Source organism: Misgurnus anguillicaudatus, chromosome 8 (assembly GCF_027580225.2).
Source record: "Misgurnus anguillicaudatus chromosome 8, ASM2758022v2, whole genome shotgun sequence".
NCBI lineage: Eukaryota > Metazoa > Chordata > Actinopteri > Cypriniformes > Cobitidae > Misgurnus > Misgurnus anguillicaudatus.
Window position 1 is genome coordinate 7940807 of NC_073344.2, and position 121896 is coordinate 8062702.

The following is a 121896-nucleotide window of genomic DNA, read 5'->3' on the forward strand; positions in this document are numbered from 1 at the left end:
CTACAGAAACCCTTAAAGGACATTTTTTTCACTAAGTTGTCTCCGACAATGACATGTTTGTCCGGTGGCGGCTACCATAGCTTCTCTATGTGTTTTAAAAGTGAAGGGTAAGCTGTGGACTAAGCTGTTTGTTGCAATACGCAACCTCACCACTAGATGCCGCTAGAATTTACACACTGCACATTTAATGCCAAAAATCATTAGGATATTATTTAAAGATCATGTTCAATGAAGATATTTTGTAAATTTTCTTACGTATATTTATTAAAACTTTATTTTTGTGAATGGATGCAGTTGCTAAGGACTTCATAAACTTTTTTTGCACCAACAGATTCCAGATTTTTAATTAGTTGTATCTCTGCCAGATATTGAAACCATACATCAATGGAAAGCTTATTTATTTATAACTTTCAGATGATTTATAAATCTCAATAAAAATAAATGACCCTTATGACTGCTTTTGTGAATCAGGGTCACATTTTAGAGATTGCTTTTGATGGTGTAATGGTTTGCTATTTTAAACTTAGTGGTTTTGTCTTTTAAAACGAAAAAAAAAAAACTCACAACACACTCCAATGCCTGTCCCTGACTTGTGCGGTAACTTTTTTATGGTTATTATGACTTGTTTTATACGTTCCTTTTCTTGTCTATTTTGGACATTTTTCTGACATTTTTAGAAACATTGCCTCTTAAAAATTAAAGCTACTAAGGAAGTGGGAAAATAGCTCATTTCTTTAAAGGTGCAGTGTGTAGTTTTCAGAAGGATCTTTTGACAGAAATGAAAAATCACATATAAAACTATATGATCAGGGTTGTATAATGACCTTTCTATATGAACCGTTATGTGTTTATTACCTTAGAACGAGATTTTTTTATCTACATACAGCGAGGGTCCCCTTACATGGAAGCTCTTAAAGGAAATTTTTTTGTCTCCGACGATGACATGTTTGTCCGGTGGCGGCTACCGTAGCTTCTGTATGTGTTTTAAAAGCGAGGGGTGAGCAGTGGACTGAGCAATTGGTTGCAATTCACAACCTCACCACTAGATGCCACTAAAATTTACACACTGCGCCTTTAAAAAGATTGTTCACTTAAAATGAAAACTCTGTCATTTACTCACAATACTGTTGGTTTAAACCTGTACATGATGGTAACCACACAATTGATGGTACCCTATGACTTCCATAGGAAAAACAAATAATATGGAAGTTAATGGGTACAGCCAACTGTGTGCTTACTTTCACTTATCCAAATATCCTTTTTGTGTGCTCAACAGAATAAATAAATTATAATACAATCATAATTTTAATTTTTAGATTTAATTGTAAAAAACAACAAAAAATAAATTTAATCTGTCTTGTGTATTTAAACCATATTAAAGCCGTTATTTCTGCATTTCATAAGGAAGATCAATGTATCAACTATGTTGCTGCCCTATACTACCTTATCATAACTTATCATAAACCATTTATTTCACCTGAACTTCATATGCAAACCTTTCATTCTCCCCATTTAGATGTATGTATATCAATTCAACATTTAAATAACGTTAACTGAGATTTTGTAAGTTAGTGACCTGTTTACCACAACAGCACCACCCCTCACTTAAAAAGTTTAGATTTATTTAGGCACGAAACCACCTTGGAACATCTCCATATTAATGTGGTCCCATTAACTGAGGGTACTAATGAGAATTACTTTTATAAATATGTATGTGCCCAAGTCACAACATTATAGAGGAGGGGAGAAAAACACAAGAGACAATGCTGAGCGATGAAGATGAAGCCCCGGAGAAAAGAGTGTTCCCAGCAGAAAATTGGTTTAATTAATAGCACATTTTACATAATGATTACAGTGTAATTGCGCCGACTAGCAGAGTGTCATTAAATATATCCTTGCTCCTTTACAACACCCTCTGGCGAAAAATAATGAGTTACATTGGAAATCACTATGCAACAGGTTCATAAATAACATTTAAGCCCATACAAGGCAAGTACTTATAAATAATAAATATTTGCCTTCTGTAATTGAACGAAAAATGACTGCCTTCCTCGCTCCTCTTTCCTTCATAGGCGTGCTTGTCCTGTTATGGCTGTAGAAAGGAGAATTTTCTCATTTTTCCTCCCCTTGAAAGTGGTGAATAATTTATTTCTCGGCTAATAGTCAACACTGTCAACACAGGGTGTTTAAAATATACCTGTGTCCAGATAAATGTCACGGCGGCTGGGGAAGTGATTATTCCCCGCTTCCAGATATTTTGTTGGATGCAGGCCCTGTATACACTGTAGTAAATCACCCTCTTCCAATTACCTGCCTCCATAAAACAAGCCCATATTCAAATCAGGTCTAAACCGGAGCCCAGAGACGAGGTTCAGTGCGGTTATAACTGTCAAGGGAGGCGGAAAGAGGGGTGCGGCCTGAGGGCTTGTCTGATGTCGGATGCTGTGGAAGAAGGGTTGGGGGCCTGGGGACCAGATGTAACATAGAGTGGATGTTTTGGGCAGATGGTGGGACATTTTTAAGTTTCTGTGATACTTATGTTGTCAATTTGGGGTGACGTTGTTTCAGTTTCTTGGGGATCTTTGGGTCTTGTACTTATTTTGTTGTGAATAAATAATAATAATATGTCTAGTAGTAGATTCTAAAGCAAACCGTGTCAAAAATTCATCTATTTTTTACCCAGTCTCATGAAATTATGTACCTATAGTCACATAATTTTTAGATTTTTTTTCGTGATCATATTACGAATTTCTGTTTATGTGTAATTCTCATGTTTTGGTTACTCAACTGTTTTTTCCTATTTTTAAAACAATGTCGCCTCGCTTTAGGGTTAGATTTGGTGTTTGCGTTAGGATGTGACCTTAAGTATTGGTTTATAATATTTTTTCTGATTTTTTTATATTTTCTAATTTTTTAACCATTGTCACCTGGCATTAGGGTTAGAGTTGGGTTTGGGTAAGGATGTCATTTTATGTAAATCTAACCCTAAACCGAAGCGACAATGGTAAGAAAATAGGACAAAACAGTTGAGTAACTACGGAACCTCTAAGGGGACTGGGAGCAAAAATAAAATAAAGTTTAGTTTTGCGTGAAACTATCGCGTTTAGTTTCGCGTGCGCAGATGAAACTTTTGCTTTCACCTGCACACACGAAACTAAATGCGATAGATTCATGTGCACACGGGAAAGTTTCACGTGAGCACGCGAAAGTTTCACGTGAGCACGCGAAAGTTTCACGTGAGCACGCGAAAGTTTCACGTGAGCACGCAAAAGTTTCACGTGCGCAGAAATTTGTGATACGATCACGAAAAATAATTTAAAAAACTATGTGACTATAGGTACATAATTTCATGAGACTGGGTAGCAAATAGATGAATTTTTGACATAATTTGCTTTAGAATCTAATATAAGTAACTTTCGTTTCACGTGAGCAGGCGAAACTGAACTTTTGATTTTTTTTACTCCAATGTCACCTTAGGGGCTCGGAAAGTAACCAGTACGTGACAATGACACATAAACAGACATTTGTGATACGATCACGATAAAACGCGAAAATTCGTTACAGTATCACGAAAAATAATAAAAAAATTATGTGACTATAGGTACGTAATTTTGTGAGGCTGGGCTGTCTATTTGATACTACTGAGTTAATCTGATTTCTGTAAACATTGTTACAGTCAGTGTTTTTTGTAATTGCATTTGCATTGGCAGTTAAGAGAGTTTTTCCAAATTCAGTGCACCTTTGGACTTTAAAGCCTCATCTGTTTAATCTTTAATCTCTTATGAATTATGCATAAAAATAAAGGTAGGCTAAACAAAACATTTCTTTGCTATTGTACCACTATTTGCAATGTGCATGCAATAGCTTATCCAACAAATAGTTTACAGAAACATTGCATTCAATTATTGGATTTAATCAGACACTTTTTAACCTCTTACACCCTGAGGCTATATTTGGGGGATTTCCGCCTGGATTTGGCCTACCCAATTTCAAAAGCTTTCCTTACCCACATGCAGAGGTTTACATATAAAAGTTTGATACCATTTTACAGGAAACCCTTTGAAATTACATAATACACTGTTGAAAGTGCTAAACATGGAATTTTTCATGGAATCATAATCTATGCAAAAGTTATTTTACTCCAACTGAAGGGAGGAATAATACCCTTTTTGTATGCAATACCCGCCTAAAAACATTTGAAGTGTCCACATACAGTGGAATAAATCCAATATCTTTATATCATTTTATAGAAATCCCTTTGAAGTTACATAAAAAACTGCTGTTTGTGACAAATATTGCTATTTAGGTTGTTTTTCATACGATGAACCACCAAATGATCTTTTTTTGTGTTGCAAACACTGTCTTTAAAAGTGAATAACTCTGGTTCTTTGTGCTCTAGCAGACTGCAGACAGTTCTGGTTGTTAGCAGCAGCAGACAGTAAACACCAAAAAAAGAATGATCTCTTTAGCATGTCAAATTCAAAAGTAATTCTTATTTACTGAAGGGAATGAAAATACATTTTTCATATAAAATAAATATAATAAATAGCAAGGGATTATTCATGCACACAACCAAAGAAAATGCTGTGAATGGACTCATTTTGTAGACTAGGACCAAAGAGAAACAATGATGTATCATTTGTGGCTATCTGTGCTATCTGAGGCAGTTCACGCTCAAGTTTCACATAAATTTACAAAAGATGATTTTTTTTACCTCATTATTCATTCGACGATTGTTGGATATGTGATAATAGAACAAAAATAACAATGTATTCCTGAGAATGAGAGCTTTCATTTGATATACAGGGCTCAAAATTAACTTTTTTATTTGGTAGCACTGGTGCTCCCAACTTTAAAGAGTTAGGAGCACCAGCAAAAATTTAGGCGCATCCATCAAAAAATTTAAAAGCACCACAACTACAATGTAAATGTTAATAGATTTATTTTATTAAAAATAAAACACCACCACCGGGCTTTACACGTCCTATGGCCAGCATTGAAAAGTTGGTCTTCCATTTTATTTTATTTTTATTTTTTGCTGCATAAATTCCTAAATTAATACCCAAATGCTGTTGAAATAGTATTGCAGCAATAATAATTTAACAATTACAGGTAACATGATTAAGATTACATAGAAAATCTAGCAAACACGTAAAACACTGATTAATTGTGACATTACAAAAGTGACCCTAATATAGAAGGCTTATATATATTGGTATTGATAACTGCATTACCAGGATGCTTTTACTACTAAATAGGCAATGTTTTAAAAAATACAACAAAAACATACCATCAGCATTGTCGTATTCCACAGCACGTGGACCACAAGGATGTTTGTCGAATGTCCATTCACCAGCACATGCGCACATACACCATCAAACACACTTTGACAGACAGCTCGGTGTCTCCATCAATAATAAACACATTTGTCATGACACTTCTTGTATTTTTGGCACTTTCGCCATGTTTAAGCAAGGTACGTCTGGCACTTAAAATGTTTTGATTCCGCCATTAACGCTGTTTTACAGGATTTACAGTAAACACAGTAAGTTACATTTTCAAAGCGGAGACATTCGAAATCTTTAAGCCACTCTCTCTGAAAGGTTTAACGTCAACTCGTATTTTCCGGTGGTGGAGTTACAATTGAATCCGGATTGTCGTCAAAAAATACAGTAATAACCTTGGCTGTAATCGGCTCGCTCTCGACATGCTCGCGACGTGTTCGTCTTTTCACATTTCCGCGCGTCACGGCAACAAGGAATGACTTACGCTCATATTAGCCAATCTGCGGTCTCCATTAAACGCAAGAACTTAATGGTGAAATTTGATTGGTTATGTATCGTTGGAGAGAACACTGAACCTGGGACAGCGCCAGCACGCAGGATCACAATCAACTCGCGTCACAACAAAATGGGCAGTCGCACAAATGCTCCCAAATATATTTTAAGGTCGCACAGATTAAATTTCGGTCGCATATGCGACCAAAATGGTCGCAATTTCGAGCCCTGATATAAGACTTGCCCATGTTTGTCATACTTAAAAAATATGAAATATGTGAATATTAAATCATATACAAAATTTTGGGGGGATGGTACTGTAAATTAAGTGTAAATAACTTTCTTACAGTAAAATATATCTCAAAGTAGAAAGAAATTAAAGTTTCTAAGCTTTCAAACAGTATCTCATATGTGGTACTGGGTCCCTGACAGACCATTAAAAATTAAAGGAATATTTTATATTAAGTCATAATAAGTAATTTTGGTTCCCATGATTAAAGAGGTTAAATATTAATTAATATTAGCTTAATAATTGTTTATTTATTTGTAGCGAGTTCAGGAGTTAACTCCCATAATTCCTTGCCTTTTATTACTCAGTAGCTGTACTGTAGGACAATACGGTTTACTCTCTACATCAACATGTAATATCACAAACTCATAAAGTCACTGTACGGCTGCACATAAAAATGACTTCTGGTGATCTACAGATAATCTCAAGCAGGCTAGATAGAGGACTTTGACCTCATTTGTGCGCTCCATCACCCACAACCATTACGAAGAATGCATGCATAAAATAGTGTATCTTTTGCATCTTTTCCTCTCATTCTGATAAATGCCTGACCGTTTCATCATCATGCATGTAGATCACATGAATGTGATTCGATCAGCTCATGGGCGAATACAGGATCTCCTCTTCCTGTGGGTAGCAAAATGTATTACACAACCCGCAACCCGCAATCCTCACGGGCAGACGCTCGCCGGATGCATTTACACGGAGTGCATCAATAACAGAAGATGCCGAGACGTCTTGTCAGGGATCGGAATTGTCATCGAGTCGGGCAAACCATTCCACGCAGGACTCATCTCGGCCCGCAATCATGCCTTAATCTGCAAATACATCAGTTTATGACACGGAAATTTCCCCAATACCTCTGCTTCCATCTGTGTAGACAGTAATCACTAAGCAGACGAGCCTTGCGGAAATGTATAAATAATTTTCATTCAAACATATTAACAGTCAAAATACGCAAATCCTTCTTGTGCAAGGCTTTCTTAAGAAGCAATCAGGACCGCCTAGCTGTGTGTTCTTTGTCTTTCCTTGCGAGAGAGACAAGGTGCAGATTACTTGCGCAGCTATCTTTTGCATAATGGTCTTCTTCAACCCCCTACCACAGACCGATGGCGCATTTAAACTTTCGCTGGCAATCCATTACGTTTACCAAGCTGAGTCCTTTTAATCTCATGCTTCCCTGGAAAGAGAATCTAGACGTGGGTTTAAAGACCTTTTTATGAAGGGGAGCATGCAGGGCTCCGTTCATCTTAGACAAAAAAGGCCTGACACATTTATGTTCCATGGATGGGTTATGTCCCGCCATCTTAAAGAGCAAAAACTTGCAATTTTTACCTGATTGGCAAAGAGGTGACAGGGAAAAGGGACGGTGTGGCAAGGCCATACTGTTGGTGAGAAAATGACCAAGCGAATGAGTCGTTTATTTATGGATCTCATTCATTAAGAAAACCATTTTAGGTCCAACACATAGTGAGATGACTATAAATAAGCAGCTGCCTTCTAAGGTAACACTTTAACCATCATAGATTTCTTCATTTTAATTCGAAATTTCTAATACCTTTCCAGTATTGAAAGAAATGTAATGTAATTTACTCACTTTCATCTCATCTGTCTTCTTGGATGTTTTTGTCTATAAACTTGGTACAGTCCATTCTGGCATTATTGATTTGTCCATGCAAGATAATACAATACTGTCTTTGAATTAAGCTGAAAGGGAGGGTGCATCAGAAACATGATTATAATGCCTTAAACATTGCCTCTGTGAACAGTTCACCAATAGTTTGAACAGAGCAAATGTGTCAGATGTTAGTCTGTGAAGTCACATACTGTATAGCTTCATACCGCATAAGATGCATTATATAATTATCCAGCTTTACTGAGTAACAGTAAATATGCTCTTTTTCCCCAGTAAGGCTGCATGTTATGACCGGATAACTACATCATATTATCACAACTTTATATTTTGTAAATTAAACCATCCTTTCTCCTGACTTGGAAATCGTGCAAGTATGGCAAGACATGGACTGAAGTTTAATGTCACCTTGTTTATATGCAGTTTATATTTTCTGTGTAGTGCATCTTTCAAGAGCTTTTGGAATGTTTAATAACAGTAAATTGTCCAGTGTATTAGACATGTTTTTACAGTACACTCTAAAATGGCTGGGTTATTTTTGACCCATAATGGGTAAATATTGGACAGAACACACCGATGGGTTAAAATTTACCCAATGCTGGGCTGTTTTAACCAGACTGTTGGGTTATTATAATCCATTGTTGCATAACACCAACCCAACATTGGGTCTTTTTAACCTAGCATGGGGTAATTTTTAACCCACCATGTGTTCTGTCCAATATTTACCCATTATGGGTCAAAAATAGCCCAGCCATTTTTAGTGTGTACATAACACATAGTACTGCATGTGTTATAATATATTTATTATTTTCATGAGCGTATGACACATTTTCACCAGGTTTAGGAATATAAGGATTGATCAGGTATGATTCCACTATATTAAACCTTCTAATTGTTTTGATTTACTGTAACCTACTTTTGCTTTTAATGGTTTGTGGAAATGGCAAATTGATAAAGCAGCATTGCATGTACAGTGATGTTGATTATAAATGTACTGCACACATAAAAAATTGTGCTAAATAGAACTAAAATTGGTTAATTGTAATTAAAGGGAAACCACTTTAAGTGCTATATTAAACTGCTATATTAAACTGCTATAGCACTTAAGGTTCTACATAGAACCATTTGACTACCAATGTTGGGACGTTACTTTAAAAAAGTAATAAGTTATAGTTACTAGTTACTTTTCACAAATAGTAACCAAGTTAGTAACTGCATTACATCATTATAAAAGTAACTAATTACCAGGGAAAGTAACTATTGCATTTACATAAAATGTAAAATATTTAAAATAACTTGGATGTCCCCAATATAAAGAGAAACAACTAATTTTGTGGCAGCATGTGATAATGTAAGGTGCTTTATTAGATCAGAATTTGCTACAGACTTGGAGAGACATAAGTTGCACCTTCCATAAACATTTTGCTTTTCCCCTCAACGATGGAAAAGTAGTTTGTATTATACTTTGTGTTTGCGACCGCTACCTTTGAACTTGTTGTACTTGCCATCGCTCTGTTGCCGGTGTGTGCGACTCGGAGGGATTGCGGCACGAGGACCGGTGATCTCCAAAAGTCTTCAACCATGCCAGAAAAGAGCGCTATATTTTTCTTAGTCGCTTTTTTGAAATAAAGTCGCTAAAAGGGTCTAGTTGCTAAATCTAGCGACAGAGTCACCAAGTTTGGACTTTTTTACACTGCTCGGACTGTGCATGTGCTTGTGTGTGATGATGGCTAACGATGGAAATTAAGCCAATCATCATCAGTTATGTGGTGAAAATCACTTCAGTGAGAACAATTATAGTAACGCGCAGCATTTTAATGTCAGTAACAGTAACAACGTTGTAACAGTGAAAAAGTAATTTATTGAATTACTTGTTACTAAAAAAGTAATGATGTTATTAATGCCGTTTATTTATAACGCCGTTATTCCCATCACTGTTGACTACACTGTAAAGAAGTTTGTAATTTTAACATTAAAAAATGTAAAATGCTATGGTTAACGCTAAAAACCCTTAACATATACAGGTAAAAACTCTAATTGATTTAATAAAACATTACATTTAATTTTACACTAAAACTAAACTAAAATGTACAGTTTTTGAAAGTAAAAGGTTTAAATTACCATATATTTCATGGTGTAAATCTCTATAGGATTCAGCTGGTTTATACGTGTACTTTTTTACAGTATTATTAAAAAGAAATATGGTTTCAAGTTAAAAACACAAGTCACCTAAAAATTTACGGTAACGTTCCCACAGTTTCATGCGTGACTCTCCACATTTGATGATATTTAATAATTATATTTCAATATTAAATATTATATTAAGTTGAGTACATTAGGGTGTTTTACGTTGGTGTTGTTTAGTTAAGGTTTATAACATAATTTTTGTGTTAAATGTGCAGCATCTTTACATGTATTGGTAACAATTTATAGAAAGTAGAGATGCACCGATATAAAAAATTTGGTGGGTACACTCTAAAAATGGCTAGGTTATTTTTTACCCATAATGGGTAAATATTGGACAGAACATGTGCTGGTTAAAAATTACTCAGTGCTGGGTTAAAAATGACCCAATGTTGGGTTGTTGTTATGCAACCATGGGGTATAATAACTCAGCAGTTAGGTTAAAATAACCCAGCATTGGGTCAATTTTTAACCCAGCGGTATGTTCTGTCCAATATTTACCCATTATGGGTCAAAAATAACCCAACCATTTTTAAAGCGTATACTAACTTGCATTTACTAAATTCTATAAAGATAACATGATCTGAATGTTATTTATTTATATAATAACCATTAATATTGAACATTAAACTAGCAATGCTTTTTTACATTTTCTATACACAGAGCTCAAATTCATTGAATTTTTTTGTTCTCTTGTGATTCACAAATATATTGCCCATATTTTGGGCTGTTTTTAAACAATTGACCAATACCGATTATTGGCCAATATATCTGTGCTTCTCTAATGGAAAGGCCACTTTTGACATATTGTGATTCCCACCTGTGTTATTAGTCCCTTTCACACATACAGTCTTTACTGGTAATTTACTGGTAAATTGCCGTTAACAGATCATGTGTGAACAGAACCTTTCCGGTAAATCAGTGCTCCCAATTTACCAGTAAGACAGGTTGTAAGATTACCAGTAATTTACCGGTAAGAGCTATGTGTGAACGAAAAATATAAGAATACCGGCATTTAGAACGGGCGACGTCAGACCGCGCTGACAGCTTCAGACCAATCATAATGTTCTAATACAGGTGACGCGTTTACCCCCGCACTGTTTTACGGACGTTTCCACACACACGCTGCTTGAAAGTCAAGCACACCTGAAGTTTACGTCCACATTTCTTCACCAAAGTTGTTTAAAACAGCTTGCCGAATTGCCGACGTCCTTAGCACGCCCTCTGTGAAGCCTAAAGTGCAAACAGTACTGTTGTTTAAAATGCATTTTCGGTTTGACGTCGCCTCATGCAATGTTGTTTGGTCATGAGCAACTTCGCGAGAGTTTACCACAGACGTAAAAACAACAAAATACGGACCGTGGATATGAACGACGTGGATTGTTTACAAATACAACACTGAGCTCAACGCACGCCACAGGTACTTCCGCTTTCTCAACGAATTTACCGGTATTTTGATACTGATGTGTGAATGATGTCTTACTGGTAAAAAGACGGAATGTCACTGCATGTGTGAACAGCATATTTTTGTATTTACTGGTAAATTCATTCTGGTAAATTCATGGTAATTTACCAGAATTACTGTGTGAAAGAGGCTATTGTGGTAAGCTGTATGTTATTAAGTACAAAGCAGATTTATATTACCAGACATATATATTAGTTAATTAAATACTTTGCCATACTAAATACAGTAACAATTGTGAAATATACCAAACTGAAAAAAAGTTGTTTTATATATATATATTTTTTTTAAGTTTTCTGAAAACCACAGCCGCCGTTTTTTCTCAGTAAAAAAACTACAAATTTACAATGCACTGTATAAGGATGCTATATAGCATGTAAAGTTGCTATGAAAATAAAATGAAAAACTAATTTGCTTTGAAATATTGTGGTATTTTTTTTTTACAAATGACTTACTGTATCTGTGAGCTTTATTAAAATTCATGTGCCCCCATAATCAAAAACGTGAATCTTCTCCCCTCCTCAAATAGATCTCTTTTTACTTCCGGTCATATGTATGGCAAGTGGGCGGGGTCCGGGAGAAAATCACTGCGATTACCAAGTAGCAACACGACCCAACTTCAAATGATCTAATCAGATCTCAATGGACAAATTCAAATCCAGCCCTGCCTTATTTAATTTTAGAAACCGGTTTCCAACGTATATACAGTATGTCGCCACGTGGAACATAAGGTAATCGCTACATCTGTTTCATGGTGACTTTAAAGTGGTTCCCCTATGAATACAAACCAATGAACCACTTTCAGTGCTAAAAGTGTGTACATATACCATTTAATACTAAATATGTTGATTAATCATTGTTCAGTGTGATTAAAAATGGATTAACACATTTGTGTGGCTGCCTATGCGATTCAAAATAAATGTTACCTTAGAAAGCATGCTTTCTACAGTATGTAGGCAGCGAGTCAGCTCACTATGTTTCATAGACCGCAGGATTAAGGACATGCATGGCTGACCATAGCCCATGCTTTGAAAGTTTTATTAAATTGCAAATCAAGACTATAGCAAATTGAAAAAAACTCAAGTCTTGTCATATCTGTTCTGTCCCCATGGCTCTCCCTCTCTTTTTCTCTCCCTTGCCCTTCCAGTGTGTGAGGGCGCCTACGAATTATTGCTCACTGAAGTGCAATGGCAAAACCTGGGAGATTCATAGATGGGGCGAATGATAAAGTCCGGCCCAGGAGAAGTGCTACCAGTGCAATAACAGCCTGAGAGGGTCACAATAAAGTTTAGTTTAATGACAAGAACAAATAACTTCAACATTTGGCCGGGGTGCTGAACCTTGCACCGGGGAAGCTCACATCTGATATATCAGCGGGCAACTAGCCGTGACTCGGGGCCGATTGTGCGAGCTTGCGTTCACGAGGGTCCACGGTGATACATGTGGTCGACGTGGCAGGTGTCCATTTTATAGAGTTATTCAGTGAAAAAAGCCTGGATGCTCGGTCCGGTGACCAGGCTTGCGATTATTGTTCTTGTGCAGCTGACACATTCAGTAACACCCCCCCATCCCTCCCTCTGCCCCAGCCAGAACCTCTGACTTCCATACAGCTACTGTTAGCATCCCAGCCTGCACTATAGCAATAACAAACCCGCTATGGGCTAAAGGCTGGACTGAAGCCCAGTAGCTCTGGTGAATTTATTTCCAAGCCCTGCTGCAGCAATTGCTGTCTTGTCAAATGGCTGTACATCCATCAGAGCACTTTCCACTTGAATCACCACATGAAATTAAAAGACTGGACCAGTTTAAACGGACACCACAAAACAAAATTATAGTTATTTAATATGTTAATATGTTTATGAGGATGTACAGGTGTTCTATAAGTTCTCAAGATGTGTCAATATAGGATCAAGCCATGATGTGCAGTGGATTGGATTGTTTGCAGCAGCTGGCTTAGAAATCAGGCTTGTCTGCACTTTGTTAAGACCAGCGGGAGTGTGCAACATCGGTTCAGTTTCCCACATTTGGGTCATTAAGATGATCCAACATATAGATCATTTTTCATACATACTTGATCTTTGCTTGGGCAAGAAATTGGGCTACTTTTCATAGCTGTGACAAAAGACCCGCTGTGCTCATGGGAATCCAACCAGTTTGATATCTTGATCATTTGGTTGTTCTTTACATTAATCTCAACATGATTAACATTAATCTCAAACATTTTATTGTGAGATTATTGTGCATGTTATTACAAAGAACAATACATTTTTGTGCTGTAATCGTTCATCATAAACTCAAGGTGTTGGAAAATATTAGCAAATTCCCATTTGCTCTGACTGTTAAAAATTAATAATTTAATAATATGCCTTTACAAGCATATGTCATAAAGTTTCATAACCTCAGGAGTGTCCAAATGATAATGATAGTTCTGTATTGATGCCAAAAATTAAAGAATTCTTTTGTTAAATTTTATTCTAAATTATAATTAAAAATAATCTTCCACATCCATTTACATCAAATAAAATAGATTTTATTACTTTTATAGCTTTTCTTATAAATTCATGATCATTCTCCTGTGAAATTTTTCTATTTTATCTATATGCATGCATTATTACTCCATGCATTTATATAATTCTCCTAAATCTCATTTTATTTTTTTATACGAGACTTCGAAGAAACGACTTTATTCTCGTAATGTTACAAATTTTGTTGTAAACATGACACCATTAAATTCGTATTATTTTTTTCTAATTTAATCTCCTGTTTTACTACAAAGTATTTGAGTAACAACAAAATTGTCTTGACTTTAATGGCAAAATAAACAAAATTGAAAATGATCTAAAAGTCTCAATCCATGTCAGTAGAATTGTACCGTAGTTGTTCTGTAGGGTAATAACCAGCATCTTCTCAGCTAAATATTGAGACAGCCAAACTTTCAAAGCTCTTTCAGCTCCATTTGCCACCACATTTTCAGTTTACACAGGCTTCAGAGATCCATTTAGCCTCTCTATTGTCCAATATGGCCAGCATGCTAATCCTTTTGATAGTGTATCATTTGAAGAGAATAGTGGATACAAAAGAGGGACAAGTGGTGACAAATGATACACCCTCAGAACACAGCTCCAGACACGGTTGCCAAGAACACAATATAAGCGCTGAAAGGAGTTGGAAACAAACCGAGATGCACGAATCCATCACAAATGTCAAGACATTGTTAGCACAAAACATTAACATTCATGATGCGCCGTGTTTGCCCTGACCATCGATGGTTATAGTTGCACTTAAGATGCGATTTTGTACATTTGCATTTACTTTTGACTTACAATGCATTTATTTTTAGTATGTGTGCGTTCGCATTGCTAACACAATGCTGTAGCAACTGAGCAAGACGAAAATTTTGATAAAGTATATCAGACCAACAAACAACACACGCAGTGGGAAAAGGGAGCGTTGAGGGCGGTAGATAACCTTGGCGCATAAGCGCAGCTAAAATGTTATGCCTCCTCTCGACAAGCTGAGGTAATGTTACGCCTCAGGGGACTGTTCAACATAGAGGCTGATTAGCGATCAGTGTTATAATTAAGAGTAGCTTTGACACAGGCAGTGTTCCAGAAAACCCTCCGAGCGAGTGCCCACCCTCGGCCGGTGTCCTATCCTTGCCTCTATTCATTCCCCACCTCTCTTCTGGAGGACCCTTGGGACCACTTCACAAGGCTGTTTATGGTAGTATCCCATTATCTCACAACAACAGGCATCGGGGCCACACAGGCCCCCGCCAGCTGCGTCGGCCAGCCTTGGAGTGCGGCTCCAAGTCGACGATAAAGAGCAAGTTGAGTTTAAACAAAAAAAGTTACACCATATTTGCTCAGACTAACTATGATGAAAGGCAATGAAGACAAGGGGTCCTCATATAGGTATCAATATAAATATTACTGGAAGGTCAATTAATATGTAAATTAACTCCTCCATTTAATTAGCTATTTAACTATTTTCCGAGGCATGGACATATTAAATCATGCTTAAAGACCCCTCTAACTAGCCTCTTGACAATAGTGTGAGGGAGTCACAGGCTCATAAACCACCGGCTTGACCTATAAAGAGCCCCGAGTCTGCTAATTCCATCTCAGGCTAATTTTATTACTTGCATAAAATAACCATAGTGCTGCTTTGTGGCTGTAAAGAGGATATGGGTGATAAAACTAGCTGGAGGAAGCATCTGAAAATCTCCTCTTTACTAGTGTTCTCATTTATTATTCTATTATTCTTTGCCAGGTACCGAGCCCATGTGAAAGACAAATGACCTTATTATATTAAATAATTTGTGAGGATATTAACAGTTAATCACACATAAACATCATTTAAAAGGTATTGATTTTGCCACACTCTACAACTTGTAAAATTTACGTCCGCTAACATGATAATAGATAATCAACGTGATTAGGTCAGACATGGCCAGGGGACGAGGCAAAGGTGAGCTGAAGTACCTGACGTGACCCTCCTTGGTGGTAAACAAATATGTGTCCTTGCTGGTTTGATGTCTCAGATCCTGCACAAAATGGAAAATACAAATGAGATCTCTCGAATGCTGTCGGCTGTGTCTCCTAGATAGAAATAAGCTTAAATGGAGCTCAAATGGAGATGTTTGCTTAAAGGGATAGTTCACCCAAAAATAAAAAAATATGGCATTTCGTCATTTATTTATTATTTGAGAGTAAAACGTATTTATTTATTTATTTTGCTAAACAAATAAAGACATTTGTAATCAAGCAGGAATGAGCATTAATATGATCTCACATTTCTTCTATAAAAACTTTGAAAACCAAATTAGCTATGTTGTTGTTATCCAAATGAATTTCATAGCATTTTTCACAAAAAATGCACAAAATGCCTTCCAGGAAAAATTTATTTTAAAATATATAAACATACAAACAGTGTTGGGGTAACGCATTACAAGTAACGTGCATTACGTAATAATATTACATTTCTGAAGTAACGAGTAAAGTAACGCATTACTTTATAAATGTACACAATATTTGAGTTACTTTTTTAAAAAGTAATGCGAGTTACTTTTCAGTTGAATTAATTCAATTTAAAAATAAAATAATGTACTGAATAAAACTGAACATATTAACGTAGAATTATGCATTTTGTGCGCCTGAGCGGGAACAGTTTGAGTTAGAAACGGAGATGGCAGGCCAGAGCTTGACATTTTTGCGATCATAAAAAACACCTGCAAGGCCTGAAAGAGATCAAGCCTCAGCCAAGTAAGAAAAGGTAAAGCAAAAGTAACTTAAAAGTAACGTAAGCATTACTTTCCATGAATAGTAACTAAGTAACGCAATTAGTTACTTTTTTGGGGAATAACTTAATATTGTAATGCATTACTTTTAAAAGTAACTTTCTCAACACTGCATACAAATATATCAAATGAAAGAACAGACCCTCTGCTTTCAAACAAACAATAAACAAACAAACAAACAAAACAGGAAAAACTTTCATCCTATCTATTTTTTTCTCTGCTTATAAACTCTTAAATATGTGTATTTTTCTGTAAAAATATTTTTTTTGCAAAAAGCTAAAATAATTGCATTTTTATGAAGGAACTTTCTAAGGGATCAGATTCAGAATGATAATCAAATCATACACAGAGTTTAAAATGAGCAAATAAAGTTTTTTTCATAAATAGGGCAAGTGCGTGAGTATTCATCTAGTGGATAATCGCGGTATTGCAGATTAACATAAAAACTTATCAGGAACACGTTTTTTATGCAAATGTTTTCTCTTAATTGACAAGATAACTCGTCAATGGCGAGGAAAGAGTTAAGCAGGAAACAGAAGCACCATTGACTTTAGGAAAAAATCCTACTATGGAAGTCAATGGTGCTCAAAAACGGTTTGGTTACAAACATTGCTCAAAATATATACAGGTTTGTAACAACATGAGGGTGAGTAAATGATGACAGAATTATTTTGGGGGGTGAACTGTCCCTTTTAAGGATTAGTCCATTTTCTTAAAAAAATCCAGATATTTTACTCACCACCATGTCATCCAAAATGTTGATGTCTTTCTTTGTTCAGTCGAGAAGAAATTATGTTTTTTGAGGAAAACATTCCAGGATTTTTCTCATTTTAATATACTTTAATGGACATCAACGCGTAACAGTTTTAATGCAGTTTGAAATTGCAGTTTCAACAGAGTTTCAAAGGACTCTAAATGATCTCAAACGAGGCATAAGGGTCTTATCTAGCGAAACGATTGTCATTTTTGACAAGAAAAAAAAGAACTTTTAAACCACAACTTCTCGTCTATCTCCGGTCCTCCGGTTTAAACTCATGCCTTATACCACTGAGCTAAGCAGGAGCACATTGTCTCATTATTCTGTGTAAGCATCTAATTTTTGTCCATATTTATGTTTTATAAATATAAGACATATAAGACTTGCATAGTGTGTGGGTTGTCTGCAGTTATTCTATTCACTGCAGGTACTGAAGATGTTGTTGAGAGATCAGTCTCTTTACAAAAATGCATTAACAGCAGGTAGCAGCAGAGGACAACACCAGACATGCAAATCTGTCTTGTGTCCCTTTGGGGACAGCAAAGCAATGGAGAGAATACAGGTTTGCCTCTGGTCTCAGAGTTAATCTCAGAGTCTGGAAACGCGGTAGATTGTACCAGAGGAGGTATTGAGAATGATGGACTTGGAAAATAAGACTATACAGTAAATTCCTTTCATACCTTCAGTTGCATATGTGATTTTTGTACAAAAAAATGTGATCAAGTTTATTGTGATTTTGTGTGTGTGTGTTTGTGTGTGTACCTGGTAATTATCACGTTGTGGGGACCAATTGTCCCCACAAAGATAGGAATACCAGTATTTTTGTGACCTTGTGGGGACATTTTGATGTCCCCATGAGGAAACATGCTAATAAATCAAACAGAATGATGTTTCTTGGAAATGTGAAGTAGTAGAAGGGTTTCTGTGATGGTTGGGGTTAGGGAATGGGGTAGGTAAGGGGAATAGAATATACAGTTTGTACAGTATAAAATGCATTACGTCGGTGTGTGTGTGTGTGTGTGTGTGTGTGTGTGTGTGTGTGTGTGTATGACACTGGTCTGGCTGATTGATTATGACAGCGCTATCTTTTATTAGCCTTGTGGTTCTTAATAAAATTCTTTCTTACAAGGGAAATGCTGGAGCTTTGGCTAGATTAATCCAGTAGATTTATTATTTTAGCACATATAGATCCAGGTAATTAAATGAGAATTTGACAGTTATGCTAAATGGTGCTAAATTACATTTCAGCCTTTCAAATATCACTCAAATAAGTCACTTTTTAACACAATATATTATACAAAATACTATTATTTTATTTGTGTCACAAATTTTATATATATATATATGTATGTACATGAGGACTTTTTCAAGTTTATTTTTTTTAAATTACAGAATTTAGAATTTTTTAAGTTTATTTAAAAAAAATAATAAATAAAATATTAAAAAATAAAAAAATAAAACTAAATCATAGAAGATGCAGAAGAAAATATATATTTTTTAATGAAAATCTGCAGAAGTATTACATTAGCAGACATATTTCCATACAAAATTTAATCAACATTGGAGAGGTTTTACAACCTTTTCAGTGCAGTGAATAGAAACCAGGCTAAATGAATTTTGGGATTCACTGGGTTTGTTACAAGCCAGTCATTAAAATGAAATTTGTGATTCGTTCCAATATTTTCCTTAAAAGGAATCAACATATGAAGAGTTTCGTTGCAAAACTAGATAACTCCGTTTATTTTTTAATTTCCAGAAATCTCGTTTTTTTAGTTGTTCATTCCAATTAATATCAATTCAACTGCAGTTGGTTTGTTTTATGAATTTAAACCTTCATAACTTAAAAAATGCAGCTAAGACGCACCATAAAACAAAATAATAACATGATAACATAATAATAAACATGTTTTGACAAACATGTTAAAAACGGATTTATCTTGTTTTGCAACGAAACTCTTCATATTTTAATGATGTGCTTTCGAATTACAACTTGATTTTAGCAGCTTATTAGATACCTCCATATACCCTCTCAGTGTTCTTAAACACAACACATGCATTTTCTACATGTGTGAAGATCACGTGTCTGTAGATGCATCCATCGATTTTGAGTTTGTTTTGCCAATCTGCATTTACACTTCCTGTTTTTATGCCAAACGGCAGACGGGCCGAAGCCGTCTGTGGCAATTTTTAAGGCTCGGACGAGTGTGAAGACGGCAAGTCTTTCTCTGTTCAGAGCCTGTGACCATCGCCTGAGCCCGGGAATCAATTCTCTCTGTTTACAGACCATTTCACAGCCCTTTACCTGCAACATCACTTGTGTCAGGCCCATAAATAGCCTCGGATATATAATGGTTGGATTAGCATAATGGTTAGAGCCGCAGCCCCTTGCCAGCACAAAAGGAAATGTCAACACGTCCCCCTTCTCCGCGAAAGCAATTAGGGGCCCATTATACGGCCTCACTGGAAACATCATCAAGGTTAAAGACAAGTCCAACACCCCTCTGACCGCTCTTTTATTCCACTCTTTGATAGATGAGCCATAGAAACTGAAATGTTGGTAAACAGTGGCTTGGAGGGCTCTCTTTAAGATCAGCCCCAATCAGCCCATACACTCAGCATACGAAGAGTTGAGTTTGTGTGTGTGTGCGTGGGTGGGTGGGTGGATGCGAGCGCCATGCAGAAATGCGAGTATTTGCTTAACTACACAGCAGGTTTGCACTGGAGAGAAAGAGAGAGAACGAAAGACAAAACTAAAGACAGAGAGAGAGAATAGATTGTTGGTCATTATAATATGACAAAGGAGGCAACAGTTGTACCTCATTCGATATGAATGCTAAATGTGATATTTTTAGATAGTTTGAAAATAATGTTGTGTTTCAGGTTTTATAGAATATAGTACAATGATGTTTTGCTTTCCTGCTTAGAGACTAACGTGTGATTAAAATCCATTATTTTATTTTTATTAATTTTTTTATATCCATTATTTAACATATAAATAATTGTTTGTATTTTGTTAATGATATCAAATATATTTACAAGGACACTGAAATATACAGTTACTGTACTTAGACTATAATGTATTTAAGTTGCATGTATTATTGCTGCTTCTGTAATAATATTCCATAAAAATTTAGGATTTCTACACTGTAAGAAATGGATCTGTAAGTCATGTCAATGCACTTGTGTAAATTTTGACTAGTAACAACAAGTTACAAACAAGTCAAATTTAATTTAAGTTAAAATTTAAGTTAAAGGGCCCATATTATGCAAAATCTACACTGTAAAAACATTTGATGTAATTATGCAGCTGGTTGCCAGTAACTTACTGTAGAAGATAAAACTGAAAATGTTTCATGCTCATTTAACTTTGAACAAACTGTTGCAAGTAAATAACATAAATGTAAAGTAATACCAGTAATACTGTAATTTCTACAGAAATCTTTTACAGTGTACTTTTACAAGGTGCTTGGACATAAATGTGTGTTGGCAGTGTGTGAACATCACCCTACAATGAAAAAAAATGCACCCACTCCTCCTTTTTAATCTCCATTAAATCAGAGCAGTGTCATTAGACATGCTGTTTTGATTCTCTTGGTAATGTGATGTCACACTAACAAAGCCCCGCCCATAGCCACTCACTGACTGGTTGACTTTACCCAAAATCTTTTTTAAATGTGTTTGTTAGCTCGTTGGAGCACTAATGTGGTTAGAGATATTATTGTCTCAGACTGTATTCACAGGAATCAGATCTTTTTAAGCAAAAGCAGTAGCTCATTTACATTTAAAGGTACTCACAGCACTTTTTTGTTCCCATCCAAATGGCTTTTTGGACATGCTATAACACATGATCTGTGAGCTATTTCGAGCTGAAAGTTCACAGACACATTCTAGTAGGCACACCTGAGACAATTTATATATTACATTTTATAAAAATGGGCATAATATTGTCCCTTTAAAGTTATGTAAAAACATTTTTATTGATCACATAATTTTTACAGTAAATTAATCTTAATCTATTATAATTTAATTACAAATTGGAGAAATGTAATAAGAAATAGTTAGATTTTTGCATTACATATCTACCAATTTGCATTTAAAGGAATAGTCTACTCATTTTCAATATTAAAGCTCACGTAACACACGCTGTTTCTGCATTTCTGATATCAATCTGGAGTACCTATAGAGTAGTATGACATCCTTTATATCTCTGAAGAGTCTTTAGTTTAATCAGATTTATAAAAGAAATATTAGCTTTAACGAATCTTTCCGATAACGTACGAAAAAATGAAGAAGGAGGAGTTATAACACGGGAGGAGCGAGTACGAGTCATGCAACACTACAACACTGTTTTAACTTATGATTCACTACATGTTCGTGTCATTTATATAATATACACGCGCCTATTTCCAACATAAGACAGAAGTCTTACTTACCACGTGTAACTCGTCATGACCCGGTTCTGAAAATCCACCGCATCAAACACACACGCAAAACTCCGCTGCTAATCCGGATAATAAACTATATCCATTGTTTCCATGAGGCTGGATGTCTTCTCCTTACATCCAAAAACACACTTCTTGTTGTGCCATTGTTGACTTTTGAAATTAAACGAAGCTGAGTGGCGTGATAAGCTGTTAGCAAGCTCTAGCGTCTCTCGCTGACTGACGGCTGGGCGGGGTTTTCCGGGGGAAGTTTTCCGGCGGAAGCCCATATAAAGAAGTGATACGTATCGAAAACCCCTGAAACGTCAGTTAGAACCGTAATCGAAAAAAATTAGCCGAAACTTGTATGAACCCTGGCGAAGTGCATTCGGCACAGAAATACTCTGAAACACGCCCAACTGCATTTTTGACACTTTGCCTACGTTTAGCATGAGGAAACAACTCTATAACTGTGTTAATAAGTCAGAATGCTTGAAATACCATTAAACCCCCCCTTTAAAATATATTATTACCTTAACTAAGAAATGTTGATACATCCCTCTATCATCTGTGTGCGTGCACGTAAGCGCTGGAGCACGCTGCGACGCTTCGATAGCATTTAGCTTAGCCCCATTCATTCAATTGTACCATTTAGAGATAAAGTTAGAAGTGACCAAACACATCAACGTTTTTCCTATTTAAGACGAGTAGTTATACAAGCAAGTTTGGTGGTACAAAATAAAACGTAGCGCTTTTCTAAGCGGATTTAAAAGAGGAACTATATTTTATGGCGTAATAGCACTTTTGGGAGTACTTTGACTCGGCGCAGTAACACCCTCCCTCTCCCATTATGAGAGTGAGAAGGGGAGCGGACTTTTCAGGCGAGTCGAAGTACTCCCAAAAGTGCTATTACGCCATAAAATATAGTTCCTCTTTTAAATTTTAAAAAATGAGTAGACTATTCCTTTAAACATTGTATTTCATAATATGCTCATTGTTTAGCCATTTAGTATATAATTTACATCATACAGTGTAATATTTATTCAGACTGATCTCACGGAAAGTCGTGTTATAGTCATGCAAAATTTGATTAATTTATTCGTGTCCATGGCACGAAATTCTGCTTTTTTGTGCCTTGAGCATGAATGTCTTTTTCGTGTCACTCATGAATTTCTATAAATAGTTATACGTGTCAGTTGCACAAAATTTTCATGACTATAACACAACTTTCCGTGAGATCATGTTGTATTTATTATAGTATATGGTGTAATATATATATAGTAATATTATCTCATTAAATATAGCTAATCTGGTTTACTATAACAATTCATTCTCCGATGAAAACAGAACCAGCAGTCAGCCCTTGTGGAAATGTAAGGATAACATCTAAAATGTGCCAACCTTTCATTTTTCTTTCTCTCTGTAATTTGTGGAGCAGTTTATAACAGTGCTGGCAAGGAAGTGTTAAGAATCAAAAGGCCTTGTAAGTGTTGCCACAAAACTGCAAAGGCAAGCAAGGCCATAGAGCAATGGTTCATGACCACCTATCATTCTGTGTGTGCGTGCGTGATCAGATTAGGGTGCTGCAAGTTAGCAACCTAAAGGTCGTGGCCTTCAGCATTGAGAGAAAATAAAACTCTGTTGCACGGCCCTAAGTTAGGAAGGGGAAAAGCACAACTCCTAATACCTGGACTCTCACCTCCAAAAATGTTGCGAAGGCACCATTTATCCTACAAACTACAACCGTCTGGCCTATCGTGATTTATAGCATATGCATTTATTGGTATTGGCTTTGTTAAAGTTGAAAATACTTTCTACAATCTCTGTTTATATTTAGTGGTATATTAAGTAAGCCATTTGCAATTTGAGTTGAAACCACTGATCTATATAAATTACTGGATTGCGCATAGAACGCTTGACGTAACAGCGTGAGGTGAAGCCAGCGCAGAGTTCGAGCGGCCATCTTGGTATACCCAACCGGCAGATATAACGTCCATTAACGTCCATTACTATTGTCCATCGTAATAGAATGTTTGGTATACCAACATGGCAGCGTGGTGGCTTCACAGTTGTGACGTCATGTGCAATCCAGTCATTTAAATAGACCAGTGGTTGAAACATTGGGAGCCCTTATGAAAGGAAAATATATTTACCAATATACTTGAAATATATTGTAATATATTATTTTCCTTTCCATTTTCCAATATATTGGCAATTCATGGAATAATATATTGATGGGACATATATTCTATATATGTGTAATATATTGCAGTATATTGCAAAATATACAAATTATTGCCGCTTTCAATATATTGCACATTAATATAATATATGCGTTTATATATCAAAAAATATATGCAATGTTATATTTATAAATATCCTCAATATTGTATTCCGATTTATATGCGAAAATCTATTAACAATATATGTACAGATTATAGGGTCACATGTATGTTTACTATATGGTAGAATATATTTCAAATATATTTAAAATTATATGGAAATATATACATGACAAACTATTACATGTAAAAAATACAGTGCCCTTTTTGTTCTTGATTGCAATACATTTTGTATCATATATACATGTATGTATACTGCAATATATTGGAAAATATAAATATTAAATCCCATATATGGGAATATGTTGCCTAATATATTACATGATATTTTCCAATATACTGCAATATATATTTGTTTCGTAAGGGAGGGACATGCCAAGGGCTCCAACTTTTCCTTAAATACTAATGCAACCACCATGCACCATGATTTGCTTGTTATTGGTAGTCGAAGGTAAGTGGTTTTAGTGCTGATGACAAAAATTTGGATATGCCCACAAGGATATGCACAAGATGAGCTTGAGCAAGATGAGCAAGATGAGCATTTGGTGGGTTTTCAAATGGACAAACATGGATTTTGACATGTGGTCTGTAAGTCTCTACATCGGATCAAATGCGTGATGCCTGAATTACCACTCCAGCTGCTTAACCACTGGATTACCACCATCCCGCTGGTAATCCATTATTACAAAACATTACAAGATAATAAGTCACCGAGCTGCGTAATATTGATTGGGGTTCAGGAGACTTATCTAGAGAGGAGACGGGAGTGAATGATTGTGTTTAAGAGAGAACATTATCAGTGTGACCACACACATACAGATACACAAAGTGCAGCCGAGAACTTGCTAAAGTGCTACATCCAATCGAAAAGCCAAATTGTATGCTGAAAATCTAATGCCTGCTGTCTATCCAGGTCATTTTTTATTTCGGTTCTTGACCACATTTGCAATTGCTCTTTCTTACATACTTATTGGGAGAAAGTGATGTGCTGTTATGCCCTACGTGTTCTCGCTCTCGTCTCAGTCGCGAAAGAGAAATACATCTCCTTTTTTTCCCGAGCGTGTGTCTGTTTTTAATCTTGTTCACCTGCTCTACATTTTTATCTGTGAAGATGAAATAGGTAAGGATGACTTTGTCAAAGACAGCCGTGTCGAGCATTGACTGAGCACGGCCAGCCGAGAGCACCATGCTGGATGAATAAATCTGTCCATTAGGAGAATTTAAATAACTTTTACAGTTTTATCAGGGTCTATTTGTTAGGCAGGAGATTTATGGTCAGCCTGCGACGCCGTCCGTGTTTCTGATCTGCCCTGTCTGGAGATTAAATCTGGATCAGCCTCAGGAGAGACCGGCTTGACTGCCACAATCCACAATTGGAAATGATCTTATCTCTTTAAAAATCGCCTGGAGTCGACGGCGGGGACGAGCAAGAGCTTTCTCTCCCCCTTTCTTGCTTTTTCCGTGTCCTATATGCCCTCACTCATAACAGAGGAGATGGGGAAGCCATATGTACGCCATTTTGGTTCACCCCTCCCCTTAACACGCCGCGTAAACTCCACACAATCGCATGCGATTCTCTGCAACGATAACACCCTCGCCTATCAGCCAGGTGCGTTCTGAGGCAGCGGATGGCCTAACAAGGAGTTAAACGTTTTTCCGTGGTACTGCCCCTGCTTTAATTGATTGATGTTAAAAGTTTGGCTAATAAAAAACTAGCAGGTGATCGGAGGCAATCCCGGACACGTTCTCAGAGGGTAACAGGCTGGATTGAAAGTGACAGCTTGCATTTTCGGCTTGAGCCGGTTTTGTCATCTCAGGGGCTGGATGTGTGGATCTGCCTCTTTAGACCAGAGCCGGTGTGAAACACACATGTACTGCGAATCAGGGAATCAATACAACACTTAATGAACAATTAGGGGAACAGCTGTAGACCTGTCAAAGACCCATCTGTACATGGAGCTGGAAGTGAAGAGAGGAGAGAGAGGTAGAGAGATGTTTTTTGGGATCCTCTAAAATGCAACTCGCTGCCTGAATCTAAAAGAAACCTAATATTTTGATTTAAAACACCTTTGAATAAAAGTAGCTCCAGTTTAAGAACAAACAAATAAATGTCAGTTCATCTGACATGTTTTCTTGTAAATAAGCATTTTTTATCAGGCTCTTATGTTTATGTTTAGTAGTTTCACTTTGATGGCAATGAAAAGGTTATTAGTCAGTAATTTAAATGTCTTATTGTCACAAATGTCACTTTAGTCATTTCATTGGTATTTAACAAATTTGACAGTCTTTCGCTGCAAAACCCTCTAAGTGCTTGCAAGCTTTTTGGCAATAACCTCCACAAAATAAATAAATAAAAAAATCTTTTTTTTTTTGGACAACACAGTACATAGAAAACAGGTTGCAAAATCACTAAAGATGCAATTAGAAATGTTACACATTAGGGGGCGCTGTAATGCATGTGGCTGCCACACTGGTGTTGTATTCAAGTCCAAGTACTCACAAGTTTGAATGTTGTTTACATTCATCATCTGTGCACTTTAAAGGGGTGGTTCAATGGTATTTCATGCATTCTGACTTATTAACACTGTTTAAGGGTTGTTTCCTCATGCTAAACGTAGGCAAAGTGTTAAAAAAGGAGTTGGGCGTGTTACAGAGTATTTCTGTGCCGAATGCACTTCGCCAGGGTTCGTAAAAGTTTCGGAAAATGTTTTCCGATTACGGGCCCAGCTGACGTTTCAGGGGTTTCTATACGTATCACTTATGTTTATGGGCAATTCCTCCGGAAAACCAAATACCCATCAATCAGCAGGAGACGCTAGAACTTACAAACATCACATCACGCGACAGCTTTGTTTAATATCAATACTCAACAATGGCATGAATGAAGAAGTGTGTTTTTGGATGTAAGAAGAATAAAGTCAGCCTTATGGAAACAATGGATATAGTTTGTTTATCCGGGGTAGCTGTGGAGTTTTGCATGTGTGTTTGTTTAACGGGGGTCATAAGTTGCATGCGGTTAGTAAGACTTTTGTGTTATTTTGGAAATAGGCGCGAAAGTGTATATTATATAAATGACATGAACATGTAGTGAATCTGTGACTCGTAATGTTACTCGCTCCTCCCGCGGTAGTAACTCCTCCTTCTTCATTTTTTTGTATGTTATCGGAAAGAATCGGAAAAGCTAATCTTTCTTTTATAAATCTGATTGACCTGAAGACTCATCGGAGATATAAAGGATGTAATACTACTCTATAGGTACTCCAGATTGACATCAGAAATGCAGAAACAACTTGTGTTATGGACGCTTTAAGGTCCTTGAAAAATCAATGTGGCGTTTAGCTGATTCTGTCAACAAAGCAATATTTCTGAATAGCCTGAGGCGGGGATTAAAGAGATAGTTCACTCAAAAATGAAAATTCTGTCATCATTTACTTACCCTCATGTTGTTACAAACCTATATAAATTTCTTTGTTTTGATGATCACGGAGAAAGATTTTTTTTAGGAATATATGTAACCAAACCATTTATGAGCCCCATTCACTTCTATAGTATTCTTTTCTCCTACTATGGAAGTAAATGGGGCTCAATATCTTCCTTCGTGTTCATCAGAAAAATTCAAGTTCAAGAAAAGTATACAGGTTTGAGAGTGAGAAAATAATGACAGAATTTTCATTTTTGGGTGAACTATCCCTTTAAAGGATTAGTCAATTTTCTTAAAAAAAAAATCCAGATAATTTACTCACCACCATGTCATCCACAATGTTGATGTCTTTCATTTTTCAGTCGAGAAAAAATTATGTTTTTTGGGGAAAATATTCCAGGAATTTTCTCATTTTAATGGACTTTAATGGACCCCAACACTTAACAGTTTTAATGCCGTTTAAAATTGCAGTTTCAAAGTACTCTAAACAATGTCAAACGAGGCATAAGGGTCTTATCTAGCGAAACGCTTGTCATTTTTGACAAGAAAAATAAAAAATATGCACTTTTAAACCACAACTTCTCGTATATCTCCAGTCATGTGATGCGCTAGCGCGACCTTACGCAATCTGTCATCACGTCAAGAGATCCCGGAGGAGAGGACGTATGCGAAACTACGGCCCAGTGTTTACAAGTGTGGAGAAAGAGGACCGTTCCGACGTTGTTGTAAGTGGAATGATACTAATTAATGTCTTTGTGTCAGTTTAATGTTTAAAATGGTCCGCAAATGTGCGTTTCATATATGTAACACGTGACCTTTCAACGGCATTACGCAATTACGTGAGGTCGCGCTGGCACGTCACAGGACCAGAGATAGACAAGAAGCTGTGGTTTAAAAGTGCATATTTTTTATTTTTCTTGTCAAAATGACAACCTTTTCACTAGATAAGACCCTTATGCCTCGTTTGAGATTGTTTAGAGTCCTTTGAATCTGCAATTCCAAATTGCGTTAAATCTGTTATGTGTTGGGGTCCATTAAAGTCAAATAAAATGAGAAAAATCCTGGAAAGTTTTCCTCAAAAAACATAATTTCTTCTCAACTGAACAAAGAAAGAAATCAACGTCCTGGATGACATGGTGGTGAGCAAACCATCCGGACCCTTTTTAAGAAAATCGACTAATCCTTTAAGCAGATTTGAAGCAAAGGTATTTCATAAACATAAAACGTACTGAGAGCATTATCTTATTTTTGATGGATGTTTTTAGTGGCTTTTGCATCTGAGCTCTTCAGATGTACAGTATGTCCTGTACACTCTAAAACCCGCCATTGGTTTTACCCAACAACAACCCAGCATTTTTAGAATGCATTCATCCACACAATCCTGAAAGCATCCATGCAAGCCAAAAACTTTGATTTCATTTGAAATCATTGCAGTTAGGAAATTTTTACATTGTACAATATTTGGCTTTTGCCACTAGGTGTCAGGCAAGCTCAAGATGACTGTCAAATTTACCAGCACAGCATAAACAAAAAATTAATGAGTGAACTAAATCACACACACACACACACACACACACACACACACACACACACACACACAGTACTAAATTAATATCTCTTGCCCATTTTCTTTCAACCTTTTCATGATGCATAGAGATATATTCCCCAAAACTGACATGGACTGTAAATGATAGGGATGAAGTGAGGCTCTCCATCCACCTGTTAACAGGAAATGTCGACCTTACATGCCAATCAAAGGGAAAAATAGATAACATCAACGAACACACACGCACTGGCACAGTGCACTGACACACAAAAACATTTCTGTTAGATCGCTTCAGCCTTCGCTTGCCTCCACAGACATTATAGATTACTGGTCTGTGACTGACAGATATTATGCTTAACTAAGCACAAGTATCTGTACCTGGGGAAAGGCAGATTATAATTGACCTTGGACACCCTCGGTCGTGCTTTATTAAAACTTCATTTAAAAAAGACAAAACCTTGGTGAGGACAAGGAGCCACGGCCATAATGGATTAGATGGAAATCCATTATGCATCGCCCACAAGAAAAAGTAGGGACGGAGACCTGCTTTAAAAATATATTTTTAGTACAGAAAATTAATGCCCCCATACAGGGCCACTGAATCATTTTAAATGGCCTTTTTTAGTATATAGGTATATGTGTTGAGAAGGCCAATATTTCAGCAGCACATAGACTAATGGCTCATTAATAGATAAATGTTTTTGGCTTTTTTCCCTTTGGTTGTGGGATGCTATTTTAGTCCCCTTTGTGAATAAGTAAAGGTTATTTTGCATTTAACTGAGTGTGTCAGGTTACTGTATTTACATTCAGAAAAATATCTAATATTGTTGGGTTTTAATGTTATTTTCTTGTTACACATATTAAGAAATAAGGCACCCAAGGTCACTCTATATTAGTCACTAAAAGAAATGTAGTAGTTCACCCAAAAATAATTTACTAATGCTTAATAAAATTATGTTTTAAAAAAAATGTTAATATTTTCATTATGAGCAGCATTATTTTCAACCTAGCGTTGGGGATGAACCTAACCGTTGGGATGTAATTTGGCATTAGTACCCAAACATTAATGCCATTAAGCCCCTTATACTTATTATTAGCAGGAAAAGCCTCTTATTTCTTCGGAGCAGACATGTATTGAGGTATTCCTTTGAGGTTTTATTACATACCGCTTCATCTTCAAATAATAATTATGTGACTTAGGCCCACTTGCATCAGGTGACCTGAAAATGTGAATAAACTGGTTCCATTGCAGTTTTGCGAAAGTTTATGCAAAAAAAGTTTTTTGCAAAAATTAGAGTTTTTTCAAAAATTTGCTGGGTTTCCATCCAAACGTGAAGCAAATCTTTTCAAAATTCGCAAAAAAAAAAAAAGAAAAATAAAGAAATGCGAATTTGGTGTTTCCATCAAGTTGTTCGAGCGAATGACGGTGGTACTGGTAACCTAGCAACAAACAGTAAACAAAACAAGGCACGCTTGGAAAATGGAGACAGTCTCGATGGGAAAAGTTATTAATTTATTAGCAGTGCAGCTTGTAACTACCAAACTGAATGAGTACAGCATTTTTGATGAAGGCACTATCAGCAAGGACATTGGGAAGACGTCGAGCCCCATATAAGGTAAAGACAACAACAGCGGGAACAACTAGACGGTCAGTCACATGGGTTTAATGTTCGCTATGTCAGAATTATTTCGGCAAATGCGTTTCCATCTGTCATTATTCGCATTTACTCTCTTTCGCATAAAACAAACAAACAAACAAACAAAAATAAAAAACACCTCAACCGGGCGTAAAATATTAAAAACAAATTCACAACAAAAATAGCTATCCAAACGTGAAGCGTTCAAATCTTTTCAAAATTGACAACAAAAAAAAGAAAAAGAAAGAACTGCGAATTAGGTGCGTTTCCATAAAGTTGTTTGAGCGAATGACGGTGGCATTGGGTAACCTAGTAACCAAAACAGTGTACGCGTGTAAAATAAAGACAGGACGTCATGTGGTCGCGGGGCGATGTATTAATGTATTTGCAGCTTGTAATTGCCGGGCTGAATGCTGTGGATAAAAAAAGGAGTGCAGACATGAAGGCACAAGGACATTGCGACAACGTCGTGCCCCATATATGGTCAAGACAACTCCAGCGGAAACAGCTACGGTCAGTCTCGTTGGTTAAATTCTCGTTCATTTGGCAAATTCGTTTCCATTTCCCATTTATCGCATTTACTCTTTTTCGCATAAATTAATAAACACGGAATTTGGCGTTTCGTCACTCGTTTTAAATGCGAATCGATACTTAAAATGCGCATAAAATCATGATGGAAACAGGTGTCACCATCCAAACGTGAAGCGATTACGTTATCTTTTCAAAATTCGCAAAAAAAGAAAGAAATGCGAATTAGGTGCGTTACCATAAGTCGTTCGAGCAAATGACGATATTGGTTACCTAGCAACCAACAGTAAACAAAACAAGAACACTTGGAAAATGGAGACAGTAAATGTAGTCACGACGATGTGACAAGTTATTAATGTTTTAGTAGTGCAGCTTGTAACCTGCTTGTAACTGCCAAACTAAATGAATACAGCATTTTTGATAAAGGCACTAATTGGGAAGACCTCGAGCCCCATACAGACAACAACGGCGGAAACGGCTGGACGGTCAGTCACGTGGGTTTGATGCTCGCTATGTGAGAATTAATTCATAAAACAAAAACACACTAAACGGGCGTAATTTTTTTTCGAAATTAAGTGATTTTCTTCTAAATTTGGCGTAGCTGGGTTTCCATCCAAAAGTGAAGCGAATCTTTTCAAATTCTTAAATAATGAAAAACAAAGAAATGCGAGTTGTGCGTGTCCGTCGGGTTGTTTGAGCGAGTGGCGGTGGTGTTCGGTGGCCTAGTGGCCAACAGTAAACAGGGCGAGGAACGCTTGGAAAATGGAGACATGTTGTCACGGTGGGGCAAGTTGTTGATTTATTGCAGCTTGTAACCAAACTTAATGGACATTGAAAAGACTTCGAGTAAGGTGCAGACAACAACAGCGGGAACAGCTAGCTAGACGGCCAGTCACGTGGGTTTAATCCGTCATTGGCTCGGACAACTTGATGGACACGCACCTAGTTCGAATGTCCTTGTTTTTCATTATTTAAGAATTTAAAAAAAATATTCACTTCACTTTTGGATGGAAACCCTTATTTCGCAAAATTAGCAAATAAAGAAAAACAAAGAAATGCGAAGTGGGTGCGTTTCCATCAAGCTGTCCGATCGAATGGCGGTGGTATTGGTGACCTAGTAACAGTAAACAAAACAATGCACGCGTGCATGTCACAATGGGGCAATTTAATTGCCAAACTGAATGCTGTGGATAAAAAAAGGAATGACTTTTTATGAAGGCACAATTAATGACATTGCGACGACATCGAGCCCGTATGGTAAAGACAACTCGAACGGAAACAGGGTATTTTAATGTATCGCATCGAAAACGAGTGATGGAAACGCAAAATTTCTTGATTCGCAAAGAATGCTGACGAACCCACGAACCCATTAAACCCACGAAACTGACCGTCTAGCTGTTCCAACACTATCTAATTAATAACCTTTTTGATTTTGCAAAATTTTTCATTCACAAGTGTAAAACTCTTAAACTCCTCCATCCTTTCCTCACTTCATCAGAGAACTTGAAATGATTGCAAACTTTCTTCATACCTTTTGCCAATTTTTTCAAAGATCTTTGTACCCAATACGTATTTGTAACCCCTTGTATTTTCAACATTATAAAACGTATAATTTATTTATTTATTTTTACCATTAGTTATTTATTTTCCTTTCTTTAATTCATATTATTTATTTTCATTAATTGTATTATTTAATTCATTGCTTTGTATTTTCGTATTTGAACTGTAAATGTCTATGGTGCAATGTGTCTGCCTTTGACAATTGTAGTTAATTTTTTTATTTTTTTCTATTGCAGGCCTGTTCTGTATGTATGTACATTTGAAATTCCAATAAAATAAAAAAATTGACCGTCTAGCTGTTTCCGCTGGAGTTGTCTATGGGCTCGACGTCGTCGCAATGTTGCTGCTAGTGCCTTCATAAGAAGTCTGCATTCCTTCCTTTATGCACAGCATTCAGTTTGGCACAAGCTGCACGGAAAATTCATTAAAGGGATACTTCACCGATTTAGCATTCAGCTTTGTATCTGTAGAAACCCGGCAGTATTACTGCATGACCATGTTTCCCTCCATCATTTCCCCCTGAGAGGAGAGATATCTGCATTTTGGTTCTGCAAAAAAGTCCTCCGATGATGCAAAAATCGTCATATTACATCATCGGAGGACTTTTTTGCAGAACCAAAATGCAGATATCTCTCCTCTCAGGGGGAAATGATGGAGGGAAACATGGTCATTCAGTAATACTGCCGGGTTTCTACAGATACAAAGCTGAATGCTAAATCGGTGAAGTATCCCTTTAATAACTTGCGACTACATGCAGTCCGTCCTGTCTCCGTTTTCCACGCCTACATTGTTTTGTTTACTGTTGGTTACTAGGTTACGCAATACCACCGTCATTCGCTCAAACAACTTGATGGAAACGCAATTCGCATTCCTCTTTTATTCTTTATTTCCGAATTTTGAAAAGATTCGCTTCACGTTTGGATAGAAACCCAGCTATTTTTGTTGTAAATTGGTTTTACAATTTTTTCCACGTCACGAGATTTGATTACTGTCACCATTATTGAGACTTTTGTTAAGGTCTCTGTGTGAAGTTAAAGCCTTTGCTTTACTTGATGTTACCTACCTTTGCTTTGCAAGGTGGTCTCTTTGTTGAGAGGCAAAGATTGCAGAGTTCTCTTAACATGTTAAAAATGTTTCCCATATTGTTAACTGACCATTTGTAGAACAGGAAATGTTTTGTTAAATCTAACAAGAATAAATTGCTGGAACGAGACCTTTTTTTTCAGTGAATGAAAAATTTTATTTGCCTGTTAAGCAATCTTATGTACATTTTACTTAAAATTACTTGTTTGTTTAACTAGCCCAAATTGACATTTTTACAGTTTTTCTCAATTGCTAAAACACTAAACCCCATTGGCTGAACCAAATGCTCAGTTGCCTGAACCCACTGATTGAATCAGTCACTCTTTTGGCAAAACCATAAGCACTTTTCACCTGTTTAGACACAACTTGCCAACACATTTTCATTGTGATGCACCCATTGTGCATAATGGTGAACACAGGTGACAAAAGTCAAACACAATTAAAGCACAAGTGTCACCACTTGAACATAAAAACTCAAAATTGATCACACTTGTGGCTAATGATATGAGGGAACATAGTAAGCCAGTTCAGAGAGCACTGGTTTATGAGGCCCTACAATGGATAGAAATCTGTGTGGAAGAGTCTGTGTGAGAGGAGGTCGAGGTGGTCAGCGAAGACAAAGATCAGTATCTGAAGAAATCAGAGCTACTTTGATTGACCATGTTCTGCATAAGATTTCTGTTTTGTCTTTTTGTACAAGTGCTAAATGCAGTTTGTTTTTGTTTTGCACCATGCATACAGTAAACAATAAACATTTATTTCTCAAGCTTCAAGGGATAGTTCACCCAAAAATGAAAATCATCATTTACTCACTTTCGTGTTGTTACAAACCTGTATAAATGTCTTTGTTCTGATGAACACAAAGAAAGATATTTTGAGAAATGTTTGTAAACCATTCGTGGACCACATTTACTTACATAGTATACTTTTTTCCTACTATGGAAGTGAATTGGGTCCACGAATGGTTTGGTTATAAAAATTTCTCAATATATTTTCCTTTGTGTTCATCAGAACAAAGAAATGTATGTGGGTTTGTAACAAAATGAGGGTGAGCAAATGATGACAGAATTTTCATTTTTGGGTGAACTATCCCTTTCATGTCCTGAGCATTGTGTTTTCTATTTTTCTACGTAGTGTTTTTAATTTTGATTGACTCGGGGCACGATTTGACAACATAGTTCAGTTTTGAGCACAGATTGAACTGTTTTGTGGTGAAAGTTTGGTTTTGCAAGAAAAGTCTGAGATTTTGTGAATGTAGCTTGAAAATTGGGTTTTGTGTTCACAGTTTAGAGAAAAGGAGAGCAGCATTCAAGAAATGTGTCTTAGCAATTGAGAAAAACTGTAAGCCAGTGAGTTTTCTCTTCGGGGCTTACAGTGCCCCTTTTGGTTATTCCAGAGGTATATGACTTCCTTTCTTCAGATGAACAAAGATTTTTTATAACAATGCCATTATACATACCTTTATATAGGTCCCAAAATGTTAAAGCTCCAACAAGCACATCCAACATCCATTATTAAAAGTCCAAATGACTCTAGTGAGTTAATAAATGTCGTCTATAAAGTGATAAGTATGTGTGAGAAAACAATTAACATTTTGAACCAAAACAAACACATACTGTAGGCTACCAGTGTTAAATTCAGATATGTCAACACTGTAAAACATTTGCTGTAAATTTGCAGCTGGTTGCCAGTAACTTACTGTAGAAGATAAAGTCTAAAAATGTTTCATGTTCATTTAACTTGGAACACAATGTTGCCAGTAAATAACAAATGTAAAATCTACGGTAAGTTATTGGCAGCTATATTACATACAGCGATATTACATCAAGCCTCATTGGTTCTTGCATATCTTATGATAACCAGTCACACCAGAATCAAGATTTGAATTGTTCAATGTGTAGGTCATGTGTAGGTTTCAGTAAATATTTTTCTATCACACACCTACAATATGGTTTTGCTTCAGAAGACGTTTATTAACCCACGACTAGTTTGGATTGCTTGATTGGTGGATGTTGGAACTTTAGCATTTTGCGACCTTCAGTATAATATGTACATAAAGTGATGGATATTAAAAAAATTCAGTGTTCAGCCAAAGAAAGAAAGCCACAAACCTCTGGAATGGCATGAGGGTGAAATTATAGAAAATGTTATTTTTGGTGGACAGTTTTTTAAGTACATGTTATACGCAACATTCTGTATACTCATATAAATCAATTACTTCATAATGAAAACATTAATGATAAACATTTTAATTAAAACATCATTTTATTAAGCAAATTCATTATGCAGCAGCTGTGTGTTACAGAGCCTGAAATGCCACATTGATGAATCGAGAACTGAAACCATCTTATGTCATCAAATTTTGTCTATACAAAATGTTAAATAACATTTAATAAAATATTTAAAATGTCTAAAGTAATTTTTTTCTTTATAGCAGGGGGTTCATTGTAACATCAAGTGGACTTTTTAGTGCAGTTGCTGATAAAGTTTATTCACCGTTCCAATTATATCCCTGTTAAGTAATGGGGGAATTTCACTGCCTTGTCTTTCTATTCAGGCAGAAACAATGAGACAAGCATTATGAATTCCTCTGTATATCCGTGAGACGAATGTCTGATGGCTGTTCCTCCAGCAACAGCCTTAACTTTGAGTAAAATGTGCGAAAATCAGACCTTGGATATGTTTTTAATAGTGTAAGGAAACACAGGATGACAAAGGTGTGTCTGCGAGATAAATGTGCTGCCTCTCTGTGTTGTAAAGTGTCTCTTCTCGTTGGAATGAATGTCTGTGTGCGCATTTGCGATTCTCCTTTCCGTTGCCCCACCCCTCCAAAAGCCTCCATCTCAACTGTGGAACACACATAGCTGACTCGACAGGCCCAACAGCAGGCAATATCCCCTGCTTTCAAGATTTTGCTCTTGCTAGCTCGGGATGGATTTGGTTAGTAAATCGTGACAGGGGGTCGGCCATGCCTGAGAGGAGAGGGGAATGAGGAAACAAGTGTTTGCGCCGTATCACCCGAGAGATGCGAGAAACAGACCCTGTGATGTCCTGTCACCTGAAAGGCATATGAAAGCAGGCACACACATCTGTTATCCAAATGTTAACTTCAGGCGCCCTGTGTTGTCACGTCGGAGGGGAATGGGTTGCGGCTGGCTGAAGACGTGAGTGAAATGCTTTACTTGAGGGAGGGTTCGGCTGAGGAACATGGAGGTCGGCGCAGGGGCTTTTATTTTGGGGAAAATATTGGCAAAATTTTCCAAGGTGCAACCATCTACTACCACCTACAATGTAATGACCATTTATTACTCTCACTTGTCTGTCCAAGGGAGATCCACCAGGCCTACCTACATGAGCTGTTCCATTTTGCCACCACATTGCAAATCTGATTGTCATGTAAGGCCTGGTATGTCAAACTGTGGGTTGGGACAGGGTCACAAAGTCACAAAAAAAAATTCGGTCCTGAGATAGATTACACCCATCTGGAATGTGGTACTGTATGAAATGTTTGGGAACCCCTGATGTAAGGCATTAACTTGGAAATGGAAAACCATGCTTGAAGCCAAGTACTCCAAATATATATATAGTACACTGTAGTATTTACATGTGTGAGCAAATATATTTACACTCCTAAAGCAAGTATGAGATTTCGTGTACCTGTTTGAAGATTCCCAGTATTCCAGTGTTACGCATGGGGAATAAATCACCCAGCAGGGCAACTGGTGCAAGATGCCCAACCCTGCCACCTAAGCTGTATGCTCCAAAAATATTAAGTGTATACAAGTAGACATTAGTAAATGAGGTAATACAAATGTGTTGGGGGCAAATTGGGACACGCTAAACACTGAACAGTGGTCTTACCATGAGCACTAGTGATCTATACTGAACGTGTCTTGATGTAATTCCACGTACAGTATGTGTCAAGGTCATCTGTCACATGTAGCTTATTTTCTCTGTTAGATGTAACCATTAATACAACAAGAAAACAGCAGCATAAGATGATTACAAGTAATTAAGTGACAATCTTCATAGTAAATGCTTTACATTAAGCTCCCGTGTCAGGGAGCTGTGGGAAAAGTTGTTAGCACATAACTTAATACAGTACATACCTTAACTTAAAGGATTAGTCCATTTTCTTTAAAAAAAAATCCAGATAATTTACTCACCACCATGTCATCCAAAATGTTTTTGTCCTTCCCCGTTCAGTCGAGAAGAAATTATGTCCCCCGAGGAAAACACTCCAGGATCCTTCTCATTTTAATGGACCCCAACACGTAAAAGCCCCAATGCAGTTCAAAATGGCAGTATCAAAGGACTCCAAATGATCCCAAACAAGGCATAAGGGTCCCATCTAGCGAAACGATTGTCTTTTTTGACAAGAAAAATAAAAATATGCACTTTTTAACCACAACTTCTCGTCTATCTCTGTTCACGTGACGCGCTAGCACGACCTCACGCAATACGCCATCACGTCAAGAGGTCACGAAGGACGTATGTGAAACTAAGCCCCAGTGTTTACAAGTGTGGAGAAAGAGGACCGTTCCGACGTTGTTGTATGGCGAATGATACTAATTAATGTCTTTGTGTCAGTTTATTGTTTAAAAAGAATTTCCCCATTGTGGGACGAATAAAGGAATATCTAATATGCGTTTCATATATGTAACACGTGACCTTTACACAGCATTACGCAATTACGTGAGGTCGCGATAAGTTGTGGTTAAAAAGTGCATATTTTTAATTTTTCTTGTCAAAAATGACAATTGTTTCACTAGATAAGACCCTTATGCTCGTTTGGGATTGTTTAGAGTCCTTTGAAATGCCGTTGAAACTGCAATTTTAAACTGCATTAAAACTGTTAAGTGTTGGGGTCCATTAAACTCTATTAAAATGAGAAAAATCCTGGAATGCCTCCTCAAAAAACACAACCTTCTCGACTGAACAAAGAAAGACATCAACACATTGGATGACATGGTGGTGAGCAAACCATCTGGACCCCTCCAAGAAAATGGACCAATCCTTCAATACCTACAACTGTAAAATACATTTATACAGGTTATCCATCTCCATCCGAAGAAAACGATCAGGTGCATGGCCCAATTTCGCTCCAAGATCAGATCTTAAACAAAATGAAAACATGCATAAACACTGAACTGATTGTTGTTAGTCCATTCAGCATGAACGCCCGTGCCCAGTCCATTACGGCCTGCGGCAAAACCTTATGTCATATCCTATCTTGTCAAAATGGGTATCAACAACAGAGAGAAGAGAGAGAAACTTTATTCAATCCAAATTGCCCGCAGTACGGCGTCTGTCAAAGAATTCCGCTTCTTTCATCTGTGGAATTCATTCAAAAGAACAGATTAGATTTGAAGGAATCTGCCGAATCAATGCCTCCATTGGCAGCAATGCTAAAACAGAGCTCTGAGGTCTGGTACGGTGCTGCTGGGATACAGCATTTCCCCCCGGAGAACATGACTCATTAATCAAATATTCATACAGGCAGCATCGTAAATACGGCAAGAACACAAAGTCTCCTTAAAGCTGCAATGCCTCCCAGCACAAGCGCCCTTTCATGTAACACTGACAGAAAGATTGGAATGCCGCCTCTCCCATAATGTCACAAACTTCCCCTTTTTCCTTTCTCGTCCTCGTTTCCTAAAAACAGCCCAGTATGAATTTACTGATCACAGACGATGGGGTTATTGTGCTCATCGGCTTCTGTCTTCTTCGGCATGCAGGGGTAAAACAGGCAGCGGTTTATTCGGCTCTGTTCCGCTGAAGGGTAACTTGTTCCTCCAACCAGGGCCAATAATTAAAGGCCATGACCTTATTAATATAAGAATTTGTATTTAACATGAAAATAGCACAAGCATTGCTCAGACGGAACAGAAACAGAGGAATTAACCATGGCAACATTGGGTCTAATACAAGGATATTTTCTTACCACTGGAAAATGGCATAATCAGATATGGATTTGTTCCATTTGAATGAATGGGTTGTGAGAAGTGCACGCATAGTTTTAATTTGCAATCTTGGTTGTTTGTTGGGAAAGATTGGATTCACAATGGCTGCCGTTCAATAAAAGTGCTAAGCAGTAACACTGTGTGTAATTACAACAAAATAAGTCGAATCGGTGTTCTGACTAGTCAACCATATTAGATTTATTGTATATCTTTGAAATCAACAAAATCTAACATTGAAATGTTCATTGTGCAAAAATGATTTTGGCAAAGTATGGTATTGAAATACACGGTGGTCATTTACAAAACCCCTTAAATTAAAATGACAGAATTAGTAAATTGGCACTAGTGTTATAGATGCTTTGGTCCACCAAAAATGCTAATGGTATTCCTAGAGAGATGAAAGGATAATATCTTGATGTTAATATTGAAATGATCAATAAATGTAATCACTTGATTCATACTGGTTGTCCTGCATAGACCTTTAACATAATACAGTTAGTTCCCAAAAACTAATGAGATCTCCGCAGCTCTGAAACTATTTATGTTCACATATTGTAATGTTAATCGTTTTGATAAAACAAAAAAGCATATTTTAATATTTCTTAAAATGCAGATAGCAGACTTTACATAGCTACCACTGTTAAATAGAGGCACCATGACATATGAGATACAGTGTTACTACTCCCTGGTGAAGGCACATTATTCTCTCCAGTTAGCATAAAAAATAAAACAAATACTGCACCGTGGCTATATTAGTTATGATCAAGTTTCATCTGATTAATCACAATATGACATGTTTCCAAAAGCAGACAATATATGTTTTGTTCTATTATTTTAAGAAATACAAAAAAGAAAATTATTTGATTCTAGTGACCTTTCTTTGAAATAAAAAACAATATTTTTACCCCACCTGCCCTTATCAAACATGATAAAATATTAGCAGGTTCAGGCAGTAAATATGAACCCATATCTCTATTAGTGCTGCCTCACGATTAGTCGCGACCAATCACCTGCAGAATAAAAGTTTTTGTTTACATTATATTTGTGGGTGTACTGTGTATAATAATTATGTACACTCTAAAAACAAACGGTGCCACAGCACCAAAAGTGGCTCCCCGCTCGCAATCACAAAAGAACCGCCCCTAGTGAAATACAGCACCAGTGAAGCACCTGTGCAGAACCACACAGGGGCCATATAGCACCACATATGGTTCTACATAGCACTATATGGTTCTACACAGGGGCTTCACCGGTGCCACATGGCACCAAAAACGGCTCTTCCCTGACCACGAGCAAAGAACCACCCCCGGCGCCATATAGCACCGCTTGTTTTTAGAGCGTATAAATGCACGCGGATACACACACATATATCATGTAAACAAAAACGTTCATTCTGCAAAAGATTATTCGCGGCCAATCATGAGGCAGCACCAATCTCTATGTAACAATGTGTTAGATCAGTGTCTCTCAACCCTGGTCCCCAAGGACCCCCCTCCAGAAAGCCCAAGATGTCTCCCCATTTAAAACACCTGAACCAACTCATCTGCCTCCTTCCAGAATGTCTCCCTATCAAGCTAATAATTTAAATCAGGCGTGTTAATTAAGGAGACATCCAAAACACTCTGGAAGGGGGTCCCTGAGGACCAGGGCCGAGAAACACTGTTAGATAAACCCACGAGCAGAAAAAAATCCAGACCACATCAACCAACCATCCGTACATGAAAATTGGTTTTCATATAGCACATATAGACATACATACAGACATATATGTATTGATACTTTGTAAAGTTATGCCCAATATGCCACATGCTGCTGGCTTCTAGAGGAGCACAAAGTCATCTGATGATGCACCTGCTTTCCTTGTGTCCCTGATGAAGGGCCATTCCCTTTCTTCCGCAGGAACAGAAAGTTCATAATCCTTCCCATGACCTTTCATAAAGGTGAATGCGGGGTATTTTTCTTTTGATGAAGTTTGCAATATCTGTCATTGACAACAAAAACACAGTTATTAGAAATGCAATGAAACGTAAAGGTAGAGGTAGCAGGTTTAGAATAGAGTTGGACAAAATAATATTTTGCTACTAACATCTGGCACAACCACAATACAATGAGTGGTCACACAGTTCCCAGTTACATAGTTAAATGCTGCCACCTGCTGGCACAAATATAAAAGACTTTTGCTGCTTAGGTTTTTCTGGCCCAATGTTTACCACGTAAGAAAGTATAAAATAATTTATAAAAAAAAAAATCCAGAATGACTTACCTTTGACAATTCCGTGTTAATTCTTTCATAGTGTTCAACATTTTTGGAGTAGAATCCAATTGTACAGCTTGGGTCCATTTTATTGAAAGTCATTTTCTTTGGTGATGGGCAATGATAAGACTTAAACCAAAAATTGATTAAAAAATAAAAGAAAAAACAATTAAAATGAGTCAAAAGAAGCCATTCGTTTCTTTTCAGTTTATGTCTTTGTGATTAAGTCTAAAGCATTTAAAATCCACAATGTAATAAGTGTGTGACAAAGCAGTGCGGTACCAAATGACTGATTTATAAGTTCACGAGAAACATTCAAAAAGCAGAAATACGGCTTTACTTTTTGACATACTCTTTTAGACAAATGTTGAATTTTGAATGGTCGAGACAGCTGAGCCAAAAGTATGACCCAATATTTCTGTCATTTGTCAGGCCGCTTCTTGCAGCGCACAAAAAGCATAAAAATAAGTTATGATGCTGAAATATAAAATGTTGGAGCTATATAAAATATGTTGGAGCTGATACAAAGTACAGAACGATGTGTAAATCTCTTGTGTTCGGTAATTGAGTGCGGAGAACTGCTTTCAAATTCATACCCTTAAGTACAGAAACTATTAAATTCACATCACAGTGCGATGGTCAGCTTTTTGTAATTCCACATTACCTGCAGAGGGAAATCGCTTGTGCTGACATCTACAAAAGACTGACAGTAATGAGGATCCATGTAAATCAAGCTGTCATCTGCAAGGACAAAACAAAAGGACAAGTTATTCAAAAAACACAGTGATTATTTTAATGCATATCTGTGCTCAATTTCTATGCAGAGCAGCTCAAAGTCACTCACCTCCACTGGGCTTCCAACAATCAAACGCAAGTATTTTTTCCGATTAAACTCCGCACTATCAAACCTAGTCGTACAAGCACATCCTTTATGCCGCTAAGGGGCTGTCATTTAATTTCAGTCTGGTGAAATTACTTTTACAAACACGCAATTATATTACGTCATTTGCATATGATAAATACAGACGGCCGGGCGGAAGCGGCGGAAGGATGTATTACTTGTCATTTAGACATCATTGTGAATGTGTATTTCGAATTGCTAAAATGTAAATGGGTAAATAATATTGACTACCAGCATGTACATCTGCCGCTTTCCGCTGATGAAAAGTAGGCCACTCTGCGTAGCTATAAAATCTATGCGAGTCGCTTATGTAAATGCAGAACGCCTGCTGCTTGAGATGCTCTCGTGTGATGAATGGTGTAGCGTTTTGATGGGTTTGAGAAAAATAAAATAAGCTTTCCTTATGGCCTTCCCTCCTTTTTGTGCATTCATTTGCTTTGTCTCTTTAAGGACCACGAAAGTATGCAAAATGACTCACCTTGAAATCCGACAAAATAGTAAGCCTGTTTAGGCTTTCCACCAATGATGCCGATACAGTAGTCTAAACTTAATATGCTCTGTGGAAGAGAAGGAGAAATAGTTTTTGCAATCATATAGTCTGTGTACAGTAGTGTGTAGATCTAATAATATGTTTTTATTTGGTAGTCATTAGAGTGGATACCTTGACAAAGCTTAAGTATTCTGGGTTGATCTTCTCTCCACCCAGTCTTACGGGAATGAGTATGATGACAGCCCGACCATCAGGGGCAGCTCCAGTATTGAGTCCTTGAGGATCACTGTGCCTGCCCGTCTGCCCTGAATGGCTATCAATAACATCAGCACTGTACACTGTAGACAATCAATAACACAAAAGTCAAAATCAGGCCCTTTTTCTGTCCTGTCTTTCTTAAGTGGCAAAAATTCTGCTCTCACTAAGTCAAAATATGTTCATTTACCCTTTACAATCAATATGTATGATTAGGCTACAATTGCATGATTGTTAAGGTTTGTGAATATTTGCACAGAATGTTCTTTACATTACTTAAAAAACAGTTAATCACAAGCAGGGTCACATGTTGTTAGGTATACAAAACCTTCTGCTTTTCTGTAAATGGTTTAACATTTTTCTTACCAGTGCAATCCTGTGCTACATATACACATATGCTCTTCAGCATGGGGTCTGTTGCCTCGCCAACAGCTTTTCTAAGGGACATGAAGAAAAAGGTGGTTTAGAAAGAAATTTGACATTTACTATTTCATTTACAACATGCTGCATTACTTCCTAACCAGTGGCGGCTGGTGATTTCTTTTTTTGAAGCGCACAATGCGAAGTTCGTCACAACATGAGAGATCATCATTTGAGAGATCGTGTGTGCATCATGTGTCATGCCAAAATAAGTGCCTGCTGCCTTGAACTTGAAAGGAGACGCTCGCGTTTGCCAGATACTTGATCTCGTACATAATCAGAGTTTACTATTAAGGGAGTGTCTTGCGTGTATTTAGGGAACGTGAGCGTCTCTTTTATCATAAACGGTTTTGACGCATGGCACTTATTTTGACAAAACACGTGATGCACACAGGATCTCTCCACACACAGGACACATATTTTGGAAAAAGGAACCACACACGTGACAATCCGAACACTTATTTTGAATTAGCGCATCCTCGGAAGAGCAGTCATGAGCCGCCACTGTTCCTAACAATGTTACACACTCTCTATTACATAACCTCTCTAGATCAGTGGCAGTCGGTGACTTCTCTTCCAAGGGGGCGAGTTCCAAATATGTGTTCTTTGCGTCATGTAAACCATGTGCATCATGCTCACGTTCACAAAATACTCGCAAGACACTAAGTTAACACTAAATTCTGATTACACATGAAATTAAGAGAGCATCTCTCATACGGGAGCGTCTCTTTTATCATAAACCCCTTCGAAAGCGTCTGCAGCAGGTACGTATTTTGACATGACACATAATTCACATAAGATTACATGACGCTCCGAACACATATTTTGAAATGACGAGCCACACACATGATGGGTTAAATGCATGTTGTGACGAGCTTCGCATCGTGCGCCCTCGAAAATGAAGTCACCGGCCGCCACTGGTCTAGATGTTGCTTTTCTAAACGACAACTAACTCTTTTCCCGCCATTGACAAGTAATCTCGTCAATTAAAAGAAAACATTTGCATAAAAAAGGGTTCCTGATGAGGTTTTATATTAATCAGTGATACCACGATTATCCTATAGAAGGTGCACTTAACCAATTATTAAACTCTGTGTACGTTTTGATAATCGTTCTGAATCTGATCTCTAACAAAAATCCTTAATGCAATAATTGTAGCTTTTTGCTCAATTTTTTTTTAAGAAAGAGTTTATAAGCAGGAAAAAAATATAGATAGGATTAAACATTTTTCCTGTTTTGTTTTTTTGTTTGTTAATTGATTGTCTGAAAGCATAGGGTCTGTTCTTTTATTTGATATATTTGTATGTTTATCTATTTTTAGAAGAATTTTTTTCTGGAAGGCAATTTGTGAAATTTGTGTGAAAATCACCAAAAATGCTGTTGGGCAACTTTTAAAGAAAAATGGCTGGCGGGGAATGAGTTAAGGGGGACATTTCAGAAGACTTTTTTTAAGATTTCAAATAAATCTTTGGTGTACTCGGTGTCTCTAGAGTACATGTGTGAAGTTTTAGCTCAAATTAACATGTTAAAATTGCCACTTTGTAGGTGTGAGAAAAAAAGTGCCGTTTTGGGTGTGTCCTTTTAAATGCAAATAAGCTGATCTTTATACTAAATGCCAGTGGCGTGGTTAGATAGTGCAGGATAAGGGGCAGTATTATCCCCTTCTGACAAATTTCAATGACCTATTTTTTTCACATGCTTGCAGAGAATGGTTTACCAAAACTAAGTTATCTTTTTCACATTTTCTAGGCACTGGGGACACAATTATAGCACTTAAACATGGAAAAAGTCAAATGTCCATGATATATCCCCTTTAAACCAAACCACCACAATTTAACATGACATCATATTGAGAAATGAATAGCATCTATGGTAAACTATAAACAGTATAATGCACTCTTACTTGAGTATGTGAGCCACCACCGCAGGTCCATACCAATCTCCTGCCTGCTTTCCTGATGTCATTCCAAGTTGCACTAGTCTATAAATGCCCAGATGAGCTGTGGGTCCATCCCCAAACCAAGACACAATGGTGCGGTGATATGCCTCTTTCAAGTAGGAGTCAGCTTCCTCAGCCCCTCCCTGGGCTGGGCAGAGAGTTTGGGTGACATGCGCTCTATCCCCTGGAAGAGAGGCCTCTAATGTGGCCACCAGTCTCCGTGCTGCACTGCTGGTCCATGTCTCTGTATCCAAGGACTCCAAGGTCAGTGCTTCAGACCAGGTCCAATCTGGTGATGAAAACTGTGCAATTAAAGTGATCCATAATTTATACTCACAGATGACTGTCTTTGAACAGCCAAACAAGGCACAATCAGGCCTCTGTATACGCATGTCAAGTATACGCTTGTTAAGTTTGACATCATGCACCACTTCAGTGTCCAAGCGCTCTAAAAAAAAAAACACTATATTGCACTCTAAGCTACAAAGAAAACCTGATCCTAATTTTTATCCCCATAACAATTTTTTTTTTTTACAAATTATTATATTCCTGTCAGTGATTTCATGAGCCTGGAGACTGCAGTGTACACTGATGTGTAACATGAATAAATAGTGCTCATAGATGGCTGTTGACATAACATCCTCTATTGAAATGAGTAGATAATTGGACCTGGAAACAGTATTCCTTACGTCCAAACTTAACATTGGCAAACTCATCAGAGATGTATAGTGAAGTATATTTGTTTGACATGTATATTGTTATACTTCAAAAAGTAAGTGTAGGAGGGTTTATTACATTTAAATGAGTTAATTTGGCTTTCGTAGTAACCGATTTGGCTTGGCATTGCTAGCACAGTGCTCCACCAGTTAAGCTACAGGAACACTTCCTTGCATAATGCCAGGATATTTCTAAATCTTGTTTGTTATTGCATCAGATTAAATATGTTCAAAGTTAGCACAGGCATATGTTTGCACAAGGTAACAGCATATATAACATGGGCCAAAAAGGGTCTTCAACCTTTTTTTAAACATATTACAGATGTAAAAATTTTGTTTACATGTATGTTTTATAAATGAAACTATAGATGCGCAATGCTTATTAACTCAACACCTAGGAGAATAACTGCTGTGATCAATGTAGGATTCATTTAGTTTTTTTATGCATTTTTTTACCATCTTGCAACTGTGTAGTTTGCACTATTGCCAAAATATGTAAAACATAAATACCTTAAACAAGTTTAGTGTTTTTCTTTTAGTTTTTTAAACCTGATTTTTCAGATGTTTAATCAGTGGGCCTTATTTTGATTGGTTGATCAGTAGGGCATTCAAATTTGGCTGACTTGGTTAACTGCCTAATAAATTGTGCCGATTATGGCGATTAATTGTATGTTTTCCTGCTTTGAAATTAAATTCTTGTAATTTTTTTCTTTGTTCATAATTTTCACACATTGTTTTGATTATTTAAATATTTTGCAAGGTTTTTCTGCAGTAAATATTAATACACATAACACATACTTAAAAGTAATTATTTAATGAATATCTCTTTCAAAAACTGAAAATTCTTCATAAGAAATAAACACAATAAAGTGTCTGAAAAATAACTAATAATAAGAGTGCAATCAAAATAAACTGACTATACCAGAACAAACCTTAAATAGTAGTCAATCATACTAAGGTCATATTAGTACTGGACCACATGTCTGTAGTGGCTGCAACAAAATCTTCCTTACACATCCTTAAGTACAGCATCCTTCACTTCCCTAAATTTGGAGTTGGAAATGCAGTGGAAAGGCAGTTCACAGTGCTTTTCAAAGTTTTGCAGCATTTATTTAAATGCTGTTTTTGAACTGTATTGACTTTGCAATGAATCGCGTCGCACTCTCACTTTAGGAGCGCCATCTAATATGGTCTTATTAGGCGCTGCAACTCCCCCTTGTGTTTTTAGAGAGATGTGCAATCATTGGGGTGATCTGAAATCATCGCGATGAGGTCAAACAATTGTGATGAGACGATAATTTAATCATTGTTACAGCCCTATTGATCAGCATTTTTATTGGTTTGAACCACAAAAAATGTGATGTCCATTCTTGTGGATGCATGGTCTGAAGGGGTTAAGGTTTAACTTAAACATGCAGAGTCATTAAAAAGTGCAATCACTTTTGACCTCTGAACATTACTACAGTAAGTAGTGCTTGGTATTTCTTAAAAGCCCTACCTTGGATCGTTTTTACTGTTCAAAATCTATTTTAATTATGTGCAATTTATTGGTTATAATCTTTACTTTGATAATTAGCTTATAAATTATACCCATATGGCACATTAAGAAATAATTAAACAGATGTCTTTCAAACGTCCTGGAAGTTATCTCTGAGCTTCTTCGCAGATATATTTAAATCTGACTTTGAATAAGGCAGTGCTTTAAGAACAAAAGTTCAATTACAATATTATATGCAGATAGTATTTCACATTTATTACATTTCATCCTCACAAACAGGGTGGGTGTCTGAAATGGTTTGGGTATGAGTGCTAAGGGTCATAAAGGTGCTGGACTTGGCTTTGGAGACATTAGGTAATGAACTTGCTAAGTATCAACACCTGTAATTGGCCAATAAGTATATTTTATTAGCCTCTTTATAGACAGAGATTTCTATAATGACATACTCTGTTTCATTACAGACATACTGGATGATGTTTCAAAGTAGATTTTTGAATGAAAGTATTGAACTGGCAAATGCTGTGGCTCGTTCAACTTATTGAATAAAACTACCCTGAATTTTCCGAGAACTTATTCATTATATAACCACAACCTCTTACACTGAAATACCCAAACTCTGCAATTAAAAATTAACACATAATTATCTATAGACATGAAAAGGTCTCATTACAAGTGTACAACAAAGTGTTTAAACCTTTAACAGGGTTCCCACACTTTAGTTAACTTCAAATTTAAGGACCTTTCAAAGACTTCCCAGCTCCAATACCCTCAAATTCAAGGACTAAATGTGTGGACACATTTCAAGTGAGCGCAAGGTTACATCGTGTTACCTTTGAAGATACATTGTTACAGTTCCCTTTTGCGGGAACTTGCGCTGAGTCACTGCGGTAACACTTTGGGGACGCCTCCAGGGGTAAGTGCGTCTGAATGTGTATATCAAATTCAACCAATGGTGAGGTTTAACGACAAAGACAGGGTGACGCGGGAGCCAGGTAGTATATCGTTATATGAAATATTTCCAAAGACGGCGTTACAGAGATGCAGGAAGTATGGCAAGGGAGACGCAGCGTCTCGTTCCCTTCTCAGGAAACAACAGTTACATACATAACCCGAAACATTTTCATGTGTCAATGTCAAACACAACTATGCAAAAAAGCATTTTGGTATGAATCAACATTCGCATACAGAATATATAAGCATTAAAAGCGAACAATTTGGCACGTGTGCTTTAAATGTCTAGAATTTTTATGATATTATCCTACACTATACAGGGAATAATATGGATTTTCCCCCAGAAAACTTCTTGCATAAAATATATTCAAGCACTTTCAATGACATGTATCTATGTATGTATATTTTCAAAAACTTCCCAGGGCCTTGAATTGAGTCTTTTTCATATCTCCGAAAAAAGACTTTAGTTTTATCAGATTAAGAAAAGACAGATCAGCTCCAGCAAATGTTTCCGGAAAAGCACGACCCCCTTGGGGCGTGCCATGGAAGGAGTGAGTCACGAGCAAGCAACACTTTATTATGATTTACTACATGTTCGTGTCATTTACATTATATGCACTTACGTGTCGATTTCCAACATAACATAGAAATTAGCAACATAACATTAGCAATTATGCATTTGAAACTGGTGAATGTAGCATTTATTTACATTTATATCTATGGCCGAGGTGGTGAAAAAGAGTGGAGGTGGGGACTAATTCGTATATTCGTATTTATGGTTCGTACAACCTTCTTCCTTGTTCTCCCAGGTCTCGTCCAAAGCCGTCTGGGTTACCTCTGACAAATTGGTGCATCAACAATTTGATGGAAGTAATTAATGTCTTCTCTAGCTGTGAATTTTTCGTACAACTGCTTGAAAGACTCTTGTATATTTATCAGAGCTGCTATGGCAACTTGAAGGTCCGATGTATGGAAATAATCTGACATGTTTGTTGTTATTTTCCTGAACTGGCGCATGCCTGTTATGTAAACATGTACGTGACGAGAGCCACCGTTAGCAGACTTTTGCGTTTTTACCCTTTAGACGGGAACGCGACGGTAGAGCGTTTTTAAGATTTCCACTCTGGAGGTTGATTTCACTTTTAAGCCCCAAAAACGCTGTCGCCGTGTTAACGATAGGCACATCCGATAAAATATTTTAATGTTTTCACCCGTGAGCGTTCTTGTGTAAACACCTCCTAAAAGTCAATTACAAAATCTATAAACTGCATGTTTGTTTATTTGCTTTTAGTCATAATAACAATCCCCCCAAAAATTCCAAGTATTGAATTCAGTATATATATATATATATATATATTCAGTATGGGTTTACTACTCAAAACCGATCAATTCATGACCTGATCTCACCTCTTCCCAGGATGTGAAGCAGAAGAGCTTGGGCCAATATCATCTGCCCTGTCCGGAGTGTACATCCCCATCCACAGTCTGAAGTAAGAGTAGATCCTGGAAGGGCAGGAATCTCTTCCCGATAGGTCAGCCAAACCCGTGAGGTGAAGTCTCTTCGAAATCCATCAACATTGCCTGTGATAACTTCGTGGTCTAAAGCCTCAGCTGTGCAATTCTCAGTGGGGCTTTCATCATCTGTGGACAGTTAGCAAAAACATGCCTGATGCACCTTGTTTTTTTTTATGGCAACATGAATCTAAAATAAGGTTGTCAAAAAGTTGTTATTATTATCATTGTCTTACCCACAGACTTGAAATGGTAGCATTTCCCCAACAAGAAAACAGGAGAGTTACGGCTAAAGGCAGTTTTTGTTTTGAGAGCCCAACCTATACACGTAAACAAATACATAGATGTTTGGTCACATGTCTATTGTGTGATACGTTAAACAAAGTAAACAATCATTTTGCGAGTGGTGTCATATTAAAAATGTACATACTGTACTTCACATTGTGCCATGCTGACATAAACTTGGATTTCAGTTTCTCCACCTCGTCGGTCCCTTTAGTGTCCATATCATCAGCACCAGAGCAGAACCCATTACAGCCCCACACCGGAGTCTCTATGTTTTTAATACGACCATGGCAAGTTATATACTCCTGAGAAATATTTTGCATTTAACTAATCACGTAACGTTTACGTTAATTATAGCGTTTGTTTGGTATTTAAGTGATGGGTTAACAATAAAGAGTATGCAATAACGTTAAGAAAGACGTATAGACACAACTCAAATAGTGGTACAATATTAGAAAAAATGCAATTCAGTTATTTGGTTGACTAGCATGCTAACTTATCGTCAAGTTTGTACACTTTAAAACAGTTGACGTACATACATTAAACGTAAATGTAAACGCGCAAAATTAGTTAAAATAAGAACATAAAGTATAAATAAATGAACATTTATACTTTAAACACGTTGCTTACGTCTTGTTATAATGAAGAAATCCTCTGCAACTACTCACTTCTGTTTACATTTTGAGGAAGTGTTGATCTCGTGAGCTCTCGCGATATTTAATCTCTGCTCTCGTCTGGTGCATTGAGACGACTGTCTGCTTTTGATTTTTCTAAATGCTGGACACAGAATTTTGTTTTGCCGATACTTGTACGTGGTTTTTGAAAGATTGCAGTTTTAAGATGTTTAAATATATTAAAACTATTATGAACCACCATCCCTGATAGTGTTTAATTAGATATACGACTTTAAACAAATTATCAATAGCATGCTAAATCAACCATGTAAATTATAGCTGTTTAAAATGTCTATAAATTTAAGTATAAAAAATAAACTCCTGCTATGGCAAAATTATGTGATTGCCTAATTGTTCTAATTTAAATGTAACTTAATTGCCCACAGAATGCACGCTTATGAAAGTGGAAACGGATGCAATTCACACTTTTGTTACTCTGATAGTTTCCTGTAATAAAGCCCTCTATTGTGCACACAGGATATATGAATCATGTTGGGAAGTCTCGAAAACCACGATCCCAACTGCAAAATACTGTAAAACACTGCCTAAATTCCAATGAAAAGATTTGACCTCTATAAATCACAAGAAATGCCACCACATATACTTCATATATTATAAGCAATAATTAAAACATCTAATTATTTCATTTATTCAATCAGAATTATGCAATATAGTGTAATGTGGCTAAATAAAACCGAACGTGCAAAGATATATGCGTGTACTTTTCCAGTTTTACGGTACCTTCTCTCTTTTGCGGCTCGAGCGCGTTGATTTCCCCCACCCGTATTCCGCCAAGTCCCTCCCCTGACTTGATCACGGTTTGTTATGGATGCTTCGACGTTGTGAATGACACCTCAACTGTCCAATGGCGGCCTTCTTCTGAGCGACTCCTGCCGCAGGAGGCGGGACTTGTCGGGATACGGGTGGGAAAGGAATATCGCGGCTGGAGCGCTGAAGTTACCCGAGCACTCAGCGGCTACAGTCATGGCTGAACGCCGCGCCTTCGCACAGAAAATCAGCAGGTAAGGGCATATAGGGCATCTAAAAACAAAACCGCATTGTGTTTTATCCTTGGTCGCGTGGTCTTTTTGTCTCTGCTGCCAGAAGCAGTTGGCGAGCATGCCAACCTATCCAAATAAGGCCTAGAGACGTTGAGTTAGCTGGAGCAAACGCTGAGTTATATAGGCTGTGCCGTAAAACATATTGCGCTGCCTATGTAGACTGCCTTTTGGTCGTGATAGGCACATTCGCAATGCTGTCTAGCAAGGCAGCTTACTAGGTTTTAAGGTACAGCCATAGAGATGCCCAAGTGACCCACCCTAAAACCGAAAGAGCAGTATGATGCCTTTGTGCCTCTGTGCAATAAAATGAGTCTTTGTCTATGGTTTTATAATCTATACATACAGCATTTGTTAAGTTCCTGTAGGATTAAAATGATATGAAGGTGGTGATTTTGGGGAGTCAGTGAAATGCAGTTTTTGGGATTTGCGAGACGATGGTTTGACATAGTGACACATCAGATGATCATAAGACGTTAAGACGTCAGTTTACATATCGTAAATGCGCTTCTATATTGTCGCATATGGCACAGTGCATTTTAGCTTTGGTTTTGAGATCATGAATTGTGATTGATAAACCCTGATGTTGCAAAAAAATTAGACTTTAATTTGCATGCATTACATGTTTTGATGTAAACAATGACTATTATTATAAAGCATAACTATAGTTTATATGCACTATGTTATATAATTATTATGAAGGATAATTATAGTGTAATATAATTTTGATAAACCCCATAAATTGCAAATACACTTAAGATCATTTTCTGGCACATATAGTTGTTTTTCTAAACCCATTCAGACTAAGATCCAGAATTACCTGAAATACAATAGTTGATTCTATCTTAGGAAGATGCATTGTGATGACAATCTGTCATGATGTCATGTTACAGATATAAAGTTACTTTATGTCTTTTAACGGGTTTTTAGTGAATGGGCCTTTTGTTTATCATAATGCACTCTACAATCAAGTCTCATCATTGGGTTTAAGTGCATATTATATACATTTAGATGTCCCTTAGGATGTTAAGTGACAAGATTAGACCTCATATGTATCTAAAAAAAGGAAATGACCTTTAAGGCTTTCATGTGGTTCCCATGCTATTGGTAGTTTCCAGATGCTTGGGAGTGCCTTTGCCATGTTGTCTTGTCAGTGGTGTGTGTTATAGGTTGATTAGATCAGTTACAGAGACTTTTAGGCACCTGCTGATTCTAATCGCTATGCGTCACTTTACCAAATAGCACAATATGCTGAGATATGATCAAGAAAGGTTGTTTTGTTTGATTTACATAGAAATAGCGTAAGATAACTACCAGTCAAATTCAAAAGGCATTAGAAAAATCAATATTTAAGAGTGCACTTATGTATATGTACTTAGAAGATGCTATGGTGCATTACAAAGTAAGCTTATACATTTTAAAAGTAAGTGTATTCTCTGTGGAAGAGCAGTTTTCGGTTTTTAAATCAGTGCAATGAAAGCTCTGCAGACTTTGCTGTTGACTTAAGTTAACTATTTCTAAAAGACTTTCAGAGGAGGTGTAAAATATGCACTGAAACTCATTGTGCCTTTTGTAAACAGCACTTTTGCAGGCCAATCATCTGCTCTCTCTTCAGGAATGTCCAGCCTAAATAAAGGTCCCTCCAGAATCAACAAGGGCAAAAGGGGCCGGTTGTTGTATTGTCGTCCTCCACTTATCAGAGCTGGACTTGAGATCCTGATTCCTAAAAATTGTTGTTTGTTTGTTCGTTCTTTATTACGTGTATTATTTGACTATTCCTTCTAGACACAGTCATGATATTAACCTTTGTTCAGTTATGTCCTAATCTGTATACATTAACTAGTCAGGTTCTCACTGCATTGTTTTATTAAGACTAGTATTTTGTCATGCTTATTGTTCAGCCTACACCATCAAGAAAGCAAGAAAATGATCCTAAAAGTTGACTTTTTTCTAAATAGTATGCATACTGCTTTGACTTTATTGGCAGTACACTTGTTGGCATAGTATTAAAAAAAAGTGCACGTAATACCTGGATGACCTACTGTTTGCCAAAATATACAGTACAGTATACAGCGTAGGGATGTGCACTGTGTTGGAGGATCTACCACTAGTTTGCAATGAACTTAACTTGACCTATTATTCCTGTAATAAAAAGCACTAAAGGACAAGGTATTAGTTGTGATTTTTAATTATTTAAGAATCAATTAAGAACTTGGCATTATATGGGACTGAAAGCTTGTGGCTCTAATGCTTAAGGCTCCTTAGGTGTATTATTGATGCATTATGCATTTTATAGATGCATTATGCATTAGGCAATGGAATCTTTTCACACAAAACTGTCCTCTCATAATGGGTATTATTACTGGTAAGCTTGATGCTTCTTTATTAAATGGATAGTTCACCCGAAAATGAAAATTCTGTCATTTACGCACCTTCATGTTGTTCTAAACATGTATTGTTTTATTCTGTTGAACAAGAAAAGAAGATATTTTGATAAATTGTGGTAACCACACAGTTGACGGCACCTATTGATTTCCATAGTATTTCTTTTCCTACTATGGAAGTCAGTGGGTGCCGTCAACTGCATGGTTACCATAATTTATTACAAAAATATTTTCTTTTGTATTTAAAGGGACACTACACTTTTTTGAAAATATGCAAATTTTCTAGCTCCTCTAGAGTAAAACATTTGATTTTTACCATCTTGTAATCAATTCAGCTGATCTCCGTGTCTGGCGATACCGCTTTTAACATAGCTTAGCATAATCCATTGAATCTGATTAGACCATTAGCATCGCGCTAAAAAACCCCAAAGAGTTTCTATATTTTTCCTATTTGCGCAGTGCCACGAAAATAGTCCCCTGCTATTGAAAGATACCAATGGGACTATTTTTGGCTACTGCGTAATATCATAGCGCCTCCTGCAGCCATGTTACGGCAGCAAAGTCTTTGATTATTAGGCCGGAATGAGAGTATAGTTCCTAGACATATCGGCCTAGAAAATTGCAACTTTTAATTTTCTGTTGGTTTTAGTACACGATGTAACTACAGAAGAGTCATGTTTTAAATAGGAAAAATAATGAAACCTTTTGGTTATTTTTTTGAGCGATGCTAATGGTCTAATCAGATTTAATGGATTATGCTAAGCTATGCTAAAAGTGGTACTGCCAGACCCGGAGATCAGCTGAAGGGATTCCAAAATGGTAAAAATCAAATGTTTATATGTTTAATGAGTATATTTAAAAAAAGTGGGGTGTCCCTTTAACAGAAGAAAGAAACTTATAAGTTTAGAAAAACGTGATGGTGAGTAAATAACAGAATGTTACATTTTGGATGAACTGTCTCTTTAACAGTACAGTGTAAAAAATTATGTGTTAATTTTTTACACGTTGTGTGTGTGTCATGCCATTTAATGCGTTATTACATGTTAAAATAATTGAAGGGGACAACACAAGTTGTGTTAAAAACAGTGATGGGAGTAACGCGTTACAATTAATTCTTTTAGCGGTAACGAGCATGTAACGAAGTATTTTTTTTAATCAAGTAACGCAGTTACAATTAGTGAAATTTAAGTTGGTTACTAGCGTTACTCTATTTTGTGATAAATGAACACTTGCAGACAAGACATTTCTGATCTTATGTCGCAGGACAGTGGTGGGTGGCACAATGAATAATAACACAGAAGGTGTGTTACTCTAAAAACAAACGGTGCTATATAGCACCAAAAGTGGTTCTTTGCTCGTAATCATAGAAGAACCGTTTTTAGTGCCATATAGCACCGGTGAAGCACCAGTGAAGCACCTGTGTAGAACCATATAGTGCTATGTAGAACCATATTTGGTGCTTTAGTGGTTCTATATGGCCCCTATATGGTTCTACACAGGTGCTTCACTGGTGCTTCACCGGTGCTATATGGCACTAAAAACGGTTCTTCTATGATTATGATCCAAAGCAACAGTTTTGGTTCTATATAGCACCGTTTGTTTTTTTAGAGTGTAGGGCATAACTTGATTTAAAAAAATACTTTGTTACATGCTCATTACCACTAAAAGTAGTGGAATTACAGTAACAGAATTAATTGTAACGCGTTACTCCCATCACTGTTTTTAACACAACTTGTGTTGTCCCTTTCATTTATTTTAACATGAAATAATGCCTTAAATGGCATGACACACACAATGTGTAAAAAATTAACACATAATTTTTTTGCAGTGTACAAATAATAATTGCAGACTATTTGGTTTACATGCACAATGAACATTTTGTCCACTATTTGTACAGTGTTTGTAAAGCCTAGAAAGTCTGGACTTTAAAGTTGCTTGTTTGGTGTTCCCTGTGTTCGAACCCATGACCCACTGAGTTACACAGACCATTAGTTCTGTGCTTTTCTTATAATTGTCAGGTCATGTGATCCTCTGCCTGTCCCATTACACTTCACATGCTTATTATAATAATATACACATACATCCTTCTTACCCTATCTCTTACTGTTTTGCAGGACTGTAGCAGCTGAGGTCAGGAAGCAGATTGCTGGACAGTATGGAGGATCACCTCAGCTTCTCAAAAACCTCAGTGTGGGTGGCAATGCAACTAGCAATGCTGTGAGAATCACATTTCAAATACAGTATACCCTGTTGTTTCCATGGTTTTAAGACTGATTTACCATTTTGGTTTACATAGGGAGTTACAAACAGTTTGCAATTAAAAAGAAAGAAACACTGTTGTGTACACTGTTCCTTCTGGTGGTAATTTCTTCGTCTTGGCTGCTATGACACATTCACATTCTCTCTTCATTGGATTTTTCTATTCAGGTTCCTCTGACAGAAGCAGTCGAGCCGGTGGATTTTGAGGAGTATTTGATCACACACCCACCCTTAATAGAGTCGGGACCTTTGAGAGATCTCATTGAATTTCCTCCAGATGACATTGAAGTGCAGTACACTCCAAGAGAGTGTCGAACCCTTGGCCAAGCTGTGCCAGAGGAGGGGTGAGTGTGTGTTGAAATCTGACATAATTTGTGCATTTGTCTGATGTTTGAATAACTTGTGAATTAATTTTCTCTAATAATTTTGCAGTGACAGTGATGCCCATGTCAGAGACTGTATCCGCTCCTATACTGAGGACTGGGCTGTTGTTAACCGCAAGTATGATGGTCAAAGTTTTATTGCTTCACTAGATCCTAGTCCTTTTTATTGCAATACTTCCATTTCAAATCCTAATGCTTTTATGTTATTTCTAACTGGGAATTTTAATTCCCATAATAGATGGATATTCAAGTAGGGCATAGTTTTGTGAAACAGTTATACCGGATCAGATTTTTAAGATCATAAGGTATATTTCAGGCTTTTGACAGTGCACTAATCTTTGGTTGTACATTTAGAGTATGTGCAATGTTTTTAATCATTCTTATTTTATTGGGATCTATTTTGCCTACTGATTAGCATTCAGGTCATGATTGATGATGCATTTTGGATGCACAGGTACCACAAGCTGGGCACAGCGTTTAACCCCAACACTCTGGACAAACAGAAGGAGAGGCAGAGAGGTTTACCAAAACAGGTTTTTGAGTCTGATGAGTTGCCAGATCACAGCAGTTATCAGGATGATCAGGTAAAGGCGGGCGTACACGGTGCGATTTTTGCTGTCGTAGGAGCTCGCATGCGATTTTTTTTTCTCGGGACCAAATCGTTCATGCTCGTATGGTCGCGGCTCGCACCGTGTGAGAGGAATTACGAGCCGAGCCGAGCAGGTTACGAGCACCTTACGACCTCCCGATAATTTTTAAACATGTCAAAAAAGTTCGGGAGCTGTCGGTATAAATTCGTAGTGTTGGTGCGGGTGAACGAGACGATCTGGTAAAGCACTTGAAGTTGACCAATCAGAATGTACAAAACACAGAAGAAGAAAGACAAATGTGGCACTGCTACCTCAAATCTGGACGACAACTCTATAGCTGGCTATATGTTTCGCGCACACACACACTCCGGTGACCGAACATCATGACAAATATGACAGGTCCTTTCAGTGACGACCTCTTGATCAGCTTCTTTGCCTGAAAAACCTGTCATACGTGTTTTTGTGATGTCCGGTCACAGCTTTGGATGTGTGCGGAAACAGGAGAGAGTGTATAAAACGAGGGCTACTTTTTGATATTAAAACTTTTTTGTTTTACTTTGTAATACTGTTGATTTTTCTTTACTTGTTAATATGTTTATCATTATTTACAATCTAAACATAAAATAAGCCAACTAAAACATGTAATAAATAAATATAAAAAATATTAGACTCCGTGCAGAGACCATGGTTTAAACAGTATAGGATGGACAAAGAATGTCGCAATTTTGTGTAATCCAAGCTGTGCCAAAGTCGCTGTAGTACAGTTTATAAATGAATGGATATTAAAAGGGCTGGCGTGACAGAGAATAAAAAGCAACGGAATGTCCATGTTTAATAGGCTATAAGATATGCATTTATTGTTTTACACTTTTTACTCATATAATAAATGCAAAATAAATTGTCAATGAACAAGAGACTATATTAAACATGATGATCATACGCGGAGACGACGTTTTCCAGATTATTATGGAGCTTCTGCTTTAGCTTAAACGTTTTTGTTCGGTGTTTTTTACCCATATATATATATTTTACATATTTTCGACCAAAGGAACACATGATATAGCCCAATGTACGTTGTTATGGTAGCCTAAGCTTGTTCTGAAATGATGAGAATATTTAAATGACTAAAAATGTAGGCTATCTCTGAAACTTTATTTAAATAATGATTAATTTGTTTTCATACTATATTTGTATTGATATGTATTAATTTACATAGGCCTACTGAGAAAATGCCATATATTAATATGCAATGCCTTCTGTATGGCATTTATTTTGTACATTTACATGAGCACAAATGCTGCGTGCACTTTTACTTCAATACCCCGCATTGACCGAGGGTCCGCGTACATTTGCACTAGACAATGCAAACAAGCCTAGACAATGTGCTTAATATTACATTAAATGATTTTCGTTTTACAAATTAATATTTGGCTGTAGATGTATTGTCTAAATAATTTAATCATAAAGGGAAAGACGTGTTACGTTATCTTACCTTGCGTTTTACCTCAATTGCTCCTCATTCTGCATTTACAAATAAATAAATATGCCCACTGAATTTGTTTTTAAACGTCATATTTATAAAAAAGCAACAATATAAGTAACATTAATAATACCAATATAGATATTTACTTGGCACTACAATCAAGATATATTAAGAAGATAAAACCGCATATGCGCTAGCAAGAAAAACCACTGCCAGAGAAATTCCTTCACCGCCACAGCACTAGACCTATATTGCAATTTCGGAATGCATAAATAGAAATACAAAAAAACAGAAACAGTTTTCTGCACAAAAGCCAATATCTTTGCCGTATTCTTCTTGTTTTATTTTTTGTACATTCTGCCACTCACAGGTGCGAAATTGCTTACGTCAGAATTCCTCAAGTCCTACAGTAAAATCTTGTCGTGTGTGACTGCGTACGAATTATTTTCGCATAAACTCACTCGTGTCGTGTGCGAGAGCTCACGACGTTCCGACCGTCGGAATTCGCACCGTGTGCGCCCAGCTTAAAGTTGTGATCAAGCAGTATGTTATGGTTTTGTGCTACGCCTGGTAGATCAACTGCACATTACCTCTTTATGCTTCTACTGGAGTTCCTCCCTTAATATAACTGAGGACTGCATTGTTTGACACAGGATGATCTAAAGCGGAGGTCCGTGTCGATAGATGACACACCACGGGGCAGCTGGGCTTGCAGTATATTTGACCTGAAGAACTCTCAGCCTGACGCACTGCTACCTCATCTTCTGGATCGAGTACCCAATGAGGAGATCGACCATCACAATGAGGACCAGCGCAAGTCAAACCGCCACCGGGAGCTTTTCGCCCTGCATCCTGCTTTGGATGAGGTAGAGTACGACATTTGGCTTTTAAGGGCTTTGCGGGGCCAGTGAGGATGCATAATAAAAGTGTATTACACATCTGGAGACTGTAGTTAACTAATAAAAAGTGTTGATTGCATTGTTTATTGTATCTTTAAAACTTTAGGCAGGCAACAAAAATCTGATTGTTGTATAGTGTATGTTGTCACGGTGCATAACTTTATGTGCACAATGTATTCAAAATCTGATGTTTTGTGTGCATGTGAAAAAAAATGAAATTCACCACATTTACACTGAATAGAGGTTTGGTGAAACACCCAGTACATCATAACCAGATTATTCAAGATAACGGAAAAAAAAATGTCTGTATTTTTTTTGCGTAGGAGGAGCCGATTGAGCGCCACTGTGTGCCTGATGTTCCAAAAGAGCATTTCGGTCAGAGGCTTTTAGTCAAGTGCTTGTCCTTGAAGTAAGTTCAAAAGCTTTTTGTGTGGTGAGATGTTCGTTTAATGGCTGCGATATAGCTGACTTGCTTCTTTATCCATTTTAAGGTTCGAGATAGAAATTGAACCAATATTCGCAAGTTTGGCCTTATATGATGTCAAGGAAAAGAAAAAGGTGAGCTGGTTTTGTGCTCTACAGGGTTTAAAAATGAAACTATAGCAAAGCACTAAAATTGACCCAAGATAGCCAAAGTAATTTATTAGTATAGTAAAAAATCCATTATATATACGACAAAATAGCCCTTAGCTATGGTGGTTGTTAATAAAACAAAATAAATTATTTATGTAAGTAAATATATTAAGTGAATTAATTTACATTTTCATCACTCTATTAACTGGTTTTTGTTATTATAGTTTTAAATGCATTTGTGTTTTCATGTATTTCCCAAAACAAAGAAATTCCTTTTTGTTGCTTTCTCAGAATAATTAGCTTTCTCTGAAGTGTCCCATGAAATTGCCTTAGCAAACTGATTATTAGCAAAAATTTAACACAAGGGTAGTAGTCATGTTTTAGATGTTTCCTATTGTTCCTCTGCTCTTACACTGACATTTATTTCTTTTATTTCCATCTTATTCCTCAGATATCAGAGAACTTTTACTTTGACTTAAACTCCGAGCAAACAAAGGCCATGCTACGGCCACACATCCCATCTGCTGCTATCTCCACCCTGGCCCGCTCTGCTGTCTTCTCCATCACCTACCCATCACAGGACGTTTTCCTCGTCATCAAGGTTACCTATTTCTATTAAGTTTTTTTTTTTCAGAATGTAAGACTTGGAGTTTTTATTTCCTGTGTGCTTTAAGCAGGATATATTGAATAGCTCTTCCTCTTCTTTCAATAGCCAATACACTGCAAAAAATGATTTTCAAGAAGAAAATTCTTAGTATTTTTGTCTTGTTTTCAGTAAAAATATCTAAAAATTCTTAAATTAAGATGCTTTTTTGATGAGCAAAACTACCCAAGAAAATAAGTCTAGTTTTTAGACCAAAAATATCAAATTTAAGTTCTTTTGTTCATAAAACAAGCAAAAAAAATCTGCCAAGTTTTTTTTGCTTACCCCATTGGCAGATTTTTTTTTGCTTGTTTTATGCACAAAATCACTTATATTTGATATTTTTTGGTCTAAAAACTAGACTTATTTTCTTGGGTTGTTTTGCTCATCAAGAAAAATCATCTTCATTTAAGAATTTTTTTATTTTTTTTACTGAAAACAAGACAAAAATACTAAGAAAATGTTTTCTTAAATCATTTTTTGCAGTGTAGGCTTTCTTTTTCATCCATGAAGTTCATGAACTATAATTTGCTAATTGCTAGTCAGTTGGTTGTGGTTGTGGTGTGCCTGCGTCCGAAACTGCCTACTTCCATACTATATACAGTAGTAGGTGAAAAAGCAGTATACACTGCAAAAAATGAAAAAATGACCTAAAAAGTCTAGTTTTTAGACGAATATATAACATTTAAGTAAATTTGTGCTTGAAACAAGCAAAAATATCTGCCAATTGAGTGAGAAAGAAGAGTTTTTTCTTACCCCATTGGCAGATTTTTTTTTTGCTTGTTTTAGCACAAATTCACTTAAACTTTATATTTTTGGTCTAAAAACTAGATTTATTTTCTCAGGTCATTTTGCTCATCAAGAAAGATAGGTACTTTATCTAATTCAGTACCTACTGTCACATTATGTGATTTGGGAGGCAGGTTATCACAGGGTTTTTTTTGGCAAAAGTGTGATTATATGTCAATATTTGTATTATCTGTAGGTTCAAGGCCATATTAGAGTTTTTTGTGTTTTTTAAATAATATTGATTAGCTAAAAACATGCTATAGCAGTTTACAATACAAAAAATTTGTTTTTGCAGCTTGAGAAGGTTCTACAGCAGGGAGATATCGGCGAATGTGCCGAACCTTACATGGTCTTTAAAGAATCTGACGCAGCAAAAGTAAGACCTCTTATCAACTGTCCAATCAGACTCATAACAGCATATACTAGGGATGTACAAAGATTGGCATGTAGGCCGATCACAGAGTTTTTTTTTATATTTGTGTGTTCATAGAATAAGGAAAAGCTTGAGAAGTTGCGCGGTCAGGCGGATCAGTTCTGCCAGCGACTGGGGCGCTACCGCATGCCCTTCGCCTGGACGGCCATACATCTCATGAACATTGTGAACAGTGCAGGCAGTCTGGAGAGAGACACAGAGCTGGAGATGGGACTGTCCGGTGAGTCTACAAATGAACTTAAACACAGCATTGTTTAGCCATGTTACAAAATCGCTTGAACTGCTTGTTTGCGTGCCGTCACACAGAGAGGAAGGGCTCGTGGTCGGAGCGTAGGAACTCGAGTATCGTGGGACGTCGCTCGCTGGAGAGAACCACGAGCGGGGACGAATCGTGCAGTCTCACCAGCTTCAGGCCTGCCACCTTGACAGTCACCAACTTCTTTAAACAGGTCACCCTGTTATTCTGGATAAGCTGCCCAGTATTGATTCAAATATTGATCTCATAGTTCACTGTCCTCTAGTTAGACCTCCAAAGCTATGTATTTTTTTAATTTTGTATATATGGTAGACTATCACTGTTTCCTGTGGCTATCTGACTTTAACTTTTTTATAAATGCTTATATTAGGAGGGAGATCGACTGAGCGATGAAGACCTTTACAAGTTCCTAGCTGACATGAGGCGTCCCTCCTCTGTGCTGCGTAGACTGAGGCCTATCACAGGTAGAGGATCTTTTGCAGCCATTTTGGCAAGCTTGATTGACAAACTCAGTTGCAAAATAGATCAATGTGGTCTGTAGGCCAGTTATCATTTATGTTCGATGATTTTTTAGCAAGTATTGATATGTAAAGTAGTTTAAATCAATCGACAGCCCTAGTAATAGTTTGGTTTACTTTACACCCACAGCTCAGTTGAAAATCGACATCTCTCCAGCCCCCGAGAGCCCTCATTATTGCCTGACCCCTGATCTGCTTCAAGTTAAGCCCTATCCAGACAGTCGAGTACGGCCGACGAAAGAGATCCTGGAGTTCCCTGCCAGGGATGTCTATGTACCCAATACCACATACAGGTATCGCCTCTTTTAAGAGTCTCAGTCATATAAAATGAGAATCATAAGCCTCGCACACAAACTTAAGCCATGTTTCTTGCTTGAATTTGTCAGACGTTTCATTGTGCAAGCCATGTAAAGTTTCTATTTTAAGTCAAGGTCGTCAGACAACAATTCTTATCTTCTGCATATGTTGACCTAACCTGTCATACAAAGGACATGTTTGTCCACTTTCAGTCATTGCCAACTTTATCTTTAAGTAGGCAGACGCTCTGCATAATCAGCTTTGATTTGGCTGATGCTTACTGGATAATTTTGGACTTTAATATATTTTGAAATAGTTTACTGCCGATTATTAATATGCAAGATTTATATTTATGTATGTAGGTCATATTTAATCATGGAAGGTTGGTTTCATACAGGGTAAGCTTGATTAAACTGCTGTACAAGATATTTATTATCTGCTAAATATTTAGTCTCTTATGAATTATGCCTTAGAGTAGCCTTAAAACTGTCAGGGTAGTTTTTTTCTTGATTCATATGACCCCATCATTAAAGTTGCTCTCATGCATGTGGGTGATTCTCACGAAAACTTGGTTTTAAAAATGTCAAGCATGAAAAAATTGCTTAAATTTACTTTTTCCCCCACCAGACATTGAAAAACAAAGTCTGGAGTAAATGGGAACAATTTAAAAACTTTTACTTATCATTTAACACTTTTTGTAACATAATTTAAAAAATTAGTCCTAAAAAATCTCATTACCGCAACAGTCAGAAAACATCAACCCTGACATATTTTCAAAATGACATGACAAACCTGAAAGAATATAATTTGGAGATTCTGCACATGCATTTAAAATCAAAGTATTATGCTTCTATTAATTAAATTAACATTTAATAAGCATCTGTTGCGGTAATGATAATGTCGTGTAAGCATTCTGACAAGACAATATTTCGAATTAACTGTAAAAAAAATTATCTTACCTGGTACCCATCTTGAAGTAACTGGTCCATGTGCTTGGTCACTCAAAATCAAACTTTATTAAAATTCTGTATTTGTGCTTAAACTGTTCTCAAAAAGTGTTGTGGAGGATGAGAACATCAGGCATGGACACATCATTTTCCTAATTTTTCTTCATTATTATTATACATGAATATTCAGTAAATATTTTTTCTGTCATCTAAAGTAGTCTAGCAAAACATCCATTTATTTTTTTTTCTTAATATTTTTGTGTTAATTTGATTAAATTACAACATAACGCATGTTCAAACACAGCCGGACACATTGCGGTAATGAGAATTTCAGCAGAAAATGAGATAAAATTTACAATTATAACTTCTTATGTTGAAATCACACATTGTGCAAGGTAGAACACAGTATTGTGTTAATTCTGATGCTTTTTAATGTTACTATATTACACATTTTAAAGCTAAAATCATTAGTGCCGTGGTGTTTCAATGGTTTCGTGAGAATCACCCATGTATCTATTCAAGTTTTTACTGACATTTGTTTTAATTATACAGGGAAATATGCAATTATTTTCAGTATTGCTGATTATTTTAAAATAAAAAAGAGCCACTTGCACGTGTGTGAGACTTAAAGAAAGATTTATTTTTATTTTTGCATTAATGTCTGAAAGTTTTACTATAAATATAAAGCACACTACTGAGGAAACATTCTGTAAACTAAATATATATATATACACATTACAGCTGAGTATGCACAAAGCGTAACCAAGAGTCAATATGACTCAACACACAAAAGAAGCAGGATATCAAACTTTTACCACTATTACAATTACTTGTTAACACCTTATACTGACTTTCATTATTTATATATGTCATTTTATATCTGTTTAATGTATCTATTTTCTTATGTATTTATATTTTGGTACACATTATTTATGTCCGCATTTACTGACTTGTGCATATACATTTTTCATGCATGGAACATAAATGGAAATGTTTAAAGGTGCAGTGTGTAATTTTTAGAAGGATCTCTTGAAAGAAATGCAAAATAATATACAAAACTATATTATCAGTGGAGTATAAAGACCTTTTAAAAATAACCACTATGTTTTTACAACCTTAGAATGAGACATTTTTATCTACATGCACCAAGGGTCCCCTTACATGGAAGTCGCCATTTTGTGCCGCCATGTTTCTACAGAAATGTTTGTCCGGTGGTAGCTATCGTAGGTTCTTTATGCATTTCAAAAGCGAGGGTTGGCCAGTGGACTGAGCCGTTGGTTGCAATTCGCAACCTCACCACTAGATGCCGCTAAAATTTACACACTGCACCTTTAACAGAACCATGGGATGAATGTGGAAGGGGACCAATGGCAGCTCGAATCACCATTTACGCTGTAAAAAGTAAAATTTGGATTAATTAAAAATTACTTTAATTGGTAACGCCTGAAAACTTTATGTAAAAAATGTAAGTTAACATTTTTTTATATTTTAGGTGGGTTACCAATTAAAGTATTTTTTTTAAGTACAGAAACTTTCACTTTTTACAGTGCACATGTTTATTAATGAAAAATATTATAAAGCGTTACCCTTTTTTAATGTAGCACATCTGTGAATTTTCTTACAGTATTTTAAGTTAAAAAAAGTAAAACAATATATTGAGAACTATAACTGAATGCACCGTAGTTCAATAATATGCATATAGTAAACAAGCTTATTAAATTTAGTCCGTTATTATTAACATGCATCCTTAGTTTTGTTCCAGATGTGTTATTTGAACCTAGACAGTACATTTTTACCATTATTTTGTAAAACGGCTTTACCAAGGTTGTAATCCAATGACCTAGGGATATTCTGAACTAGCACATGCATTTTGCAATACCCGGTTTCTACCTCGGAGTCAATGCCCTGTTTCAGTTGCGTCATTCTGTTGTGGAAATCATCAATTTTAGACTGTCTGTAACGAAGGAGGGAAGCTTAGTTGGCCAGAGATTACTGCCACTTTGACCCCTCTAATTGATCTTGAATGGCTCGGTAAAAGTTGGGGTCAGGGATTATTGAAACTAGGTTAAAGGTCTGATAGTGATCTTTGTGGATTTAAGGGTGAAGGGGCTTCCTTTGGCAGGCTTCCAGTATATTCCTTTCCTGCGCTGGGGGCGAGCCTTCGGTCTCATCCAGGCATATCTCCCATTTAAGTTGGTGTCTCCACATGCGTCAAACCACCAACCGCCTGAGAACAGCAAACACTTTAATTTATTGAAAGGGGAAAAAAGGGACATAAAAATACACATTCATATACAAATTATTATTTTAGCTCATCTGAAGCCAAAGTGTAGCATATTTGTGGAGAGTGACATGCGTGTTCAAAACTTTTGGACTTAACATGGGCACAGTTTCACAGTTTAATTTAACTATTTGGTACCTGTGTAGTTGCGGGCACAGTTGGATTCGCTGTGTTTATCGTTGTCTCTGTCCTTGGTTGAGAACTTCATGCCCGTGTGGTTGCTCATGGCATCGGGCAGATCTCCAGACAGAGGTGCCAAATAAAGGGTGTACCCAGTCGAAGGGCCATCCAGGGTGAACGTGTACTCTATGAATCTTTTTTCCTCTTTCCAGTCTTCAAGTTCAATGTGCAGAATGTATTCTCCTTGCTGAGCAATGGAATGGATTTTGGCCAAGCCAAGCCAGAATTCTTCTGTAACATATCATGTATATCATAGCTTGTATTATACAGTAAACTTTCCTTATTTTATCATTGCATGTATATGAAGCATAAAACCACCATTTAAATCCAGTCAGACAGTTATATTGAGTCAGAAGCATTTGTTGCCTCAGGCATTTACTCGTATTGCAGTGGAAACACACTTCGAATATACGGCATAGTTTGCTTTTGTATCTCCAGCTATACATACAACAGGTTTTATACTTATTTCTGATTGCAGATTTGCAATAATATTAAAGGGACACTTTTTTTTATATTCTCATTTTCCAGCTCCCCTAGAGTTAAAAATTTGATTTTTATTGTTTTGGAATCCATTCAGCCGATCTCCGGGTCTGGCGCTAGCACTTTTAGCATAGCCCAGCACAATCCACCGAATCCGACCAGACCACTAGCATCGTGCTAAAATAATCAAATAGTTCAGATATTTTACCTAATTAAAACTTGACTCTTTTGTAGTTACATCGTGTACTATGACCGACGAAAAATTAAAAGTTTTCTAGGCAGATATTGCTAGGAACTATATTTTAATCATTCTGGCGTGATAATCAAGGATTTTGCTTCTGTAACATGGCTGCAAGAAGGGCAATGGTATTACGCAGCAGGCGAAAATAGTCCCCTTAGTAACTTTTAATAGCAGGGGACGATGTAACTACAGAAAAGTCAAGTTTTAAATAGGAAAAATATTGAAACTCTTTGATTATTTTAGCACGATGCTAATGGTCTAATCAGATTCAATGGATTTTGCTAAGCTATGCTAAAAGTGGTATCGCCAGACCACAAAACGTGGAGTGTCCCTTTAAATCAAAGAAATTTCCACGTTTTTTTAGTTCTTTTTAAGCTCAATTCAAGGGCTTTTGTGAAGTTGCATATTGCAAACCAAACCTTATTTATAATATATAAATAATATATGAAATTACCCAAACGTAAATACGTACATTCCAGTTGGCCAAATCCATGTTCATATTTTTCCCACGACTGATCAAAATCAACAGAACCGTCCACCCTTCTCTGAATGACCGTTGCTGCTCCATCTTAAAAAAAAAAAGATATAGACCTTATAATTTGAATGAATATCTTATTTTTATAGGATCAGATAAGTCTGTTGTTGTCCTACCAGAATTTATTTCGCAGTACACATTGAAAGGCTCCGATTGATTGGGTTTGATTGGGTAAATACCACTCTTCATCTGGCCACTTTTGAATACATCACTGCAATCCGTTAGGAAGTCTGTGCAAAAAAAATGTAATAGACAGCTGATCATTTTAAACCCAATAAAACATCAGTCCCAACATTAACAACATTTAACAATCACTGTTCTTCTATTATTACCATTTCTGTCCATAGTTCCATTGGTGGAATTCATTGTTAAGTACCCAAAGGGGTCAGGTGTTTCTGGGCTCAATTCTGATGCTTTTTCAGCTGTGTCTTGAAAAGTGTCATAACTCAGCTGAAACAAATAAGTATATATTTAATATTACGCAAATTAATGATATAAAGAAATAAAGTGACTGTAATACATTTAATAAAGTAAGATGAAGCATTTTAATGAGTTACCTTATCCTCAAGACTCTTAATTTTGACTTTCTGGTAGCTGAGCTGTTCGTGTTGCTCTCTCACAGATTTAAGCAGGTCCGAGATGGTCTTTTCTTGTGTTTCAATGATGTCCTGCACAACAGACTATTTTAATACAACTCGCATAGAGATTAATTCAGTTTAAACATTTGTACAGTTACAATATTAGCTTTAGTACGTTTATCAAAAGATAATCAGTAATCCTTGCTTCAGAAATAATTTCATTCATCCATAAGATTACGATTATTAACTAAACCATTAAGACAGCTGAAATGAGTTTTGAATATATTACAAACTACTGATCTGATTCACCTTAAGGCCGGAGATCTCCTGAAGTTGCTCCAAGGGAACCATGCTTTGAGACAACCCCTTCAGCTTTTCCTCCAATCCTCCGACCTTGTTGTGCAGTTGGCTTCTCTCCTCCAAAATGTTGTTGATTTTAGTGTTGATCTCCATCGACAAGTTTCTGATCTCCTCATTGTTGACCTTCAAAAATGTGGTCGTCTTCTTCAGCTTCTCCTCTTCCTCTTTAATCTCACTGGTGACCACCGACAGCTGGTAGAAGGAGCGGTCGAAAATGTTAAGCTTCTGGAAGATGTCATTGATCTGAGCCTTGGTCTTGTGCACAAACTCACGGAGACTCTGTCCGAGCTGGAGCAGACCGTTAGCTAGCAGTCGTACATCATCTAACATAGCAAAGCGGGATCTAGCCTCAGTTGGTAGCACGGTGCTTAGGAAGGGTGCATCCGTGGGTGCTCTCCTCCAGTTAGGGGCTGCATTAGTCACGGATAAGACTAGCGATAAAAACAAAATGACGAACTTCATTTTAGCTGGTTTGGAGATGTTTGCGATGTTTTCCTTGCTCTTTGTTCTTGACTCCCAGCCTATCCTCATGCCCTGCAATGGCAAACAGCAGAGATTTCTCAAATATATACCGCTGCAGGGAGAGGGGAGGGAACTTTTGGTGATCATTAAGCTGCTTGTGTGTCCTCCCCCAAATCTGTGAAAGTTTACCCGGCGCAAACATTTTACAGTATTACGCACACACACACACGCTGACCCCACTCGCCACACATAACACGGCCCCTTGGTTGCAACTGATAAGCAAAGATGAACGATGCTACAGGCCGGCCGATGAATCACCGAGTCCATCAATCACGTCATCACTGCGGCCACTTGGTGCACCGTGCGTGCCGCACTGGATGCAAATTAATAATAAAAGTAAGGAATTTATGGTTGTGGGTTTGATTTAATGGTCTCCTGAATCAGCGAAGCATCACTCAAAGGTGTCACGGTGAAGGTCTGCATGTACAAGCAGGATCATCACTGGAGCTCAGAACTGCTTGGTTGAGGCAGTAATAGATTTGAATGATGCCTGAAAGTTAAGGGAGTTTGTGCCATGTACAAACCTTTCATTTTTTGCTGTTTCATATTAATCGCCTTCAGCATTATGTATTGTATAAAGCAAGAAAAAAGCTATTATAACTGAAAATCTAAAGACTTCCATAAGATTTTGAATAGGTGTCCCACAACCATTGTCCCTGTAAACATGTTTCACGTAATACTGTCCCGACCAAGTGTAAAGTATTTTAAGCATCCACAACCAGGGTTTCCCGCAGAAAACATGTTAGTTAAGGTGGTAGACTACAGACTCTGTACTACATTTAACAATTATTTATTAAATATAAAATATAAATCGTATTAACAAAAAAGTAAAGCCATTTTATTACATGTGATAACAGTTCTAGCCTCTCGTAAATTCTTCGATTCTTATTTAATCCACAATATACACACATTCATACTTTATCTTATACTGCATGCTATAAACATCTGTTGTTTATTTGCTTGACTGACAGTCACTGCAGCAATAGGGTTATATGGCAAATAATCTAAATAATTTAAATTAAAAACGCAAAATTCACCTAAAGTTAAGTAATTTGCATCTCTGGGTTTGCTAATTATCTGTATTTTTTTAATATAAGGACGCATTTTCTGTAAAATAGCTTTTAAACAATATGCATTCATGTGTAAAGCATTATACAAACACTCAAACATAGTGAACATAAAATCGCGCCTTCTTTCAATTAATTGGTTGGAATGCTACACCACTCTGTAATCTGATTGGCTGGAATTCGCGTTTGTCTTAACCTGATAAGGAACACTGTGCCGTACACGGTACACCCCCTCCCTTGCACGTGAGGCTGCATTACGTCATTGTAACTTTGAAGCATTAAATCTTCAAAATATACGGTCATGCGGCACATTGTTGTAAAGCTTAGACTTTCGGGATACCATTAAGCGCACACACAAAGCATAATATGATTTTTAGCAGTCATAAAACTGTAATCTAGTTGTTAGTTACCTGAACCGGGCTTCAAAATCTTCCCTTTATCCGTTTCAGTGAAACTGTCCAAAACAAATTGTTCATAAATCCCCAAAAGTCAAAGGAAATGGAATATCCAAGCCTTTTAATCCAAAACGATTTGTTCATCTCACAATCTTGACGTTTCTAACCGAATTACGATATAAATAGTGTATACAATTAGTTCACTAACGGACATTCGTTCGAATCTCACTTTTCCTTTACGATTTATAATGAATATATTCGGATGTCACGTTTATTGTGCAACGTCTGAGGAACAAATACGCCCCCTTGTGGAATTTCAGCCGTTCCATAAGAGGTTAAGAAACACAGACTACTTAAAATTCTGGCTCAGTCATGTAATTCGATTGGCTGGGAGTCGTTCACTGTGGCTTCTGTGAACAGAAACTTTTTAATTTTGATTTGTCAACATTTTAACACTGATGTGCGCTGTACTAAGCGACTGAGTGTTTTGAAGGAGGCAGCAATGACCGCAGCGAGTTACAAGTGGGTCCAAATAAAAACACAGTGTTGTAATCGTTATTGTCATTACTCTATAACTTGCGTGCATTAAAGCAAACCGGCCCACATTGCCAAGCAGCCCACTGGGAAAATTCTCGGTGCTCCAGATGACCAGTTCGCTACTGCGTCTGCGTAACCTCTATATGTAGAAAAAAATCTCACCGGCCCACCTAAAAAATGGCCTGGCCCCTCTGGCATTTGCCAGAATTGCCAGATGGTCAATCTGCCCATGTTCTTCAGACAGCGACGGTAGGCCACTTCTCATTTCGGCCGTGTGGTGCGCGTGCCTGCTCACGGTGTGAAGCGCGTCCACGCTTATTCTCCGAGATGTATCTGACTGCCTTTTGTGCAGTGGATTTTTTTTGGACGACCTAGTTAAGGCGGGAGGGTTCCCCAGCTTAGGCGGGCTGCCCGAACTGCAAAGTGCTGTGGGAAACCCTGAATAACGAATAAGATCTTTGGATTTATGGTTTCTGTGATTTCATGCTGGATAGCCCCACCCAAAAAAAGTTCATTAAGAGCGATTTATGGGTCCACGTAGGACCTACGTTGTAGCTAGGCTGTAGGCTGTGCATAGCTCAGTGTAGCCTGACGTACACCTCGTTGGGACAGCATGTTCGTTCTACGTGGACTGCAAGTGCTATGATTGGTCCCGTTAGAACCTCTGGTCAAAAATATATTTTACAATAACTAGTTTTAAAAATCATTCGAAATTAAATGCATTAAGTTTGTACCAGGGCTTTAAACCAGAATTTTTTCCCAATTGGTTTGTTCCAAACAGAAACAGTATTTTAACATTTCCGGTTTTCTGTTCAACCCTAAAATTGACGTTCCTGAACCGGTTAGAACAAAAGATAAAGTTCCCGAACCGGTTAATAACATTCCATGTCAGCTGGGACATACAAAAAAGTAGGCTGATCATTAGGACATTAAACCTAAATTATTAGTCTACATAATTTTCCTTAAGTCTCTATCTTGTCATCAAACATTAAAAAAGGCTACATTATGTAAGCAGCATAACGGTAATTCTGAAATTCCTACATTTGTTGAGTGCACTTAAACACGCGCACACACATAGACGGAGGATGAATTCCAAACGCCGCTTCAGGAAGAAGATGCAGCATAAACAGTCACTCCACATAAAGTGAAAATTACATTGTTTTTCAGTGCTTTATTCACCAAATGTATTTTTATGGACTGTAGTATGAGACACAGTAGCGCAACTCTTTCTCAAGTTTATACATCAAGAGTTCTGATCTTTGAAGGGCGGAGTTGGACCGGACACATTGTTTAAAATCACAAATTTGCAAGCCTTTGAAACATGTGCAAATGATCAACTTTTACCCTATTTAAATTTGCGTATTAATCCGTATTAATCTAGTCAAAGAACGAAAAAATAATGGTATTAACCAGTTGCCATTATTTTAAATAAACGTTTCTGTTCCGGAACATATATTTTTCGAAAGTTTCTGGTTTCGTTTCTGTTCCTTGCAAAACATCAAAAGTTTCTGGTTTTCGTTCCGTAAACCGGTTCAAAGCCTTGGTTTGTACTAATAAAGCATCAGATCACAGAAGAGGTAATATTGAGAGTGCATGAGAGATCTGTGCTCTTTGGATACTCTGTCTGACCTTAGTGGTCCCAGGAGTGCAGACCCCACGTCACTACAGTCTTTTCCTGCAGCTACTGGAACCACAGACCGGAAACGGCTGCACAACAAAAATTTATGCTAGCAAAAAGATCAATGGTCATTAATGTTAACTACCCAGTGTGTTTTTTTTCTCTTTATAATAAGACTTTTTCACATGTGAACAGAAACTATAAAAATTCTTTCTGTTTGTGTGTTTATGTAATTTTATTTTTGCATACCAAGGCAATTCATAGTTTAGTTTAGCTTACCTTTCACATTTAGCCCTACTTTAAATTTTAGTTTTTCAAGGAATCAAAAATAATATTTCTTTCTCCATCTCCATCTATTCTTTTTTGTGTAATCTCCTTTAAACCGCATCAGTCACAAAACACAGGCTGTTGAGCATCCCCTATCAATGTGATGTCACATTGATTACACCCCACCCATGACCGCTCACAGACTCCGCTATATGAGCGCGTAATTCGACCTTCTGCCAGAGACGCATGTTTTGATGTGGTCCAAAGCACATGTGTACGTGCTCAACCCCTTACTTTGCATACAGGGACGGGTACAGAAGCTTTCTTTGCACTTAAAGAAACAAAAACAGCGGGTTTTTCATTGCAGCCACAAATGGCATGTTCAACATCGTATAATTAAAGATCTGTGGTGTATTTTGATCTGAAACTTTACAGACACATTCTGGGGATACCAGAGACTATTTTATATTGCTGAAAACACCTAGGTTAGCAGCCCTTTAAAATAATATAGAATAATATAATTATTGACGTAATTAAAAGGATAGTTTGCCATAATTACCCTATAGTTCACCAACCCTCAAGCCATCTGAGTTACATATGCCTATAATTTTTCACATGAACACATTTTTAGATATTTTTGAAAATGCTCTTCCAATCTTTATATTGGATGAATCAAGCCCAAAGAATGTGCATCTATCCTTCAAAAAAGTTATCCACCGGCTCCAGGGGATAAATAACGGCCTTTCGATGTTAATTGATGTGATTTTGAACTAGAAATATCCATATTTAAACTTTACTAAAGAAAATAACTAGCTTCTGGGTAACGTGTACAAAGTAGTGAAAAAACAAAACAAAAAGTCTACTTGTGAATATTGCTGCTATACACTCTAAAATGTCTGGGTTGTTTTAACCCATGCTGGGTAAATATTGGATCGAGCACATGTTGGGTTAAAAATTATCCAATATTGGGTTGTTCTTAAGCAAACATGGCCTATAATAACCCAACAATTTTATATTTTGGGTTAGTATCCAATATTTACCCAGCATGGGTTAAAAACAACCCAGTGTATGTTCATCAAATACTTTTGTGTAAATTCCGCATTAAAGGATTAGTCCATTTTCTTAAAAGAAAAATCCAGATAATTTACTCACCACCATGTCATCCAAAATGTTGATGTCTTTCTTTGTTCAGTCAAGAAGAAATTATGTTTTTTGAGGAAAACAATGCAGGATTTTTCTAATTTTAATGGACTTTAATAGAGCCCAACATTTAATACTTAACTCAACACTTCACAGTTTTTTTCAACGGAGTTTCAAAGGACTATAAACAATCCCAAACGATGCATAAGGGTCTTATCTAGCGAAACGATTGTCATTTTTGACAAGAAAAATAAAAAATATGTACTTTTAAACCACAACTTTTCGTCTAGGTCTGGTCTAGGTCACGTGTTACATATATAAAACACACATTTGCGGACCATTATAAACAAAAAACTCCCACAAAGACATTAATTAGTATCAGTTGACATACAACAACGTAGGAACGGTCCTCTTTCAAGACGCTTGTAAACACTGGGGCGGAGTTTCGCGTTCGTCTTCTGTGACCTCTTGACGTCATGACGTATTGCGTGGGGTCAGCTGGCGCATCACGACCGGATCTACATGACGAGAAGTTGTGCTTTAAAAGTGTATATTTGTTATTTTTATTGTCAAAAATGACAATCGTTTTGCTAGATAAGACCCTTATGCATCGTTTGGGATTGTTTATAGTCCTTTGAAACTCCGTTGAAAAAAACAAAGTGTTGAGTTGAGTATTAAATGTTGGGCTCTATTAAAGTCCATTAAAATTAGAAAAATACTGCAATGTTTTCCTCAAAAAACATAATTTCTTCTCGACTGAACAAAGAAAGACATCAACATTTTGGATGACATGGTGGTGAGTAAATTATCTGGATTTTTCTTTTAAGAAAATGGACTAATCCTTTAAGCAAACATGGCCTATAATAACCCAACAATTTTATATTTTGGGTTAGTATCCAATACCAACCCAGTGTATGTTCATCAAATACTTTTGTGTAAATTTCGCATTGACACACAATTCAGAAATACAGTTTTTAGGCAGAATCCATTAAGTGTCTGTTCAATATGCCAAAAATAAGCTCTTATTAACGTTTTCTGTTTTGTCTGTAGCTGTAAAATGTGGTTTCTATTCAAAATGTCATCCATCTGTTTTGTTTTACTGATCTACATAAAAGCAGTAAATATCAGTTGTTACATGGACAATTTCTCTGTCTATCTATGTTTGTAGGAACCTGCTGTATGTAAACCCACAGAGTCTGAACTTTGCTAATCGTCAAGGCTCTGCTCGAAACATCACAGTCAAAGTACAGTTCATGAATGGGGAAGATCCCAGCAACGCAATGCCTGTAAGTATTACTGGGAACCCACATCAGTTTCTCACATACCAAGGGTCTTTAAATTGTCTAAAAGCGTTTGAATACCTACAACTCTTTCCTTATTTCTCTTTTAGGTAATCTTTGGAAAGTCCAGCTGTTCAGAGTATGCTAAGGAGGCATACACTGCTGTAGTCTATCATAATCGGTAAGTTTATAACTGGTAACTGAGCTTAATGACAAAAATTGAGGCTCATTGAGTTATTAGCTCATTGAGTAACAGATTTAGCTGTGATTGACTGTTAAACAACAGTTTGTAAAGTTTTTTTGTTTTTGTTGCATAAAATATGAATTATTGACATTAATGTTTGTGATGCTTTTAAGTGAAATCTTTAATTCTGTTTCTTCAGATCGCCAGATTTCCATGATGAAGTTAAAATCAAGCTACCAGCCTCACTTACTGACCACCATCACATTCTCTTCACCTTCTACCATGTCAGCTGTCAACAGAAACAGAATACTCCACTGGAGACGCCTGTTGGATACACGGTACACGCAGTACTCTAAATACCACATTTTATACACCGATACTGTGCCAGAGTGTGGATACATTTAAGTTTATGAAGTGGCTTTTTTGTCCTTGCTGTGCTGGAATGCAAGTTGAAGTTGGACTTGAACTGGCGACACACACCAGTTGGAAATTGGAGTTAGAAGGACAGGAAGAAAATGAAAGACTGGTCAATTTTTAAGTTTAAAAGTTGCCATACAGCACCACAAAAAGTTTGTCTTGTTGGTTGCAGATAAATAAAATATGGTCCAATATTTTGCAGAAAAAGTTTATTAATTTACATTGACACAAATGAAGCACAGATTTTTACGAATGGCATTTTAGGTATTTAGGAGCCATGACTAGGCCTTAGATATATTAGGACATTTAATTATTTTCTACAAAAAAAGAAACATACAAAAACATCACTGGTGTGCATCTTTTTTTTGGGGGGGGGGGCTTTTTAGCCTTTATTTAGACAGTATAGTGGAGCGTAGACAGAAAAGTTTTGGGTGGAGTTTGGCAAAGGACCTCAGATTTTCACAATTTTTTTACACATCATTCAGCCATGTACATTTAATCCAAAAATGTACCTTTAAACATTTATTTTGCTCATGTCTTTTTCTTTCTCAGTGGATTCCTATGCTGCAGAATGGACGCTTGAGAACAGGTCATTTCTGCCTGCCAGTGTCTCTGGAGAAGCCACCTCAATCATACTCTGTTCTCTCTCCTGATGTGAGTTTCGATAGTCAGTATTAAAGGCGGATTCCACGATGTTTGAAAAACGCTTTGGAAGAGGAGACGGGCCGACTACCAAAACACACTTATAGCCAATCAAATCAAATCAAATGCCGGGTTGCGTATGTGTGGGGCGGGTCTATCAACATAAGGTCCAGATTCTATTGGGGTAGGGGCGTGTTTGTTTAGGTGATTTCAAATATCAACATTGGCTTTCAAACATCATGGACTCCGCCTTTAATGAACTCTTTCCCTGCCATTAAAGAGTTAACTCTGCAATTAAGAGAAAATGCTCCAATGCCAATGATGAGTTTTTCCGGCACTCCACATTTCCGCTATTTTCCACTAAGTGGCGCTCTTACCCAACTTATAAAACCGAGAGCAACCCTTTAGCTCAAACAGTAAGACCTCCGTGTATGTTTGAGATTTGATATATTGTATGTTTATTTAGAGAAGAACATTTTCTGGAAGGCGGTAAACTTTTGTTAAAAAAAAAATGTTGGCGCTGGCAAGCAACTTAAAAAAAAACGCTGACGGAGAAAGAGTTAATGTATTTTAAGTGTTAGACAAGCTTCTGTATTGGTTTTAATATATGGTATCTGTTAGTAATTATTAGTAAAGACAACAAAAGGGCATTAACTCTTTCCCCGCAAGTGACGAGTTATATCCAATAAAAGTTTGTAACAAAATGCAATTATCTCAGCTTTTTGTTAAAAAATGTGTATTTTTGAAGAAACCTTCCCATATATGAGAAGTAATTTAAAAGAGAACAAATGAAAATAGGATGAAACTTTTTTTGTTTGAAAGCAGATGGTCTGTTCATTCATTTGAAATATTGTATGTTTATATTTAAAAAAAAGAAGATTTTCTGGAAGGCATTAGTGTTGGGCGATATGCCCCATTTTGAGATCATCCTATCGCCAATACATGATAGTATGGGGGGCGGGGCAGTAGTTTAGTCATTTATGTATTTGTTCATTTTTTACTAATTTATGTCACTTGATTGGTGGACAAAAAAGAACAAGAGCAACACTGTCATGACCGCAACCTTCATAAAACTGATGCCATTAATCCGAGTGCGTCATTAAAGCACAGGCGCTAAAAAATTTCCTGCGTGCCAGGGAGTGGGAACAACACACTCGCTGGTTTTAACCCTCTGCATGCTAACAACCTCTTTAGTGCAAGAAAAAGTCTGAGATTCGCGCGAATTACAAGCTCAGGTGCTAGAAGGAGTCAATGCCGCGCGCATTCGGTCCGACAAGAGTCCAACACGTGCGCATTAAGTCCAGGTGCGTGCGAGAAGGAATCTGTGCGTGTTACAAGCTCTCACGCGCAAAGTGATTCCCACAAACATTCTCTTGCAAGGAAGAGCATGCGATGCACATGTTAATGTGAAACTATGATGATGATAATAATAATAACCATCGCCAACTATCGTCATGAAAATATGTCTGATGATCGTTAATATACGATAATATCGTCTATCGGCACAACCCTAGAAGGGATTAAACTTTTATGAAAATCATAAAAAATGCTGGCGCTGGCTTTTTTTATGCTGAAGGGGAAAGAGAAGTTAAAAGAAATGTTATCTTTATTGACAGTGTTGCTTGTTAATGCAATTAAAAAATGTGGTGTGTCATACTTGAAAGAATTAGTCGTTTCTGTAGTCTGCACTAGCAACTTCACAGTTGGTTTAATTCCCAAGGATCAGAAACAAATTTTTACTTCAGCTAATTTTATTGGTGAACACTTTGGTATGTTTTTAAGGTTCCTCTTCCTGGCATGAAATGGGTGGATAACCACAGAGGAGTCTTTAATGTTGATGTAGCAGCTGCGTCCACCATCCACACACAGGTGTGTTGTTTTCTCCAAGCATTTAGTGTTCTTAAATATGTTCCTACTCTAAACGCTGTCCTATTCTCTCCTCAGGACCAGTATTTAGATAAGTTCTTTGCTTTGGTGCATGCTCTGGATGAGCACATGTTCCCAGTAAGGATAGGAGATATGCGCATCATGGAGAATAATTTGGAGACTGAGCTCAAGTCCAGCATTGCAGCTTTGAATTCCTCTCAGCTGGAGCCTGTGGTCCGGTTCCTTCACCTACTGCTGGACAAACTGGTGCTGCTGATGGTGCGGCCACCTGTTATAGCCGGCCAGATAGGTACAAGCCCTCCTGAATGCAAACAAACTCAAGTTACCTTCATACCAGCATCATTGTAGGATATGCAGTGTTGTGACACATAGGGTTTTTTTTAGAATATCAGTTGCGCCAGTATGGTAATGTTTAAAAGAGGACATACACTCACCTAAAGGATTATTAGGAACACCATACTAATACTGTGTTTGACCGCTTTCACCTTCAGAACTGCCTTAATTCTATGTGGCCTTGATTCAAGGTGCTGAAAGCATTCTTCAGAAATGTTGGCCCATATTGATAGGATAGCATCTTGCAGTTGATGGAGATTTGTGGGATGCACATCCAGGGCACGAAGCTCCCATTCCACCACATCCCAAAGATGCTCTATTGGGTTGAGATTGGTGACTGTGGGGGCCATTTTAGTACAGTGAACTCATTGTCATGTTCAAGAAACCAATTTTGAAAGATTCGAGCTTTGTGACATGCTGCATTATCCTGCTGGAAGTAGCCATCAGAGGATGGGTACATGGTGGTCATAAAGGGATTGACATGGTCAGAAACAAAGCTCAGGTAGGCCGTGGCATTTAAACGATGCCCAATTGGCACTAAGGGGCCTAAAGTGTGCCAACAAACATTCCCCACATCATTACACAACCACCACCAGCCTGCACAGTGGTAACACGGCATGTTGGATCCATGTTCCCATTCTGTTTAGGCCAAATTCTGACTCTACCATCTGAATGTCTCAACAGAAATTAAGACTCATCAGACCAGGCAACATTTTCCCAGTCTTTAACTGTCCAATTTTGGTGAGCTCGTGCAAATTGTAGCCTCTTTTGTAGGGGTCTTCTGCTGTTGTAGCCCATCCGTCTCAAGGTTGTGTGTGTTGTGGCTTCACAAATCCTTTACTGCATACCTCGGTTGTAACGAGTGGTTATTTCAGTCAAAGTTGCTCTTCTATCAGCTTGAATCAGTCGGCTCATTCTCCTCTGACCTCTAGCATCAACAAGGCATTTTCGCCCACAGGACTGCCGCATACTGGATTTTTTTCACACCATTCTTTGTAAACCCTAGAAATGGTTGTGCGTGAAAATCCCAGTAACTGAGCAGATTGTGAAATATTCAGACCTGCCCGTCTGGCACCAACAACGCCACGCTCAAAATTGCTTAAATCACCTTTCATTCCCATTCTGGCATTCAATTTGAAGTTCAGGAGATTGTCTTGACCAGGGCCACACCCCTAAATGCATTGAAGCAACTACCATGGGATTGGTTGATTAGATAATTGCATTATAGAGAAATTGAACAGGTGTTCCTAATAATCCTTTAGGTGAGTGTATGAGACTTTTTTTAAGATATTAAATAAATCTTTTGGTGTCCCCAGAGTGCATATGTGAATATTTAGCTCAAAATACCCCACAGATAATTTATTATAGCATTTTAAAATTGCCACTTTGTAGGTGTGAGCAAGAATGTGCCGATTTGGGGTGTGTCCTTTAAAATGCAAATGAGCTTGTTGAGTTTGTTGATATTTTAACTAAATTTTGCTGTCAACTTTTTTCCTCTTTCTCTCTCTGCACTTAATGGCAGTGCCATGTTTGCATAGTGGGGTGGTATTATTATAATAAGATCCCCTTTTGACATCACACGGGGAGACACATTTCAATGACCTATTTTTTTCACATGCTTGTGATAGAAGGTTTTCATGATATGTCCCCTTTAAAGTTGTCCTCACTGCTCTTTCCCATCCAACTAAAATGTTGAAGCTTCAGCATACAAGCAAAATAACAAAAGTCACTTGTGTGAAGTTTGTGTGAACCCCAAATTTGCTCGATGGGGTTGAGGTCCGAACTTTGAGGGAGTCAGTACTGAAAGGACCTAAATCTTTTTATGATGGCTCTAGTCTATGGTTTATAGCGCATATTGATGACTTTGTAGATACGAATGATATTAGAATAGTGTGTTTCTGTGCCTAAAGTGAACACGGAGATGATCAAAGTCAATTTTTTAGTAGCACGTCGTCAAGGTGCAATAAAAAGCCTAGTGTCATTAAAATAATTAATTTTAGAATTTTTCATGTAATCAAAAAAAAACAAAAAACAAGTTTAGGTATTGTATATCCAAGGCTTAGTTTTTAATCTTGTCATTTACAGCATAAATCCCAAATGACATCTTTTTGTCATTTTTATGGTCATGACTACTTTACGCTCTCAAAATTTGATTACAAGACTTTAGCTGGCGTTTCACAGGCGGGGTCACATATTTTATCCTACCTTAAATTACTCTCTAATATTTTATTAATTTGTCCATAAATTTATTACCGCATATATCAGATCTTAGATCGCTGAGTCTGGGTGTTTATTGATGACCTTTATTTGACTAATTGATCTTGTAGTGAATCTTGGCCAGGCCTCTTTTGAAGTGATGGCATCCATAGTGAATCGTCTGCATAAGTACTTGGACACCAGTCAAGATATGCATGGACGAAACAGCCTCCTCTCCTCATACATCCACTATGTCTTCCGTCTGCCTAATGTGGATCCCAACTCCCCCTCTCCAGGTGAGGTTAAAGGTTGATTTTTGTTTAATTTTGTATTGTGTTTGGTACACATTTAACATTCGGCTCTAAAGCTGTAGCCTTGAAATAATTCTTAGTGGAGAACTATGCAGCCATATATTTTTTTGATGTTTTAGTAAAATGGTTTTGTTTAATAGGCCCTGGAGGATTGGGCGGCTCTGTGCATTATGCAACAATGGCCCGTTCTGTCGTTAGACCCGCAAGCCTTAACCTCAATCGCTCTCGTAGCCTTAGCAACAGTAACCCAGACATCTCTGGCACCCCCACCTCCCCAGATGATGAAGTGCGCTCCATCATCGGCAGTAAGGTAGGTAGATGCATTTCAGCAAGGCTCTAACATCGGTCTCTGAGGGTAGATCCAAACTTCTGTAAACATAGATTTAATAATTTCACACAGAAGTAAGTTGATTGTAGCCATAGACTGTACTACAAAAGATATGGACGTAGTATTCGTGACGTCACCCATAGGTTTGTGAAGAGCTTTTTTGAAGCCAATAATTGGCGGATCCTGCTGTGGTTATCTTGGTCATGGGTCTCCGCGCATCACTCGCAGAAACCGAAAATGGGTAAAGAGGTGAGATGTGGGTAAAGCTCACGTGGCTGGTTGCTGAAACCATGCCCACCTTTTTGACTGTAGTGATAGCAGTGGCAGTTCACCTGTCACTCAAGTGGCCACGCCCCTAATTTTGCAGAACTTTAAGGTTTAATATCATGTAAACAGATGAGTTGCAAAAAAATTCAACCGCCTCACAGTTGTCATGAAGGGCAAAATTAGATATATAGACCAAAATGACTTTTTGTACAAGGCTGTAAACATATTATTTTCTGCTGTAAGTTTAAGCATTTTAACATGGAGGTCTATGGGAATTGACTACCTTTTGGAGTCAGCCTCTTTTTGGAGTCACTTCCATTTTGGCTTCATCAGAGAGATCAGAAGGTTGCCCCTCAGTTATTGCTTATTTAAATGTTTACACTTTTTTCAGGTAGTAATTTAGAATGTTATAAAATTTAATTTATTTTTTTACACTACAGATTATATTATTAGTATAGCAATTTAAGTGGGTCATCCATAATCAGGATTGAATGTACTTATGACTAATGGAAATGTTTATCATACAGTTTATCTTAAAGGTTTTTTAAGAGATCAGCCCCTCCGTCAATGTTTTTGTTTTAGATGTTAATTGTCTATGTGCTGACTTTCTTTCAGCTGTTGCAGTGAATCCAATTCACATGCTTACACAATCACTCAGTGCTGTCAAACTAAAGGAGATCGCACACTGGCCGCGCAGCGCCGCATCGCGTCGCGCCTAGTAGAACTCGGAGGAATTGTAAACTGGAAGTGCACATTAAATAGTGCGAGCTTCGTCAGATAGCGTCTACTTCAAAATGTAAAATATACGTAAGCAGCCAATGTTAATCATTAATGATGTGGGACAAATATGATGTTATTTAATGTTAAACTATGTGAGTGGCGCTGTGTGGCGCGACAGGGATTTGAACAACTTCCTGAGTCACAGCTGGGCGGCGCGGATAGGTGCCACCTGGCGGCACCGGTGTGCGTATACTCATAGAAAACAATGTGTTCAATTTTTTTAGAACGGCGCGGCGGGTGTGCGATCCCCTTAAGCCTTTGATCTGCTATAACCAATTAAACGTATTGCTTGATACTCTAACCTGTTTCTGCTCAATGATAAGAATGTATTAACTTGCTCCCTTGCTTTATTGACCTGTAACCTTTGACCTTTCACTGTTTCCTGGCTTGCTTGCTTCTGTCCGTGACCCTTTTGATGCCACCCTCGGCTTGCAGGGCTTAGATCGCTCCAACTCCTGGGTGCATACCATGGGGTGCAAAAGCGCCCCGTGGGGGACCAGCCCTGGCTCAACATCTGATGCTAAGCAGGTCATTCCAAATATCCCAAACCCCTGAATTTAATTTAAAGCAAGTTCCCCACTTCACCACTATCGGTCCCACTCAATACCACTTAAACCACAATGTCCATTCATTTCATTTCATTTCATTGCATTGCCTTCTCCTTTTAAAAATTAATGAGATACAGTAACTGTGCCAAAGTCTTAGGCCACCATGTTACCATTAGATTAGTTGTTTTTGCAATTGTATAGAGATCATATATAATTATTTTTATACTCTTAATTAGAATGCAACCAGAAAATACAGGACATTTAAAAATTGCAGGAGCTCTTAATGAAATTAAATCCTAATTTCTAATTCTAATCAAATGACTTCAGGACTCCTCAAAAAAGCTTGAGATGGGTGTAATGCCAAGGGAGGTCACACTAAATACAGATTAATCCCCTAATCCCTGAAGAAGACCGTTAGTTACTTCTGGAATTTTTTTTGTTTTTAATTTTGTGTACATATTACCAGTATTTTCTGTTTTTTATCTTAATAAAAAAATAAAAAATATGGGTTTGCAAATAAAATCTTTGCTTAAACAACAAAGCTGGTGGTGGTGGCCTAAGACTTTGCACAGTACTGTACATTCTCAATTAAAACAAAGGTAAAGATCATTTCTTTAACCATATTTATAATTCATAATCAGTCATTTTTCGAAACCTTATCATCTCCTTTATTCAGTCTAAACTGCATTGCATGGACATAACTAACCAACTACCATTTTCCCTCTGCTTGGCATGTTAAGATATGCTGCATGTACATGTATGAATGTGTGTAAGAGTGTATTGTTTGTCTTGTGAAACTGTACGTTTGGTTTTTTTGGCATCTGGTTAAGGCTAATAATTATTTTTCTCATTATTCAGTGCCTGTAAAAGTCAAATTCATTAAAGCATACATACAGTACATACTTAATGTTATTTTAATTTATTTATTATAACTTATTTTGTTAACACTTTACTGTAAGGTTGTATTTGTTAACAATAGTAAGTGCATTTGTTAACATTGAGCAATATAGTTTTTCAGCATTTTTTAAATTCTTTGTTAATGTTAGTACAAGCCAATACATTTTGCATTAAAGGTGCAATGTGTGACTTTTAGAGCATCTAGGGCTGAGACAGTGAATTTCAACCAATGGCTCAGTCCATAGCTCAACACTCATTTTCGAAACACATAGTGAAGCTACGGTAGCTGCCACTGGACAAACACGTCATTGTCTAAAGCCCGGGATACACTGTGCAATAATTGGCTGTCCCAGACGAAAGATTGCCATCGTGAAACTATCGTCGCGATTTCTGTGATTGTGGCTCTCCATCGGTGGTCCTATGTCGTACAGTGAGAGAGGTTCAAAGACGGCCGTTTTCCCGGTCTTGCGTCCAAAGATAGCCTACGATAGTTTTCTGGCAGTGTCAGAATTCGGCATGATCACCGCACAGTGTGTTTGCTGCTACGACCTGCGCGCCGGTATTTGTTTACCACGAGCGCATGCTGGTGACGTTGCGCAATGTGTGACGCAGCCGCCGAAGCTCCCGTGTCATCATCGTACAGTCTACATGCCTCTCGTACCCGAGTTTAAACGATACATGTCGCACAGTGTGATTGAAACATGATGCCCAAAATGGCGACTTCCATGTAAGGGACTCACAGTGTATGTAGATATAAACGGCTCATACTAAGGTAATAAAAAAGATAATTAAATTTAATTTTGTATGGTCTTTATACATAATATAGTTATCTATATTATATTGCATTTCTGTTAAAGGTGGAGTCCACGATGTTTGAAAGCCAATGTTGATATTTGAAATCACCTAAACAAACCCGCCCCTACCCCAATAGAATCTGGACCTTCTGATGATAGACCCGCCCCACACATACACAACCCGGCAAGGAAGTCGGTTAGTAGACACGCTTCTTACTGCTGATTGGCTATAAGTGTGTATTGGTAGTCGGCCCGTCTTTTTTTCCAAAGTGTTTTTCAAACTTCGTGGACTCCGCCTTTAAGAGTTCCTTTTAAAATCCTCACATGATTGCACCTTTAACCAATGTTAAAATGTATGATTTTAAATTGTTAATTGTTTAAATTGTTAGTTCTTGTTAGAGAATATATTAACATACTGCATTGTTAACAAATACAAACTTTTGTAGTGTTAGCCATATTTTATATTATTTCACAGCTTGCCAAACATAATATTTTTTATCTCCTCTCTCTCTCTCTCTATTGAAAAAAACTGTATCGTACCATACATGTATCACAAAATATACGTATGTATTTTTTATGGTAAAATTTCAAATTAAACTATGTATTCGCTTATTTTATTCAATGTAATTGTAATTTTACAATTTCTTCTATGCCAATCTGAAGTCCAGTGTCTTATTGTGTGTGTGTGTTTTGTGTGTGTGAGTGTAGATATAAGTAGAGATTGACACCCCATAGCCCTGTCTCCACACTAATCTATTTTCACCCTTCCATTCATCCCCACCCGTAGGCCATGGAGCGCAGTGGCAATCGCATGTCATCGCACACTGAGAGCACCAGTTTCTTGCAAACATTAACAGGACGCTTGCCAACCAAAAAGGTAGAGACCGACACACGGAAGGCAGGAGCCCGACCCCTCCTTGCCTCAAATGCACTTGTCTGTTTGTGAATGTCAGGATGTTGTTTTTCATTGCTGTGGTTGTCTTGTTCTTATGGGTGGGAGTTCTCTTTGCTGTCCATGGCACCTGAATATTGAATGTACCCTGTTGGTTCAAATGTGCTTGTGCTCTTTATCTATATGTCACTGTAGAATAATAAATCCTCCCCACTCTTGCAGCAACACAGTGGACCTTATATCAAAGGACCCTTTCTTACCCTATAGTAGTCCTAAGACAGATGGACCTATATGAAGTGTATCTGTTTTAAATATTGATCGGTCCTCTGATGTTTCCCTTCTGTTCCTCAGCTCTTCCATGAGGAGCTTGCCCTGCAATGGGTGGTGAGCAGTGGATGCGTCAGGGAAGGAGCTCTCCAACAGGCCTGGTTCTTTTTTGAGCTTATGGTAGGAGCTTTCTCTGTGATACTCAAAAGTGTAGTAGCTTTGAGGTTCTGAGATGATGTACCAAAGTCTTAATTTCCTTCCATCTTCAGGTTAAAAGCATCATCCATCACTTATACTTCACTGACCGTCTGGAGTCTCCAAGGAAGCACCGATTCCCTGAGCGCTTCATGGATGACATTACTGCTCTGGTTAGCACCATTGCAGGTGACATTGTGTCACGCTTCCAGAAGGTGAGAAGAAAAGCAAATACACCGCATGCAATGACACATTGGGAATTATACAGTTGATTGGTTTATATATAAAACTAAAAATGGTCATTAAAGTCTGTGTAAAGTCCGATATTAATTGTGTTCTCAGTTTGTAACACCACAGAAAATTGTGTTGTTTACCACCCAGCCAAAATTGAAAGACGGAAAAGGTCTAGTTATCAAAATCTTGGAAAAATAAGCAGGATTCTCTGCTCTCAAATGCTAGGGGATGTGTCCACTGTCTGCACTGAAACCACGCCCACTCGTGGGAAAGCTGCCATCTCTCACAACTTTCAAATACCGCTACAATCTGAAGGGATGCTCGCGATTGTGTTAGGGGCGGGGCCATGCTCAGTGGCTCCGGTGCATCATAAAGCCACCATTTTACCCCGCCCAAATAATCCTGAAATCAGAAATGAGGGAAAACTATTTAAACGTGTAACTCCACAATTCATTACTACATAGTTCACAGACTTCGTAACATGTTACAGCAATACATTTCTAACATTTATAATGTGTTTAGAAACAATTTTCTGTCTTTAAATGGGACATACTTGACTTTTTCCATGTTTAAGTGCTATAATTGGGTCCTCAGTGCTTTTATCAACCTAGAAAATGTGAATAAGATCAACCCAGTAACTTAGTTTTGGTAAACCATTCTCCACAAGCATGTGAAAAAATAGGTCATTGAAATTTGGCTCCCCTGGTGATGTCAGAAAGGCATAATACCGCCCCTTAATCTGCACTATCCAACCACAGCACTGCCATTTAGTGCAGAGATCAACTCATTTGCATGTTAAAGGATACACCCAAAATGGCACATTTTTGCACACACCTACAAAGTGACAATTTTAACATGTTAAAATAAATTATCTATATACTATTTTGAGCTAAAACTTCACATATGTACTCTGGGGACACCAAAGATTTATTTGACACCTTAAAAATGTCCTCTTTAAATAGTTTAGTGTGCATTTGAGATTTTTCAGAATACTTAATTTGATTTTACCATCTGTTCAGGATCTTGAGTTGGTGGAAAGGCTTAACACAAGCTTGGCTTTCTTCCTCAATGACCTCTTGTCAGTTATGGATAGAGGATTTGTCTTTACTCTCATCAAAACCTACTGGAAACAGGTATTGTTCAGCTTAAGCTAAAACATATCCTTATGGCACTCATTGGCTTTTAGGCATGTCAAACCTTGGGGTATGTTCTGATTTCTCATGTTTTACTCAGGTGTCCACCAAGCTCTATGCACTACAGAACCCCACTCTGGAGTCTCTGAGGTTGGACTTCCTGAGAATCATCTGCAGCCATGAACACTATGTCACCCTAAACCTGCCCTTCAGTCTACTAACACCCCCAGCATCCCCTTCACCTTCTGTGTCATCTGCTACATCTCAGGTATAAACGCAAATTGAGACACGACACGGTAGCAATGATAAATTAGACCACCACACCAATTGTTTAAAGGTACACTTATGGTGCTTTTCCATCAAATAGTACCCCACGGTTTGGTTTAGGTCAGGTCGGGTCAGCTCACCTCACTTTGGCCTGGTTATCTTTTCCATCGAGTTTAGTAACACTTCGCAGTGGGAGGGATTATAGGCTTGTCGTTATATTAGCGCTGCCTGCTGCTGTATCAAACAAGTGTGAGTGTTGTTGGAATGCTAAACATCCCCATACATTCATTTATTTCTCAGTCCACCACAAAATCAAAATTGATTGCACATTGTGTTTATCACTACCTCTGTATCCCATGACAGTTTATGTACAAACACCAATGGCGTCATCAGTCGATGCGCTCTGCTGAGCCTCATTTAAGTTGCATATACACATACAATGGCAGGTGCGTTGCGAATGTGCCGCTACAAACTGCAAGTCTGGAATAAACTGGTATGGTGTTCCTGGTTCTCAACCTGTGAATGTTTTTGATCGCTACAAGGGAGTTTGGGAACTTATAGCAGAGCACAGATGACAACATGTTTGCTCGAGACAGCACAAGCTAGCTCTAAGGTAAAGCTCATCTTAACATTATAGCGATGACGCTGGTAGTGACGATTCTCTCAGACCAATCAGTGATCTACAGTGTTTTCGCGTCAAGTTTGGTATCAGGTCAGATCGCTTGGAACCCCAACCGAGGTGGTATGAAAAAAAGTATCGGGTACTACATACTGCACCCAATGGAAAAGCTCCCAAAAGTAAGCTAAACTAAACCAAACCGTGGGGTACTATGCAATGGAAAAGCGCCATTGGAGGTTTACATGAACGTTTTGCTCATTAAACATTTCTATTTCTCAAAAAAAGTGTTTGAAACAATGTATAGTCACTCGAGATAAAGACTTCAGTAATCTCAGTAGTCTAATAAAAGTTTAATTTTACATGAAAATTTACCACATAGGGGCAGACATGTTGGGGTCACATGACCAGCTGAATACTACATTTTTGCAGAATTGGGCATGCCTGCATTTAAAGTCCCCTACCACATAATTTGGAGTACATTGATAAAACTTGTCTTATTGTACAAAAAAAAAACTTTTTTTAAAGGGGAAATATCATGAAAATCTGGCTTTTTTCATGTTTAAGGGCTATAATTGGGTCAAAGTGCTTCCATCAACCTAGAAAATGGGAAAAAGATCAACCCAGTAACTTAGTTTTGGTAAACTGTTCTCTACAAGCATGTGAAAAACAGGTCATTGAAATTTGGTTCCCCCTGTGATGTCAGAAGGGGATAATACCACCCCTAAATTGCACTATCCAACCATGACACTGCCATTTAGTGCAGAGATCAGCTCATTTGCATTTAAAAGGACACACCATATATGGCACATTTTTTTCACACATACAAGTGACAATTTTAACATGCTATAATAGATTATCTATATGGTATTTTGAGCTAAAACTTCACATACATACTCTGGAGGCAACAAAGATTTATTTTACATCCTAAAAAAGTCTTGTGAAATGTTCCCTTTAAATAAATGTGATGTAGGTTTGGACCCACCGGCGGGAGTTTAAGAGGTTTCTTCTTCAAATTTTTGTCTTTCTTTCTAAATATTTCCTTCCAGAGTTCTGGTTTCTCCACCCATGTGCAGGACCAAAAGATAGCCAATATGTTTGAGCTGTCTGTACCCTTCAGAGAGCAGCATTATCTAGCTGGTCTTGTCCTTACAGAGCTTGCTGTCATTCTAGACCCTGAGGCTGACGGGTCAGTACCCTGGTGTGTGTTTGGTCCTACTATTATTAGAGCTTGATTTATCATTAGCTTTTAAGAGTTTAATATGAAATGAATAGTCTTAAAAGGTCTATGTCTCTGGTCATACCAATGTTTTGGCACATTGAAGAGGTTTTGCCACTCATTTCACTTAAATAAAATACGAACAATTACATGTTTATTAAAGATCAGTTCTAATATTTGCAATCTCCAATCTTGCTGTAGGATGTTCGGTCTCCATAAGAAGGTCATAAGCGTGGTCCATAATCTACTCTCCAGTCACGATTCTGATCCGCGCTATGCCGACCTTGAGGTCAAAGCCAGAGTTGCCCTGCTTTACCTGCCACTCATAGGCATAATTATGGAAACCCTTCCACAGCTGCACGATTTCACTGGTATGTTCAGTTTTAGGTTTTTACGTTGTAAATCTGATATTATGCTGTATGGTAAATATACCAGTGTCTACATATGGGTGATTCTCACGAAAACTTGGTTTTAAAAATATCAAGCATGAAAATGTAAAAATTGCTTAAATTAACTTTTTTTCCCACCAGACATTGAAAAACAAAGTCTGGAGTAAATGGGAACATTAATTTAAAACTTTTACTTATTATTTAACACTTTTTGTAACATAATTTAAAAAGTTAGTCCTAAAAAATCTCATTACCGCAACAGTCAGAAAACATTAACACTGACATATTTTCAAAATGACATGACAAACCTGAAAGAACATAATTTGGAGATTCTGCACATGCATTTAAAATCAAAGTATTATGCTTCTATTAATTAAATTAACATTTAATAAGCATCTGTTGCGGTAATGATAATCAAAATGTCGTGTAAGCATTCTGACAAGACAATATTTCAAATTAACTGTAAAAAAAATGATCTTACCTGGTAGCCATCTTGAAGTAACTGGTCCATGTGCTTGGTCACTCAAAATCAAACTTTATTAAAATTCTGTATGTGTGCTTAAACTGTTCTCAAAAAGTGTTGCGGAGGATGAGAACATCAGGCATGGACACATCATTTTCCTAATTTTTCTTCATTATTATTATACATGAATATTCAGTAAATATTTTTCTTTCATCTAAAGTAGTCTAGCAAAACATCAATTTTTTTTTCTTAATATTTTTGTGTTAATTTGATTAAATTACAACATAACGCATGATCAAACACAGCCGGACACATTGCGGTAATGATAATTTCAGCAGAAAATGAGATAAAATGTACAATTATAAATTCTTATGTTGAAATCACACATTGTGCAAGGTAGAACACAGTATTGTGTTAATTCTGATGCTTTTTAATATTACTATATTACACATTTAAAGCTAAAATCATTAGTGCCGTGGTGTTTCAATGGTTTCGTTAGAATCACCCATATAATACATATTTTGTACTGTCAAATTTTGATCTTTTCTTGCCATCATAGAGTCACATAATCAATGGGGTCGTCCTGGTACTGAGGAACAGGAAACTGAGGGAAACAGTATGATCAGCCAGACTGTTGCCATGGCAATAGCAGGAACCTCTGTGCCACAAGTGTCAAGGCCTAGTAGTTTTCTGCTCAATCCACAGGTAGCGTTACCTTCCTGTTCTCAATAAACACATTTAAAGATGAAGCCTGTCATCTAATTTCATTCATCCACATATCTGTCCAGGCCACCCGCCAACATGCCTCAATCTCCGCTGAATCCAGCCGCAGTCTGCTCATCTGTCTGCTGTGGGTGCTGAAGAATGCGGATGAGATGGTGCTACAGAAGTGGTTCACCGATCTGTCCGTCTCTCAGCTCAACCGTCTACTGGACCTGCTTTACCTCTGTGTCTCCTGCTTTGAATACAAGGTCTAAATACACATCATATCTAAGCTTTGACTATATTAGAAGCGCTGTCATATGAGTTTCGGATTTGGCAGGAGTAACTGAATATGCAATGAGAGGTTTTTATACAAAAGCATATTCACATGTCCTTTAAAACATGCTGACTTTGTGTATTTTTCATGTTTATGTTTTCATGCAACTCTGCAGATTTCATCTGCTTATCTGTGTACTTTTACCTGCAGTGTTTAAAGTAATTTGTCTTTGTGTTTCTATCCATCCACCTCATACAAAAGGCCCATTTTTTGTTCATGCAGGGCAAGAAGGCATTTGAACGTATGAACAGTCTAACCTTTAAGAAATCTAAAGACATGAAGGCCAAATTGGAAGAAGCCATCCTGGGCAGCATAGGAGCCAGACAGGAGATGGTGCGGCGGAGCAGGGGGCAGCTGGGTTTGTTAATAAAAATCAATTATTTGGACCCCAAAATGGAAAGATTAAATGGTTTAAAGCCTTTTGAGATGCACTTTCGTAATGTATATTTGTGTTTCCTTTTCAGAGAGAAGTCCGTCAGGAAGTGCTTTCGGCAGTCAAGAGAACCTGCGCTGGAGAAAGGACATGACCCACTGGCGTCAGACCAGCGAAAAAATGGACAAGTATGATCTTTTGTGTGCCTTACCCAAAATCATAGTAGGTGAACCAGCAGATAAAGTACAAACATTGACAGCCTGCTGACCAGAAAAGCCCAGTAATAAGGATACATTTGTTAAACTATCCTTTATTTGTGTATTTTACCCGACATATTTCCTGATAAATACAGAAATGTCAATTTTTGGGGTACTGGAGGATGAAAATAAGGTTTCATACTAGTTTCAGACACACTGAATGTGGGATTGTTTAGACTGGGTAACTATATATTTGACTTGGTTAACATCTATCTAATAAGCACATAAGCTTAAGTGACACCTACAGAAAAGGGAAAAAGTTATTACATTTGATGATTCATTGTTCTTCAGAATAATGAATTGTTATATATATGAACTGCTTGTATTTATCCTATAAAATATTAATTTGATCATTGGTCCCATATTCTCCTTTAATACAGAAACGCCTAATCTGACTTAATAACACTTTACCTGACCTTGTTCTTTCATTTACTGTATGTTTAGGGGCCAGAGATCAGTCAGGTACTGTACTGTAATTTCAAAGTGTGTTTGCCTTAAATAACCCTTGCTTTGCTTTAGACCTAAATTTAAACATTCCCCTTGCTTCCCTGGTTCTCCCGCCTTTACTGGGTCTTGAATTGGTCTGGAAGCAGGATTCTGCCCCCGGACCTGTGTGTGTTTGTGTGTGTTAAGGGAATGGAGTAGGTTGCTGCTTGAATTATGTGATGCTGACCAGTGTGTTTTTGAGGAAAACCTAGTATGGATTATTAACCAGCCTCTCGAGACCAAAAGTTAGCTGTTGTACTAAAACAGATCTGGATTATGTAATATTCACAGCGTAATGCTGCGTTCACACCAGCCGCGGTAGAGGCGTCAAGCGCGATGATTTCAATGTTAAGTCTATTAAGTCAATGTAAAGACGCGTTGACGTGTGTCTGGAAGTCTCGTCTAGTCCGTGCGAATAGCGCGAATTTAGCATTTGCTGCAGGAAACGTGCGAGTTGAACTTTGCCGGAAAAAACAATCAGGAGCTTGATCTAGTACTGACGTGATTACAGGAAGCGCGCTGAGTCGCAGAAGCCCCTCCCATGACGCAAATTACGACGTGAATTTCTGCATGACTACAATTTCACGCGCGAATGAAGTGAGTACACTCGAAATGTTCAAGCATCCAACTACGCACGGTAGACGCGAATTTGATGCCTCAAACGCCTCTGGTGTGAACCCACAGTAACAGTTACATTTTAACTTTTATGTATCGTTAGGTTATTTTAGAAAATGTAAACTTTAGATATAACAAATGCATTAATGAGTCTCGTAGCTCATTATATGTTTAATTCTGTTTCCGAGTTGATCTAATTATGAATTCATTTGAAAATAAACATTGTGGTAGTTGTTTTATGTGAGCTGTCTTGAGAAAGGGTTCTTAACTCTTTCCCTGCCAATGACGAGTTTTTCCGGCAATCCGTATTTCTGCTATTATCCACCAGGTGGTGCTCTTACCCAACTTATAAAACCTGGAAGTATCCCCTTAGGGCAAACGGTTCAAACTCTATGTATGTACTCTATGCTCTGAATCTTATCTCAATTAAAGTCGTTCACTAAAACGCAATTATCTCAGCTTTTTGCTCAAAATTTGTTATTTTTGAAGAAACTCATATTTGAGAGGTGCTAAAAGAGAACAAATGAAGACAGGATGAAAGTTTTTTTTAAAGTAGAGAGTCTGTTCTTTCATTTGATATATTATACGTTTATATATTTAAAGAAGAACATTTTCTGGAAGGTATTCAACTTTTGTGAAAATCATAAAAATGCTGGTGCTGGCTGGCAACTTTTCTTTAAAAATGCTGGCGGGGAAAGCATTATCATCCAAATACGATTTTCCTTGTATATGATTCTTTCCTTGCAGTGCTTATAGTAATGCAACTAAGTTTAATTAAAATGCTTATTCAGATTTTGAATTTTTGTAGTCTTAAGGTTATTGCTGTTGGTAGAGATCCTGAAATTCCATCATGCTTAAAATCCAGGCCTAAGCATTCAATGTAAATTAATAGAAATAGGTTGGTCATTGGTCACTAATGACCAACCAGTCATTAAAGGAGCATTTTACCCATAGAAACATTAATCTTTATTGAAAGTGCGTCATATTTGTATTTGGTGCCTATTTGACCAAGAATAGGGGTGTTTGTAGTCTCACCCCTCAACAAAGATTTAGCACTTCCGTCTTTCAATGATGCAAAATGATGATTTTTACATCATTTACATCACTGAAATCTGTATTTCTCCTGTCTCAGTGGCAACTGAGGAAATGATGCACGACCATTCAAAAACATGACTGGGGTTCTAACTATACAAAGATTTATGCAAATGGGTGAAGTGTCCCTTTAATAAAGTTAAAAAAAGCTTCCGGATCACATAAAATTGTGACGCTGTCTGTGAATCCTGGTCAATGTTTTATTATCTAAAAGATTAAGAGCAGATTGATACCGTGAGATTTGTGGCAGGGCAATGGCTCTGCCCTTTCCTATATGCACCACTTTTGCACAGTTATAATACAAATACTTGGAAAATTTGATTAAACAATTTACATGACGTGCAGGCTACTGTGCAATGGGAGATAAATATTTCAATACCATTACTTATAAAATGTATCCACAATGCTTAGTCACAAGTCAGTTAGGCTTTGATTCAATTTGGTCTGTATCCAGAGATGCACGTCCATCTCTGTGTTCGCTCCCTTGAATGCTTGTGTGGAGTTTTCTTATGTTGTGCATGTTGTGTTGTGCCATTCACTAACTGTTTATCATCAAATTGTTTGACAGGACCAGGGCTGAACTAGAGCATGAAGCAATTATCGATGGCAACCTGGCAACCGAAGCTAATCTCATCATATTGGATACATTAGAAATAATAGTTCAGGTAGTACATTTCTAACTATATTTTAACTAATTCTATTTCTGACTATTTGTAACTATATAATGCCCTGTCTATGCATCTTGTAGACCGTATCAGTGACAGAGTCCAAAGAAAGCATTCTGGGAGGAGTTCTGAAGGTCTTGCTCCACAGTATGGCATGTAACCAAAGTGCCCTGTATTTGCAGCATTGTTTCGCCACACAGCGCGCTCTCGTGTCTAAGGTGAGCCGATGCTAATTTGTGCTCTAATTATCATTTGATGAATCAGACAAATAATACATACTTGATAATTCATAAATACACACAATTAACACAAATAACAGTTTTACGTCTTTTGCATTATTTGACAATTGCACTTTGATTGAAAATAATGCACAATAAAAATGTTCTGTTTGTTCATGTTGATGTAGATTGTCACTACTATTGGCTGTGCCGTGTGTTTAGTTTCCAGAGCTGCTGTTTGAGGAAGAGACTGAACAGTGTGCTGACCTGTGTCTGCGTCTCCTGAGAAACTGTAGCAGTAGCATCAGCACCATCAGGGCCCATGCCAGCGCATCTCTCTACCTTCTCATGAGACAGAACTTTGAGATCGGAAATGTGAGAAACTAATTCAAACACTGCATCTTCGTCTTAATAAAAGTCATCCTAAATGTATTGATCCTGTGGATTTAAACACATATATTTATATAAAAGCATTCTGTTCGGATTTGTTTTTTTAACAGTGCCGTTTAAGGTAACTTACTTAGTCTTTTATAGACTCTGACAGTTTCCCAGACAGGGTTTAGATTAATCCAGGACTAGCCCTTAGTTATATTAGGAAATTTTTTTACAAACATATCTTACTAAAAACAATACTGTTTATAAAGATAAAAAAATACTGTTTAAAGATACTGTGCATCTTGAGACAAAACAATATATGGTTAGGTAGCTCAGTGCATGATATTTTCAAATTAAGGCAGCTCAAGCATGCATTTTAGTTTGGGACTAGGATAAGCCCTATCTGGGAACCCGAACCTAAATATAATAATAGTAAACTTATCAAAACTATGGAATATCAAAAGTAACTTTAGGAATTATGTGGTGAAAATAAAAAAAATTCAATGTTTGTTAAATGCAAGATATTACTTTACACAAACTATGAGCACGAGTACTTGAGATTGCTCGAGTACTTGAACGTGGCATCGATGATCAATCACGAATACGATGATCATGTGGGTTTATTTTAGGGATGCACCGATAGGATTTTTTTGGGCCGATACCGATTCTGATTTCAACAGACAACTTCTGGCCGATACCGATACCGATATTAAACACTTGTATACAATACTAAACAGTTGGTCTATTAGCTAGTTTATTTCTGCATCAAATTATTTTTACTGAACATGGATTGGATCTAATTAACATTCAACTGACCAACATAATAAGAGAGGCACAAATTAAGCTAAAACAAATATAATAAAACAGCATGACAACCTTCAAAGGTGGTTTTTTCTATTCAGCATTTATTTTATTAACAACATTAACTCATTTTTTACATATAATGGATTTCTTTATGCAGTTAATTAATAAACAATCGGTATCGGCCTTTCTCGTGCTATTGCCGATATGCCGATGGTTTCAAATTCATCAAAAATCGGCCAATAAATATCGGTGGCCGATACATCGGTGCATCACTAGTTTATTTATTTATTGTGGTTATGTCGCCATTTGGATGTCTGGTTCGCATTACAAGCGCCTGTGGTTGTAAATACTGGGTGCGTGTATGGCGTTGAGCTACGCGCACCCGCAACCCGCCGATCTGCGCTATGAAGCCAAACACAGAAATGCAATATAAAATACATAACTATAATATCAGTGGTGTATAACCTTACATAATGTTTTTATTACCTTAGAATGAGCCGTTTTTATCTACATACACAGAGGGTCCCCTTACATGGAAGTCGCCATTTTGTCCCGCCATGTTTCTACAGAACCCCTTAAAGGACAACGTTTTTACTTAATTGTTTCTGACAATTTCTACCGTAGCTTCTCTATGCGTTTTGGTGAACGGTGGACTGAAACGTTGGTTCTAGTATGTGTTCACTTTTCCTGTCATAGTGTCTTCAAAATGAAGTTTTATTTTTTGTGTTTTTTAATAAAAATATTTTCATTTTCACCATGACGTATACGCCCCGCCCCTTTGATTGCACCGCCCCCAGTTAATCGAGTACTCGTTTCCAGACCTATGGATTAATCGAAATGAAAAAATGACGTAAATGCACATCCCTAACACAAAGTACTAGATTCTCTGTTTAGAGTTACGCGAAACCCAGCGTGTTACGGACATCTGCAGTTATACCTGCTGTGTAAGTGCGACAAGAACAGCATATTTACACATTCAGTGACATCTAAGCAATTGCAAACGTTTTTATTACAAGAAATATGCAATATTAGTTAATGCCATTGAAGGTAAGTGATTCATGTGAGTACCGCACGCCCGGGCGAATTAACATAAATGTATCGTTTTCATGTGAATGCTTATATATATTATTCACTGGTATACACAGTATTTAGCGTCTTTATCAATAACACGAGTAGTTAAATTTTTTGTGTTCTATCTTCTGCAGAACTTTGCCCGAGTCAAAATGCAGGTGACCATGTCTCTTTCATCTTTGGTGGGTACGTCTCAAAACTTTAATGAGGAGTTTCTGCGCCGCTCACTCAAGACCATTCTTACTTATGCAGAAGAAGATCTGGAGCTCAGAGAAACCACCTTTCCAGACCAGGTGAGCCATATATTTCTCTTGAGCATCTATCATGAGGTCCAGAACATGGAGAGCTAATTATGGCTTTGGGTTTCAGGTTCAAGACCTGGTGTTTAACCTGCACATGATTCTGTCAGACACAGTGAAAATGAAGGAACATCAGGAAGATCCAGAGATGTTAATTGATCTGATGTACAGGTACTGTTGCTTGCAGTGCCATTATTTGCTCCACCTGTATGTTTAAAGGAAAACACCACCGTTTTTCAATATTTTACTATGTTCTTACTTCAACTTAGACGAATTAATACATATCTATCTTTTTTCATTGCGTGCCCTTAATCTTTGTACAGCGCGTTGTGAACATGTTAGCATTTAGCTTAGCCCCATTCATTCCTTAGGATCCAAACAAAGATGAATTTAGAAGCCACCAAACACTTCCATGTTTTCCCTATTTAAAGACTGTTACATGAGTAAGTATGGTGGCACAAAATAAACTTGGCAATTTTTTAAGCGGATAAAAATTAGAACTATATTGTATGGCAGAAGAGCACTTAGTTTGCAGCACTTCAACCATGGGTGCAGTAATATTGATGGAAGTTTGAGCGAGAGGGGGAGTTTAGTCAGGAGTGATGATGTTACTACGTGCAGAGGTTGTGTGCTCTTCCGCCATGCAATATAGTTCTCATTTTTATTCGCTTAAAAAATCGGCATGTTTTATTTTGTGCAAAACATGGTAGTGTTTGGTGGCCTAAGGAATGAATGGGGCTAGGCTAAATGGATGCGTTGTACAACGATTAAGTGCATGCATTGAGAAAAGAGAGGTATGTATTAATTTGTCTTAAGTTGAGGGAACAACATAGTAAAATATTGAAAAAACGGTGGTGTTTTCCTTTAAAACCTGTATTATTATTTTATTCAGGCTAACCGTGCTAACTTGGTTTAAGTATTTATATGCAGAACCATAGAAAGCTAATGCAAATTCCTGTGGCATTCAGAAAGAATATCTTTACAGGTCCTAATTTACTCCATTTTATTATTTATTCAAAAATGTGTTTTCCGATCTATAGGATTGCGAAGGGCTATCAGACGTCCCCTGACTTACGACTGACCTGGTTACAAAATATGGCCGGGAAGCATTCCGAGAGGAATAACCACGCAGAGGCAGCACAGTGTTTGGTACACAGCGCCGCCCTGGTGGCCGAGTACCTTAGCATGCTGGAGGATCGCAAGTACCTGCCTGTGGGCTGTGTCACATTTCAGGTTCCTGCCGCACGCAAATAATAATGCATCAGTCGTATACCTTTCAAAAATATACTCAAATATACTTTCTTATGCAACAGAACATTTCATCTAATGTACTGGAGGAATCGGCAGTGTCAGATGACGTGGTGTCCCCAGATGAGGAGGGGATCTGCTCGGGGAAATACTTCACTGAGGCTGGCCTGGTCGGGTTGCTGGAACAGGCGGCAGCCTCTTTTTCTATGGTGACTTATTTACTTTTATGTTGGACCAAGACATTTTAGAACTCACAATTGGCAGACACTTTTATCTAACGAGACTTGCAGTGCATTTAAGGTCAATTTAAATAAACCATGACCTTTGTTTTGCTAACACAACGCTCTACCAATTGAGCTTTACGAACATGGTGCTTCCCGCTTAAGATGATTTGAATCCGGTGTGTTAAAAAAGGGAGACAAAATATGTGTTTTGGATTAATTCACATCCTCAATGTTGTTCATGCATGTCATTATTTGACTGTAGGCTGGTATGTACGAAGCAGTGAACGAGGTCTACAAAGTCCTCATCCCTATACACGAGGCCAACAGAGATGCTAAGAAGCTGGCCACTATTCATGGTAAACTTCAGGAAGCCTTTGGCAAAATTGTGCACCAGGTAAATCTTCATTTCGCTTATTGGTTTGGATCTTAAAAACAAGCTCTGTTTATTGTTTTTATAAGTACTACAAGCACGCCGTTTCAGTACAAGACAACAGGACTTTGTATTATTGCCCTAGTAGCCGAATGTAACAACCTGCCAACTCATGCGAACAGGCACGTCTCACAAAGAGATCTAACTTGGCAGCAATTTGCTTGTGTGTACATATATTAAGCAAATGTACCATAACCTGAGGCTATGTTTGTGTGTGTAGATCACTGTGGTACTATTACTTGTGGTTACCTGTAAAATAAGATCACTTTTACTATTGCTTAAGGTTGTAAGGTTTTGTTCAAGTATTAAAATTTGATGCAGCATAACCTCGCACCTCAAAGTTGTGCCATTACCCGTTTTTCATCTACGAAACGTAAAGAAGTCATAAAGGCTTGCATCAAAGGGAACTTAAAATATTATAGAGACTCTGAGGTAGACTTTTACATATATCCATATTTCCCATAGTGCCTTGCAGTTAGCTTGTCAGTCAGGAGGGAAGGGGTGTGACTGTGACCTGTGTATGTTGATTTGTGCGGTATTTTTTCTGTCATACAGAGCACAGGCTGGGAGGTAGGTGCTGAAATTCATGGTTAATGCTTGGCCCACATCTGCAAGCTGTGGGCATTTATCACGACTCTCTTTGCTGTGAATTTGACCCATTAACCTTTTTACAGACGTTTTCATTTCTTCGTCCATCCCTCCATGTCTCTTTCCGCGGGGGGCGTCCATCTTTCTCACGTCTTCCTCTCCCTTCTCTTTCTCGAGGAGAAGCGATCTTAACATTGTCAGTTTTGACGGGCCATGCATGGGAGCCACTGTGTGACACTAATGAGCAGATTTATTCATGAATGCGCCATTTCACGTCCTCATTCGTCTCTTTCTTACATCAGCACTGCCATCTCAGTCTTAACGTGACTTCAGGAGCACAGGGTTCGATTTACAAGAGGTGTAGATGGCCGTACCGTACGTAACTGACAAATGAAGAAGAACTTAGTGATAAAGTCAATTATTTTTGTCGTCATTAGGGTTGATTCACATATCGCGTCTTTTGCATGCTCAAGTATGTTATTTTAAATGTAGGTGCACGGTATGCGCGCTCATAATAGAAACGATGTGGTCGCGACACACGCTGTGCGACGTGCTCTTTTTTTCCAGGCGGGACCGCATCGAGTTAAAAACATTTCAACTTTTCAGAATGCCGCAAACGCACCGCAGGTCACGTGTCGCGTTTTGGGTGCGACATGTGAATGGCCCCTAAGAGTGTATGCATACTGCACCCTGCCGGATTTTTGAAACCTCGCGTACATTGTGCGTACAGGAGTATGTAGGCCATAAGAGACATTGCAATTTGTTGCATGCGTCGAAAGTAGGGCTGCTCCATTATCGGCAAAATCATTATTCTATATCACTATTATTTTGGTAAAAAATTATAATTACGGTTATTTAAAACGATTACTCTGTGACTTTGAAAACATGCATTTATTTAACCTTTTTATTAAGTAAGTGTTGCAATAGGCTACGCGTGTCATAGCAGTAGTGCCTTCGTAGTTTCTTATAAACACATCGGTCAATCAAAAATGATTTCCTGAACGTCAGCTGAAGTGTATTAGTTGAATGAACTATGCTTTGCAAGGCTGTGGGTTTGTTGTGCGCGTATACTCACATTTGCATAAAAAATCTGACTATACCCAATGCTTTACGTTTGACATCATAATGATCTTGTTAAAATATATAAAATTATGTTATCACCAATAAATAAAAAATTCCCTTCCTAAAGTGACTACAAATGAAAAGTTTGGTTCCAAAATGCAATAAATCCATTTTGACAAATTTCGGTAAAAACGTGTTTTCAATACCAAGAAAGTGATGAGATGAAAACCACTATTTTCTGTTACAAACTTTCACATAGCATCTTTATGTTATAAAAACATAAAACAATTCAAATCCATAACTTGATTTTCAAAGATTTATTATAAAAACGAATTATTTTTTCCACAAAATGCAATAGATCCATGACAGTTTTTTATTTCAAAATGCTATAAATCTATTAAATCAATGTATAAATGTGCATTCATCTTTACCATTTTATATTTATTTAGTTGACTAGTGGTATACAATGACTAAAAAAATAAACATTAATGGCATTAACCAAAACACTTACTTTGTTGAGAACACTGTCATTGCTGCAGTTACTTGACATCGCCTCTTTACATTTTTCACAGCAATCAGCTGTAAAATGTTTTGGTGATGCTCGATTTTCGTTGACTTTGAGTAAAATAATGGAAAGTTTTTCATAAGATCCTCTGGGGTCAATGTGTTAGCATGAGAAGCTTGATGCTGTCGGGAGAACAAGCACCCGCGTACCCTTTCGCGGAAATTATTAAATGTTGATGGCTTACGTTTCTTTCCCGTCACAGAAAACCATCACAGGTTTAGCAAAGCAATTAAAGTTTTATTTTGTTTTGTTTGTTGATCACGAAGTACAAAGTAGATGAGGAAAACTAGGACTCAGTGTACTCAGCGCGCCGCCATTGTTTGTTTACATTGCGTGACTGGTGGGCTTTAATATCAGGAATGGATTTATTGCGTTCTGTAAAAAAGGAGGAGTGGTGTTTATCGCATTTTGGGAAAAAAGGGAGAAAAGATGACAGAATAACACTGCGAATATTGGATTTTGCATAAAATTAAGAATTTACTTTTAACTACTGACCTGATATAATACTGATTTTGGTAGTAACTCTTTTTTTTTCAAAAATGGCGTTTATCGCGTTTTGGAACCAAACTCTTTAAATTATTATTATTATAGAAAAACTGTTATTGCAATACGCCTATATCTCCAGGGATCTTAAATATTTTTTTAGCATATTGATAACAAATAAAACAATAAGTACTGGGTTGCACTGATATATTGGCCTATAATTTTTTACAATTATTTAAAAACCACAGATGATGAGGGCAGATTATATCCTGGCAATCAAATTGGGTGAAAAAACAAATCAGAACTCATGCTGTGTGATGATTTTGAATTTATACTCCCTACACTTTTAGTATTTTTATGACATAATAATTTGAAACAAGGAGCAAAAAGCAAAACTAAAGATTATCCGTAGATGTCATTTTAAAGTTTGCTTTGTACTTCTGTGGCACGTGTACGCCGTGGCGTACGCAGAGATGCAAACCCAACGCAGTAGCCTATGCTGTAGCCAGAGGCGCACTTCTCCCAAAATGTAACAACGCATCAATGCTACACGGACCGCAAGCGCTGTGATTGGTCTGGTAGAACCCCTCCTTTGGGTCAAAAAGTTCTGCGGCACATTTCCTCGCACAGATTTTTTCTTGGACCGTAAAAACAATGATGGACCAAGTTGAGGAGCTATATTTAGCAACTCAGAAGTCTTTTTACCTACACCACTGCTGATGCTTTTTCAAAAATCTTACACAATTAGATTTTTCTTTGGCTTTTTGCCTTGATACTGTAACATGCCCGTGGACACTGCCTACTTGCGATCTGTATGTGTAATTGCACGTCAACGCAAACAACAATGCAGAGGTATGAATTAAAACTGAAGTCCAAAACTGAAGTCCTACGTCCTACCCACACTGCAAAAAAATGACTTTCAGTACAAATATAAAAAAAATCTTAAATTAAGATGCATTTTCTTGATGAGCAAAATGACCTAAGAAAATAAATCTAGTTTTTAGACAAAAAGGCAATAGGTTAAGAAAAAATGTATTAATAAAAAAAAAAATACTTAAAGGCGGAGTGCACAATGTTTGAATGCCAATGTTGATATTTGAAATCACCTAAACAAACACGCCCCTACCCCAATAGAATCTGGACCTTCTTTTAAAAGACCCGCCCCACACATACGCAACCCGGCAAGGATGTCGGTTAGTACAGAGCCATAGACACGCGCCTTACTGCTGATTGGCTACAAGTGTGTTTTGGTAGTCGGCCCGTCTCCTTTTCCAAAGCGTTTTTCAAACATTGTGCACTCCGCCTTTAATTCAAAAAAAAAATTTCTTATCCCATTTGGCACATTTTTTGTTTTAAGCACAAATTTACTTAAATTGTATATTTTTTTGTCTAAAAACTAGACTTATTTTCTTTGGTTATTTTGCTTGATCTTGATCTTTATCTTGATTTAAGAATTTTTAGATATTTGTACTGAAAAGAAGACAAAAATACTAAGTAAGAAAATGCTGCAAACTAAGTGCTCTTCCGCCAAACAATATAGTTCTCTTTTCCGCTTAAAAAAATCCCAACGTTTTATTTCGTGCCACCATTCTTACACGTGTAACTACTCATGTAACAGTCTTTAAATAGGGAAAACATGTAAGTGTTTGGTGGCTTCTAAATTCATCCCTGTTTGGATCCCAAGGACCGAATGGGGCTAAGCCAAATGCTAACACATTCACGACACTCTGTACAAAGATTAAGTGCACGCATTGAAAACAGATAGATATGTATTAATTCGTCTAAGTTGAGGTAAGAACATAGTAAAATATTGAAAAACGGTGGTGTTTTCCTTTAAGTAATCAAATATCGGTAAAAAAAAAATGTACCGGTGCACCCCTAAATAAGTGTTCTGGTAAAAGGACACTATACAATTCATACATAATATTTATGTTTTCAGCCCCAACATCACTTTACCCAAAGTTTTTTAATTAATAATTCACGTCGTATTGATCTCAAGTTCAAAAAGTAAAAATATTTACCAAATGATGATCTCCTGCAGACTCCCTACTTAACCACCTAAATCGACCCCTGAATTCTCATTTGCATCATGTTTTTGTGTAAACTAGTATTAATCTCACTCTCACATGGATAACTGCATGGCAGCAACTCGACTTTATATTTGACACACTTACTGTATTGAAGCATTACACCAGGAATGCAACTGTCTGTTTAATAAAGATCCTTTAGTGCACTCTTCTCTGCCTGCCTCTCCCTAACTGCATGTTCGTTTCTTCAGTTTTGTAGTCTTTTTGTGGTTTGTATAGTATTGATTTTGTGGTGTTTGGTAGTGTTGTGTATATGTGCTTTTAGTTGGTCTTTCGAAGTTTCTTAAATAAAATATGTTCTGTTCTCTCCTTTTTTATTTTCCTGGTTGCCGACCCCTCCTCTTCCCACTTTAATTATTGTGTCTTGTGGTAAGTTCCTAGTTTTAGGGTTTATTTCTGTCGCGTTTATGACTGGAAAACTGATTGCAATGAACCAGAGGGGCTGAGCCATCTCAGACAACCAAACACGGATGATTGTTGTAAAATAATTTAAGAAAAGCTAAACTTAACATTCTATTAGACTTTTTTTGATGTTTTCCAAAGTTTTTGCTGCAAAGCGAGAATATTTTATTAGCACATAGTCAGTATGGTTGGTGTGTTGGTTCAGCCCTCTCTTGCACCTGATTGACACTTCACTTTCTGTCTTTAGAGCACTCCGATATCTTCCTGTTTCTGTTCCTGACACCTTTTTTTTCTTACTTTACCTCTAAAATCCTGTCGAACCAGTACCTACTAATTGTTTTTGGCCTGACGTTGTGTATTCGTAGCCTGCAGCAGCATCTTTATGTTCGCATGAGGAACATACTACAATCTAAATCTTATCTGATCTGTTCTCTATCTATTCTTCTGAATACATTTATTAACTTGTTTACTGTTTAGGAACATAAGGTTCTTACTGCTGTTGTCTTTCCTTTTATATAATTCTCAGATAATGTCACACTGTTTAAAACTGCTTCTCAATCTTGACTTAAACTGAAATGTTTTCAGTTAGGGTTTACTATATGTCTTGCGTGGAGAATGCCTACTTTCTTCTTGACCACTGCACCCTTTCATTAAAAGGATAATACAGTTTCATTTCATTTTTATGGAACATACTGTAACAAATGTGTGATTTAAAGGGACACTCCACTTAAATATGCAATTTTTCAGCTCCCATAGAGTTAAATATTTGATTTTTATCGTTTTGGAATCCATTCAGCTGATCTCCAGGGCTGGTGGTACAATTTTTAGCATACCTTAGCATAATCCATTGAATCTGATTGGACCGTTGGCATTGCGCTAAAAAATACAGACGGAAAATTGGAAGTTGCAATTTTCTAGGCAGATATGGTTGGGAACTGTGCTCTCATTCTGGGGTAATAATCAAGGAATTTGCTGCCGTGGCATGGCTGCGGCATGCGCGATGATGTTATGCAGCGCCTGAAAATAGTCCCCTGCTATTGAAAGAAACAAAGGGGACTATTTTCGGACAGTGCGTAAAATCACTACGCCTGCTGCAGCCATGTTACATCAGCAAAGTAATTGATTATTACATCAGAATGAGAGAGTAGTTCTTGGCCATGTCGGCCTGGAAAATCACAACTTTTAATTTTCTGTCTGTCTTAGTACACAATGTAACTACAGAAGAGTCAAGTTTTAAATAGGAAAAATATTGAAACTCTTTGGGGTTTTTTTTGCACGATGCTAATGGTCTAATCCGATTTAATGGATTGTGCTAAGCTATGCTAAAAGTGGTAGCGCCAGACCCGGAGATTAGCTGAATGGATTACAAAAAGATAAAAATCAAATGTATAACTCTAGGGGAGCTGGAAAATGAGCATAATTTAAAAGAAAGTGGAGTGTCCCTTTAACATCAGTAATATGTGTATCAAGGTATAACATGGAGACTGGCATTAAAATGATAGTACAACCAAAAATGGAAATTGTGTCATCATTTACACACCAACAAGTTGTTACAATCCTATATACAGTTTTATACAGATTTGTGTAAACAACCAGAGACCATGAGCACCCTTGATTTCCATAGTAGGAAACAATTATACTATGGAAGTCAATGGTGCTCAAAAATGGTTTAGTTACAAACATTGCTCAACAACTTAAATACATACCTTTCTCACCTCTGTGCATGCTGTAACTCTGTCTGACGCAGCCCCACTGGCTTAGCTTAGCACAAAGACTGGAAGTAAGTGGCTCCAGCTAGCATACTGCTCCCATTAAGCTATTCACTTTCGGTCTTTGTGCTGGGCTGGGCTGGCGGGGGCTGCGTCGGACGGAGTGGCAGCGCGCACGGAGAGGAGAAAGGTATGTATGGACTTTTCCCCAAAAAATTCCCAAAATGTGGGCGTGTTCCTTTAAGGGTGAGTAAATGATGACAGAATTTTCATTTTTGGGTGAACTATCCCTTTAATTTATCTTTTTATCTTTTGCTAGCAGTATGCTACAGTACAGTATGATAGATGATTATATTGTGTGTGATTCTGCATTAATATTTGTGTTAAAACTGTGGTTTCTTCTGCTTAACTCTTCATTACATCAAAATAAAGCCAGTGTTAAATACAGGTTGTGGGAATATAAATGTATACCCAACAATGTTTACATTGCTGTTTCCACTTGATAACACTGGCAAGATCAAATGTTACATTTAGCTTAATGCAGTATACTTTTCTTCACGAGTCACTCTTTTGTAATTTTGTAAATCTGTCTTTTACATCAGTTGCCAATTTGTAATAGAAACTTTGTTTCTTTTTAGGATGGAAAGCGAATGTTTGGCACCTATTTTAGAGTCGGATTTTACGGTTCAAAATTTGGTGATTTGGATGAGCAGGAGTACGTGTACAAAGAGCCGGCTATTACCAAGCTGGCAGAAATCTCACATCGACTTGAGGTACATAACAGGGGAATGCATCCAAATTTTGTGTGCGTAGGTCACTTTGAAAGTTTATTTATTTGTATTTTTTTCATATATTTTTCTTTACAGAGTTTTTATGGTGAAAGGTTTGGGGAGGAACAAGTGGAAGTCATTAAAGACTCTAATCCAGTCGACAAGTGTAAATTGGATCCAAATAAGGTGTGCTTCAGGTGTGCGTGACCCTTACCATTTGCTACTTGTGCTTAATTGAACAACGATAAATGATTCTCTCCAATACAGGCTTTCATTCAGATCACATACGTTGAACCGTATTTTGACACCTATGAAATGAAGGACCGAATCACGTACTTCGATAAGAACTACAACCTGCGGCGGTTTGTCTATTGCACGCCGTTTACGCTGGACGGAAGGGCGCACGGTGACCTGCACGAACAGTATAAACGAAAGACCATCCTTACTACCTCTCATGCCTTCCCGTACATCAAGACTCGCATTAACATCATCCACAAGGAGGAGGTAACCCAAAACTGCATCCTTGTGAACGTTATTAATGTAAATAAAAATTATTTACATAACTATAACACTTTTTTGCTTCTGCACAAATGTTCAGATCATCTCCACACCCATTGAAGTTGCCATTGAGGATATGCAGAAGAAGACCCAGGAGTTGGCTTTTGCTACACATCAGGACCCATCTGATGCCAAAATGCTGCAGATGGTTCTGCAGGGGTCTGTGGGCACCACTGTTAACCAGGTGACTTGTCGGACATCGCTACTTAATACAGTTACTACTATCATGGTCTTCTTGAGTATTTTCATTTTAAAAAGTAACACATGATGTCCATTTAAGGTTACTGCTTGGTCAAATATCAATGGAAACTTTCTAGTTTTTTTTAAAGATGGAAAATAAATCTTTTGTGTCCCCAGAGTACCTATGAGAAGTTCTAGCTTAAAATACCACACAGATAATTTATTATAGCTTGTTAAAATTGCCACTTTATAGGTGTGAGCAACTTTTGTGTGTGTCCCTTTAAATGCAAATGAGCTGATCTGTGCACTAAATGGCAGTGTGGTGGTTGGATAGTGCAGATTAAGGGGCAGTATTATTATAGTAAGATCCTTTTCTGACATCACAAGGGGATTCAAATTTCAATTAACTATTTTTCACATGCTTGTGGAGAATTGTTTATCAAAACTTAATTACTGGGTTGTTCTTTTCACATTTTCTAGGTTGATAGAAGCACTGGGGACCCAATTATAGCACTTATGGAACATGGAAAAAGTCATGATATGTCCCCTTTAAATGACCAAGCAATACATGTATTGTATGTTCCTCTGCAGGGCCCCCTCGAAGTGGCGCAAGTGTTTTTGTCTGAGATCCCCAGTGATCCTAAACTCTACAGGCATCATAATAAACTTCGACTTTGCTTCAAAGACTTCACAAAGAGGTTTGATTCTAAAATACAGCATCGATGGCAATAACCGAGTTCTTTGTGTCTCGATTACACTATATAATCTGTTGTCTTATTAGAATATTGCAATGTAAATGTGACCCTGCCTTTAAAATCCATGCTATGTCTCAATCTAATTATTGGGTGTTTATAGGATTAGGAGGCATCAAAGTTTGATTTCCATTTAATATTGACAGAGTAAGGTCCTGTAAAAGATTCAAATTAAAGATATCAAGGTCATGTCAGAGACACTGAGTACGAGTCCCACCTCCACCCTGTACTTTCTTGTCTTCTCTGTGTTCATCACTGTCTGTCAATGAAATGTAAAAAAAAATCAAGGTTATATTTTTACAGAATGTTTTTTGCATTATGTAGGATGATTTAAACAGTTAATCACAAAAATGACTTTAGCTGGGTTTTCACAGGCAGTGTCACAAATGTGTTGCCACTGGTAATGATATTTTTCTTATTGAACCCATCTCCAGATGTGAAGATGCCCTTCGCAAAAACAAGAGTCTGATTGGGCCGGACCAGAAAGAGTATCAGAGGGAGCTGGAGAGAAACTACCACAGACTGAAAGAAGCTCTGCAACCTCTTATTAACAGGAAGATACCACAGCTCTACAAACCTGTCTTACAGGTCAACTCCCACAGGTCAGAAAGAAGTATTGATGTCAGAAACTCAAAATTGTTTCAACTTAGCACAAGTGACAAGGTGTAAATGCGGCTCGATTAGAAAGCCTGATCATTAAAAACTGTGCAGAAAGTGATAAAAATAAATGGTTATTTCCTAAATATTCCCAATTGTAAAATCTTTTACATTTATGCCAGGCTGCAGATGTCGCTTTGTGCTAAATAAAACGCAGCTTACTGAATCATGTTTGACAAAGTACACAATAGGGCTTTTCACACTGTACTTAACCATGGGTTATCTTCATTCTAAACCCTGATTTTAAACCTAGGTTAAGGATCATTTCACATTTGTAATTTAAACGGTTTTGAAAACTCGGAAGCAGGGTTAAAGGAGAGGTTCATGATTTTTGAAAAAAAACTTTGGAGAAGAGAGTCGGGCCGAGTACCAAAACACACTTGTACCCAATCAGCAATAAGGGGCGTGTCTACCAAACGACATTGTTGCCTGGGTTATGTATGTGTGGGGTGGGTCTATCAAAAGAGGGTCCAGATTCTATTGGGGTAGGGGCGTGTTTGTTAGGTGATTTCAAATGTCAACATTGGCTTTCAGAGATCATGCACCCCGCCTTTAACCCTGGAAAACCCACATGGTCAAATTTGTTCAATAGAATAAATGGGTTTTTGGATTTTCCTGGGTTCTCCAGGGTTAATATGCAAATGAAAACGTTAACAGGAGGTTTAGGAATACAAAGTGTGAAACATCAGATTATGAACAGTGTGAAACATGAAACCGATAACCCATGATTCTATTTACCTGATGTTTAGAATAGCCGGGGTTAACTATTTCAAGTGTGAAAAGCCGTAATGGTAGTAGTAGGCCCTATATATCAAATGAAAGCTCTTGTTGAGCTATTTCAGCTGCCAGAAGGACACAAGTGAATTTTTCATCAATTTATGCCCGGTTTCACGGACAAGGCTTAGCTAAAGCCAGGACTAGGCCTTAGTTGTCAAGATGTTTAATAAACATGCCTTAGAAAAATGCGTTTTGAAGAGTTAAAAACATAGATAAGTCGCACTGGACTATACGTTGCGTTTATTTAGAAAATGATTTCACAAAAACTAACCTGAAGTACAGACATTTAATCTGGAAAGGTAAGTTATTCAACTGAACAATAGCACAGAACAGCAGGCTGAATATGTGTTCGTACATGTTAAAGTAACATAAACAGTTATTTACACAATAGCATACAGAACATACCTAGGAGGCTAAATAGGCTAAATTAACACGACAAGCCAAATCAAGTTAAAAAAGGTCCCGAAGTCATTCAACATAACTGAATCATTGAATCACATAAATACACGAGCAGCATAGAGCGGACTCTCACGGCTGTAGACGGTAATGGTTTCTCTTGCTGCTTATGAAATAATTTTGACGTATAAGTCGCACCTGACTAAGACTTATAGTCCGGAAAATATGGTACATGTAAGGGATTATGTAGGGGCAGCTGGTAGTTATCGGGAAATAAGCCCGACAGTGTGATCAAGACCCAACACGAAGCGGAGGGTCTTGTATCACATTGAAGGGGCTTATTTCGCGATAACTACAGCCTGCCTCTACATTATCCCGCTTATTACACGGCTACTTGCCACATAAGAAAAAAACTGGACATGAATATGAATTTGAAACATTTTATTGGCATATTTGTTTTAAATAAAAATTTTTATCCTTTTGCGAAACTTTGCACAGATGCATAAAATGATCGTAATACCTTATTAAGATCCTCTGCTTCATACTTGTCTGTCTCCATTTTTTTCTCTTATAGCCAGTCTTTGAGAAGTTTTAATCCCCATTCTGTATTTTTGTGTGTGTTGGCTTCGTAGCTGTCATGCTCTATTTTGTCAAGTTCAGTCTTAGTAAGCTCTCTGTGTCTTGTCGTTGTTCGTTTTTCTATCCACTGTTTAAATGTTTTGTTTTTTCCGTACATGTTAAAATTAATGTCAAAATTTTCCATTCTTAATTGTGGTTGTCCAGTGTTTGTCACAAGATGGCGCCAAACAGTAATCTTTATTGGCGCGGAGCGATTTTAATCGTACAAGTAGTACCGGCTATGCGTTATTACTTTGGAGCGGTTATTATTTGAAAAGAATGAACCTGCAAATGTCTCAACTGACCAATCAGAATCAAGCATTCCAGAGAGCCGTGTAATAAAAAGTCATATCAAACCATGGTAATTTTTTGGTCCTCTTGTAAAGCTGGTGAAATGTCACACCCCTCTTGTTCATAGCCCTTGTTTTGTAATAGTTCAGTTCAGACAGAATTATTAAACAAAACTGTTATTGTAACTCAAATACGTTTATGCTTTTATTCAATGCCACTTATGGTGCATTACAAGGTATACATTTATTAACAGCATTTGTGGTCCCTGGGTTCGAACCCAGGACCTTTAGTGTTTCTAACGCAATGCTCTAACACTGAGCTATACGGGGCAAAAATAATCCTGACTGAATCAAAATTGTCAAGAATATAATTTTTTATATTAGCATTAGATCAGTGCTGATACCCAGCCCCAGTTAGAGAAGAGTGAACACATTTATTTCTTCAGGCCACGTTTATTGTTTTTACATCTGCCGTAATGATTCAACAGTATGGTGCGGTTAGGTGTTTGATGAGTGTTTAACCTCCCGTTTTCCTTTTTAACAAGCAGCAAAAGGACAGCCTGACAAGGTACCCAAGTGGTAGCAAGGTGTTTTTGTTTTTTCTCCCATTTTTGTCCATCCTGACATTGTTTTTTTCTTTTTCTTTCAGAGACTCTTTTAGCAGAATGAGCCTTCGTAAGCTAGACCTGTGAAGACGAAGAAAACTAAAAATAAAATCAAATGCAATTTTATTTATTTGTATATATATCAGTCCTCACAATATCAGTGTTTCTGTCATAAAGTGTTAAAAAGTTTGGTACATCATTCCAATTTTGTATTCGTTTACAAAATGGCCTGTTACATGATCGTAAGACCTGCGGGTGAATTTAGCCTACAATGTGTCAAATCTGTATTCAATTTGCTGTGCACTTTTTTATTTAATTTTTTTATTTCATTCCAGTGCATTTTTAATAGTCATGGTACAACTTAAAGTTTATTTAATCTTAACGGAAAACGCAAAAAGGATACGATTTTTTTTTCAGCATTATGTAGTTTTCTGTACCTTTTGTTTAAATATTTTACTAAATAAATACTCTAATATTCATTCTGGTGTGCAGTGTTGGTGTTTAAAATAAAATGAAGCATTTTTACATGCTAGTGATTTAAAGGACAAGTTCAGTATTTTACACCCAAAGCCCTGTTTTCAGATTGTTTATGATGAACGGTTTTGACTGAAATTTGGACAAATGATGCTGGCCCGAGAATTTATAGGTTTAAAGGAACAATCCTTCCTAAAATGCATTAACTTTTGTTTACAAAGACGTGAAACTCACCGAGTGGTCAGGGATGTTCCCTGATATGCTCACACAAAAATCGCTGCAAAAGACGCCCTCCAACAGGTTTTATTGTAGTTTTGTCCAACTCCTTTTACTTGTATTAGATGTGCTGTGAGGTACGATATTACTCCGCACCGGGACTTTTTTGTATTCTTGCAATTGGCAAAAGCGGATTATCGCCACCAACTGGGCTGGAGTGTCTATTATTCAAGCTCTCAGCGGAAGAATGTTTGGGTGTGAGGCGTTTGGAAAAATAGGTCCACCAGTTTACAATGAATGCTAAAACAACCTGTTGGAAAGCATCTTTTGCAGCGATTTCCGTGCGAGCACATCAGTAAACACCCCCGACCACTCGGTGAGTTTCACGTCTTTGTAAACGAAAGTTTAATGCATTTTTAGGAAGGATTGTTCCAGTGCACCTATACACCCATTGTAACAACGATCACCCGAAAATTCTCGGGGCAGCCGCATACGTCGAAATTTCAGTCAAAACCTATTTCTATTTCATTACAAACACTCTGAAAACAGGGCTTCAAGTGCAAAACACCGAACTTGTCCTTCAATTGGTAAAAATAGACCAGGTATCCCTCCCCAAATATACAATAGAATGCCATATTATAGTAGCATTTTCCATGATTTATTGCTTTCAGATATCTAACTATATTGGCATAAAGCCAGGTCTGCTTACAACATGGGAACACTGCAAAAAAAGCTTCACCAACTGGAATGAGGTATAGTTTATACAAACTAGAAAAATAAGTTGCTTTATCCCTGCAGACATATAAAGACAATTAATATACTCTGACCAACATTCAAATTAAATTCATTGTGTTTGGAAAAAATAAAGTAATATTTCATTGCTGCAACAGCGGTGTCCAGAACGTGACAACCATGTATTAATTTGCTATAAATATCATCTTTCAAAAATGGGTCAATTTGGAATCAAAAGAATGGGTAATAATACATCTTGAAAAAAATACATATTTAAAATCATAAGTGCACAAAATAATTTTGTGCCATCCAGGTATCTGAAGGGAATGGTTGAAAGTACAGAAAACAAAACTTTGTCACTTGCACAGTAAGTGCCAGGGTGCATTTGCATGACGTTCAAGAAAAAGCAGAGTACAAAAATACTGAGAAAAAAATCATACATCTATAAACAATACCAATAACAAATGCAGCTTTTGCACTGACATGTTACACAAGCATATGAAGTAAGTATACTAACTTAATACGAGCAAAAATGCTTAATTGTCCATCTTTTAAACCACAGAACTGCGTGGATCAGTGTAATGCCACAATTTCTGTCCATATCCAGTGGCCAGTCGTTACTGAGAGATTCTTTTGTAGAAGAGCAGGTAGGGTGTAGACGTGGAGCAGGTCTCGGGGGAACAAGCTCGAAGAAAGTCCTCTTCTTGAAAGAGTCTCACTTCAGAGTCATCAAACAGCATCCACTTTCCCTCAAAGTCCAAAAGGTTCTGCAGAGCCGAGTCTAGATTTACCCGAGTCCCGTCGCCTGTAGCATCGCCTCCCTCCTCTTCGTTCTCAGTCTTCACTCCAACCTTTTGAGGCATAGAAGCACGACTGGCCAAGCTGGAAGTCTTCTCAGGATTGGCCTGTTTGCTGTTCCCTAGCTCATAACTGGTGATGCTCCTCTGTCCTCCAAGGAGTGCAACACCCTCTGAGCATCTTTTGCTTCCTGCCTTGCTGGACGCGTTTGTGATGCTTGACCGGTTAGCCCCTTTTTGCCCCCTGCCAGACAAGCAGAAAGACACCTCCCCATCATCATAGTCTGTCTCGGGAACCTCGTCTTTCTTCTGTTGTTTCACGTCCTCCTCTCTATCTTGTTCTCCATCCTGAGGCTGTGGCTTGAGATCGGTCCGATGGAGATCCATCATACGGATGTAAGTGGTGTAATGTCCGCTGCTGATGGTTACTCCGCTGTGCATGACCACGGCAAAGAGCTCGTAGTGATGGCTCTGGTCTGGAGAATCGGGCTGAGTGCACCACTCGTGCAGTGAGAGCCTAAGAGGGGTCTGCAGAGGTGTGTTCACCTTGGAAAGGCCAGCATAAGGGTCCATCCTGTCCAAGAGTTAAGGAGCAGAGAATTATTTAAAAGTCGGAATAAACTTAATAAAGGGACACTCCACTTAAAAAAAAAAATGCTTATTTTCCAGCTCCCCTGGAGTTAAACATTTGATTTTTAGCGTTTTGGAATCCATTCAGTCAATTTCCGGGTCTGGCGCTACCACTTTTAGCATAGCTTAGCATAATCCATTAAATCTAATTAGACCATTAGCATCGCGCTTAAAATTAACCAAAGAGTTTTGATATTTTTTCCTATTTCAAACTTGACTCTTTTGTAGTTGCATTGTGTACTAAGACCGACAAAAAAATTAAAAGTTGCGATTTCTAGGCAGATATGGCTAGGAACTATACTCTCATTCTGTCGTAATAATCAAGAACTTTGCTGCCGTAACATGGCTGCAGGAGGCTCAATAATATTATGCTGTGCCTGAAAATAATCCCCTGCTATTGAAAGATAATAAGGGGTCTATTTTTGGCTGCTGCGTAATATCATTGCGCCTTCTGCAGCCACGTTACAACAGCAAAATCCTTGATTATTACGCCAGAATGAGTATAGTTTCTAGCCATATCTGCCTAGAAAATCGCAACTTTTAATTTTTCGTTGGTCTTAGTACACAATGTAACTACAGAATAGTCAAGTTTTAAATAGGAAAAATATTGAAACTCTTTGGTTATTTTTTAGCACGATGCTAACGGTCTAATCAGATTCAATGGATTGTGCTAAGCTTACTAAAAGTGATACCGCCAGACTCGGAGATCAGCTGAATGGATAAAAATCAAATGTTTAACTCTAGGGGAGCTGGAAAATTAGCATATTTTCAAAAAAAGTGAGTGTCCCTTTAAACAAGTATTTGGTTGAATCTCAAAAGCCCGTCAAGAACATTTCACCCCAAAATCAAAAGAAAGTTTTGCATTTACATTTGACCTAGATATGTTTTCGTCAGATGGCGTGAAATTCAATATAGGATACCTACTCTAAACCATTGGCAGCAAAGCATTTCAGGTGGATTGTGACGACCTCTGGGGTTTTGTCAAACAGAAGACTTCTCTCAGCTTCTGTATAGTGATGACAGGTCTCACAGAAATATTTATCTTCACCCACAATTCGCTCCACAGATGCAAACTGAGATATGGCCCATTTGAGAGTTTTCAGCTCAGGCTTGGGATCTGGAGAAACTGAGGAAACACATCCACTTATAAACATCTCAGCAGCCGCAGACTGTAGTGTTTATCAAGTGCATTTAAATGACTGCATTTTTAATCCATCCGTGTCTGCATGGATTTCTATATTAAAATGTACTCACTTTCAGAGCTGGAGTCGGAGCAGCTGGTCTCATCCTCCTGTACAGGCACACTGATGTCTTGAAAGTCTTCCCTCCTCTCAGTATAACACTCACATTCCAGACACCGTGTCCGCAGCACCAGCTGACCCTGGAACATCCACTTCAGCACGTCCAGGCCTGATCGCTCTGATTACACAAAATTATACAAAATCTTTCATAATTTTACACCTATTTCTATTCTCTAAAGACGTGTTAAAATAACTTTTATATACCTTTTTAGTTAACCACATGACATTCATAAAATTCAGATTAATTATTACTCACAAGTAGTGAAAGAGTGATTTATCAGTATAAAATATGACACTTGAAACTGTGTGTCAGCTAAAAGACGTATTTAACATATTGTACAATTGAATTTAGTACTTGCCTTCTTTCTTCTCCAGACTCTTTTTAACTTCCTGGGCTGTGCTCCCATTTTCAGATGTGTCCTTTTCTTGTTTCACTTGGACACTACCATTCACTTTCTCTTTGGTCTCCTCTTTCCCTCCAGCATGTGAAGTAATTCGTCCCATGCTTCTGAACTTTGAAAAGATGCTTGGCTGCTTCCCAGATGGCTTTAGCCAGCCAAGCTTCCCTCTCCTTGTCCTCTTGCCCACCTCTTTGGGGGAACTGTCGACCTTCTCCTCCTCTGTGGTGCTCCCTCTCTCCTCTTGCTCATTTTCCCCTCGCTCATCTGCTTTATTATTCTGGTCAGTAGGAGAACTCTCTGTGGTTATGTCGCTGAAGGATTTTCGTTTCGAACGGGTCATAGGCGCGCTATCCACGTTTTTCTTGGACTTGCTCTGGGACTTTGGCTTTTTCTTGGCATTGCCTGCTTCGGTGTCACTCTTTCTTTTTCCGCTCAGTTGTCCATCAGCGCTCATGTCCTCCTCATTGGTGGATTCGCCTGTTTTGTTGCTCTCCGTTGCGTTTTTTTGGTCCATTTCTTTTTTGATTGTGTCACAGGCCTCCTGGATGTTTGCGAGGATGCACTGCAGTACCTCTTGGGCATCATGCTGAAGGTAGCCTTCATACATAGGATTTAGCTGCCTGCAGAGAGTAATGAAGCAGGGTTGATGACTTTATCCTAGACTACTTAAAGGATTAGTCCATTTTCTTGAAAAAATCCAGATAATTTACTCACCACCATTGTCATCCAAACTATTGATATCTTTCTTTGTTCAGTTGAGAAGAAATTATGTTATTTTTTGGAGGAAAACATTCCAGGATTTTTCTCATTTTAATGGACCCCAACACTTAACAGTTTTAATGCAGTTTAAAATTACAGTTTCAACGCAGCTTCAAAGGACTCTAAACGATCCCAAACGAGGCATAAGGGTCTAAATTGTCATTTTTGGCAAAAAAATAAATTAAAAAATATGCACTTTTAAACCACAACTTCTCTTCTTCCTCCGGCTGTGTGACGAACCAGCCCGACCTCATGTTATTGCATAATGACGTCGAAAGGTCGCGTGTTACATATATGAAACGCACATTTGCGGACCATTTTAAACCATAAACTGACACAAAGACATTAATTAGTATCATTCAACATACAACAACATCGGAACGGTCCTCTTTCTCCACACCTGTAAACACTGGGGCGTAGTTTCGAGACGTCATCCGTGACCTCTTGAAGTGATGACGTATTAGGTGAGGTCGCGCTGGTGCGTCACAGAACCGGAGGAAGATGAGAAGTTGTGGTTTAAAAGTGCATATTTTTTATTTTCTTGCCAAAAATGACAATAGTTTCGCTAGATAAGACCCTTATGCCTCGTTTGAGATCATTTAGAGTCCTTTCAAACTGCAATTTTTAACTGCATTAAAACTGCCAAGTGTTGGGGTCCACCAAAGTCCACCGAAATGAGAAAAATCCTGGAATGTAACAAAACAAAACATAATTTCTTCTCGACTGAACAAAGAAAGACATTAACAGTTTAGATGACATGGTGGTGAGTGAATTATCTAGATTTTTTTTTTAAGAAAATGGACTAATCCTTTAAATTGAGGCTTTTTGGGAAGTTAAACACTTTTTTCTTTTAAAGTTATTTATGGCAACTAAAACGTGTTTTCAAGAACCTTTTCTTAGGTGTCAACCTGTATTCAGATATCAAATAGCAAAAGTATTTTCAACAATCTTTTATTAGTTATGTCCTGCAGCATTGCATTACCTCAGGATGTTAAGCAGCCTGCGGGGTGGTGTTGCAAGTTCTCCATCACTGTATTTTTCTGGGTTAAGGAGAAAACTGGACTGCAGCTGTTCCACGGATGAGACGAGGCTGTGAAAACTGCCCAGCAACTCCATATGAGCAGGTATAGTGTCCTCACTACAGTTTTCCTGATGACACACAAAAAATAAAAGCTGTTTAATGCAAATATTCAAATTCAGGCTGAATCATATCACTGGCTTTCCATACTTTTATTCAATGGAGGAACGCTACACATTCAGCTTATGAACATAATACCAGTTTGCTTCAAGTAATCCAAATATTATTTCTCTTAAAATTAACATTAAGACAAACCTCAGTGGCTTTGGTACCATCGTCTGGCTGTTTGTCTTTCAGTTTAGCCAAATCACACAAGGACTTGATGGCCTCTTTAAAACCAGGGCAGTAATATAAGACCTGAAATGAAGGTGCAAATGCAACTCTTTAATTTATAAGATACAATGTAACATAACTATGCAATTATCAGGAGCAGAGTGTAATGAATAATACATGAAGGGTAGGTAAACTGATGACAAGCCAGGCAATACCTGAAGGATGCTGTTTAGATAGCATGTGTTTCCTAAATTATTAAGCCCGACGAAAGGGACGAGGCTCTCTTGCTTCTCACATGTTGAAGGGGATGAGGGACAAGGCATAGGCACAACCTGATCATGACTTAAAGGGAAAATATAAACACTTAAAAAAGATCGCACATTTTTTAACGTAACCTGCATTTAATAACACAATTAATGCGTGACATACTTCGTAGTCTCTTCTGGTTCAGCGGTGCTGTTTTCTTCTGCTGGGGTCTCTGAGAAGTCCAGGGCCCGTTTGGTGTCTTTCTTCTGGAAGAACTTGAGAGACAGTTTGCTTTTCTTTACTGGACTCCCCGCGACAGCCACCACTCCACTTTCACACTGCAGCCCGGGCATTTTATTCATTTACTGAATAAGATAAAATAGACCCTCTCAGAAAAACGAAACACTTGCACCGACATCAACTGAGTTAACGTTAAGTTACGAACCGCGCGGGATTCTCTCTCAGGTGCGCTTTAGAGAAACACGTTTTGCTATCCACCGTTCAGTCACATATATAACGTTATATAATCGACAGAAATTATGCATTTACATCATATTGTCTCTAATTTAAACTCGCTATTGAATTAACACTTGTTCATTTGTGTGGTTATACACATGCATATATACGCAGTATGGCTAACTGAGTAGCCGCCCAGCCCACACAACCTTGCACGCCGCCTGCTCTTTTCTAAAACTCTAATTCAGAGTTACATAACAAAAAAAATGAAATTACATTTGATGGGCTTACCTGTTAGGGTTTACTACGAAGGAATTACATTTTCGACAAAAAGTCTATCCAAAATACGCACTTTCGAATTAAAGGTAAACAATCTGACAAGCACGTCTACTGTAGAACTTGGCGCTTTTTCGACTGGTGAGGCTCCTCCGCTAATGCCTGAATAAAAATAGATGGTCGAATAAATTATTTGAAGTTAACGAAAAAATACTTACAACGGGTTTTTTTAAGATAATAAATGTGTGTTTTTGTTTTTATAATTATTGGGGTTTTCAAAATCTGGAATATAAATACAGTTTGTTATCAGGCACAATTTAAGATTGCCTATAGTTTTAGCCTGCATACAAAGCATCTCAACCTGATCTAAGATCAGTTAAGTTCAAGATCTTATGGTGTTTCGTCTGGGCTATGAGAATTGGTGGCTGGACCTGGATCGGTGTAAAACGAAGCGGTGTAGTTGCTACGTTATCTACGTGCAGATAATAAAGTAGCTTCAAAAGCAGACAAAAA

General features: G+C 37.5%; 4 protein-coding genes across 26 annotated transcripts; 1 reads left to right on the forward strand and 3 right to left on the reverse strand.

Moving 5' to 3' along the window:
* Positions 1–40075: 40075 nt before the first annotated feature.
* atg4c (autophagy related 4C, cysteine peptidase) lies at positions 40076–51885 on the reverse strand. 2 transcript variants are annotated; one of them, XM_055213781.2, is made up of 11 exons: positions 51754–51885; positions 51269–51391; positions 51075–51158; positions 50734–50967; positions 46126–46450; positions 44169–44239; positions 43719–43885; positions 43536–43614; positions 42821–42897; positions 42166–42285; positions 40076–41883 (listed from the first exon to the last, which is right to left on the reverse strand). In XM_055213781.2, exons 2-11 carry the CDS (start codon positions 51342–51344, stop codon positions 41722–41724), a joined length of 1395 nt encoding a protein of 464 aa, XP_055069756.2. In that variant the 5' UTR covers positions 51345–51391; positions 51754–51885; the 3' UTR covers positions 40076–41721. The 2 variants fall into 2 exon arrangements, with proteins under 2 accessions (XP_055069756.2, XP_055069755.2); XM_055213780.2 differs by having other exon boundaries at positions 51269–51428; positions 51754–51872.
* A 725-nt stretch (positions 51886–52610) lies between these two features.
* dock7 (dedicator of cytokinesis 7) lies at positions 52611–114223 on the forward strand. Of its 22 annotated transcripts, XM_073870235.1 has the most exons (52): positions 52611–52819; positions 57354–57456; positions 57667–57842; positions 57931–57999; positions 58336–58465; positions 60608–60820; positions 61177–61262; positions 61345–61411; positions 61878–62027; positions 63154–63234; positions 63349–63511; positions 63598–63740; positions 63918–64011; positions 64196–64358; positions 76679–76796; positions 76901–76971; positions 77174–77312; positions 77944–78045; positions 79816–79902; positions 79978–80209; positions 82581–82745; positions 82901–83070; positions 84571–84663; positions 87162–87251; positions 87618–87713; positions 87803–87943; positions 88982–89095; positions 89196–89363; positions 91028–91179; positions 91399–91568; positions 92609–92754; positions 92838–93020; positions 93290–93446; positions 93553–93649; positions 94163–94180; positions 96480–96576; positions 96660–96794; positions 97017–97169; positions 99179–99337; positions 99414–99514; positions 100384–100576; positions 100657–100800; positions 101078–101209; positions 101801–101815; positions 108789–108914; positions 109008–109097; positions 109179–109415; positions 109510–109653; positions 110241–110347; positions 110836–111003; positions 113688–113707; positions 113789–114223. In XM_073870235.1, exons 1-51 carry the CDS (start codon positions 52644–52646, stop codon positions 113701–113703), a joined length of 6540 nt encoding a protein of 2179 aa, XP_073726336.1. In that variant the 5' UTR covers positions 52611–52643; the 3' UTR covers positions 113704–113707; positions 113789–114223. The 22 variants fall into 22 exon arrangements, with proteins under 22 accessions (XP_073726336.1, XP_073726337.1, XP_073726330.1 ...); XM_073870236.1 differs by lacking the exon at positions 113688–113707 and having other exon boundaries at positions 57354–57429; XM_073870229.1 differs by lacking the exon at positions 113688–113707 and having other exon boundaries at positions 52612–52819.
* Positions 65927–70516, reverse strand: angptl3 (angiopoietin-like 3). The gene is made up of 7 exons (XM_055214409.2): positions 69914–70516; positions 69584–69694; positions 69359–69476; positions 69143–69256; positions 68964–69059; positions 67729–68001; positions 65927–67536 (listed from the first exon to the last, which is right to left on the reverse strand). Coding segments are annotated over exons 1-6 (1023 nt in total). The 5' UTR covers positions 70496–70516; the 3' UTR covers positions 65927–67536; positions 67729–67999.
* Positions 114224–115070: 847 nt separating the features above from the next.
* On the reverse strand, positions 115071–121556 carry usp1 (ubiquitin specific peptidase 1). Its single transcript, XM_055214408.2, has 9 exons — positions 121399–121556; positions 120835–121016; positions 120621–120747; positions 120388–120489; positions 120037–120203; positions 118254–118915; positions 117848–118012; positions 117518–117719; positions 115071–116537 (listed from the first exon to the last, which is right to left on the reverse strand). Exons 2-9 carry the CDS (start codon positions 121011–121013, stop codon positions 115784–115786), a joined length of 2358 nt encoding a protein of 785 aa, XP_055070383.2. The 5' UTR covers positions 121014–121016; positions 121399–121556; the 3' UTR covers positions 115071–115783.
* Positions 121557–121896: the final 340 nt, after the last annotated feature.

What these genes read in the sequence shown, in the direction of transcription:
- atg4c (XM_055213781.2), bottom strand. Translation starts at nt 51,344, where the DNA reads ATGGACACTAAAGGGACCGACGAGGTGGAGAAACTGAAATCCAAGTTT. An exon ending in AATACTTAAGCTTTGTCAAG is followed by an intron (nt 43,615 to 43,718) that starts GTATCCACTCTA and finishes TCTCTTCCACAG; the next exon opens with AGCATATTAAGTTTAGACTA. An exon ending in CTATTTTGTCGGATTTCAAG is followed by an intron (nt 42,898 to 43,535) that starts GTGAGTCATTTT and finishes TTGTCCTTGCAG; the next exon opens with ATGACAGCTTGATTTACATG.
- dock7 (XM_073870229.1), top strand. Translation starts at nt 52,644, where the DNA reads ATGACACCTCAACTGTCCAATGGCGGCCTTCTTCTGAGCGACTCCTGC. An exon ending in TCAAAACCTACTGGAAACAG is followed by an intron (nt 89,096 to 89,195) that starts GTATTGTTCAGC and finishes TGTTTTACTCAG; the next exon opens with GTGTCCACCAAGCTCTATGC. An exon ending in ACAGCTGCACGATTTCACTG is followed by an intron (nt 91,569 to 92,608) that starts GTATGTTCAGTT and finishes TTGCCATCATAG; the next exon opens with AGTCACATAATCAATGGGGT.
- angptl3 (XM_055214409.2), bottom strand. Translation starts at nt 70,495, where the DNA reads ATGAGGATAGGCTGGGAGTCAAGAACAAAGAGCAAGGAAAACATCGCA. An exon ending in TGGAACTATGGACAGAAATG is followed by an intron (nt 69,257 to 69,358) that starts GTAATAATAGAA and finishes TTTTTTGCACAG; the next exon opens with ACTTCCTAACGGATTGCAGT. An exon ending in GTACTGCGAAATAAATTCTG is followed by an intron (nt 69,060 to 69,142) that starts GTAGGACAACAA and finishes TTTTTTTTTAAG; the next exon opens with ATGGAGCAGCAACGGTCATT.
- usp1 (XM_055214408.2), bottom strand. Translation starts at nt 121,013, where the DNA reads ATGAATAAAATGCCCGGGCTGCAGTGTGAAAGTGGAGTGGTGGCTGTC. An exon ending in AGGCTGCTTAACATCCTGAG is followed by an intron (nt 118,916 to 120,036) that starts GTAATGCAATGC and finishes TACTCTCTGCAG; the next exon opens with GCAGCTAAATCCTATGTATG. An exon ending in CTCCGACTCCAGCTCTGAAA is followed by an intron (nt 117,720 to 117,847) that starts GTGAGTACATTT and finishes GTGTTTCCTCAG; the next exon opens with TTTCTCCAGATCCCAAGCCT.